We start from the raw sequence: 144,081 nt of genomic DNA, 5'->3' as shown, positions 1-144,081 counted from the left end.
TATGCAGAAGAGCATCTCTGGATGCACAACACGTCAAACCTTGAGGCAGATGGGCTACAGCAGGAGAAGACCACACCGGGTGCCACTCCTGAAGAAGAGGAAACTGAGGCTACAATTCACACAGGCTCACCAAAATTGGACAAAAGAAGATTGGAAAAATTGGTAGCCTGGTCTGATGAGTCTTGATTTCTGCTGGGACATTCGGATGGTCAGAATTTGGCGTCAACAACATGAAAGCATGGATCCATCCTGCCTTGTGTCAACGGCTGAGGCTGGTGTGGGGGATATTTTCTTGGCACACTTTGGTCCCATTAGTATCAATTGAGCATTGTATCAACACCACTGCCTACCCTAGAGTATTGTTGCTGACCATGTCCATCCCTTTATGACCACAGTATATCTATCTTCTGATGGCTACTTCCAGCAGGACAACACACCATGTCAGACTGGTTTCTTGAACGTGACAATGAGTTTATTGTACTCAAATGGCCTCCACACTCAGCAGATCTCATTCCAATAGAGCACCTTTGGGATGTGGTAGAATGGGAGATTTGCATCATGGATGTGCAGCCGACAAATTTGCAGCAACTGCATGATGCTATCATGTCAATATGGACCAAAGTCTCTGAGGAATATTTCCAGTACCTTGTTGAATCTATGCCACAAAGGATTTAGGCAGTTCTGAAGGCAAAAGGGGGTCCAGCCCGATAATAGTAAGGTGTACCTAATAAAGTGGTCGATAATTTTTGTAAAAAAATGTATGTCGATGTGCAAAAAAACAAACGAGTGGTTTCATATAGTGACATACTAATCAGCAGATCAATCCAATGCAGACTAACTGAAAAACAAATCATTTCTATTTTTTTAAGTAGGAAATCATGTCATTTGTACAAAAATGTATGATTTTGCAAAAGGAGGACCACCCTGAAACCCACTCCTAAACAGCATTCAGCATGAGTGTGAAAAGATTGCATATAAATGTACGAGTCAGGTTCGTATGAAATAGCTACTAAATGACAACGTTACAAATTATTGTTTCAGCTATTTGGGCCAAAGTCCATCATAAAAATGATTTGATAATATAAATAATAAGAATGATATCTCCCAGAACTGTGCTCGCAAATAATTTATGCAATATGCCAAATATGGATGTAAACAAAGCTATTGTGATTTATTGCTTCACTTTAATGCTTAAAAACATGCTGTTCACCTTCAGATCATCCACATTTATATTTATGTTTACTTTAAGTCAGATTAAATATGGCTGTTTTTGACTGCTTTTCTGTTTTTTTAGTTACCAAAGTGTATCTATATGGGATAACAGTAGAAGTAGCTTAATTCATTTTGAATGCTTTAAAATTAGTATTATATATTTTTTTTATGTTTTTTTTTTTTACTTTGCGTCTGTTTTTGTCATTGAAATGAAACTTTGCTCTGTGGTATACATCAATATAATGGCCACTTTAAGCCTTTCCATTTCATCATTTTTTAATTAACTTACAGTATTCCCAATCCATTCCTGCACTCACAATGTGCACTTAACTTTGTCAACAGCTTTTGAGGTGAATGTGCAAGATGTCAAAAACTATTTCACTAGTTAGCATCATGAAAAAACTGCAATGAATAAATACACCACTGTTCCAGAGTTTAGGGGTCACTACATTTTATTTATATGTAAATATAATTTGAGCAAGAATGTGTTAAATTGATCAAAAGACAAAGCAAAGATATCAATAATATTACTATTTTTAATTTTAAAAAGATTCTAAAATTATGTAGAATAGTTTTCACAAAAATATTAAGCAGAACAGCTGTTTATAACATTTATAATAATATAAAGTCATATTCCAATGACTTCTGAAAAATCACCCGACACTAAAAACATTCAAAAGATTAAAAAGATCACAGTAATTTTACACAATAATACAATTTTTCTGTTTTACTGTATTCTTATCCAATTTAAAAAAACAGCTTAGGTAATGATAAAAGACTTTTAAAAAACGCCACATACCCCAAACTAGTGAACAGTAGTGTATATGTGCATGTCCTGTTAAAAGAGGGGGAATAATGATAGAGAAGTTAACTGGATGCGGTCTGAACGAGTCTCTTGCGTGCTTCAATTTAAAGTACGCTTCTTAAAGCCATACACTTCTAGTGTATAATATGTACAGAGATACTAAGACGAAAGTGACCTCATGCTGATTTGTGGTACATTATGTATGCAAATAATTTCGCTAGATGTACAAGCACAAAGTTGAAGAAGGAAAACTATATTTTTCTTGATTGTTACAGTATGTCTGTTGAATGATGACTAGTAAATATCATCTGTACAGAAAATTCATTCCAGCGTGTATTTCTTTAACACAAAGAAACGGAAAATAAATTAGGGATGCATGATATTGTTTCTTATTTGCTGATATTTGATAAAGTAATGAAGTCTAATCTTGTTAATAGAATCAGAAGGTCATGATCTGCGCTTGTTAAATAATTATTCACATTACTTTTTATATTCTTAGGAGGTACAAAACCTCCTCCTTAGAAAAACAAAAAAGTAATATAAAGTAATTATTTAACAAGTGTCTATATTTGAAAAACCACTGCTTTTGAACCCCCCCCCCCCCCCCCCTCCAAATCCAAAAAAGGATTTGGACCAGTGACATTCTTGCTGTGGGGTGACAGTGCTAACCACCCTCTATCCGCCCAATAGAGGGAAAGGTGGAGGAGTAGGGGTGGAAGGGGGGATTATTCAAGGTGAAGATAACTGTAGTGAGAAACTGGTTATTTATAGTGAGTTAGGAATCATCTGATTGCTGAATCAGGCATTAATTAATGCAGGACCAGCCGTGTTCAATCCTAATTATGTGCTCCTCTCGAAATTAGCTTACAAAAATCTTCACAAAATAAAATTTATTGTGTTCAATGGGGGAAAAAAGTTGTTTTTTTACCCAGACATTTAACAAGAACATATTTTAGAGCAGTAATCACAATACTGTCATACCGTGATATTTTTATCCAAGGTTATCATACTGTCAGAAACATATACCGGCCCATGCCTATTCATGAGTAAATTAAAAGTCAATGCAAAGGTGCAAATAGGGGCAAATTTCCCCAATGCAGCACAAATGAAAACTGACTTAAGTTAAAACATCCCATGTGTAATCTAGAGTAGTTGCGCTTGATCTCTTCTTGCTTGGTGTGAACCTAGCATCCAAAAAAATCTAATTCAAACTCTGTTGATTACCATTAGACATGTGTCCTGTTCTGATTCTGGTAATGTTATTAATCCAGACCATGTATTTGGAGATGCGGGTGTAGATGCCATACTTCCCCTCTTTGGCGCACTCCTCGCCCCAGCTGACGATGCCCGTGAGGAACCAGGTGTCTTTGTAGCGGGTGGCGTGCGGCCCTCCGCTGTCCCCCTGACAGGCGTCTTTACGTACTGTACTGTAACCGGCACAGAACATGAAGCGGGAGATGCTGTCGGTGCTGCTGCCTTTGCACTTTATTCGGTCCACATAAGGGAGTTCCACTTTCTGCAGCACTTTGGATTCGATGCCGCCGTAGCGTAACCTGCCCCAGCCGCTCACCAGGGAGTTTTCTGCGCTCTGAAGCAGGTTTTCAGTGAAGTCTTTGGAGCCCAGGCAGATAGGCAGGGCGTAGTCAAAGAGTCTGACGGGCCCCTTGAGCTTTAACAGGGCGATGTCATGGTTGTATAGGCTCCGCTGAGAGTTGTAGCGGGGATGAATGTGGTACTCCGCAACGCCGTGATCAGACTCTGTTCCCTCCGTCTTTGAGACATCATGTTCACCTATTGAAATATAACAACTCCTTTTTAATCTGCGTAAATTCATTCATTCGGTCTCTCTTAGCTGCATGCCAATTCTATGCTCCATCCACCATCCCCAACTCCTCCTAGCGCCTTCCTCATATCTGACATCTGTTCAAGGTATTTAGCCTAGGTACATGGTAATCAGTGTTGGTATATACAGTTGAAGTCAGAATTATTAGACCTCCTGAATTATTAACCTCCCTGTATATTTATTTCCCCATTTCGGAAAGATTTTTTCAACACATTTCTAAACATAATAGTTTTGATATCTAATTTCTAATAATTGATTTCTTTCCCTTTGCCATGATGACAGTACATTATATTTTACTAAATATTATTCAAGTGCAATTTTAAGGATTAACTAGGTTAATAAAGTTAACTAGGCAATTTAGGGTAATTAGGCAAGTCATTGTATGATGGTTTGTACAATCTTTAAAAAAAATATTGCTTGAGGGGATAATAATATTGACTATAAAATGTTTTTAAGAAGCCAAAATAAATCAAAGACGACTTTTTCCAGAAGACAAAATATTACAGGAAATACTGTAAAACATTCATTGCTCTGTTAAACATCATTTGGTAAATAATGACAACAAACATGAAAAATATCAATATCAACATGTGACTGTTGTGTGGTCTCTCACCCACTCTGATGAAGAAGGACCCCTGCTTTCCTTCAACACAGTGGGCAGCGGTGATGACCCACTCTTCACTGAGGAGAGAGCCTCCGCAAAACACAATCTTATTCACCTTTTCCAGAAAAACCACCTGCAGCATCATAAACAAGTATCAATTTATATGTCAAGGCAAAATATTGCTTCTGAACAAGCAATATAGCCTCTACTCATTTGACCACTGTTCAGTCCTATCACACAATAAAGACTATTCAAAGTTGACTTCTATAATCATTCCGAATCCAAAATGAAATGGATATTTGTTGAAGAAGTGAATTGTCTACAGAAATTAGCTACCCACTTCTTCATCTGTTAAATTCAAATCCTTCACATACATAATAAAAGGACGCCATATGTTTTCAGATATAACAAAGGACAGCATCTCTTTTATCCACTGAGTCGTATTTGGACTTTGAATTTTGTCCATAACAGAGTGAAATGTTTTTATTTTTTTTGCATAAAGCAAGCTGAGATCTATGAATGTTCATTCACTTCTGTTTGCTTTTCATGGTTTTAAATGAGAGTTCACACAAAAATTTTAAATCTGATATAATTTTCTCAACCTTGGCTGATTGAACATTGAAGTTTTTTTGTTTTTGTCTCTGTTGAATATTTCGAAGAATGTTTGAAACTGGTAACCATTGACTTCCGTAGTAGGAAAAACATACTATGGATGTCAATGATTATTGATTTCCAGCATTCTTCAAAATATATTCTTTTGTGTACAACAGAACAAGAAACTCAATCTGGTTTGGAACCAGCCAAAGCTAAATAAATGATGGCAGAGTTTTCATTTTTGAGTGACCTCTCCCTTAAAGCCCAACAACAGCAACAACAACTTAGGATGCAGCAACAACAAAAGCTTAGGATGCAGTAAAATTAGTTCTTAAAGATCATGATTTTCGGTAGTATTGAACACTGTGCGCATAAATGTGACCCTGGATCACAAAAACAGTTGAGCATGTAGATTTTTGAAAATTAAGAGTGATGAGCTTGTTAGAACAGGACAATAGGATAAAATTGGATAGGATAATTTTAATAGGATAAAATAGGATAATATTGGCCACTGGACTGAGATACAAATGTTAAAATCTGGAATCTGAGGGTGCAAAATACTCACCTTAAAACATGTCTAAACGAAATGCTTAGGAAAATGCATACTACAAATCAAAATGAATTTATAATGCAAGGCAATTTACAAAATGTCTTCAAGGATGATGATCTTTGCTTAATATTCTAAAGACTTTAGGCAAGATATAAAAATAGATCATTTTGATTTACAATGATTTACATTGAATTTGGATTTTCCCACAAATATACAACTCAAAACATGTGTTATGTCTTGAACATGTTGGTTTGATTTGTTGTTAGTTTTGGCATCTGCTCGCTGCACTGAGAAAAAAGGGAAACTGCCATGTCTTTCATTTAAAGTAAATTTTATATTGGATCAATTAAAAATAATTGCTTCTGAGTATAAACTGTTTTATTCAATTCGCCTTAAAGCAAAAAAAAAAAAAAAAGCATTACATCCCTTCTCACACCCAGGTAGTGTTTTTCCTGCGTTTACTTGACTCAAATGTGATTTTTTTAAAAATAAATAAATATTTAAGTGGAACCATTATTTCGAGGCCTTTTTCTACAGAAATAGGTATTTTCATTAATTAGTTTAGTTAAAACTATAATTTGAGGAAAATTAATACATTTATCTGTGACAAATTGCAGTCATTTTATGGTTGGTCCAAAAAAAATTATACCTTGATGTAAGGGTAAAAACAATGTTCTACACTGTACCAAAAAAAAAAGTTAATGCTGTTATGTTGTTAACATTAGTTAATGAAAATACAGTTAGTCATTGTTAGTTTACAAGCAAGAATTGGAATTTTAATAATGCATTGGGGCGACACGGTGGCTCAGTGGTTAGCAATGTCACCTCAAAGCAAGAAGGTCGCTGGTTCTAGCCCTGGTTGGGTACATTGGCATTTCTGTGTGGAGTTTGCATGTTCTCCCCATGTTCACATGGGTTTCCTCCGAGTGCTCTGGTTTCCCCCACAGTCCAAAGACACGTGCTATAGGTGAATTGAATGAGTGTGAATGAGTGTGTAAGGTTCTCAGTACTGGGTTGCAGCTGGAAGGGCATCCGCTGTGTAAAACATATGCTGGAGAAGTTGGCGGTTCATTCCGCTGTGACTACCCTTGATGAATAAAGGGACTAAGCTGAACGAAAATGAATGAATGAATAATGCACTGGAAAATGTTGAACTATGAGTAATACATGCTCTTCAATTATTGCTTATTATTAATTTATGTTAGTAAATACATTGACTAATGAAACTTTACTGTAAAGCGTGACCAAAATATTTCTACTTTACGTGGATTCATTTTTTTCTTGACTACAATAAATATACTATTTTAGCTGTAACAAATTACAGTCATTTATAAAAGTTGGTTCAAAGTATCTTTTTTTTCGGTGTGTTTGGACCCAGAAACTTTGACGTCAGATAAAAAATATTTTTAATGTAATGCCCAACATAAAAAAACTCTCCAGTGGATTTTCATCCACAAAACTTGGTCTTCTTCAGCAGATTGAGAAAGACTCTTATAAGTGTTTTATTTACATACACACACAGTTCATCACTCCACTTACCTGCCAGGGAATCTCTCCTGGTGTGGCTTCATCTCCTCCTACAATGCGATACCGATTGTTTGTTGTATTGTTGATATTGGTCAGAATGGGAGAAGAGGAGACATTTTGCAGTAAATTTTGAGCTGTGCTTGTGCTGTTCACTCCAGGAGGATCTGTAGGACTGGATTCCATTGTGTTGTGTTCAGTTTTGTTGATGTGACTGATGGACTGATTTTGATTTACAGTCTCAGTGGATTCAAAAGTCCTTGACCTGAGAGTTTCAGCAATTATCTTTCCAAGACGTCCACATGGATACTGCCCTATAAAGATGTCAATGGATGAATTAAAGCAAGATCCAATCAAAACCCAACTTGCAATCATATTGCATAAATGAACATAAAGTCATAGTGCACAATACAAGAAAAGCTTTGAGCGGTGAGATTGAAATATAAGTTTGGTGGCAAAGTAGCTTAATGTGGGTAATTGGCGTGTAATGAGAGTGAAGTGATTGCAGTACCTCGCGGTTCACAGGATCTGCCGTCTACAGTCAATTTGTAACCCTCGGCACAGTCACACACTGCTCCATAAATTTTATCCACGATGCAGAAATGCATGCAGCCTCCATTATTTACATGACACTGTTTGGCCATCTCTGCACCAGAGGAGCCCATGAAAAAGCAGATACGGTTTTAGCAGAGGAAGCACACCAATTTCTTAACTATTACTTAACAAATAACTATTACTTAACAATTTCTTTTTGACACAGGAAATGACGGAGAGTTATTTGGACACAGATTACAAAAAACATACATATATTAAATTTATAACAATTGAAAAATATTAAGCAATTACACTTAAACAATAAAAATACATAATTTAAATATATAATATAATATAATATAATATAATATAATATAATATAATATAATATAAAATAATATAATATAATATAATATAATATAATATAATATAATATAATATAATATAATATAATATAATATAATATAAAATAATATAATATAATATAATATAATATAATATAATATAAAATAATATAAATAATATAATATAATATAATATAATATAACATAACATAACATAACATAACATAACATAACATAACATAATATAATATAATATAATATGAAATAATATAATATAATATAATATAATATAATATAATATAATATGAAATAATATAATATAATATAAAATAAAATAATATAAAATAATATAATATAATATAATATAATATAATATAATATAATATAATATAATATAATATAAAATAATATAATATAATATAATATAATATAATATAATATAATATAATATAATATAATTTAATATAATATAATTTAATATAATATAATATAATATAAAATAATATAATATAATATAATATAATATAATATAATATAATATAATATAATATAATATAATATAATTTAATATAATTTAATATAATATAATTTAATATAATATAATATAATATAAAATAATATAATATAATATAATATAATATAATTTAATATAATTTAATATAATATAATATAATATAATATAATATAATATAATATAATATAATATAAAATAATATAATATAATATAATATAATATAATATAATATAATATAATATAATATAATATAATATAAAATAATATAATATAATATAATATAATATAAAATAATATAATATAATATAAAATAATATAATATAATATAATATAATATAATATAATATAATATAATATAAAATAATATAATATAATATAATATAATATAATATAATATAATATAATATAATATAATATAATATAATATAATATAATAAAATATAATATAATATAATATAATATAATTTAATATAATATAATATAATATAATATAATATAATATAATATAATATAAAATAATATAATATAATATAATATAATATAATATAATATAATATAAAATAATATAATATAATATAAAATAATATAATATAATATAAAATAATATAATATAATATAATATAATATAATATAATATAAATAATATAATATAATATAATATAATATAATATAATATAATATAATATAATATAATATAATATAATATAATATAATATAATATAATATAATATAAATAATATAATATAATATAATATAATATAATATAATATAATATAATATAATATAATATAATATAATATAATATAATATAATATAATATAATATGTAGTATATTAGAAATGACTAGAAATAACATTAAAATTTAAATAATAACAACATACTTCCATATATTTAATAATATAATTCAAACAGTATAACACAATAAAACCAAAAATAAAATAAAATTACATATAATTACATAAAAAATTACAATAAAAATGTATGAAAACTGTTAATTATTACTTATTAACCAGTAATTAACCATATGAAAACTCTTAATATAATTTATGAAATAAAATGCTGGCAATTGCAATATATGTAATATAAAAAAATATATAATATAATATAATATAATATAATATAATATAATATAATATAATATAATATAATATAATATAATATAATATAATATAATATAATATAATATATGAGCAATATCACACGAGTAGCAGTGCGATGTGGCTGTATATTGGCACTGGTGGGAGGTGTGCCTTGTGCCTTAGTGTCCCACCAGTGACAATATACAGCCACATTGCATTGCTACGAGTGGGATATTGCTTTTATACAACAGTTCGACGGCATGATCGTGTAAAAAAAAAAGAAATTCAAACACGGAGAGTCTCAAAATCCTTTTGCACAAAGAACTACTTTCTTTCACCATCAGCTGAACAGCAGAAACCACTGCCAGTTCACAAACGTCACTTTAGAGCTAGTATTTGAATGATTCTCTAGCTTAATGTCTAAAGTGATGACAAAACAGGTGATTTTTGCTCACATTTTAAGATTATACGGCTGAACGGCATGAAATACCATAAATCTACAGGGATTTCCCAGTATTTCTCTGTTGTAATCAAGATATCACAATATATTGCCAAAGCAAACACTACCAGTTTTTGTGGCATAAATACAGCACTACTAAATACAAAAGAGAGAGATCGACTTAGAATGTCACTTATCTGATTTCCCACAAAGAACATATGAGGACATATGTGTATATATGAAGCCTATATGCAGTATATATGCACATATATGATAATATATATGGTGCAAATATGTGTATACCATATTTAGGCAAAAATGAGGTGCATATACGTTTGTGCAAATACAGGCCATACAGGTTTTCTGTATTGCTTCTTTATTTCCACATATAAGCCCTATATGTACATACAAGATATGTCTCCTATATAGCTCATATCTCACTTTGGCAACTGTCATACATGATGCCTAGCTCATATTTTCTATTATCAAGGCAATAACTAAGAACTAAAAAAGGTATGTATGTGCAAACACTTGAAATTGGTATCACATGTAATTGGCATGTTATGGAATTTAACTATGGCAAATAAGTGAGAGCTCACATAACATTGGCCGTTTTCCTATATAATATATACATATATCTATATATATGTACATATAATATAGGAAAATGGCCAATTTTATAAATATCATATATATTAAAAACCTATATCAAAACCTATATTAAAACATACATGTTTATATAGGTTCCTTCCGTGTGGGTTATAATGATTTGTTCAACTGTAGTTTGAAACTTACGATGAGAAAATGCTCCTTTTCTTACCTAATGACTTATTATGCGGGCTCTGTCGCCATCTTGTGGCAGAACGTCAACTGTCACTTTCTTTGGTCTGCTCAGACAGGCATTTGGCGGCCAATGCGCTAAATTTGATGCTCCAAAATTATAAATATTTTAAAATAGGCACTATCCTTATAAATAAACGACATATTTGCAATCTAAACAACTACATCTTGACTAAAAAAAGCCTAAAAAAAGTACATTATGTTGCCCAACATCAGCAATTTGTCAAACTGTCCTCTGCTTGTCGCTGTATGTGGGCTGTATGTGGGGGTTTTGCAGAATATTGCACGGCTGTCAGCCAATCAGATTCAAGAACCAGACAGAACTGTTGTATATAATATAATATAATATAATATAATATAATATAATATAATATAATATAATATAATATAATATAATATAATATAATATAATATAATATAATATAATATAATATAATATAATATAATATAATATACTGAACCAGATGATGTATCACATAAAAACAATATATTAAAACATACAATAGTAAAAAATAAAAATTAAAATCACAATAAAACAATGAAATGAAAGTAATGAAATAATTTGAAGAGTTCAGATCCAAAAACCTCTAAAAGCCGTCTGATATTTTCCTCTAAAATTAGCATTTTTCTCTGACTCCTGTGTGTAGGCTCAGTAACTTTACTTTAATAGTGATGAATAAGTTATTTACATTGCCTTTAAAGTAAAAAAACTGAACATAAACATAGGAGGCTGACAAAAATGGTCATTTTAGGGGAACATTTCAGGGTGTATTTAGAGGATTTTGCATCTGAACTCTTCATTTATGATTAAATATACTAACAATTTTGATATACAGTTGAGAACAAAATGATTAGAACAAACCACTGTTATACAATGACTTGCCAAGTTAACCTAATTAACCTTGTTAAGCATTTAAATATCACTTTAAGCTGAATACTAGTATCTTGAAATATATCTGGTAAAATATTAGGTACTGTCATCATGACAATGATAAAAGAATTCTAGTTATTATAATATAATAATGATTAAAACTATTATATTTAGAAATGTGTTGAAAAAAAACTCTCTGTTAAACAGAAATTGGAGAAAAAATATAAAAGAAAACTTAACAGGCTAACAGGAGGGCTAATAATTCTGTCTTCAACTGTATGTCATATTATAAATCATCTAAAATTATGTAAATAAAAACCAAATAATATCTAAACAGAAACATTATTACAATTAATGTTTAACAACAATTATCAAATATACTCTTCAAAGAAACTGGATCCTACCTAACTCACAGTTCTTCCCACTAAAGCGTGCAGGACACCAGCAGGTGTAAGTGTTCATCCCATCCTCACACTTGCCTCCATTCTGACAGGGAGACGACAGACACTGGTCTCCATCTGAACGCCAAAAAAAGAGACCATAGTGATCACATTAACAAGATATCCTTCTAATAATATCCATTCTCAACATACAAACACAGTGCAGTCATCAATATTCAACCTCACCCATATAAGTGATCCAGAACTTCATCTGAAAGAGAGTTTGGAAAGTTTTAACCTCACAATAAAAATCCTAAAAGAGCAATGAGTTTAAAAGCATGCTTGTATTACTCACAGTTTGCTCGTTGTCCTCAAAAACCTCTCTGGCCTCTTCTAGACTGCAGCGTTCCTCATAACATTCCCGCTCCAGGTTGTCCTTCATCATCTCCTCAAGTCCTCCAGTGTTATATCGCTTCTGTCTCTTCAGAAGAGACTCGGCCAGATCCTTCGGCAGAAACACTGAAGCTACACACGAAACAAAACCACAATGAGACATCATGAATGTTGCTGCTTTGAGGACACAGAAAAAAAACTGTTTTGCAATTTGAAGATATTTTTGGTATTCAAGGTAATGCTGTTGCACTTTAAAAGGCTTTCTATGTTCAAATTTGAAGAGCTGAAGTCTCTGGTAATAATAATACAAGTTAAGAAACAGCAAACACTGACATTATGTGCTAAGATGGAGAAATGCTATATCCACACTGTAAATAATGCAGGGATCCACACAATCAATTTGTATTGGGGAAACATGCAAGAATTAGGTTATAAGTTAACTAAGTTAATTTTTGCAAATTTAGGTGGGAAGAACATAAAGAAACTAAGTTGTCCCCCAATAGTTTTAGCTCAATTTATATAAGTTTAAACAAACACCAATCGTCATTTTTGAGTGTATAAAATTTCCATGTTTTTTAAAATCATGGTATTAAAGGTAATGCTGTTGTACTTTAAAAGGCTTTCTATGTTCAGATTTGAAGAGCTGAAGTCTCTGGTTATAAAAATACAAGTTAAGAAACAGCAAACACTGACATTATGTGCTAAGATGTAGAAATGCTATATTCACACGGTAAAAAATGCAGGGTTCCACACTATCGATTTGTGTTGGGGAAACATGAATGAATTAAGTTAACTTATTTATTTTTGCAAATTTAAGTGGATTGAATATTAAAAAATTAAGTTGTCCCAAAAAAACCTCAAGAGTTGTGTTGTTTTAACACATTTTATATAAGTAGTTTGAACAAACACCAAACATAATGTTTTGAGTGTGTACAATTAGCATGTATTTAGCTTTTTTTTTTTTATCAAGGTACTCAAGGTAAAACTGTTGTACCATAAAAGGCTTTCTATGTTCAAATTTCGGTCTTCGGTAATAAAAATACAAGTTAAGGAACAGCAAACACTGAAATTATGTGCTAAGATGGAGAAATACTTTCCACACTGTAAAAACTGCTGGGTTCCACACAATCGATTTGTATTGGGGCAACATTAAGCAATTGTGTTATAAATGAATCAAGTTAGTTTTTGCAAATTTAAGTGGATTGAACATTAAACAAATAAGTTGTCCACCAAAAAACTCAAGAATTGTGTTGGTTCAACTGTAAAACCCAACAGTGAACTTTATCAAATTAAATGAGTGTAGTTAACTCAAAATTTACTGAAGGGTAATTCTACTCATTTGAAAAGAGTTTTGAACTCAGTGTTGAAGGTAATGAGTTAATTAAATACCTCATTACTTCAACTTAAATAGAGTAAGTTCACAGTACTCATATAGATTAGTTTTTTTTAAGTAAAATGGTTTGTTGCACTCGGTTTCCTCAAACAGTTTGAGTTGCCTTTACTTTTGGGTTTTACAGTACTCAGTTGGTTTGAGTTCTCTTCATTCATTGCGATTTACTGTGCTCAAATTGCTTTTTTTACTTAATGGATTAAGTTTATATATATATATATATAATAATTTTTGGGGTTTTTTTTTTTTTACCTTTAATTGATAGGACAGTAGAAAGTATTGTCAGGAAATTGTGGGGAGCAGAGAGACGGGAAGGATCGAAATAGGACCATGAGGCAGGAATCGAACTCAGGTCACCGTGAGCACCAGAGTGCATGTGTCGATGCACTAACCACTACACCACTGGCGCCAACCAAATGGATTAAGTTTAAAGTACTCATTAGGATTAGTTTTTGAACTTGTTGCAATCGGTTTTCTCTTATGGTTTGAGTTACTTGTTAATAGTTAATGGTTTTACAGTGTATAAGTCGTTTGAACAAACACCAAGCGTCATTTTTGAGTGTATACAATTTGCATGCTTCTAAAAGATAGGTAATCCAGTTGTACTTTAAAAGGCTTTCTATGTTCAAATCTGAAGAGCTGAAGTCTCCAATAAGTAGTGATGGGTTCCACCCATTCGATTTGTGTGGGGGCAACATGAAATAATTAAGTTAACCTATTAGTTTTTGCAAATTTAAGTGGATTGAACATAAAACAATTAAGTTGTCCACAAAACAATTAAGTTGTTGTTTCAGCACATTTTATATTAGTTTGAAGAAACACCAAACATCATTTTTTGAGTCAATAAAATTTGCATGTTTTTTTTAATCAAGGTATGTGAGGTAATGCTGTTGTACTAAAAGGCTTTCTATGTTCAAACTTGAAGAGCTGAAGTCTACAGTTTAAAAAACCTGAAACAATTTGACAATTTAATTGTTTTTTTTACATGGAAAGGCTTCTGGTGTAAACTTCTCTCTCTCTTTAATAACTCTTTAAACACAAGGCTTTCACTATGTTGAAAATGTTTCTTTCTGCTGTAACACACTGATCATTTTGATAATTTAGTGACATTTGTAAACTGTGCTACTAAGATAGCTTATATTTCATGCTAAAGTCTGTTAAAAACAACAGTTTTTATTAAATTCAATTCAACTCAAGTTTATTTGTATTGTGCTTTTCACAAAAAAATATTGTTTCAAAGCAGCTTTACAAAAAGTGTGCATTAATGTATTACAGTCAAATTCAGAAAAGTTCAGGTTATTAGTTACCATAACTTTATTAGTTACAAATAACTTTATCTAATTAACTAGTAATAATAGCTTTTAACAGTTAAAGTAATTATGTATAAACATTTTAAGAACATACACTAAATTAATTCAGATGAAAGTTAACATACCTCCAGAAGAGAGCCAGGATTCAAGCAGGAAACTGCACATCAAAATAACAGGATAAATCTTCACCATTTTCTCTATTATGATTTCCCTTCAGGCACAAATCTTTCTCAACAGTCTAAATACCTTCATGATCTGCTCCAAAGTTCAGCACATACGTGTTTGCATTTCATGCAAACTGATATCTCATCCGGTGGGTGTTATTCTTTTTTCAGTCTGAGCCTTCATGCAGTGTTTGTTTTCCAGTATTTTCCCCATTATTATTCTAATTTAAATAAGTTCTATTTCAGTCAGTAATGTGTAGTGTAATAAAACATCCCTGCGGTTGAATAATGCATTTTGTCATATTTTAGATTTCATAAAGTAGGCATTTAAATGTATAAAGTGTCTATTTATTTAATATATATATTTGCATGGGTACCACAGCATGTGCATGCCTGAGTCATTCTGCCTTTTTAATGTTTTTTCCAGCTGAGTCAGAGATTTCAGTTCAGACTTGGGACCCAGCAAATATTGACTTGGCTGACTAACTCTCCTCCTCTCATAATTGACGTCCATGGCTGCTAAACTAGCTAATGCTATTAAAAATACAAGTTAAGAAACAGCAAACACTGACATTATGTGCTAAGATGGAGAAATGCTATCAGGCAAACATACAATTTGCACGTTTGTTTTCCTCTGAGAGTCAGTTCTCCTTTAGTGATTAATGGTAAATAAGCGAATTTTTGTATGAGTGTATCTAGACATGTATGAAACTAGACAGATCTGGTTTTACATGTAGATTTCAAATATTTATAGGTCTCATATCCGTCCACCCAACTTGGGTGACTTGCAGTATCTTTTTTTATATAACAGGATTTGTGTTTTCTCTGTGGCAGTCGAACAGGAAGTTTAATCTACATAATTAATGCTGCTCTTGGATGGGTAAATGAAGAGGGAATTACAATGACTTTCACAGGGCCAGCTAGTCAAAGATTGTAATACATTTCTATTAAACAAAGTCAGGGTTTCTGCAGTGTTATTAAAAGTAAATTGAATATGTCATGAGACATTTTCAAGTAAAATAAAAGGAATAAACTGAAGAGAGCAATATCTTAATGTAGTATGTTGTATTTAAATCGAATACAAATACAGATAATGATCAAATATGCTAAAATATCAAATATCGACAAACTCAGGATAGTTCACTCAAAACTGAAAATTCTTTCTGTCATCTTTTACTCACCCTCCACTTGTTCCACAGCACTTGGAACAAGTAACTTCATTTTTAGTAACTTCACTTGTTTTTCTTTTCCTCTTGTTATCTGTTGAACACAAAAGAAGATAAATATCCAAAATCAAACAAAAAGTGCTCAGGGGTAGCTTAAATAATGTGTCGGTGCTCTTTGGGAGAGGGATTCATCAGACGAAACAGCAAAAGTCAGTCCAAGGCACTCAAAAAATGTGGAAAAAATATTAAAAGCCTTTGACATGGCGCAGTTTTAAGGAATAGCCAACGCATTTCGGCAAACACTTGCCTTCATCAGGGTAAGACAAAAGAAGACATTTTGAAGAATGCTGAAAACCTAAATATTCTCTTCCATACTTGTTTTTCTTGAATGTCAATAGTTGCAGGTTTACAGATTGAAACAGATGAACAACAGATGAAAGAACCTTAATCAGGTTTGTAACGAGTGAAGGGTTAGTCAATATTAAATAGTGTACCCTTTTTGAACTCTCCCTTTAAATGAGTGTCTGATTAACTAAACAAGAACAAACACCTTCCAATTGTAATTTTATTTATTTGTTTTAATTTACATTTTGTTTACTAACTAGATATATCAATAAAGATGTTTAGATACAGGACAAACAGGACAAAAATACTAGAGATATGAGTTTTATTCATTCATTCATTCATTTTCCTTCCGCTTAGTCCCTTTATTCATCAGGGGTCACCACAGTGGAATGAACCGCCAACTTATCCAGCATATGATTTACACAGTGGATGCCCTTACAGGTGCAACCCAGGACTAGGAAACACCTATACACTTTCACATTCACACGCATACACTACGGCCAGTTTATTTTACCCAATTTACCTATACCACATGTCTTTCAACTGTTGAACTGAACATATGTTTATATTTTTCTCTCTCTTCTTTAAAATGTATTATGCAGATTTTAACACCATCCCCATGTTTCTTTTTTTTAATGTTCTCAGTTTCTGCAATCTATAACTGTTTTGAAGCCAATAAAAAAGCACTCCTGCTCATTTTGAAATCATTATCAGATTTTCTTGCTTACAATTTTTAGTTCAGATGCAAAAGCTTGAAAGTGCCATCTGAAATTCTCTAAAATGTGAGTTTTATTCTAAGGCTCCTGTTAAGTATTTTTACTTGTTTTGTGGTTGATAGATTGCTTTCAATTCATTTGAAAAGATATAACGAAAACAAACACATGAGCCTGAGAAAAATATCAAGCTTTTGCATCTGAACGACCTGTAACTACTGTTTAAACGAAACCTGCTATGCTTGTTAATGAATGGTGTTGCGTAAATGCGCACGTAATGTTTGTCAACTCGAGAGTACTTTTTCAGACCGAGCCAAGGCGTCAGCAGCGGGAGACGTCACGCGTCACGTGGTGAAGTTTGGGCTCCACAACGCGACCTTAGTGAAATACACCGCCATGTGGTCTGATTGATGTGTCAAAGCACATCATGAGCGCTCGAACTGTAATCTTACACACCGCAAACTGAACGACACTAAAACAGCCTTGGAAGTGGCCTTTGGCGTTTTAATTTTTAAAGAAGACTGTTGTTACAATTTTTTCTCACTGCCTTTCTTTTGTCATGGAACAAAGCGCAATATACACCTGCCAGAGGAGATCATAATAAGAACCAGCACACGGTAAGCATTCAGCAACATTCAAATCCACTGACGTTGAATTAATTTAATTAACATTCATATTCAAATTGCATGATGAGTGTGTTTGGAAAAGCATCAATGCTTGATTTATTCTGCATGCTGTAACGTTATTTGATATTTGATCATCTATAAACATTATTTAAAAAACATAAAGACAGCAACCCTTTATAAGCAGCTCTCTGGTTCCTTTAAGGAGGGGTTGGCCACTGTTTAATAGAAGAGCCAGTTTTAAATGATCGGACCGATTTGGTGTGAGTTATCATCTGAAATTCTTCATCAAAACTGGGATCTATGAGCGGGAAAGCATTATTAAAGACGAAAGAAGATAAGGATGCAACCAAGGGTAAGACATCACAAATTTATTTACATGATTATCACTGTTTCCTCTATGCACTGACATAAATATGCTTGCTTATAATTCTGGGGAAATTGTTGGTAGTTGTGGTTATGCAGACGGTTACAATGAATGGGCCGATGCCAAGCATAGCAGGGAAAATCATTAAAAATTAATTCCCTCGTCCTTAGTAGCCTTAATCTATTAAACATCTACAAAAAGAGTAACTCTACCTTAATACGACTGCTTAAAATATATGCCAGCGTTCAGTGTGATTGATACATACAACCAACAAGTGCGATGTTTATTTAGCGTTTATATTTTGAGGCGCGGTCACTTTAAATCTACAGTAATAACAGCTGAGCGCGCTTCACGAGGAGCAAAAATAGCCTTCCAAGCTTCTCATACTTTACCTCAAAAACAGCAAACGCTTCAGACAAAAGGCTTTCTCTTGACCAAACGTGTGTGTAACAGGAAAACGAGTATTTATGTGTTTATTTCCTACTTGAGCGTGATATACGCACGCTTCAGTTCACGGAGGCTGGGGGTACCTATTGCCATGGAGACAAAGAGGCGGGAGGCTTCTCATTAAAAATACATATGATGCTGTATAAAGCAGATGTATTCTGTATTTTTAGCGTCTACAGCGGTTCTTGCACTGGACATAAATTGCATAACATTTTATATAAGGTCAACAAGCATTAAAGTGCTCGTTTTAACCTAAAATGTGTAAGTAATCTAGCTAGGTATCCACAACCCCCTGAAGAGGGAGTTATAAATGCTTGTGTGGGGGATTATGTTTGATTAAGCTGTTAGAGGAAAAACTCATTAAAGTTTATTACGTCATGGAAAAGTGTAGAACAATCTAGACATCATCTGCACTTGAGGCCTTGTTAAATGAGGGGTCATTAAAGAAGACATAACTTTTAATTATATTTAATAGACCTGTGGGGATTCAGCTTAAATGAGAGATTTGGCTTGTTCGGGTTTTGATTGAAGACAACGTTCATTTAAAATGCTGCGTTTAATTCTGGTCACTGTATGTCACTGCTTGTGTCAGTGTTTGATTTTAGCGTCCTTCAAAGATATGTCGTATGCTGCGTCGAAAGTATTAACATTGATTTTTTTTTTCAGGTTGAAGCCTCAGTGATTTACACATTGTGGCCTCATAAATGTGTCAGGGACTTTAGATTTATCATATGTGATCGGCTATATAAATGCTCCACTTCTGTGTGTGTAAACAAGACTCCTTCAGAACAATCTCGTAGTAGGCTAACCATAAAAAATGTCACAGAATATATTTGAAATTTTATTAGAGGTATATAAATAAATCATTGTGTGGTCAAAGACAAGAATAACGCTTTTTTTGAGGTGTCTAAATACAAATTAATTCACAAGATTTATATAAACAAGAAGTAGAAAGCATATTAAACACAATTCAATTAATGTTACTTAAGTAACTTTAAAGTAGTAGTAGTAAAACTTTATTGTCCTTGACAGGAAATTGTTATGGGCATCACCATATTGCTGCAAAATACAGTAGTTACTATATTTATAATGTTAATTAAGATAAGCTCTTGTTAAGTAAACCAACTAAAAACTGGTACAAAGGATTTCTTTTGTCGGTTCAACCTACATTAAGGGACTCTATATATCCTACCAGAGGGAAGCAGTTCATAATGTAACTTTTCACCTGATTGAGGACACAGTTGTCATATAAAACTTGAGGATTAAAATATTCATCATGCCCAACAATTTTCCATCCTGTCTTTTAAGAGATGCATCAACTTAGATTCACACTGTACAGATAATTCTAACAGTGATAATAATTATTTTGTGAAATAAATGTCGAAATATGGGTGAAATAATGTTCTGTCATCTAGTATAACAGATACATTTACAGTTTATAAAAATTAAACATACTTTTTCTGACATGTAGTTTGAAAACCTTATGTGCCCCTGTACCACAAAACCAGTCTGTTGCATGGGTATAGTTCTGGCAACAGACAATAATACATTGTATGGGTCAAAGTTATTAATTCTGCCAAAATTAATTAAAGATCATGTTTCAGGAACATATTTAGTAAATTTCCTCCTGTAAATGTATCAAAAATGTATTTCTGATATATATTGCTAAGAGCTTAATTTGAACAAATTTAATGTATATATTCTCAATATTTCGATTTTATTAGCCCTCGGACCAAATATGTCCTTTCATAACAAAACAGAAAGCTTATTTATTCCTTATTCGGGGATGTGTAAATCTAAATTAATAATAAAAAAAAATAAATAAATAAAAAAACATCGTTATACAATAACTTGCCTAATTACCCTAACCTGCCTAGTTAACCTGATTAACATAGGTAAGCCTTTAAATGTCACTTTATAGTGACAGCTGTATAGAAGTGAACAATATCTAGTAAAATATTATGTACTGTCATTATGGCAAAGATAAAATAAATCAGTTATTAGAAATAAGTTATTAAAACTATTATGATTAGAAATGAGTTAAAAAAACCTCTCCATTAAAAATCAACGGGGTATATATATACATTATTTTTTTTATTTATTTATTTATGTATTTTTATTTAAACTTATACAAGTTTTTATTTTACACGTATAAGTTTTTATTTTTTTAGAGATTAAAATCTTCTTGCTGACAAACTAGTTCAAAGTATAGTTGCAAATTATACAAATGTGAAATCACAATTATTGAGTATTTATGGACTGCTGAATCCCTCAATCCCTAAATAGATTCATGTCATAAATGTCTTATAACTGTTCTTATTCTAAATATGCCTGACAAGACTAAAAATGTATCTCAGTCATTATTTTAAGTCACATTCTTATATACATTCTTAGAATGTTTGTGGGGGGACTGTTGAAGCTTAATTGCATAATTATTGTTTTGATGCTTTTGTCTTTGACCCTAGTTGCATTAATAAATTGGACTAATGAAAGGTTCTTTGAAAGGTTTATTTGTTTCTGTTCAGCTAAGACCTGAATAAGTGTATATATTTGAACTTTTGTGACATTATAAGTTAATACTGTTGTAGAAATTGTGTATATGCGACTAAATCCATAGCTTTACCACCAGATGTCAGTATCATCTTTCAAAACTTATTAGGTCTTTTTCTATACCTCTTGCCTTCTCTCTCTCTCTCGCTCTCTCTGTGTGTGTTTATGAGTACGTGCACAGTTGCATGCATCAATAGAGTCTTAACATGATGTCTATATTAATTATAATGCCATTGTTCCCCCTAATACTTGTTGTCCTGTCATGTTAAAGTATACACAGTTCAAGATGGCAAGGAGTACATTCTGTTGCGGACGGAATCAAGTCTATCTCTCGCTGTAGATCAGAAAGAAAACTCACCCTTTCACAGTAAATGTCAGGAGCTCTTTTGCTGTCCTTTCTGGAAACTCTTCGTTCTAAGAAAGAAAAAAGAAAACACTGAAGGTTTGTCGAGACGAGTGGTTTATACGTTCTGCCTGCTTAGCACTTTCACCGCAGACTAGCATTGACATTGTTTTATTAGCAACAGCAATAACTAAAAAATGTAGGCTACAGCGTGCTAAGTCACCGTCAACAGAATGCGTTGAATATGCTTAATATCACAACGCATGCTATTACTATGAATTTGAATTAATTGAAATTTTCTTTTGGTTGTTTTTTGTTGGCTTTTAATTGTAAGGATATATAATTCGCCCCCACATGTTGATATTACTCCTGCATGTAAACACGGACTGTATTTCAAACCCAGTTTGTTTCATTACGCACTTTAGGAACATTTGAAGCCCAACATTTCTTCTAAAAGCTCATTTCACATCTTTTAGCGCCATCTAGTGGCGGTTTCTGAGAGCACCTTCTTCAGGGTGGGGTTGTTGTTTTTCTTTTTCCTCAGAAATGTGGCTTAAAACTTAATGTGGCACCACTAAAAGTTGTTCATAACAGTTTATAGATAAAATAGTCAAACTGTTCTGATAATTTACATGTTTGAATTATCTAAGATGTAGAAAGAATAAGAACTACACTACAAGCAATCATGCAAATGGCTACAGCAAGTGATGCAACTATTGAGATCTATACAATGGGGAAAAAAAAAAATCACTTCTGTAGTTCATTTTAAAGAATTTATTCCTGGGAAAATGGAGGAAATGGGTTGAATATATTTCAGTTAAAAGACCTGAATTTGTTGCTGTAAACAAATAGAAGATGCTTAACTGATAGATAAATATATGCTAATGTGTGTATATGTATATATTATATATATATATATATATATATATATATATATATATATATATATATATATATATATATATATATATATATATATATATATATATATATATATATTGTATTATGTGTTATCCCCATGTGTATAATGAAGATGGTAATTTGAGATTATTCTGGAAGGAATTATATTATGGCATGTGTTCTCACCCCGTATGTAAATAGTCCTTTAATTTTTATTATAATTTTTTAAATGAAATTTTTTCTTTTTGTAATTTAACTAAACTTGAGTGCTATGTATAGTTAGTACACCTGACAATAATGTATGCAGGGCTCAACAATAAGAACTGCCCGATGGCCCAGGGCCAGCGTGAGAGACGCTCGGGACAGTAGACAAGATCGTTACTGGCCCGATTGGTCTAGTACCTTGTCACTAAAGTTTAATTTGCCTGTGACTGTTTGTCAAATACAGTCTTAGAATCGAGAAACAGTTTGTGCTTTTGAACCTTTAAATGACACCTTCTCTGTGAAGTCTTAAACACCATATTGTTTTTCAGTTCCTCTTATCTGATTGGGTGTTGTGAGCACATTATTTTTTTTGTAGCATCATGACGGCAACATCAAATTATGAGGCTAAAGGAAACAGACATTTATGTTGATAGAACACGATGAAAAAATTAAGTGATGTTTTGCAGTTTGTCGTCTTGGGAAGTCAGCCACCTTTTGTATTGCAATAAAATACCTGCACATTTTCTATATTGTTATTTGTGTTTACATAACACTTTGAAGTTTGCTTATTATACATAAAAAAAATAATGTTTAAATTCTAGATTCACAGACATTGACACAATATTTAAAACCTGGCTAAGAAATAGCTATTAACTTATTTTTTGGGTGGTGCTAGTAAAAATTTTGTCAGGGCAAGTAAAAATCTGAACCACTGGCCCAATCAGGCCAGTAGAAAAAATCCTTAGCATTGAACACTGGTATGTAAATTGTATAAATAATACAATTGTCACTTAAGGTCAGATACTGAGATTCAAAAGTAGCTTGAAATATTATATGATTGTACTCAATTGAGTGTTCAAAATAAATGAATTAAAGAACTATAAGAACCAAGAATGATTTTTATATATACATACACATACATACACACACACACACACATATATATATACATATATATACACATGTATATATATGTGTGTGTATATATGTGCGTGTATGTATATGTATATATATATATATGTATATATATATATATATATATATATATATATATATATATATATATATATATATATATATATATATATATATATATATATATATATATATATATATATATATATATATATATATACATATATGTATTTATATTTATATGCATTTATATTTATATTCCATGCATTTGTGCCATTAAAACCAAAGACTACAACTAGATATTGTATCATATACCGTATATCAAATCAATTTAGGTTTTATAGTTATATTATTGCCCTAAAATCAGTAGAAACATAGGACACAGAAAATAAACAGACCGCCAAGACATAAAGAATTAATAAAAAAGTCAATCTCCTGAGATTTGATGTGCATGACTAAAATAGGGACTACATGCGCATGCTAACATTACATAAAACACTTGTGTATATGACATTGACTTTGATATGATCTAAAACTGACATGAGACGAGCAGGAAGATGTGTGCTTGGTTGTGTCGTCAACACATAAGAGGAAGGAAGGCCAGACTAATTTGATTGCCCCTGTTTGAGAGGGAAAAAAATCCAGTTTCCTCATTACGCCGATATCTCATTAGCCTCTCTCTGAGCTGGTTTGCTCTGCTGTTCTCGACTGTTCGAGAAGTGTGCAAAATATCTTTCATTGGCCTGTTGTTTTACATGACAGCCTTGGCAACAAAAAACAAGTGACTATAAGATTGATATTTAGAGCGTATACAATTAAGTAAATCCTCAGGTTTGTGATTAGAAGGCATTTAGCATAAGAGTGTTTGCTTGCTCTTCTATATCCTTGTCTTCTTGGTGTGAATGACCCTGAAGGGAATGATAGAGTTGGCAGGATCACAGATGCATCTGATGAATCATTGATAAGGCGCCCTAAACTCATAGTGGTCTGTCAATAATAGCCGATAATGATCTGCTATGATCGCCGGGCTGTGCTCTTTTAATGGATGGAATACACATGAGAATTTCTTGAAAGTTTGCAACGCCCTTTTTTCTTGCGTTTGCACACTGTGAAGAAGTGCGAAAGAATAAAAGGTTGCTCTGGATGCCTGTGAGAGTGGCATGGCGTTTCCCTTGAGAAGATCTGTATCAGGTACACTTTTAGATATCTGTTGATATCCCAGCAAGAGGGTGTTTCTAGATTGGAATGATAATGGCTGATAATGGCATGTTTGAGTGGTTTAATGGATGCTTTTGTTTGTAATTAGCTGAGAGGTGCGAGTCTTTAGTTGCTGGCCGTGGTGCTGAAATTGACCTTTGAAAACTGAGCTTAAGTGGGTTACTGGAGTTTTCTAGTTGTTTTTTGAAAGGAGAATTGCTGATTTAAAAAGTAAACAATTAGAAAAGTCATATATATATATATATATATATATATATATATATATATTTTTTTTTTTTTTTTTTTTTTTTTTTAAGGATATGCTTTTTATGCTATATGCTCTGCAATGTATTTGGCACCACCCAATCTTATACACTGTAAAAAAAAATTGGTGTAATTAAAAAACCCATTAAATTAACTACAATTGGATTAAGCATTTAATAAAAAAATATTATTTTGACTTAACAGATAATAAATAGATATTCAACAATATTACTACATTGTTCAGTTTATCATTTATACTGTACATGATGTTACTGGCTTAAGTTGCTTTGTACTTTGTTGCTATTTGGCATTTTTAAGTCATTGTGTGGCCTTTTTTGCTTATCATATCAGCATATTTTATGAATATCACTAATGAGTTGATCAATTAGCAGATTTGCAGATAAAAGACAATACATATGATAATATGTAATTTTTTGAATATTGTAAAAAGAGAACTGCCGATTTAAAAACTGAGCAATTAGAAAAGTTATATATAGTTCTATATATATATATATATGTATTTTTTTTTTTATGGATATGCTTTTTATGCTATACGCACTGCAATGTATTTGGCACCACCCAATCTTATACACTGTAAAATGTTTTTTGGGGTAATTAAAAAAAACAACATTAAATTAACTAGAATTGGATTACGCATTTAATGAAAATATTATTTAGACTGCCTGTAGGTTACCTGCCTGCCTGTAGGTTACACCACCAAAGATTGTGTTTGAGAAACCTAACAATTACTGGATTTTCCAACTATACATTTTTACCACTTATTAAAAAGTCATTTTAAGACAGTAGAATTGTTTGGTCTATATAATGTATATATATTGATATATTTAGTTTTATTATTATTATATTAATACTCCTTTATTGATGAAAAAAAGTTTTATTATAATTTAACAAATTCTGCTGTGCTCTTTCAGGTTTCTGCAGGTTTCACCAAGTTAAATTTAAGACTTTTAAGACATTTTAAAGACCATTATGAATAAAATTTTAGACTTATACAGGGCTAAATGCTAAGGATTTTTTCGAATATCCAGGTTAGAAAAGATTTTACCTGCCCTATCAAAAATGCTTAAAATTGAATATATTTAATAATACAATAATAATAATTTAGTTTGAATAATTTTTTATTAATTTTTAAATATATCCATTCACAAACCCTATAACCCTTACCAAGATTAAAACAAAACAAAGCTGTCAATTACTTCAGTCTACAATAATAATAATAATAATAATAATAATAATAATAATAATAATAATAATAATAATAATAATAATAATAAATATATAGATCAGTATCCTCAGCAGTAAGTAAATGGAGAACATTTAAGCAAATGTTACTGTAAGAAAAGTATATTTTCAAATGAAAAGTTAAAAGTTTTATTGAGATGGATTGTTGGGGAATGTATTGGTGTTAACGGCCAGATTGGCTTTACATGAACAAAAGAAAATTAAAACCTGTTAAAAAAGATTTAAGACCTGCAACACAACATTTCAGTAAATTTAAGACTTTTTAAGGCCTATAATTAAATTTTTGAGATTTAAGACATTTTAAGACCCTGCGTACACCCTGTCTTTAATGTAGTCGCAATGGCACAACTTAGTTTCATGTGGTATAAAAGTGGTTTTAAACATGGTTACATTTAAATATAATAATATTCATAATAATACTTATTAATACTGGATTTTAACCTGTCTTTTATTTACCACCAATGATAAAACTTGATGGTTAAAAACCTATTTCAACCTATTTCTAATTTAATTAAATTATATAAATGTTTACTTATAAGCAACTTTAGCATAAACATTGAGAGTATTATATATTAAGTTAATAAATAATAATAATAATAATAATAATAATAATAATAATAATAATAATAATAATAATAATCATTTAGATTTTAACATTTGTTATATTTTCTATCTGAAATATTTTATATCAATAATAGTTTTAAAACGCGTTTTAGAAAATACATAAAATTACTAGAATTGTACAAACAATGTAAAACCCAACAGTCAGCTTTATCAAATGATTGAGTGTAGTTAACTCAAAATTTACTGAAAGTTAATTCTACTCATTAGAAAAGAGTTTTGAACTCAGTGTTGAAGGAGTTAATTAAATACCTCATTACTTCAACTTAAATGGAGTAAGTTCACGGTACTCATATTTCTTTTACTCAAATGGTTTGTAGCAATCGGTTTCCTCAAACGGTTTGAGTTGCCATACCTTATTGGGTTTTACAGTACTCAGTTGGTTTGAGTCCTCTTCATTTATTGGGTTTTACTGTGCTCAAATTGCTTCGTTTACTCAAATGGATTAAGTTCACAGTACTCATTAGGATTAGTTTTTGAACCTAAAGTGTTTGTTGCAATCAGTTTCCTCAAATGGTTTTTAACTTTTGGGGTTTTACAGTGTATAAACTTTGGTCAAATTTATAAATTACATTATTGCATTACAAGGTAGGTTGCATTATAGGTAGATGCATAATAAATAGATATTCAACAATATTTACAAAATACTTTTAAAGTAGCATTGAAAAAAAATTAAAGCATATAAATAAAGTTCAAATGTTGATATTAATTAATGAAGAAATATGTATTCTCAAAATTGCAAACAAGTTTGTGTAGAAATTTCAAAAGTTGATCTTACACAGAGTGCTTTATTGTATCATTTATACTACTGTACATGCTGTTTCCGACGTAAGTTGCTTTGTACTTTGCCGTTTTTTAGCATTTTTAAGTCGTTGTGTGGCCACATCAGCATATTTTATGAATATCACTAATAAATTGATAAATTAGCAGATTTGCAGATAAAAGACAATACATATCATATTATGATCGTGTTTTAAAGTAAAGTTTTGGCATCAACCTATTTTTTAAACCTTGAATTTAACAAAAACTGTAGTAGAATTATGTAAAAAATGTTAAGAAAGTAATATGACTTAGATTACGTGTGCCATAAAAGCCACTCCTCATTCCAGGAGGCTGTAACGTTGCTTGTTTATACACGGCGGCTTGTTGAAGACCACAGTCACGTCTCTCGGACTGTCTGTCACCACGCAGCCGCTGCAGGAGAACGAGCTGCTGCTGCAATCAAACCCGCTGCCGAAAACACAGCACTCCGGCATCCCCGCGCCAGTGGATATGGACATTATTCCTCCATGGATCATACAGTTAACATCTCAGTTCAGATGCTCAATCCTGCGCCTCTGAATATCCATAATTTGCTCGGTCTCGATGAACGGGGGGATCTGTTGAGCACCTATGCAGATCTCACTGCTGAAAACATGAGCACATCTGCAGGGGAAGCCGATTAATCTACTCAACTTCAATTAAAGCCTGCGTTATTGAAAGGCGGAGACCTCTTGCTCACTATTTCTTCCCGGCACAATTCTCTCACTCTTCCCTCTCTCTCTCTCTCTCTCTCTCTCTCTCTCTCTCTCTCTCTCTCTCTCTCTCTCTCTCTCTCTCTCTCACACACACACACACACACATGAAGACAATATTTAATTATTTCCTCAGCCGTGGTGTGTTAACAGGTGCTCGTCTTTCTGAATCAGCCCATGGCTTAGTGAAGCTTTGGATCATGGCACAATGGCACTCGTTTTTCCCACTCACAAACGCGCAACAAAAAGCCATGGTTTTCTAGAAGACACAGCTTTTTGTCCCCGGAGAGAAGAGGAACTGCTGTCCGGGATCTGCTGCACCATGTCGGGGCACAACAGCCGACGCTGAATGAAGGTTTCAAACCAAGTGATTTGACTAATTAATAGTAATAAAAATGTTCTGTGCTTGTGGAGACAACGTTGGACTTCTGAAATGACCACTACGCAGTCCGTCATGGAGTATTGATTTTATTCATGCTCCGTGACAATGCATTGAGCACGCAGGACTTTATATAGGCTATACAACGTATGGTCGTTTGTTTCATCTGGGACGCGTCGCCACAACAAAACGCCAAACTGGCTACAGCCGCAGCGATCGCCAGCTCCCTCATTCGGCAGAAGAGGCAGGCGAGGGAGCGGGAGAAAGCCAATGCCAACCGATGCGCCAGCAGCCCCAACAAGAGCATAGGGAACTGCGAGAAGCCCAGCAGGCTCAACTTGTTTTCACGCGTCAAACTCTTCGGCTCTAAAAAGCGCAAGAGAAGGCGGCCAGGTCTGATGTTTATGTGTGTCCTTTATTTTTTCTCGCTTTCAGACTTTTACCCATGTCCATCATCCATCACCATCATCATCATCATCATCATCATAGCTGACTGTATTCAGAAAATGTGACTACACTTTAACTCCTCCGGGTCTGAGCTGCGCAGAGTGTAAGGATTTCACAGCTCACTGCTTTCTCTCTGAGCTATAGAGCTGATGTTGCAATATCACCAATGCACACAGCTCATCACTTGTTCTACTACATATCATGCAGTCTATACGCAGTCTGAAGCATAGGTCTGTGGTTTCATTTGCTGGTTTTCTCATGCTAGTATTGAACATTTGTTGTTGACATGATCACTGGTTGGTCTTTCGAAATATTTAGCGTTTAATATACTTTTCATTAAGGAATATATAATAAGTGTGTTTTTTTGTTTGTTTCTGAATTAATGTAGTGGGTTTATTTCTGGTTGGTGCACTGACTGCACTCATTGGGGTATTTCGAAGTGATTTCATAGAACAACTATTGGAACAACTATACTGTTGGTCCATCAACAGTTGTTTTCTTAGTATGAAGTACACTAAAATAAAGCTTGTACACCAGTGTTGAATGTTTTGTGCAGCGGAAAAGGGAGTGTTTTTACAGTCTTAAAAATTAAGCTTCCAATGTGTTGTTTTTGCAGCGATGCCACACCATGTTTTGGTTCCCAATAGAAACTTTCAAAAATCACTTCTTTAAAGAAGCACCTTTTCTCTTAGTATAAACTTTTATTTCCATTAAAGAACTTTTTAAAAAGAAATCTTTGTAATGTAAAGTTTACATACAGTGCTCAGCATTATTGAGTACACCCCATTTTGAAATATTTTTATCCATTTCTCAGTGAATACAAGTATTTAAACAAAACAGATTTATTAAACAGATATATTTATTAAGATAATATTTAATCACCAAACATATTTAGAAATTGACAGATAATACAATTAAATTCAAGCAAAAATCATCTCAAATTTCAACTGAATGTTTAATTTTTTTTGCTTCTCTTGATTTTTCCTCTTTATTAAATTTGTATTTAATATTTTTCTATAACATAAATTTGGGTGTACTAGTTTTTGGACCGTTATTGTTATTTTGTTAGATAAGACCCAGATTTTGCTTTAGTACTGACTTATCTAATGTATATGCACAAATATAATATTGTAAAGCTTCTTATTAAAAATATGAATTTAGAAGATAGATTTGTGAGGGGTGTACTTATTTATATATGCTGAGTGCTGTAAATGTTTAAAGTTCTTCTTGGAAACACAAAAATCTTTGAAATGCATTTATTTTTAAGAGTATATCTTTTATACTTATTTTATAGATTATTTGAGATGCTCTTGCCCAGAAAAAAATTCAAATACAAGTACTTAGGAGTGCAAATAGTACAAACTAAACAAAATACTGTGTATATACACTACCAGTCAAAAGTTTGGGGTCAGTTTTTTTTCATGTTTTTTTTTTTTTAAAGAAAATTATTCTGTTCATCAATGCGACATTTATTAAATGTAAAAAAAAATTGTTAAATATTTATTGCAATTTTTATTATTGTATGTAGTTTTAAATGAAATTATGACTCCAGTCATTATTGCTTTTATTAGTATAAACATTAATAATAATAATAATAATAACAACAACAACAACAACAACAACAATTATTATTAGAGTGATTTCTGAAGGATCATGTGACTGAAGACTGGAGTAATGAAGCTGAAAATTCATCTTTAAAATCACTGGAATAAATGATTAAATTATAAACTACTTTTGAACAGTTATTTTATAGTGCAATAACATTTTACAATTTATACTGTATTTTTGATTAAATAAATGCAGGCTAAGCAAGATAAGCTTAATTTAAAACATTTAAAAATCCCTACAGACCTTAAACTTTTGACCGGTAGTGTACACTAATAATAATGAATTAAATCAGTGTAAATAAAGATATTTATCATGACAGAACAAACTTGACTTTAGTTTCAAGAGTTCACACTTAGATATTGCTTGACGCTATTAGCAGGTTTGGCATGCTGTCCCAGGAGAGAACCCTAAGCTTGGAGATAATTGGTCAAAAAGCATATAAGGGGGTCCGAAATCAGGTAGGTCTTGAGAGCTCCCCCTGGTAAAGGGAAAAAAAGGAGGAGGTAGGGTGGAAGGGGGCAGTCTTCAGAAACGAAGATAAGGTAGTAGGGGGAAATCTGTCTATTTAATGTAGGCTTGAATCAGTCTGATTGGATTATTGCTAATAACAAACGAGAGGCCAGCCGCGATCAGTCATATTACGTGCTCTTCTTGAAATTAGTTTGTAAAATATCACTTAATACTGATTAAACTTATTTAGATAGAAACTTTTTTGAAGACATATCTGCAAATACGAATAACTGTAATTAATTGTTTGTGAACAAGACTTATACAGCATCACCAAATATCAGTATAGCACAGAATGAGTAAAAATACTTTGATTTGTGCTCTTTATTGCATTTTTTCTTGCAGTTTTTAACTCATAAATCCAAAGGTCTTTATCTGGATTGAGAATTTGACCAAAATGCATGTTACATAATTCAGTTATCTATCACCTCGACACTGAGGCATGCTTGGCAAATGTCCGGGTCCTGCTGGCACCAGCCCTCACTATGTTTTCACAATGCACATTTTATGGTTTTCCAACAGTCATTTCCTGGCTCTGTGTTAGATGTTCCCTTCTTTTTCCTCACCCCATTTGTTCTGCTGTAACACCCCCTCCCCTCTCTTTTTTCCCACTCCTCCTAAATTGTGATGTCTCAATTCCACAGAGCCTCAGCTCAAGGGGATAGTCACCAAACTCTACAGTCGGCAAGGCTTTCATCTACAACTTCAAGCTGATGGAACCATCGATGGTACAAAGGAGGAAGATAATAGCTACGGTCCGTTCACTGTGACACGTAACATGTTTAAACACGACCGATCCTACACGCTTTTTTCCCTTGGGCTCAATTGTGTTGTGTTGTACTGTAACTTCACAGCTATTTTCAACCTCATCCCCGTCGGGCTCCGAGTGGTGGCTATTCAGGGCGTCCAGACCAAACTCTACCTGGCCATGAACAATGAAGGCTACCTGTACACCTCTGTAAGTACAACTGTCTCTTCATAGCGCATCTTTGCGAGTCCCTCCTACACACCGTGGGCTCTTCAGAGATCAGGGCAGTAGTAAACATCCCACATTTGGTCTCTGCCGCTCTGATTGTAGTTAAATCTATGCCTTAGACAGCACCGTGGATGCCTGAGGATCCGAGCTGTTAACTTAAAGGTTGCGTGTTGGATTCTAGACAGCCTGCGATCGATGGACTGAAGAGTTAATGAGATCCAACTCCTGCCCAAACACCATCTGCCTCTCTTATTTATCGTGGCATTGTATCGTGCTCGCATTCGAAGATGAGATAATGGCATATTTAGACATGCCTATTAGCACCTCGCTTTCACACAAAGATAATTCACACTTCATGTAATTGTTCTGTGTTTGGACTATCTATAGAGCGCTCTTGGGAGATGATGCATAATCGTACTCGAGGTTTTTACGCCCAATATCTGCAGTTTTAAATATGGAGAAATGGCAATAATGCTCTAATGGATATCCTTCTTTTTTTTTTTTTTGCGAGCGCCTCCCTCACCTCTTTCGTTTGATTAAATGTGCTGTGGCGAGATGAATAATTTAGTACCTTGCCAATAAGTGCTTCTGTCAATTCAAAATGGACATTTTGAGCAACACTGCTGGCATTAGTACGCTAAAGATTTGCAGTGGCGCTTGAAACTTTTGGCTGGGTCTGTGCTTCATAATGCAGGATCCGTTTCGACTGTACCTTTGCATTTCAACTGTGTGTGGGTTCACGTGTGGCCGTCTGCCCACAGGAATACTCAAACTAACACCTATGGTCGTGCCGGTATACACGTATCTCCTTGTTGATTTCAAGAGGTTGTTTTCCCCAGGATGAATGTATTGATTCGCTGGAATGAGTCAAAGTGTTGGGGGCCTCAGGAGTTTAATGGTAATCAATCGGCAGCGCATACTGGATGGGACGACGTGCTACCATGTTTAGACCACTTATTACGGCTCCAATCAGAGGAATTTACCATCCAGGTTTAGAGGCAACTCACGATGAGGTGATGTGCGGATATTGATGGAGGCTTGGCTAGGGCATCTTCAGCTCGATTTTCTTTTATCGTTGCAAAAATCTTTTTTCTTTTACGTCATGTTTCTGGATTAACATCTATGTTGATCCTGGAGCAACATTCCAATCGGCCAATCAGATTTCAGAGATAAGTTTAGAGTTTGTGGTAATTTAGGCTTACAGTTAGGGTTATGTGCTTCTAGTGTACATCAGGGGTCTGCAACTTTTTTCGTAGCATGGACTGGTGTTATTATTAATCATTTTTTGCAGAACGGTGTTAGGTGTTGTATTTTGGTTGGTTTGTATGTGAAATTACTAGGGATGTCCCGATCAGGTGTCCAAGTCCGAGTCATTTGATTTTGAGTATCTACCGATACCGAAACCCGATCCAATACTTCTATAATACATAAAAAAAGAAATAAATCCAGGATGTTCCATATTTTTTTAATTAAAGGGCACCTATGGTGAAAAATCTACTTTTCAAGCTGTTTGGACAGACATACAGTATGTGTAGATATAGCATATAGACCATCATATTGTGGTGATATAAACACCCCAGTCCTTTTTATCAATTTAACAACATAAAAACGGTGGACCAGTTGGATCGGTTTTCAGACCGACCGCAACTTGACTTAGGAGTGCGGTCCCCCTGCCCACTTAATTGATTGACAGCTGCGTATTAACATGTCCCGTTAGTCATATGTATAATCATATCAACAAAAGAGAATGAGCGCAAAGCAACCGGGAATAAAAGGTGTGTTCAGTTTGCTAGGATAATCAATCATCATCAAATTTGATCAAGAGTGAGTTTTACAAGTTTAAAATGTTTTAAAACAGTGCATGTGTGTAATGAATTACAGCGATTTAGCTTAGCTTTACTTCATCAGCACAGCCGCATGTCAGAACAATTATAAAAGAAGACGCTTCAATCCCGGTTTGTGGACATTAAATCAGGTTTATTTTGTACATGAACATAACAGATATCCATACAGCAGTGGATATTAACCTGTATCCTGTTACTTTTGCGTGCAAAAAGAGTGCAAAGCTAAACGCGCGTGCTGTGTGTGCGTGTCTACGCTGTGTATGTGTGTGTGTATGTGTGTATGTGTGTGTGTGCGTGAACTTTGTAACGACATTGTGTGTAACTCATTGTTGCAAATCCACAACAAATGCATCAAATACTCATTGGTAAAGTTCTTACTGTAGTATTTCTCACAAACGTTATGTGAGATCTGCTGTCTGTCTGTTGTCTGACGCAGCCAAGGGAGGAGATTAAGGCATTCTGAAAGGCACGTAGAAACGGTGGGCAGGGAGGACTAGCCTTAAATGTGCAGTACAGCAAAACCGCCTGGTGCTAAAAGGTATAAAATAAAAACTTATAAAAGGTTTAATAAAAATTTTGATGGGTGTTTTGAGCTGAAACTTTAGACACATTCTGGAGACACAAAAGACCTATAATAAGAAAAAAGGGGTAATTCTGATCAAGTCTAAAGCTGCGTGATTTGGGCCCGATTTCCGATCACAAGATCGGATCTGGACATCAATAGAAATTACATCTATATCCCAAATGCATGCAACAGAAAAACGAATACAACTCACTATAACAGAGAAATATGTTTGTTTCCACTCATGCTGGAGTAACTGCAGCTGCAGCATTGTAAATACATTGCTAAGAAATGCAAATAGATCCCAGTTGTTGTCCAGTGTTCTTACCTGGTTAGTCCCCTTGTAGAAAACCTTAAAAAATGTTTAGAATTCTGGCAGTGGAGTGGCATGGCACTTACACCGTCTGGTCTGTGATGTGCACACACAGATATGAATATTGGATCTTAAAGGGGTAACTAACAATATCTTATCTTATATAGAGTAAGAGGATTTTATATAGAGTAATTTAAGGGTAGGGATTATATTTTCGATCAGAAATTATGTTCCAGGATCAACATAAATGTTTATTCAGGATCGCATCCAAATTTGCAATTTCACTTCTGCCTTTTTTTCTATCCGTCTATTTGGATCTATTTAAATGTCCCAAAAATGAAAATTTGCTGTTAATTTACTCACCCTCTCAGGCCACCCTATGTGTAAGCGACTTTTATTTTTTTTTAATTTAGTACAACTTTAAAGAAAATCTTTATCTGAAATGGTGGTCCTTGGTGATTCATTAAATGTGAACCAATGGCTACTGGCAATTTGAAAGTCCAAAAAGATAAACAGGCAAAATAAAATTAACACCCGTGACTCCTGATGATGTATTGAGGTCATATGAAGTGAAACGATCAGTTTGTTCATGAAATTGATTTGAACGTTATTTATTTACAACATTACATCCTCGAATCCACAGCCTCAGCAGACAGTCCTGTGTGCTTCATGACAGTTTGGAGAAAGAATCTGCATATTGATGCACTACAATCATTTTCTAACATCATTTTCTTTTCTAGTTGATGACCGATAAAAACTTTAATAGCCAATAAGAATCCATCCTGCTTTAAAGAGCTTGAGCATTTAAAGAGGCAGAGAACAAAACTGCAACCTCATAACATTATACAAAATTGAGGTCAATGCAAATACAGTTATCTTTATAGTTATTATTCTTGGATTGAATGGGCTCTTCTTTTTACAATGCTTAGGTCAACAATTAATGACTTCGGTCCCTATCATACACAGGCCCTATACACCCAGTGCAATAAGGTGCAAGACGTGATTTGTTGCTATTTTCAGACAAGGGCAACTCTAATTTTCATGTTTTGCACCACATTATTTAAATAGCAAATCCATTTGTGCCACTTTGTGGTCTTCTGGGTTTGCTGGTTTATAAAGGAGGGGTGTTAAGGCGCATTGTTGGCACATTGCTATTTTGAGGAAGTGAAATAGATCCTGCAATCGACCAACTGAAAGCAGGTCTAAAGTCCAGCGCAGAGCATGTCAGTTGTGCACCTATACGAGTCCAAACACTTATACATTGCTTAATACATACAGGATGTACAGCAATACACAAATATCTTTACATATGAACAAAAATAAAGGATTAAAATGTTACAAAAATTATTATTTTCTACATAAATATAAAAACCACTACCTCCATGCTTTCTTCATCTTTGGGGGGGGGGGGGTGGTTTATTCATGACAGTTTGCTTTTGTAAAATGTTATAATTAGTATTAATATTATATGCATATTTATATTTGTTTTAATAAAAGCAAGCTTAGATTTGTTCACCTGTTGGATTTTGGACCATATTATGAGGCATAGGACGTGTCTTTGGATATAACTCCGTTTTTTGACCACACTTCGTTATTATTGTTCATTTATTTGTTTGCTGGAAATTAGAACTGAATTTAGAAATAGTTTTGAAACTAATATTTGCACTTAACAAACAATATTATTACATGTAGGCTAATGGATGTCCTCAACGGAGTGAGTTATCACCATTTCCTTATCCACGAAATTAAGGAGTAAAGTAAAGAGTAAAGGTAAAGAGAAAGTAAAGGCTGAATGGAGGAGGCTCGTTTTTTATCCTCGCACTACAGATGGTCTGTTTAACTGATTTCTTGCTCGTAAAGCGTTCAGTTTTTTCACTTACAGAGTCTGCCATGTAAATAGCAAATGCGCCATGGAGCAATGCAACTGACTCTTAAAGGGAATGTGAGATGACACTCTGATTGGTTTAATGCATGTTATGCTCAAAACACACCAATAAGTCATTAAGAGAATAAGCACAACCCTGTTAGACTATACGCCGTGGTGCAAACCATTATTTTCCGTCCTTAAAAAGCAAAAGTGGATTCGGACACACCCTTAATGCTATTGTGCTTTAGACTTTGCGCCTGGATCTTTAAAATATAGTTCTTCAAGTTAATCCACAGAATAAAAATTTTGTTTTGGTAATCTTTAATCAAAGTATGTTTGCTTTCATATTTGGGGTGGCGGTCCTGATATGTTAATGTCAAGTTTGACAGCTTCAGTTACAATATTCTTAACCACATGTGCAAATAGAAAGCCCCACCCCTCACTCAGTATTCGGTTACTGTTGGAAGTACATCAACATAAAATAAAAGCCTCAGCAACTTTCAGTTCACACAGACTATCAAACTATTTATATTTTTAAATTGACTTAATTCAGACAGCATGCATTAGAATGTTAACATTAAACTATGACAACAAATATTTGCATTAAACAGAATCTTACCATCAATATTAGCCTGAACGATCTTCATTTTGTCTGCTCTCACTTTCTTCATCTCCCTCGCACACACACTTTTTTTTTTCTCAGTTATGCAGATACTCCTCCACAAACACATTGTAATATTGCTCTTCCCCTCATTCTCTCAGTCTCTAATGTTTCTGTTGTCTTCTCTGCCCATTTCACTCTCACAGGAGCACTTCACGCCGGAGTGCAAATTCAAAGAGTCGGTGTTTGAGAACTATTACGTGACCTACTCGTCAATGATCTACAGACAGCAGCAGTCGGGCCGAGGCTGGTACCTGGGTCTCAACAAAGAGGGTCAAATCATGAAGGGCAACCATGTAAAGAAGACCAAGCCGGCTGCTCACTTCATCCCCAAACCTCTTAAAGGTTCGTTCAAGTGTCTCCTGTTTTGATCATCAGACTGATGGCTTTCTAAAAATAATATGTTTTAGACTGGGGGAGATACTGGTTGATTGTGCCGCAAGCAATCTAGTCGCTTGTTGGCTTTCCAACACGACTTTGTTGTTGTTTGGTGATGAGGATAGAAATGTGCTTCATAAAAGGATGAAAATGGAGTTGAGTTGTAGCAAGTGCATGCTGGGATTGTGCATATTTAACTTGCATGGTTGTAGTTAAGAGGTTTTCTGCACTATTGAACTTGTTAAACTGGTATTAATGTCTGTTGACGGTTTAGCAAGCTTGTCCAGCAGATTATGTAACATATTCATTATATAACATTATAGATTTTTAGTCCGTTTTGGGCATTAAATAAAAAAATTATTACTTAATATAATCTATATTAAAACTTCTGTTTTAATTTCTATTTGTTTTCCAATTTCATTTGGCGCACATTTAAAGTTAAGCTTTTTCATATTATTAGTCATTTGAATGTATTATATAATTATCATAATAGCTACATTCTCCAGTATTCAGTATGTTTGTTTTTTTTTGGTTTATGTTTATTCACTTAGACAATATATTGTTTCTGATGTTTATTTCTATGTTCTTGTTTATAGTTATATAAATATATTGTTTATAGTTGTTTATATTTTAGTAAATGGTTTATTGGTCATAACTTATAAAGCAGTTTTATTGAGTAATATTTCTATTAAAAAGTCACGTTCAACTGGCATTTATAGAGAACTGTATAATTTATTAACAATATTAAGTTCATATTGTATTTTTTCCTTTTTATCATCGATCTCTCACTACTTTAATCTTTAAAAAAACATTAGTAAATTTTATTTTATTTAAATTACTTTTTTATTTTTTCATTATTTTTTAAAGGGCACCTATGATGGAAATCATCTTTTGTAAGCTGATTGAACAAAACTGTGTGTAGGTGTAGTGTCTCCACAGTCATAATGGAGTGATAGAAACACAATAAGTCTCTTTTTTTATTTCCTGATGTTAAAATAGGATTCAAATCTCCATTTTGAGGTCGACTACAACGTGACGTAGGAGTGTGGTTTCTCCACCCACTGAATTGATTGGCAGATGCATATTAACATGTCTCCGCAGTAACGCGTATAATCATATCAACAAGACAGGACGTGCACAAAGCAACCAGGATTAAAAGATCTGCTCAGCTGTCTGTGATCATCAGTCATCATCAAATGCAATGAAGAATAAGTTTTACAAGATTAAAACGTTTTTAAAACAGTGCATGTTTGTAATAAATACAGTAAAATCGCTTTGTAATTCAACACCACAGCCACATAGTGTCAGTACAATTATAAAAGAAGACGCTTCAATCTCAGTTCGTTAACAGAATGGATGTTCGTACAGCAGTGTATCTTGTCGTGCAAAAATAATGCAAATCTAAACGTGTGTGTGCGTGCGTGTATGCGCGCCAACTTTATAACGAAAATTGTGTGACTTGTTGTAGAAAGGCTTGAATTAACTCCACAACAAATATCAAATAACCGTTAAGAAAGTTCTTACTGTAGTAAGGGAGAGAAGGCTACGGCTCTGACACACACGTGGGAAAGGTGGGCGAGGAGAACTAGCTCAGTTGCATAAAAGGCACAGGCAACATGAACAGCTACAAAGTCTTAACAGCTCAAATTTTCCAGATTTAAAAAGGTATAATAAATAATCTGATGGGTATTTTGAGCTGAAAATTTACAGACACATTCTGGAGACACAAAAGACTTTTCTTAAATCTTGAAAAAGGGGTCAAATAAGTGCTCTTTAAAGTAAAAAATATATATATCTTCATTTTTAAATGGATATTCTTAAAACTAAATATCCATTTTTATACTTTGTGTTTTAACTTCTGAATTTCTGTACAACATTAAAAATATTATTATTAGTAATTATTAATATATATTATTATTATTCTTTTTTTAAAATACAAAATACAACGTAATATGCTTACTGTCCATAACAGGAAAATAGTTGTCTGCGTTTATCAAAATCTTAACACCAGCCTATCCCTAATTCTCATAGAATTGCTCTACTATTGACCTAAAATAGAAAATAAACCATAAAAAAGATATAGTTTAGTATATTGCGCCCTTTCTAGTAATATGGTTTTGCTCTTGAAATTAAATTGGTGCCTTCTTTCTCAGAACTGGTGAAATCAGAGGGGAAATCAAAGAGTGCAGCTGCTTGTGTGCAGTCAGAAGTGAAGCTGAGATGGCTAGACATTAGTCATGGGAGCTCCATGCAACTGGATTTCATACAAACCTATGTTAAATCAGTTCATCATACTATTGTTTTCTGCAATAAGGTGTTTTTTTATGTAGAGTTCAGACAAACTACAGCTGGAAGTCATTAATTTTTACTTGAGAGATGAATGGAGTCCTGGTAATATATGCGTATATGGAATTTTAAATCCGATTTGAGCTTCAGCTGCATTTATTCTCTTGAAATATGTGAACTTTTACAGCTGCACCATATGTTACCATCTGACTAGATGTGATTTGTTCCAATCAAACCATGTTTTGCGTAAATATACTGATACGTGAATTATTCAGTAGGCTAATTTTACATTAGTAAAAAAGGGTAATGGCTACTTCATGACTAGTTCTGTGCAAAATATTGGTGAATCAAATAAGATCAGCATCTGAACTAATGACTCTTTTGAGGCGGTTCCTTTATGTGTCATCACTTCATAATAAGGTTTGTTGACATTGGCTAGATCAGATAGCATCAAAAATACTTCTAAAGGACTAGTTCATTTTAATTAAAATTAAAAAGTGCAGTATCTACACTGTAAAAAATGTTGGGTTCCACACAGACGATTTGTGTTGGGACAACATGAAGGAATTAAGTTAACTTAGTTTTTGAACACAAAACAATTAAGTTGTGCCAAAACAATTCAAGAATTGTGTTGTTTCAGCTTATTTTAAATATGTAGTTTGAGCAAACACCAAACATAATTTTTGAAGTGTATCTATCTATCGCACAGGACCTAAAAAAACATTTTGTCAGTGCTGCTAATGGCCGATTTCTGTATTTGTTTCTTTTTTTCAGTTAACCCATGAAGAGCTTTTTAACAGGCTTCTCTTTTGTTGACGACATATTGATAAGCACCAACACAACCCGGGAAGATATGTGACATTCAACCCGGGAAGATATTTTGATATTCATTTGTAACATGCTGCTCCACATTAATTCTATCTCAGCATTTACTGGGAAACAAGTCATTTAATAGTTTTCAAATCCTTCATCTTTACAGATTTTCTTACCTAAAAGAAAACCAACATGTTTAATATGATATAGGGTCAAAAAAAGCAACCAAAGACTCCTTCAAAACAATGAAGTACATAGAGCAAAACAATCCCAAAGAATGAAGTAGCTGAAAAAGTGTGCACACTCGTAGCTCTGTTTGCTTGGCACAGACAATGGTCAACATGTGACTGAAACGTATGTTTTTTTTCTAGTAAATTGCTTTTCACTTATTGCTTGTGTCATTTTCATATGATAGGTCAACCTCAATGTGTGATAATCTGGGTTGAACACTGGAACCAAACAAGTCCAGGACATGTTTTTCTTGTGTTGGGAATTGTAAATTTGGGATAAAACTCCTGTTATGTGAACATAGTTTTAGAGTTCAAAAAAGTTAGAAGCCAACTGACCAGAAACAGTGAGTCGTACTGTACTTGATAATGATGATTCTTACTCACATTTAGTGAGTCTTCATTGTTTTAGGCTTTGTATATAGAATAGTATAGATTTGCAAATGTGTTCAAGCATTTTATGATCATACTTCTTTTACATTTATACTGTTCAGGTACTCATGGGAAGTCGTGATGTTATAAAACAGTCTATAAAACTATCAATAAACAAATTTATATCACTGTATATTTAGCTTTTTCAGCTTACAGTACATCTGGAAAGTACTTATAGCGCTTCACTTTTTCCACATTTTCTTATGTTACAGCCTTATTCCAAAATGTATTAAATTAATTTATTTCCTCAAAATTCTACACACAATACCCCATAATGACAATGTGAAAAAAAGATTTTTTGAAATTGTTGCAAATTTATTAAAAATAAAAAAAACCTGTAAAATCACATGTACATAAGTATTCACAGCCTTTGCTCAATACTTTGTTGATGCACCTTTGGCAGCAATTACAGCCTCAAGTCTAATTGAATATGATGCCATAAGCTTGGCACACCTGTTTTTGGGTATTTTTGCCCGTTCCTCTTTGCAGTACCTCTCAAGCTCTATCAGGTTGGATGGGAAGTGACGGAGTCCAGCCATTTTCAGATCTTTGTTCAATAGGAATTAGGTATGGGCTCTGGCTGGGCCACTCAAAGACATTCACCGAGTTGTAATGACAATGACAATTTCACATTGTCATTATAGGGTAATGTGTGTAGAATTTTGAGGAAATAAATGAATTTAATCCATTTTGGAATAAGACTGTAACATAAAAAATGTGGAGAAAGTGAAGCACTATGAATACTTTCCAGATGCACAGTATAAAGCTGCTGGAAAATAGTCATATTTTCTACCATACACTCTAAAAATGCTAATAAAACGAACTAGATTAAAATATGGACAATTAACTTTTTATAAAAATGTTACAGAAATTTGGGTTGCAACAACTCAGCATTTTGTATATTGTAACTGCAACTTTTGTACATGCAACTTAGACCAATTATAATATCAACAATTTTACCATCAACACAGATGCTTTGTCCATTGGGGTCTCATACAATAGTATCTGATTAAAATTTGCATACGCAAGCTGACACGCGCAGCCTCAGACATGCAGTCTTAGACATACAGTATGCGATCAATGGAGCTAGTGACATCATTGAGAGGGATAGGGTTAGGGGCGGGGTTAGCTGCACGTATTAAAAGCATTGCATGCAGTCTCAGCTTGCATCTGCACCTGGTCTGCATCCAGACCCTTTCTCATCTCATATGCTTTCTGTCAGACACTAAAGTACTAATTATCGTAATTATGACAATGCGTGGTGGCATTCAAGTGCTTTCAACTCCTGAGAATGTGACGACAGAATTACAAATATTTTTTCTTCACACTCAAAAGAATTGAATCGAAAAGAGAGAGTTCACTAAAACTGAAATTCTCTTATCATATATTCTCCCATTAATTGTTTCAAACCTTTATGAGTTGAACATAGAAGATATTTAGAAAAATGTTGGAAACCTGTAACCATTAACTTCCATAATATATGTTTATCCTACACCACGGAAGTCAATGCTTACAGGCTTTCAGCTTTCTTCAATCTTTTGTGTTCAAGAAACAAGTAAAGGGAGAGTAAACAGTGAATACATTTTCATTTTTGGGGTGAACTGTCCCTTTAAGGAACCGCCTGTGATTCCCATCCCTCATTCTCTGTTGACACTAACAGAACTTATTGATCTACTCATAAAAACCCTTGCTTGCAAGAACCTCAATATGATCCTCACGAGAGCTTTTTTCTTTTCTCTCCCTCCTCCAGTTGCCATGTACAGAGAGCCGTCTCTCCATGACCTGACCGAGTTTTCCCGCTCCGGCAGCGGCACGCCGACTAAGAGCCGCAGTGCCTCGGCCATGCTGAACGGCGGCAAGACTCTGAGTCAGAACGAGTCCACATAACCACCGCTGCCGGACTCCAGCGTCAACTCCAACAGCACAAACGCGTTTACAAGAGTGCGGCGAGAAGTGTTTCCTGAAATCACTGTGATGAGAACACAAGTGCAAAACCTACATCGTACAATCTTCTGCAGGTCAACCTCGTGAGATCTAATCAAACCAAGCCATCTTACCGATGTAGGGGTCTGCGGTCCCCCGTTCCCATGTGTAGCATATACAAAGCTCCTACTGAAACACCTACTTTGTGTTTTGCTCCATTTCTTCTTAGGGATGCCTGCAGCTCCATAGTGCTGAGTCAACTACAAGATGACAATAGCAGCTTGTGCGACCCATTTATCGGTATATAGAGACAGAAATCCCAAAGGTTTTTTGGACATATGATACAAGTCCTTCAGCTCAGCTTTTTTCGTTTTTTTGTTTGAGAGCAGTGGTTCATCGTTGTGTGCTTTTTAGATGAGGCGTTTTGCTTCTCCTTTTTGTCTTTTCAGCTTTTCTCCCACCCCCAAACACATTGTTATTCTGCAAATTAAACAGATTTAGGGATCGGTCTGTCTGCGCACCAAAGATGTCATTAGTCTCTTTGTATGGAGGTAAGTCAATTTGTGTAATTTCAGCTCTCTCAGACAGATGGTTGAGAAAAGCTCGAAGCGAATGTCATTTAGTCGGAGGAAATGTATTGGGGAGAGATGAAGGCTACTCGCTGTGCTTTTTTATTTATTTTGAGGTCTGTTTATGTCTTCCTTTACTTCCTGTCTAATTTGGGAATCCAGCATCTTGGAGAAGTGTCAAATCAGACAGTGTTTAAATTATTGATTAACGTCAAGCCGGTAAGATTTCCGTTACGTAAAAACAGGGCAGGCTTCTTCCTCTTTTTTTCATATAATGAAAGCTTCCATTGCTTTAACAGGGCTAAATCAGCATAAGTAAATAACCCATCTATGAAAAGTCATTCTTAGTTTCTAGCCTTCGCTGGACAGGCAAGCAGCCCAGGTTCTAATTTCAATCAAACTCCTCTTCTTTTTTTGTTGTTGTTGTGTGTATGTACTGTATGTATGAAGCATATTTAATGCATGGGGGACAATGGACGCTGCATGTTGTGTGGCTTTGTATATTAACTACAATATGGAACCATGTGCTCTAATGGATACTGGAGTAAAATACAAATGTACTGTATATATATATATGCATTTTAACCTGCTACCCGCCCGTTTATTATTTGTTGTACATTTAAGAAGCTGCACTGAATAAAATGTTTTGTATGTTCAGAGCATTCATGAAGTTTGATTATATCGAGAGTCTTACATTTATTTGGTACTGTAGCTCTTTTTTTATAGCTTTATCTAACTAAAGTAGCTTTATCTAGCTATAATCAACATTTTTTAAAAGATTTGAATGAAGGATTTATGTAAAGATATGCAATAAATATAAGAATTATAAAAATTATCCATAAAAGAATTAAATATAATTCATTTAAAAGGAAATCAATTGTTTTTTCTTAGTTAAAATACATTTTTTAAAATAATTAAACAACTTAAAGTCTCTCTTTTATGGCTCTTAGGGAATAATCTAAAACTAAATGTAATAATATGCCATTTTGGTGCCTGCATGAAATTACATTTACAAAACTGATTAAACATACATAAAGCATATTGAATGCACATTTTAGTGTTTCAAATAGTGTTTGTGAAAGTAAAATATCAAATTTTGGTTATAAAAATTATGTTCTGTCATCATTAACCATGACCTCCACACTCAGCAGATCTCAATCCAATAGAGCACCTTTGGGATGTGGTGGAATGGGAGATTCGCATCATGGATGTGCAGCTGATAAATTTGCAGCAACTGTGTGATGCTATCATGTCAATATGGAACAAAATCTCTGTGGAATATTTCTAGTACCTTGTTGAATATATGCCATGAAGGACTAGGCAGTTCTAAAGGCAAAAGGAGGTCCAACCCAGTACTAGTAAGGTGTACCTAATAAAGTGGCTGATAAGTGTATATTTGTAGTGCTGAAGAACATATTCGTTATCTTTGATACATTCCAATGTAGGAAATTTAAAGCACATTAATAAATGCAATTACAGAATACATGACTCTCACTGATCCATCATAAACAATATTATCGCCTACATAATAACATAATTGAATTCAAAACACTTTGACATATACTGGGTTATCAGTAGCTCTGACTGACATATAATTTGGCATCAGTGGTAAATAACTTTACATAAAAAGTTGTGCTAATTAAAAGATGAATGTTGTTGTTCTGGACCAGTTCTTTAGTGAAACTCTTCCCACCCTTTAAATATGCAAACTCGGTGACATTCAGGACCCCTCCGGAACGCAACTCAATGTTCATTGACACCGTGGTGCATAAACAGTGGTGAATTCATCTGAATTTAAACCATAACTCGTGAATAAACATCAGGTCAGCGAGCAGTGTTTGATTTTTAAGTAAATAATTCTACCTGTTTTTTTATTCATGAATTCATATTGATGAAGACACTGTTGAACGAAGAAATTGATTTTGTTGTGCTTTGCTTCGCTGGAGTTGAGTGTAATGAAACCTTGATCATGTCTAACGCATAACCTATGGGGAGGCCATTGGAAAACTATCTACTCTTGTTTAATGTACTGTAAATGGCCATTATATAGACCATCCAATTCAACTCTATTTAAATCCAATATGAATGAGCCATTAAATAATGTGCCCAGGGCCATTTTACTACAAATGCACCAAAAATAAACCAGACGAGATGGCCTTGCTTGATTGACATGTTTAAAATGCAATCAAGAATTTGAGAAAGACAGCAGAAGTGAAATTACATAAACTAGCAATTTATTCTTTAACTATACATGACTATTTTCATTATTTTAACTGTCGCAATATACCAAAGTATTCTGTATATACACACAAAAACAACAACAACATTGAAATAATTGTGATTTTTTGACTCATCCACAACTGATATGCCCAATCCAGTACATAGTATAGTCACTTCAAGAAAACAAAATAGACTTCTAATGTGGAAGGCAATCAGAGCCAAAAGTTTTTAAACAAAATGTGTCAAATTTGACCTTCAACATGTTCAACGCAGAGTGAGTGTGTAGAAGTGTCAGTTTTAAATGTGCTTTGTTTATGAATTCACAGTATAATCACTTTAAGAAAAGAGAATGTGGCTCCATTATGGAAGGCAAGTTGTGCCAAAAGTCTTTAATTGTAATGTGTGGAATTTCAGCATCAACATGAACAGTTTGACTTTAAGGCAGCAATTTTAAAGCCATTTCTTTAGTATATGTGTCAAACTAAAGGAGTGTTACATTTTCAGGAAATTTCTATAAAACAAGTAAACGCACATAGTTTGACCGTGTCAAGGTGCGTATATTGAATGTGTTTCTTTATAATGGCTAGATATTCCCAGATGTTTTTATTTGTGAATCCCAGCATCCCACTGTAAATAAAGGGATTCATAAAGGGACAGTTGACCTAAAATTGTAAATTCTAGCATCATTTACTCTCCCTTCTTTTATTCCAGACCTGTTTGAGTTTCTTTCTTCTGTTGAACACAAAAGAAGATATATGAAGAAAGTTAAAAACCAGTAACCATTGACTTCCATAGTATTTCTTTTTTCTACTATGGAAGTCTCTGATTACAGACTTCTTTAAAGTATATCTTTTTTTGTTCAACAGAATAAAGAAACTCATAAATGTTTGAAACCACTTGAGGTGAGTACATATTTAATTTTTAATCCCAAAAATTAAAATTCCTGCATCATTTAGTCTACCTTCATTTCAAACCTGTTTGAGTTCCTTTCTTCTGTTGAACACAAAAGAAGAGAGAGAGAAATTTTGATTTAATTGCCATTTCAGCTTCTCTGGCTACATCATGGCAAAAAAACTAAACAGATCAAGTTTACCACATTTTATTAAAATCACCTAGAATTATTAAAATATTCTAACAATTAAAAGTGATCAACTGCAATAACACAAAAGATAAAATACATAAATAATACTAATGATAATAATCTAGATAAAAATCTAAAACTTTTTTGAAGGTTCATTTTTGATACAAATTGCACAATTTAAGGATTCACTTTTAAAAATATATAATTTAAAGTCTCCAGATAAAAACTGTTGTCTGATAACATTAAAAACCGGGCATTCCACAAGTAAATGTTTAACAGTTTGGTTTATGTTGCAATATTGACATTTTGGGGGTTCTTCTCCTTCGAGTAAATGTTCATGTGTGAGTCTCGTGTGTCCAATGCAGCACTTTCTGTAAACAATCTCATCATGTCTTGAGTTAAAAAATAAATGGGATTTTCTTCCTATTTCTGGCTGAATTTCAAAAAGTTTATTCTCCGAGCACTGTGATCCCATACTGTTTGCCATTTGTTAATAATATAGCCTTTTATTAGTGGCTTCAAATCCGAAGGTAGGATTTTGCACTCCTTCAGCTTTCCTGTAAGGGTTGTTTTGACAGCTTTGTTGCTTGTTCATTTCCAAATAGTCCAGCATGTCCTGGGATCCAGCAGAAAACTATATTATAAAACTTTCTCTGTAGTCCATTCACTTTGATAAAAATGTCAATAATAATGAGATGCTCCAGTTTAAAAGAATTCAATGTTTGTATACAAGATTGAGTCAGGAAAAATAATAAAACTGCATTCTTCAGTATTTTCAATATGTTCCAGAGCTAAAAATAGAGCCTTTGCTTCAGCTGTAAAAACTGAGCTTTGATCTGGAGTATGAATGCAGTAATGTAATTGACCCAATACTACTGCTGCAGAAACATGACAGTCTTTTTTCATCCATCTGTGTATATAGGTTTATGAGTAGGATACAAATTTCTTATATCAGCAACTTCTTCACAATAGAAGACGTTTTGAAGAAAGTTAAAAACCGGTAACCATTGACTTCCATAATATTTACTTTTCCTACTTTTTCCTCTTGTGTTCAACAGAATAAAGAAACTTAAAATGTTTGAAACCACTTGAGGAAGAGTCAATTAAAATTTTTGGGTGAACTATGCCTTTATATATGACAATTCAATGTAAATGGCCATGCACATGTTGACATGATCAAAATTCAAACATAGTTAACAATTGTTGACCTCAATATCCTTCCATGCTCTATACGCTCCTTGGTTAAATCTGGGATGGTTACATCACTGCTGCCCAGGCTAAGGCCATCAAGTCCTGAGTTAATATTTCATAACCTGACATGAATTATGAATGAACTGGGCTCTCGTTCCCAATAAACCCAGTGAGACAGTGAGATTATGTGCCTCTGGGAAAAAAGTGCTAAAGACTTTGCATTCATTAACAGTCTTATCATTAAAATAGCATTACATGTGGTGGCGAGGATGTGGCATCTCCTGGTTGGTATCCAGATGGTGCCTGAACAAGAAGCACACATACGCTGACTGATATGGAAGAGCGATGGGGGACGGAGAGATGTGTAGATACTGAAGAAAGGAAATGAGATGGAGAAGTGAAGTTATGATGGACAGCTTGGTGCTGATCTGCCGTTTTAAAATCTGATTCTGCGAGCAGCACTCAGGAAATTGTGCTCCGTGCTGCTCCAGTAAATGAAAATAATGAATGGAGCAGAACCAGACACGGGTCCCTGCTTTGTGCAGTCATGCGTGGCCACTCTAAAGGGCCTAAAGGGTTATTATGAGCTCAATGCGGTTTTGTCTTCTGCCACTTTAAATGCTTGAGCTTTTTTAAAAGTCAGATAGATTTTGATTGGATGTCAAATTTTTTTAGTTCATCGGCTTGTCTCTGACTCCAACAATTTTGGGTTTACAGCACACTATTTCGCATTATGAACTAGGGCTACACGATATTGGAAAAAACAAACATTGAGATATTTATTTTATTCTGCGATATATATATTGCTATATAAATACAATTTCACTAGATTAGTTAAAAAAATTGATTGGCATGATTCTGTTTGGGAGTACATTTGCATAAAAAATAAGAAACAATCTAGATAAAATCAATATAGAAAAAAATACAAATTAAGTAAACAGCGTATCATTGTTTTTCAAGAAGTTGAACTGTACTCAGGTATATACAGTAATTGAATAATCAAATGTAAAATACTACTGCATGGTCTTCGTTTTATAAACAATTCAATAAAATTAATAATTTTTTAATATGTCAAACGGTACAATTTCTTAAGCCTGGATGCTTTTAAAATCCTCACACAGTCACAGGCCTCAAAAAACACTTGCGAAATGATCAATTATAATCCAGACTCAACATTGCATATACTCTCGATGTAGCTCACATTGCGATATCGATGCTGAAACGATATATTGTGCAGCCCTATTATAAACCCACAATTGCATTAAAATTTTACGCAGTTTAGAATTTTTTTCAAAATTCTGAGAGGTAAATTTTGAAAATATTCTGAATTGAGAGAACTCTACAAATAAATGTCAGGAAGACAAAACAGGAGGATAGAAAAATTCAGAACTATGATGTAAACTATAAATGAACTAAATATTCATTTACAATGAGGAAGGGTAGAGAGTTGCTAAATAACTTCTCAGAGATTATTGCTGCAGTCTGGGCTTTCGCTGGCTTTTACAGCTCCCTTTCTTCATGTATACTTTTTACCTGTGTCATTGCATTTTATTACACATAACTTCATTTGTAAACTAATTAGGTTTGTTTTCTTTGCACATATGGATTTCTTTGGTTGTTACCAGCATCTGGTGGAAATTAGAAGTCAACAGCACCTTTAGAAATATGTTTTCCAAGAAAAATGGTGATGTGTTGAATACGTATTTCCCCTACTGAATGTGATTTTTTTCCAGTGTATGTCTCACAATTTAAAATGATACTTTTTATATTATATTATAGCTATACTTTGTGTAACGGAGGCCAGCTAGTGAAGTGCTATGCAGGTAAACCTCACTCCTCTGACCTCTAAAGGAGCTCTAGCGACAGACGTTAGAGGCCATTAAGCCTTTAGAGGTCTTTAGTCTCCTTGTTAGAGCAACCGACTCCCATGCAAAGAATCACCGGTTCGTTCCCAGCTCAGTGTCGGTTGGGTGCAGTAAGACCGGTGGTTTACATGTGGGGGCTCGTCCGGGATGGGAGTGAGGTTTAGGGAAGTGAGTGTAAGAGGCCAGATAGCAAAGTGCTGTGCAGGTAAACCTCACTCCTTTGACCTCTAAAGGTGCTCTAACGACAAACGCTAGAGGCCATGGTCTTTAGCCTCCTTATTAGAGCAACTGACTCCCATGCAAAGAATCACCGGTTCATTCCCAGCTCAGTGTGGGTTGGGTGCAGTAAGATCGATGGGGTTACATGTGGGGACTCATCCGGGATGGGAGTGAGGTTTAGGGGAGTGAGTGTAACGGAGGCCAGCTAACGAAGTGCTATAGAGGCAAACCTCACTCCTCTGACCTCTAAAGGTGCTCTAGCAACAGACATTAGAGGCCATGGTCTTTAGCCTCCTTGTTAGAGCAACCGACTCCCATGCAAAGAATCGCCGGTTTGATCTCAGCTCAGTGAGGGTTTTGCAGTTGGTTGGTGCAGTAGGACCGGTGAGTTACATTTGTATTCTCAAATTTTTGCAATACAATTACACAGTTAAATAGTTAATGCTTATGCAAGGTATTTTTAATGTAGCATCTATTGGCGGCACAGTAAATTTGACATTCTTCTCTCCTATGGCTGCAAGTTGTCAATGTAAAACACTTTTTAATTTTTTTTTTGAAAGTCCTGAAACAATATTGTGGATTTTTTAAAAAAAAAGTATTATTATTTATGTAAATTGGAATGCAAAAAACACATATATTTGTGATACCCTCCCATTCACTGATCTCTAAGTTCATCCAACTATGACGACTTCCACTTTTGAGAAACCCTGAAATGTGAACAGGGTCTATTATGAATTTATATCTTGCACAGGAAAGGCACAGTTTGGTGAGCACAGACTTCTTATATAGGAATTATATGCTGTCTGAAATAAAGTTCTATTATTGAGTGTTGCATAACACTGTCACACTCATCGTTACTAGAAAGTATAGTTGCAGGTCTGTGTTTATATTTACAGTACAGCAGTGTGCTGGAGCAGATCTGCTCGTGAAGTTGCCATCTGTTTGGCTGTATGTGCACTGATGCTGACGAGAGTACAGAAGAAAAGCAGCCTCTACCATCACCGCTTGCCATTAATATAAGGGAGGACGTGACTCTTTAAAAACTCTTTACATGCCATTTTTTCTGCTTATAAATGTATATATGTAGCTACACTTCAGATTCAGATATGTAATGTCTAGCTAGAAGAAATGCATACAGTCATACTTTATTCCATAAACGCATCAAGTCAGGCCATTAGGAGAATCTGGAAGCTTAAGGCTTCTGTCAAGAGAGCAGGTTAAAAATGCATGTAAGCTCTGTATAAAAAAAATAAAAAAAATCAAACCTTGTGTTGTTTGTTTTATGCATCTTTTAAAAGCTTGGCAATGCACAGCGTCTTGTCTCACTCTTTGTCTGCTTGTCTTGCTCTCTATTCCACTGGGGTTTATGTACGTATACATGCAAGCAAACAATAAAATCTTGCACATATGCTGGCAGATGCTTCAACGTAACCCCACAAGGGACATCCCCAGTCTTTAACTGAAACGTCAAAGTAATTATGACACAAATATTTTCTGCCAATTAAAATTCCAAACATCACAATGAAAACAGCATGAACAGTAAAATCTGATCTGCAAACAAATGACATTTCATCATCTTGCATGTCAATACTGATACAAATATGGAATCATTAATAAGCAACTTATTAACCTTTGGCTTAGTCACTGATTTGTCAGATATTGTAACATTGGAATGAACCGCCAATTACTCTGGCATATGTTTTACGCGGTGGATGGCCTTCCAGCTGCAACCCAGTGCTGGGAAACATCCATATACTCTCTCATCCACACATATATATACACACTCATTCACTACGGTCAATTTAGTTTAACCATTTCACCATGTGAGTGAGTGAGCAACAAAAACTTAATATGTAAACAGTCTGACAACTCAGGTTAGATCTATGTAAAGTTTATTTATAAACTAATTTCGAGGAATCACGTGCTTATGATTGCTTGTGGCTGGTCCCACATTATCCAATTCATGATTCACCAATCAGACGATTCCTAAGCCACTATAAATAGCCTCCATATAACAGTCATCTTCGTTTTGAAGAATCCCCCTCCATCCCTACACCTCCTCCTTTCCTAGATGGGTGGTACGGTGGCCCAGTGGCTAGCACTGTTGCCTCACAGCAAGAACATTACTGGTTCTAGTCCTTACCAAGCCAGCCGATGTTTCTGTGCGAAGTTTACACATTCTCATGTGGGTTTCCACCAGGTTCCCTGGTTTCCTCCCACCGTCCACAAACATGCAACTTAAGTTAATTGACTAATCCAAATCAGCACCATAGACATGCTCCCAGTAAATAGTTAGACACACACACACCTGCTCCATGTCTCCATTGATTACATTCACACAGCTAAAGCTACTCAAAGACTGATTAGTTGGATTATTTTTACAGCACACTAACACAAAGACTTTGCTGAGTCTTGTTGTACAGTATTGTGAACATTAGCATGCGGTTTTCTTGTCTTGCTGTGTTTTTTTACCATCGTTTTGTTTTGTTTATTTCTGTCTGCTGCCTGCCTTTTGACCATCTGCCTGTGTATTCGACTATGATTCTACATACATCTGTTTGCTAATTCATTTTTTTTAAGGTAAAACAGCTCCTCGGTTTTAAAAAAAGAAAAATACTCTGCAAATTCTGAATGAGATCAATCCTCAGGCAGGTATGAAAAAGTAACTCAAAAGTAACGCAACAGATAACTTTCCAAAAAAAGTAACCAAGTAATGCAACTAGTTACTTTTTGGGGGGAGTAACTCTATATTGTAATGCATTATTTTCAGAAGTAACTTTCCCCAACAGTGGTTTTAACGTTGAGATATGATTGAATCGCCTCTTGTTCCAGTTAAAATAGTTTGACAACAAGCAGGAAATGTTCATGGGCCAATGGCATCACCACATTGAAATGGTTTATACAAGATTTAATCAGATAAAAACTCATGAAGTATGCAAATTTTAAAGCATCCCACTATAAACATGAAGCTAACTGTAATGCCTGATTCACTAGAAAAGAACTCATATGAACTAGTTCTTCATAATGACTAGGTCAAAAGGATTCACGAAAAGGCCTCAAACATAGTCTTGAATGTTATAAAATAAATAAATAGAAATTGAGACAAATTTTGAAAACAGTCTGAAAACTCTGTTGAGAATTAGTCAACACATGTAAACTCATACAGTACATGAAAATATTGCACCATACGTTATACTGTATAGGCTATAAATTGACACCACAATGAACATGTGTTGCCAGATTTGTGTACAAATGTATACATTTATGTACAATTTTATGTACATTTATGTTCACACAATGGCCTCAAAGGGACACATATCTAAAAAATTACTCATGGACAGTGTAAAATGTTTCATGAATCAGGTTGGAATCAGACTCACTAAGAATCTTAATTCTTAAAGTCAGCATGAAACAAATTAAGATTGTCCTTTTTTCCCCATATCGTGGCTTACATCCACTTGAAACGGTCGTGAAAAAAATGTATAAATAAAAACCATAGGTCTGTGCATGACTTCTTCTTTTGAGAACTGATTTGATCGTTGGAAGATGGGCGTTGCTAACAAACTGGAGGAAGATTGATGACTGGATGAAATCAGGGCAGAAATGAGACATGATAGCCACACCCAAAAAGCATTCCATGTGACCAGAAGTGAAGAAAAATCATTAAAAGAGAGAATGAAGGTTTTGGTATTTGTAAAATAATGTGAAAGGCAAATAAGTTTTTACTAAATATCAAAGTACACAGATACATTGTTTATAACAAGCACTACTGTTTCCATTTAACAACAGTAAGAGTAAATTATGATTTCATGCCAACTTTAAAGGGGTGGTCCAGAGTGTATTTTTAAGGTTTGGTTGTGTTTATAAGACGCAAAGCAATGTGTGCTCATGCTTTACTTGTAGAAAATCATGTTATTTGTTTATATATCTTACTTTGATTATATACTGCTACTCAGCTAATGAGAACGACTGTCATATTTCCTAGTTCCTCTGACAGGCCCGCACTCAAGAGGCTCTGATTGGTCAGCTAACATAATGTGTTGTGATTCGCGGATTGGCTCCACGTCACGCCCCCCTACAAGCGCAAGCTTTTGCGCTGTGTAAACAGTCCAGTCAACGCAGCTGTTAGCAGCGTTAGCTGACTGAATAAGACAAATGAATAGCACACAGCTGAGCCTCACGCCTGCTCTTTAAAATAAAATCTGACAAGTGTCTTTCATATATATTTGGGTTATAAGCATGTGTAATATGAGATGAGACGTTCACATATCTTCTGCGAGTTCATTATTTGCCTCTGTGTAAATACTGTCAGTCAGTGTTGCCATGTCAGTGTGAGCCTGAATTAGACAGAAAATGAAGAGGACAGAGATGAACCTCACGCCTGCTTTAAAATAAAACCTGAAAAGTGTCTTTCGTATAGATTTAGATTATAAGCATGTGTAAGTAATAGACGTTCACATATTTTTTGCGAGTTTGTTATTTGATATGTAGAACGCAGGGAAAGTGTCCGCATAGAGAGACACTGCAGCACTGGTGAAGATCATGGGTGTTTACAGCAGTTTGATGGATAAATATGAATTTATAGCTAAATTGTTATCAGTGCCAAACAGCATTTCCCATTATTTACATCTTTGTTTACATCCTCGCTACAACATTCTGTTAATGCTAGAAACTGTGTCTGTAACAAATCCATTTTAACAAATAAAAACACTCACAGGTTGTGGCTCACAATCCACAGCTTCATCGATTGAAGAAGTTTTTAGCTGAACCCAGCACTGAACTGAGAGAGATTCTGGAAGCTCTCCTTTGTCAAATGCTAGCGCTATATCCTTTTTTATAGTTCTCTGGAACATAATTCAAATTAAATTGTAAGCACTTCTGTCTTTGTGTCATGTCCTTTGGAAGCTCAAATACACAAACAGAGCACGCTCTGTGGAAATAGCAGCATTTGGACAGGATTTTAGCTTTCTCTGCTATAACATTACAGTGCCTCTGGCCACGCCCCTTCACTACATGTGTGCGCGATGTGAATGCATGTAACCAGAAGCCCTTGTGATCTCACTAACCCGGATGTGCTTTTTTGTAGTCCCCAAGTTCGTTCGCTGTAGGCTTTGCTAAGATAACCCTGTAAAAGCCAATGTCTCCCTTTGCATTAAACTTTGAGCGTATTACCTTCAGAGATGCTGTTTATGTTGACACAGCTACATTAAACATCAACTAAAGTTTAAAATATGATATCATAGTGGACCACCCCTTTAAATGCTGAAATACACAAACAACATTTAATTTTAGTGCTGGTCCAATTAGGTTTAATTTTTACAGCAAAGTTTAACTTGAAACAAGTGACATTATTCAAATATAAATCTGTGTCGTAAAGCTTATAATTGGCCCTTGTTTTAAAATAGTGGAATTCAGATTCAGATCTACAGAACCTGCTGATTAATGCTACCCACACACAAGCATACATAATTCACATACATAACACCTTTTACTGCATAGGTTTGTATAAAAACCTCATAGCTTCCACAAATATATTCCCAGACAAACTGGGTAACCAAGGGCACATCCATAAGATGTGTGAGTGATTTATAGATTTCTCAGACTCTGTGCTCGGCTCCTGGTTTGAGCGCTGATGTGTGTATGCGCTCGGCTTTGGCACTCATTTCACCTGATCGATCAGTAAACAGTCAGAGTTCAAGGATAAGACGGATCTCTAGAGCAAAAATGACAGCTTGATGATGCCATTCAGTTTGATGATGCCATTCTAACAAAACGGGAACAGACTGAATGTGAGACCAAGCGGAAAGCAGTGAACTGAATACAAAGGGGGAGAGAAAGCAATAGGCGACTCTTTTTAAAGAAATATAGACAGGAACCTACTATTTATTAAACCACAGGATTGTGGTTTGTAATTACAAGGGCTCCATGCATCACCTTTCTGCTGAAGTGGTGTTTACTGCCGAGTTTGAAATATACTGCCATAGATTATCTGACATGACAGGCCAAATTAATGTCTATCAGTAATCATGCATGTGAACCTTTGGCTTTCCCTCTATAATTAATGACAATGAGGGTCATGAGATTTGTGACCGCATAATGAACTCCAGAGATGAATACAGAGGACATGATTTCATATAACGCACAGATAACTCGCATTATAGATTTAATTATGGGAAATGCACTGACTGCAGTGTGATGATACTAAAACAGACATAATTGTCTGTCCCAATCCCCTACAAAAACGCAAAGACACTTTAAATATATATACATAATATAATGTTTAAGATTGAGAAGATTTTTAAACACATTTTTAACTATAAGTTTTAACAATTAATTTATTTTGTCTTTGTCATGATCACGTTACATATTATAGTTACTTTGTAAAATATTAGTATTCAGCTTTTTAAAGGCTTAACTAGGTCAATTAGATTAACAAACATTTCACAGGAGGACTAATAAGTTTGCCTTCAACTGTATATATTGTGTGCAGCATTATATATTCAGATTCCAAAAATTAAGAAATTCCAATAATATTATATTACATCAAGTACTCTGATTTTAATCATCTTTGTATTGATTATGTCATTTTGTATTATGAAATACTATGGATTTTTCTTATTTAGTAACATTCAATAATTATAAATTCTGATAACCATGAAAAAAAGGAAAATGTCATATTTATTATGTATCATTTATTATGTAACATATTCATTTATTCATTCATTCATTCATTCACTTTCTTTCGGCTTAGTACCTTTATTCATCAGGGGTCACCACAGCGGAACGAACCGGCAAATTATCCAGCATATGTTTTACACAGCGGATTCCCTTCCAGCTACAACCTAGTACTGGGAAACACCTATACACACTCATGCACACACATACACTACGGCCAATTTAGTTTATTAAATTCACCTATAGCGCAAGTCTTTGGACTGTGGGGGTTCTCTCCATGTTGGTTCTCAACTCCACACAGAAATGCCAATTGACCCAGCCGGGACTCGAACCAGTGACCTTCTTGCTGTGAGGCGACAGTGCTAACCACCGAGCCACTGTGTTGACCCTATGTAATATGTAATATTACATATAATATAATAATATTACATAGGGGCAACATACATTTAATTACATAACTTTTATTGATACAATATATGTATACAAAAATTCCCAAACATACTATCCACACTTTCCACAGATTTTTAGCCCATCATTGAGTCTATTTATTTACTTGTGTAAATGTGTGTACTTATATATTTATTCAGTTTTTAAATTAATTTCAGTAATATTACTGACTAATATGAAAACGTTCTATGATTTAATTTTACTACAGTTTGTAATATTGTCTTTTAGTAGATATCTTATGAGAGACTTGCTTTGCTCACCAAATAAGTGGATCTAATTAGATTTGAATTGTAAACATTAAATAAAAGTTAATAAGGTACTATTTTGTTTATTACATATATTAGGTTTTTATTGTACTTCCGAAATAATTCCGCTTAAATCCGCAGATTTTTTACAGAATTCTCTGCAGAAATAGCAAAAAATGTATCTAAATTACACATTTTAGGCAATATACTTTTGACCTAACATATCACATCAGTTTTATTACTTTATGCTATACTGAGCAATTAAAAAGAAAATATATTCCATTCACCATTATCTACAACATGAATTGTATTAAACAATGCATCAGTATATGTCAGGTCTTTCTAAACTGAAGGTTGATAATTCAATCATAATAAAGTAATATTAAATCAAATAGGAGTCAAAATAAATCACTCAAAAAGACTAAATATTTCATATGAGGTTCTAACAAACAAAAAAAGTTCGTTTTTTAATACTCAGTAGCTATTTTAGGTCTCAAGTGCTGTAAAAAACATGCTATAGCTGCTGATTAATGCATGAGAGCCAGTGGTACATTCCAAATGAACTGTCTGAGGTAAGGGTAATGCTCTCAGCAGGGTACTTGAGTGATAAGCGGCTGCTAATGATGTCCTGGAGCTTGTTGAAAATGTATTTTCTGACATGTGCATTCTTCGTAAATAACCACATATTTGTATATTCTCACCTAAAGATACAGAATGCAGCAGTATGTGTACATTTCTAGTGAGTTTAGTCCTCTGCCATTACACTCACGGTGTAAAATGCAACAGGCGGATTGATATCAACTCTGATGCAGTGTACTTATTTATTAATAAAATACTGCATGGCTGGAAAGAACGATTTTCACAGCTAGTACAAACTCTCTATACACACCTTACTAAAAATAATATTAATGTACTCATCTGCCTCTATAATTTAATGCATGGCTTACCTTATTCATTTAGCTCACTGTAAATGTAATTAATTTCATTACATCCTGAATCAATCTTAAACATGTAGCATATCAAACCTTGCCATCTCGGATGGGTTTTTCAGATCAATGTTGCCATTCTGAGAGCTGAAGCTCATCGACTGGTTTGCTGGCTCATTAGAGAGTGTGATATGCAGCTCTATCTCTGTCAGGTACAAGCCAATTTCAGAGCCAGTCATTCTGTGATGAGAACAAGGAGCACTATTAATGAAAGCCTTCTTCGCATATTTCCTGTGAACTTAATCAGCCAAAGCTAATCATAGAACCTGCACCATCTATCTAATGAATGGTTAAAAACTATGAAAAGTTTAAAATTATTAACATCAGGCTCTGAGCACGTGACCTGATAGCTTCCTTTAAAATTATCAGTCATTGATGTTGGTCATCTCATAAAATTTTGCAAAGCCAAATGTAATTATTTACATTAAGTAACTTTTCAAACCTCAAGTGCTGTCAAATACATCCTATAGCAGCTGATCAGACCTGCATTTGGAGGTATTTTGGTCCATTCCACTGCACAAGCTGTTTCGCAAATATTTTGGGATATCGTGCATATTTTTGGAATGCCTCAAACGGCCTTGAATAGAAATCATGCCACACAGCATTTCAATGAGATTGAGGTCAGCACTCTGACCTGACCGTTCTAATATATGGAATTTACTTTTGTTTGGACTCCCTCTGATATTGATTTATTCCTTTGTTTAGGAACAGACAAGTCGCATGACCCACTTTCTTTCAAGTTTCAGATCACAAACTTTCTTATAATTGGAACGATGTGATTTTGATCACTATGCCTGCAGATCTATGCTTTTTTTCACCTCAATCCAGGGTACTTTGTTATTTGTTAAAGGATTCTTCAACATGTCCTTATACTGACCTTTTGAAGAACAGCCAAAGTACCACTGGTGCTGAATTTCTTTCTGTCTATTTACAATCAATCTGCTTCAGTTAGGACTGACAGAGCCCCAAGTCTTCAGACATCCTTTGTAACCTTTTCCAACCTAATGAGGTTGTAAAATTCCTCTTCTGTGGTTCTCGGAAATCTCTTTAGGTTTCTTTATTTTTAAAAAAAGTTCATCATACAGACAGCAACACAGTCAAAATGATCCCCAATAAACAGTGGCGTAAAGTAACAAATTACAAATCCTCAAACTACTGTAATTGAGTAGTTTTTTCAGGAATTGTAATTTACAAACTTAAGTAGTTTTAAAAATGTGTACTTTTACTTTCCCTTGAGGACATTTTTAGTGCTGTATCGTTACTTTTACTCCACTACTTTCCTTCAACCTGCAGTCACTACTTTATTTTTTCTTGTCTATGGGGATTAGAAAAATCAGTCCTGTGATTCCTGTCCAACCAAATCACACATAGAAGGTAAAACGCATCATAATGCTACCTGAAGATGCTTTATAATTGCAGCAAAGTATTTGGAAGCATTAAAAGTGTCCAAGAAGAGGTCCAAAATCTTTACACGCATTGACCAAGTTTTGACTGTTTAGATGCATGCCACTGATGAGAAGATAATGGATGTTTATTGTATGATGACGAAAATGGCCTTAAACAACCAGCAGGCACAAGACGTCAGATTGATGTTGTACCCCAACCTCATGGGGACATAGCATTTTGTTTGGAAATGAAAATCAGGTTGACGTCAGAACCAGGCCTACATCAATGTCCCAACGTCCAACCTAAAATCAACTAATTATCAATGTCTAATGATGTTACAGTTGATGTTACAGTTTAACGTTGTGTGGACGCTACCACTATGACGTCTATCAGACGTTATATTTTGGTATCCATACCTGACGAATAAATGTCAGTATTTTTGACGTCAATATGATATTGGTTTAAGTTGTTGGATCAACATTGGATTTTGGTTTTGTTTCTAACACAACCTAAAATCAACCAAATATCAAAGTCGTTTGACGTCGTATTGAACATCAAAATAACGTTGCCCTAAGACACTGGATAGATTTGAATTTTTCACCTCACATCACAACCTATATCTAACCTAATATTAATGTCTTAAGACATTGCGTGCCTGCTGGGCAATAACTAAATGCACTACAGAATGTTACGTTTACACACATTACATGTAAATGCATCAGCTTTTTACAATGCAATACTCACTACTCGAGTACTTTTGAAAGGTCTATTTTTTACTCATACTCCGAGTAGTAATTACAACTGATAATTTTACTCTACTTGCACTACATTTTTAGCAAGTAATTGTACTCTTACTTGAGTCATTTTCAATACTCTTTCCACCGCTGCCAATAAAAGATCTGCAAATATTATGATAATAAAAAAGCAGTATTATGACAGTCAGTAGACTGGCTACGAACAAGCGCCTAAGAAAATACAGTCCTGTAATCCACAATTGTTTTTTGGTTGTCAAGTAATTGTAAATGACATCAACATCCTCACAAAATCAGGTTTTTATTGTTTACAAAGAGACAACAATGAAATAATTTTCAAAAGCCTCAAGCCTGTTACCAAAAGATTCATATATCCTTTCAGGCTGCCAAAATTATATGAAAAAAACAAATGTATTAGCTTACAAAATGGTGCTTTGAAAACATGCCCCCAGTAGTTAAGAACAGATAAACAAATCATGATAATTAGCATGATAAGTCATTGTTTGCATGTGTTTTAACACCTGTCTCCAGTTATTATATTCAACAAGTATCAACTATTCATTTAAAAGTTAACATGTCCATAATATCCAGAATTATATTGATTGATTTTAACATTTGTTTATTAATGATGCGACACTGCAAAAAAACTTTTTTTTAAATAAATTCAAAGGATATTTTTCCCCGTAACATTTATTGAAGCCTTTGGCTAATTTAAAACAGCCATGTGTCACTGCAACCAATGTATTGAATATGCTACCAATTCTCATCATATATTTTCGAAAGACTAAGATGTAGTTTGACTGATGCATCCTAAGACAATTATGTTATTAAATTGATGTAAACACTACAGACACTACAGCTCAGGTCACATTGTTTTAAGTTGAACAAACACTGACACCTGGTGGCAATTATTACATGCAAACTCTGAAACAAATTTAAATAGTCAAAATAAAAATAATAATACCTACACAGCACATATAAAGCAGAAAACTGTGAGACAAAATATATAGTGTTACAATATCCTCCTTAAAAACAAGTATATGGCACGTTTCTGTATCCTCATATGGTTTAGCATGGACTAAACTTCCATATCGAGTGTTTTTATGGAGTACAGTGCACCACAAGCACCAAAGTCTTGTTACCTCTTTGTAGTGAAGAATTCTGGGTCATTTGGGGGGTGTCTATCTGGCTTGGGCTCTCAGGTGGAGAGGTAGCAGCATATAATCCCATAGGGATGCAGTGTTGTTGAGCAGCACCTTCCTCTGTGTGAAGTGTGAGATGAACTGGAGGTTCTGCTCCGCTTCTTAGTAATGCTATAAAGCACCTGTAAAACTGGCAGCAAATGCCAAATTGACATGGCTATAAAAATACCATACAAATACACTAATACAAGCACATACCTGATTATTGAACAATACATAGATGATGGGGTTCAGAACGGTGCTACTCTTTGCAAGTAAGGATGACACGATGCTGGCTGTGGGGCTGGTAATGCCAGCGCTGAATGTGCCGAGCAATGCCATGACCCCGTACGGCATCCAGCAGAGCAGGTAACAGGACACCATGGAGACCACCATCACCAGCACGTGTGTTTCCCTCCGCTGTGCAGCTGTCTGATTGATCTTAGCAACCTGTGGGATGAGGAGACACACTTTGAGGTTTGCTTTTTCAAAGAGTAACAACAAAAGGCCTGGTTTGAAACACCACATGGTATTCATGCAGCAGAATGTTGGCTCTGTTTTTGAATGTAATGGATGGTGAGAGAATTTAAAGTACAAATGAAATCAAAACTAACCATGATTGTTAGCTCACATTGCTAGTTTTGTGATGAACAGTTCATCTGTGCATGTCATTAAGAAAAAAATGTTTGTAGTTGAAAATTGGAATTGGAAAATGCACTTCCTGTTTGTTTTCAGTTGAATTCTAATTACATCTAGGCATGTGCCGGTATAAGATTATGATGGTATGAAAACCTTGAATAAAAATATCACGGTTTCACAGTATCTTCACGGTATCTTAATTCCTTTCATAAACACAGATTTCTTTACAATTTAAAAACGCATCTAAGGAAGGAGATACTGGTGTCCTAAAAAAAAAAGTAAATAAAATAATCTTACACATACCTTGGTAACGGTATGACAGAAAATTTTGGCGGTTTAAAACCTTGACTTTTCCAAATCGCAGTATACCTTGAAAACGGATATCGTCCTATGCCTACGTCTGCTTGCGGTATTGGTTGTAATAACTCTCCCCAAAACTTTTCCCTGATCATTCTGAATGAAATGTCTACTTTACTACATCAAATCAGCTTGCAGTAGAAAAAACAAGCCACGCCCACTGTTTTCTCGCTTAATATTCCATTTCTCAAAGAACTGCATCACAATATATATATATAAAAAAACAAAAAAAAAGGGTTGTGGCTTCTGGTTCATGTGGACTTTAAAGCATTTATGGGTTTTATTAAGAGTATCATTATTATATTTATACGCAAATAAAAGTTTTGGTTGTTGTTGGTTTTGTAAAGATGAAATAATTGAATTAATGAAATAAATGAAATAAGAAATAATTTGCATAATAAACACCTAAATCTGATCCAGTTGTGTGTATAATTTAAATTAAAGTTAGTGCATCCAAAAACTAACATCTATCACTTTAGTGTATGTTTACACAAATGATGGAATAAAAATGGAAATGTCATCCTTTGTATTTTTGAAAAACAGTATCCATGCCAGTAGATGGTGAAGTTACTTTGTATAGGAAACCAACACGCGTACAAGCATTAGGTCCTGTAGTCCACTGGCTGTTTTGGTAGTCAAGTACTTGTGCATGCCTACAGACTAAACGTGCAATGACCATAATATTACATTTTCACAAAATCATGTTTCTTTTATGTTTAACAGACAAAACAAAACCAGTATTGTTCATCAAAAACGCGCACTTTGCAAATTGTTTTCAAAGGTTTTTATGAATCTATAAGGAAATGGCTGTGAAAATGAAAGAATAAAACTACCACAAAATTTTCTAATTTTAATTAATAAAAAAAAAAAAACACCATTTACGTAAGGCTGACTTCTGTGTCAAGCGCACGTGTATGCTCCGGCGCAGCCTACGTGAGGTTACATAGCCCTCGCCATGGCTGTCGGCGACGCTGATGCGCACCATTCAAAAAATATAACCCGAGCCCGATGGAGCTAGTGTTTACAAATGTGGAGTCCCATGAAGGAGCTCTAGATGGAAATTTTTGCTTTGTGTTGTGTTTACCGTAAGTTGTTGCACGTCCACCGATTCCCGGCTCAAAATGAGCGAGTTTGAGCCACTTGCACATTAAGGTAGTGTTCAGAAAAAAACAAAACCCCAGTGAAGAAACACGACACAGAGGAACATAAACACCTACTGCCAGCTAGTGTTTCGGAAGTGTTATTGCAGAGCAACACAAACAGCGTGCAGAAGTATAAATGCACGGCAACGCGCATTGCATGCACCATGGGTCACGGCGATCCCTCCACACAGAAGTATATACACCAGGCTTTATCCTCAAGTTACCTGTAGGATGTCAACCTGTAAAACTTTAGACAATCTATTAAAAGCAAATTAGTATATTTTAAATCCACCATAACCAAAATTTTGATAAAATAAAGGTCTACAGTATGAAGGGGCAGCGCGGTGGCACAGTGGGTAGCACTGTCGCCTCACAGCAAGAAGGTCACTGGTTCGAGCCTAGGCTGGGTCAGTTGGCATTTCTGTGTGGAGTTTGCATGTTCTCCTCGTGTTCGTGTGGGTTTCCTCCGGGTGCTCTGATTTCCCCCAAAAGTCCAAAGACATGCGCTATCGGTGAATTGGGTAAGCTAAATTGTCTGTAGTGTGTGTGTAATGTGTGTGAATGAGAGTTTATGTGTGTTTCCCAGTGATGGGTTGCAGCTGGAGGGGCATCCACTGCGTAAAACAAATGCTAGATAAGTTGTGGTGACCCCTGATTAATAAAGGAACTAAGCCGAAAAGAAAATGAAATGAAAGGTTTATGAAATGCAGCTATATTGTGTGCCAGCATTTAGATTTTTTGTACCAATTTTTTTTTCTGTATACATTTTAAAAAAGTGCCATAAAACATAAATTATAAGATTGTTTTGTGTTTAAAATATAAAATCTCTATTGCCCTCTATTTTTATATACGAATAAAAGACTAAATGAAATATTGATTTAATTTAAAACATGATTTAAAAAACACATTTAGCAAAATTTGGATTCAACCTCTTGAATTATATGGATTTTTTTAGGACCCCATTATGACCATTATTTTTGTTTTTACATATTAGTTTTATGGTTTTGAAACGGCATGAGGTTGAATAAATGATTTAAAAGAATTTCACTTTTGGGTGAACTAACTCTTTAGCAATGACGATGAAAAAGACTTCTAGACGGCAGCATGAAAAATGCTTCATTTATGGCGAACAAATGTTTGGCTACAGAAAGAGAGAGATCGATGGGTCTTACTCTGAGAGAGCTCTTTATCAAAATCACTGCTTCCACTCCCACTCTCTTTCCCTTTCAATTTTTTCCCTCTTTCACTCTTCACTCACCCCATGAATGGCAATGAGGATCTTGCCGTAGCAGTAGACCATCAGAAGGAGAGGCAACAGAAGACAGAATACAAAGAGGCAGATGACGTAAGACCGGGTTTCCGGAGAGCGCTGGTTCCACTGGACTGAACAGGTGGTGCCGGGACCCTCGGGACCGTAGCTGCTCCAGCCCAAGAGCGGTGGTACTGTCCACAGCAGAGAGTACAGCCAGCAACCTGTGATGAAAAGCCAAGCCTTCCTATAGTCAGATGCATCTGCTTTGGAGCAGCAGAGGATGGTACTGTAACGCTCGTATGACAGCACAGCAAGGGATACCAGTGAAACAATACCTGTTGATGTTGGAAAAAGACACACATTTAGTTTTTACTAATTATTTTAGATACTTATCTTTACCACATAAAACTACTGTTTGACTGACTGGTAAAGTTCACTTGAGTAAAATTGAGCAGTATTTGTACACTAAACTTCCACCTACAACTTTGCTTAATCTGTCTAGAATGTAAATCAGCCAAAATAATTATTATCAACTCATCAATCACAAACCAAATAAACAAACAAGTACATATAATTTACACAAAATGTAAGCAATTTTTAACCTATGAACAGCTTCAGGAGTCATTCGGTTGCAGTTATTTTCCTGTGGAGAAATTGTCATCTTTGTTGCTTGATAAACTGGTATTATATTAGTTTTATGTCTTATAATTATCATAGGGTGTGCTGGGGTGGCGCAGTGGGTAGAACTGTCGCCTCACAGCATGAAGGATGCTGGTTCGAGTCCCGGCTGAGTCAGTTGGCATTTCTGTGTGAAGTTTGCATGTTCTCCCCATGTTTGCATGGGTTTCCTCCGGGTGCTCTGGTTTCTTCCACAGTCCAAAGACATGTGGTATAGGTGAATTGGGTAAGCAAAATTATCCGTAGTGTATGTGTGTGAATGAAAGTTTAAGGGTGTTTCCCAGTGATGGGTTGCAGTTAGAAGGGCATCTGCTGCGTAAAACATATGCTGGATAAGTTGGCGGTTCATTCTGCTATGGTGACCTCTGATTAATGAAGGGACTAAGCCGAAAAGAAAATGAATGAATAATCATCATAAACACCGCAGTTTATAGCATAATGAGATTTACAGTTTAATGCTTATACTTTTGTTATTTGACTATAGTACAAAATAAATAAGAAAATAAAGTCGATAAACAGGAATTTAGTCTAAACCTTAGTAAGCTTTTCTGACATTGTTTTTCTAAACAACTTTTACCAAACCATGTATAAATGTACTTAAATCTAAACATCTCACAGATGATGTTTGGTAGCGTAATCCGAATCCAGAAAGATTGACTCTTTCGAGTCAGCTCTTTGCAGTGAATCACATTCGTGTAGTTTTTGAACGCTGGTTTGGTACAGTGAATCAATAACATGGGCTATAGAATGGCCCCTGTCTTTTTCTTGTAAAAATACAATTATTCTTTTTAGTAAATTAAAGACCCTTCACCTGAAAATGTTGGCCTTGGTGAGTCTGCAAGCTTGTCAGCACCAGGAGCTAGTACTTTCAGAGTCAAAATAACATATACAGGCAAGGCAACACAAAATTGATCATGGCGACTCCTGACAATACACTGAGGTCTTATGAAGCAAAACATTCATAATTTACATAAAGCCACAACATTAGCAACATAGTTTCTTCAACAGACATAAATTTTCCTTTGGGATTTTAATAATGAGAAACTTTTGCCTATAGGCCTATGATAAGACTCTCAAGTGCCTGTAGCCGCATTTTATGCATCTACAAACCTTCCTTAATGTTTGACTGAGGAAAAAAGGATGGCTTGAGGGTGAGTAAATTTTATCACACGTTAGCCTACCTGAACAATTCTGTTATTATTGCATGATATCCCAATGCAGTGTTCCTCAACACTTTTTGATTTCTCCTTTGCCTGTAACACTCATTACAAGTCTTTCATTCTCTGCAAACGAGCTGTTGATGTGAATCAGGTGTGTTTGGTTAACGAGACAGGATCGTGGTTGAGAAACACTGTCCTAACGTATGTTCTAACGTGTCGAAAAAGCTAATAAAAGTTTTGTCAAAACAACTTTAACAATTTTTTTTCGTCCGTTGCTTACCGAACAGCGCGTTGGCAAAACCGTACCACCTGCATCCGTGAACTCCCGTCAGCCACCGGCCGTGAACGGACGCGGCGAAACTTAAAGGTGTACCGAACAGACAAACCAGCATATCGCTCACAATGATGTTCAACAGTATTAAGTTAATCGGGGTCCTCAGTACATGAAAACGAGCGAACACCAAAAGAACGACAAAGTTACTGAGGAAACCGAAAACGAAGATTGTTCCCAAAACCACCGCGACCACAGTGTATCCCGCGCGGCTGAATCCATTCTGATCGGCGGGAGAGAGAGAGTCCAGCAGGCTGTCGTTCACCGAGGAGTCCCGGAGGAAGCGGACAGTGAACATACTACTGAAAACAGGACACCTTTATGCTATAGAGAAGCTGAGGAAAAAGAAAGTTAGTTGCACAGTCTGGTTATTGAAATGCCATATATATATCTAGAGACCCACATTATCGCCCCCACTGGACCCCCCTTTGGAAACCCTCCCCGTGTTCAATCTATCAGCTCGCCATAACGTCCAGTATGGCAAGCCATTTTACCATGTATATTTTCAATTAATATATGTTGTCATGTTTTAGTAAGAACTCCAAAATAAGCTGTTTATTGTTGAATTTCCACATATGTTATAAATGTTTTCAAGATTTACAAGACTATTGTTATTTATAAGTATCTTCCCTGATGACACTGTAGACAAGTAAACAAGTTAATATGACTGGCTAACCATTTTGTTTTTGTAAGCCAGCTAGTGAAGTTCATCTTATCACATCATCATGTGACACATCATCATTTTATCTTTAAACTTTTAAAGTTAAATTGTGCCTTGTCTAGAAGCAAACCCCACTGTAAAATAGTGAACAAAGGATCAAATTCCTACTGCACTGTAAAAAAAATCTGTTATTTTACTTTTTTTTGGGGGGGGGGGGGCAAAAAACATAAAATAACAGCCATTAAATTACAGACATTTATCGTAAAATAACAGACTTTAAATTACAGAAATGTCCTTAAGTTTAAATTTCCAGTAAATTTCTGTAATTTACCGTCTGTTATTTTACGGTAAATGTCTGTAATTTACCGGCCGTTATTTTACGCTTTTTTTAGCACCCTAGCTGCCGGAAAAAAACTTTAAATAACGATTTTTTTTACAGTGTGATGTGATCTGGTATTCGCCAGCGTCTTTATGATTTGGTTTCTGTGCAGACCTGAGTTTGTCTGATTCATCATTAATTACCTACTGCAGTGTGAATTGATGGGCGTAGCTAAACAGTCACTGATGTAGAGACAGGGCTGCATTCAGCTACACTGTAAAACCCAACAGTCAACTTGATCAAATGAAAGGAGTGTACTCAACTCAAAATTTACTGAAAGTTAATTCTACTCGATTAAAAACAGTTTTTAACTCCGTGTTAAAGATTAAATACCTCATTACTTCAAATTAAATGGAGTAAGTTCACAGTACTCATATACAGTAGATTAGTTTTTTTTTGAACTCAAATGGTTTGTAGCAATCGGTTTCCTCAAACGGTTTGAGTTGCTTTAACTTATTGGGTTTTACAGTACTCAATTGGTTAGAGTTCTCTTCATTTATTGGTTTTTACTGTGCTCAAATTGCTTCGTTTACTCAAATAGATTAAGTTCACAGTACTCATTAGGATTAGTTTTTGAACCTAAATGGTTTGTTGCAATCGGTTTCCTCAAATGGTTTGTTACCTTAACTTTTGGGGTTTTACAGTGTATGACACAATGTTTTAATTTATTTTTTTTAATGGAAAGGTGATGCGTTGACAACCCTGTTTTAACACATAACGGGTGCATCTGGCAGCTGAGAAGTCAGTTTTTTGTGTTGTTGTTGAAGAATTGTCAGAGGCTGATCAGTATAAATCTCTATAAATAGTTTAATACTGCAAAAAATCCATTATAGTCACTGCTCTTGTCATCCAGAATAAAAGACAACAGATTTTACCTGGACCTTTTTTACGAGATGTCTCTTTAATTGTGACATTTTTGACACACCCACCAAACAAAGATCTTCTTCTGTGGAAGTGGAGTTTAGCCACAATATTACATAACAAAGAAGCACATTCCACAACTCATCATTTTGGAAGACTGCCTTCAGTATAAGCTGTTTTTTCAATGGAAATTTATTTTCATATAGTAGTACTTTTAAACTAGTTAATGCTTACAGTAAATTTGACATTCTTCTGGCTGACGCTATCAGTTTCACACAATTTTTTTTCTTTTATTGAAAGTCGTGAAATCACTATTGTAGAGATTTTCTTTTGTTATTTATACAAATTAGTATGCAAAAAAAAGTATTTGTGGTACTCTTCCATTCTCTTTCCAAACCTGGAAATGTGAAAAGGGTCTATAGAAGTAAAAATGGCTTGCCACATTGTTCATATGCGAGTGACCCACCTATATCACCATTTAATGAGCTTGAGGGTCTTTTGATATCTTTCTAAAAGGAGATTTGTGTTGAAGTGCTGACATACAGTATGAGAACATCTCACATCTCTAGAGGCTTCAGACATTATCTAGTCATTCGAATATATGGCTTCAGAGTCCACTTATTAGAGAGAATTTAAATGTCACACATGACAGATTTAGTTTAAATGTTCTCCTATTGTGATCTTGCTTTGGCATCAGCCTGATTTATTTACTTCATAAGAGAGCAGGAAAATTAGGGCAGATGGGAGAGAACTTAAAATGTGCCAAGGCATCAATAATCGAATAGTGAGCAAGCTGAAATGACAAGTTCCACCATCTGGTCCACTATAAAGCACACTTTTTTTTTTTGCTGTGATCCGCAGTTGAGTGTTGTTCAGTCAACATGAAACTGACCTTATTTGCTTTCTTAAGGTGAGTCACTGCAGGTTTTCCATGTACCTCTGTTTTGAGGTTTTAGACTTTTTGGATTTTCATAAAGTATTTTTTTGTTTAATGCAAAGAAAACATCCAAAGTACACATTTAAGTGATACTTTTGGTGCAATTTTTTAATTTGTGTCTGCAGATTTCATAAGCCATAAGCCATAACTGTCTAATTCAGCGACTCTCAAACTAAACTTAATAGTTTTATTCATATTTATAGTCGGATATTTATTTGTTGTAATGAGGTGTATGTTCATAAACACACATTAATCAAAAATGAAATAAGAATTATGAACCTGACATCATCTAATGCTCAGATTTCTGTGCTAGGAAAGTATGCCTATTGGTGCATATTCAAAGAAATAATGCCTTATTTGCACTCTCTCCTCTCCGTGTGGACCAGACACTTTCTTATCAACACTCCAAACATCTTCCAATTCTTAGTGTGCCTCACACAGGTGAGTGGGCTTGTCAAAAGCACCAGACACTTTCAGAAGACCCTTTCTCAACTCTACAACATAAAAAAATGCTTTTATCTTTGTACGTTTTAAAAAATATACTTCATGTAATCAATCATATCATGAACTAATTATTAACTACTTTGAAAACTATAAAAAACTATTAGTAATTTTTTTCCCATTCACGCACGTTGAAGGCATAGTTCACCCAAAAATGAAAATTTACTCACCAGTTACTCTCTATGGTTCCAGTCCTTTGAGTTTCTTTTTCCATTGAACACATAAGAAGATGTTGAAAAATGTTGAAAAGGCTTCTGAGACAGCATACCGATTTTATCATGTACAACAAAACAGAGAGAGCTTTGGCGCAAACTAAAGGAATAGTAAACTTCTTGTTAGAAATGCCATCAAAAGTGAAAATGTTGGTCAAAAACATGTATTTACATACACTTTAGGGGGCTTTTTTTTAGCTAAAGAGTCATAAATGGAAGTCATTGTGGGATATGAAAGGCAGAGAAAGAACATGTGCTGCCAAATTTGATCAGAAGAAACATCCGAAGAAAAAAAATTAAGCAAAACTGAACAGATTTGGATGTTCCTTAATGCCTTCCTTAATTGGAATATTATTATTTTTTCACCATGAAACAGGGAACAAATTAACAGTGCAACCTCATTTCATTACATTCAAATAAATAAAATAAATAAATAAAAAAATCTTCCTTCCTACCTAGGAATGCATCCTCAGAGAGCAGAATTTTAGACCTTTTTTATATTTACATTGTGATATATACTCTTACAGTCTATTTGACTATAGAGTGTATACTCTTATAGTCTATTTGGCTATAGAGTATATACTTTTACAGTTTATTTGGCTATAGAGTATATACTCTTACAGTCTATTGTCTATAAAGTATATACTCTTACAGTCTAATTGTCTATAGAGTATTTACTCTTACGGTATATTTGTCTATAGAGTATACTCTTACAGTCTATTTGTCTATAGAGTATATACTCTTACAGTCTATCTGGCTATAGAGCATATACTCTTACAGTCTTTGTCTATTGAGTATTTACTCTTACAGTCTATCTGGCTATAGAGTATATACCTTTACAGTCTATCTGGCTATAGAGTATATACTCTTACAGTCTATTTGTCTGTAGTGTATATACTCTTACAGTCTATTTGTCTATAGAATAAACAGTATCCTCTTACAGTCTAATTGGCTATAGAGTATATACTCTTACATCCTATTTGGCTATAGAGTATATACTCTTACAGTCTATTTGTCTGTAGTGTATATACTCTTACAGTCTATTTGTCTATAGAATAAACAGTATCCTCTTACAGTCTAATTGTCTATAGAGTATATACTCTTACAGTCTATTTGTCTATAGAATAAACAGTATCCTCATACAGTCTAATTGTCTATAGAGTATATACTCTTACAGTCTATTTGTCTATAGAGTATACTCTTACAGTCTATTTGTCTATAGCGTATATATTCTTACAGTCTATCTGACTATAGAGCATATACTCTTACAGTCTATTTGGCTATAGAGTATATACTCTTACAGTCTATTTGGCTATAGAGTATATACTCTTACAGTCTATTTGGCTATAGAGTATATACTCTTACAATCTATTTGGCTATAGAGTATATACTCTTACAGTCTATTTGGCTATAGAGTATATACTCTTACAGTCTATTTGGCTATAGAGTATATACTCTTACAGTCTATTTGGCTATAGAGTATATACTCTTACAGTCTATTTGGCTATAGAGTATATACTCTTACAGTCTGTTTGGCTATAGAGTATATACTCTTACAGTCTATTTGGCTATAGAGTATATACTCTTACTTTTACTGTGAGGTGACAGCGCTACCCATTGGGCCACTGCGATGCCATTATTCTATTTACATGTATATTAAATGATACATAAACACATCAAATATAGTTCTTAAATATATTTATTTTCTTTTATATTAATTAACAATAAATACATTCCTCAAACTGCCAGGTCGTATCTAATATGTTCACCAGTATATTGTTGCACTGACCAAAAATAAATGAATACTTTTATGTTATTCCCTTTTAAGGCTTATAAGCAAGCTAATGAACATAACACTCGTCCCCTGAAGACTCTTCCAAGGTGTCATTAGCATTAATTGCTGTTTTGCTGATATGTGGGAGTATACGTGAGCGTGAAAATCATATTCATGTCCATGTTCATAAGCCACAGCGCAGCCCGTTGATCCTGCATGTAGGAGGACGCCTGCGCACGGGTGTAGGTGTGTTTATGAATGGAGGAGGATGAAGACGTTTGTCACCCACTTCTGAACAGTGGCACGTGAGCTGGCAAAGATGAGTGGGCAGGTTACTGAGTCTTTATGCTTGAAGACATTTATACATAAAAAGCAATTCAGGCTTTGATTGAATATTTTTATCAATTTCTTTGTTAATATGGTTAATATATTTTGGTGCATTTGAACAAAACAGATTTATTAAACAGATATGTTTATTAAAATAAGATTTTATTCAATGAAATTTAGAAATAGATAGATAATACAATTGAATTCATGCAAAATATTGCAACCCACAAAATTTCATATATTTTTTGTTTCTCTTGATTTTTACTCTTTTCAACATTTTTATTTAATATTTTTCTCTAATATATAAATTTGGGCTACTAATTTATGAACCATTTTTGTAAGTTATTTTGTTAGATTAGCTCCAGATTTGGCTTCAGTAGTGACTAATCTAATGCACATGGACAAATATTATATTGTAAAGCATCCTACAGAAAATATTAATTTAAATGAGAGATTTGTGATTATTGTACTCATATATCCTGAGCTATAAAATAAATGTTAGATGTTAGATTATATTTTAGATTTATATGTTAGAGAATATGTATATTCTAAAGTAATTATATGTATATATAATTAAAAAAAATTGCCAATATGAAAACACTAATATTTTAATGTCATTGGAATTTTTATTACATTTGAATGTTTTCTCTACTTGGCTGCATATATTAGATTAAAATATAACCTGTAATATTGTGAAATATTATTAGACGTTAAAATAAATGTTTTCTATGTAACGTATTTTTATTGTATTTTATTCCTGTGGTTTAAAGCATAATTTTTAGCCTCATTTAATTGATCTTCACTTGATGCTTCAGAGATATAATCAATTATTATTGTCATTATTATATTTTCTGATTTATAATTTGTTGAAAACACATAAGTGATGCATTTACTTATTATGAGTATTTTATGAACACAAGTATTATATAATAATATAGACTATTGTGTAACATTATAAATGTCTTTACTGTGACTTTTGATCAATTTAATATGTCCTTGATTAAAATATTTTTAACAAAAAATATCTATTTTTCAAAACATTAAGAAAAATAACTAGTTTAATCGATATTCAGAAATATTTGATGAGCAGCAAATCAATAATTTCTATTATGAAACACTGATGCTTTAAATTACAATAATAAATTCAGTTTAAAATAAAATGACATAGAAAACAGTTTTATTAAACTGAAACAATTTTTTCAGAATTTTATAGTTTTTTATTGTTTTAAAGAGGACCTATTATGCTTCTTTTTACAAGATGTAAAATAATTCTCTGATGTCTCTAGAGTGTGTGTGTGAAGTTTCAGCTCGGAATACCCCACAAATAACTTTTTATACCTTTTTGAAACTGCCCCTTTCAGGTTTTGATCCAAATTTTGTCAGGTTTTTGGATTCAGGTTTTGTCGCTTTAAATTCAAATGACAAATGACCCCTCTTATCAAAAGAGGGTGCAGCTATAAACGCCTGTGTGTCACCATATTGGCAGACTAAAAACTCTTATGACGGATGGCTGCTTCTTACTCAGGGCTGTCTATGGTAATGGGGAGAGATTTCCACAAATGGGCGGGGCTTTCCCCCTCCTATGACAAAGGGAGAATGTCAATCAAAGTCTTTCTGAGCATTTCTGTTTTTATGAAGTGTGATTAGAATTAATGAATGTGAAAATAAAATTAATTAATTTTTACCATTAGAGGCTGGATATATTCACACACTGCTGCCACACAACTGTGTTTAAACCCTGTATAAAAGTGATTTTTGCATAATAGGTCCCCTTTGCACAAATAAATGTAGCATCGTAAAACTGCTTTTAAAATCTATAATCAATCTTAATGTCTCCGAACTTTTGTCTGGTAATGTAGATTTAACAAAACAGCAATGTATGGAAAAAAATGAAAATAATAATTGCTGAAAATTAAATTACAAAACGGATCTGTGTGTGTGTAAAATGGAATAATGTGGGATTTATTGATAAAACAGTCACCTGTCCGAAAATGAAAACAGACTACACAATTACTGAAAATAATTGCGTTTATACATCACAATTGTTCAGAGCTGTTTTGTTGTAATCATCTATCAAAAGCGAGGGATTGTGACATCACTGCTTTGAGGAAAATAGGTTTGTAGAGACGAGGAACTTCAGTACAAATTGTACAGTTTCAGAGAAATTTATTTTTGCTTTGTTTTTGTCAGCTGACTTCTACCACTCCATCTCATTTCAAGAGTCAACATACTTGAAAATGGGGTTTTAAAGTTATTTTATGCCTCGAGGTAATGTATGAGGAAGTGTTCAAGGAGAAAGTTTCCCTTCAGTTACTATATTCAATATAGCTTTTGCATTACGAAAAGTAGAATACAACTTTCAAAACGCAGAATACTTACAAAAGAAAGTCTGATAAACAATATTGTACTGCAAATCATATAAATAGAATTTACTTTCTAAGTCACTAATTAGACATCTAAGAGAAGTGCGTCGTTTCCAATCAGGTTTTCTTGTTTATGTATTATTAATGCAAGTTTATTCACACATTCACAGCTGAAAGAAGCGATTAAATGCTGCTCATCTCAGAGGAATGTCTGACACTGTGAATATAATGTTTGAGTCACAGATGGTCAAAAACACAGCCTTCTTACATAATCATGTAAACAGACCAGTCTTGTGCTGCTGAATATGTATTTTCATCAGAGCCAGAAATCACTTCTTCAATACCAGTACAAATCCTTATTGATTTCTGAGACAGGCAAACCTGGAAAACACAAGATGATCGCAAGTAAATAATCTATAAACAATGAATATAAATACAACATACTATATAATGTACTATATGTAAAATGGAAGTAGGGATAATGAGCTAATATAATGCATCCTAATGAGATTTATTTCATGTGCTACACTGTAAAATCCAACAGTTAACTTTATCAAATGAAATGAGTGTAGTTAACTCAAAATTTACTGAAAGTTAATTTTACTCATTTGAAAAGTGTTTTGAACTCAGTGTTGAAGGTGAGTTAATTAAATACCTCATTACTTCAACTTAAATGGAGTAAGTTCACAGTACTCATATAGGTTAGTTTTTTAACTCAAATGATTTGTTGCAATCGGTTTCCTCAAACGGTTTGAGTTGCCTTAACTTATTGAGTTTTACAGTAGTCAGTTGGTTTAAGTTCTCTTCATTTATTGGGTTTTACTGTGCTCAAATTGCTTCATTTGTTCAAATGGATTAAGTTAACAGTACTCATTAGGATTAGTTTTTAAACTTAAATGGTTTGTTGCAACCGGTTTTCTCAAATGGCTTAAGTTACCTTTACTTTTTGGGTTTTACAGTGTATGGAATACTTCATTCTGATGGTCAATCATCACATTGTATTTTAAGTAGTTTTCCCATTCATTTTCCCTATAGGGATTTTTTAAAAATACCTCATTGAAGCATTATATATGGAAGGAATTGATTTATTTCACTTTACCATCACTTAATTGTCACTTTAGAAAGGTTTAATATAATATAAAGCCCCCAAAGGATAAAAACTCCCCTGTACATAAAACATGTCATGTCTTTTTAACTCATAATTTAGATTTATGTCATATTTTGACTAAGTCATCATTTTGAATTTAAGTAATAATTTTGTCATTTATCTCAAAATTTTGACTTTTTAAGTCATAATTCTGACTTGCTAAGTAATATTTTTGTCTTACGTGGAGGAAATCGGCTTCCAATAATTATAGGCCTTGAACCAAATCAATCAGCTCTGAGAAGAATCACAACAGTACAAACTTTGATTTGATATAAATAAGTAGATGGAAATCAGTGTACTTTAATGAGGGAAAGAACTACAATGCAGCCATTTGAATGAAAAAACAAAATAAAACATCTAAGAAATATAAAACTATTTATTTAAAGTTGTTGGCTATATCTGCAGAAGCAATTTATTTTATGTTAATTACAAAATGTATATTTGAAGTGTTTAGCAGCAGTGGGTCGAACTAAAGAGATTTTTGGTGCACTTTGCATTAATTATAATTGCATTAATTGTAATTAATGAAATTTTCTGTCAAGCATCATGGGAATTTTAGTTATTGAATTAATGGCAATAGATGTGTTCAGTAAAAGCATATAAAATCGATTAACAAACTCTCCAGCAAGCATTTTTTTGTTTTTCAAAGAAGTCTAATAGATCAGATAATAGATAGATAGTCGTTAAAACAAGGCTAGATTTGAGCTGTCAGTGAACATCTAATAGACATCGAAGAAAAGCCCAAAACTAGACTAGTCATCAAATACAAAAAAACAAACTACATATAGGAAGTCTGTCTAATCTGTCTTTGAGGACTAGTCTAGTCTAGATGCTCTTTTGGTCTATTCTTAGATGTTTATAGACCCTTTTCACATTTCTGGGTTTCTCAGTAGCGTAAGTCGTCATAGTTGGGAAAACTTAGAGAGCAGTGAATGGGAGAATACAACAGTTTTTTTTACAATCTTATTTGCAGAAATAATAAAAGAAAAACTTTTGATGATGATGATGATGTTATAAAGACTTTCAGGAAAAGGAAAAAAATTGTGTAAGACTGATGACGGCAGCCAGAGGAGAGAATAACTTCAAATTTGCTGTCCTGTCTTATAGATGCTGCATTAGAAACGCCTCGCACAAGCAGTAATTTGTTTTTTATAATTTGAAGCAAAGATGATATACTACATACATAAATACATAGAAATGTTCATACATTTTTTTAAGATTAAAAATATTAAAAACTTTCAAGGATATAAGATGCTGATGACCGTTAAATGCATCATAACAGGCTTGGGAAAAGGGTCCATTCAGCCATTTGAATGAAAATCAAAATAAAAACATCTAAGAAATATGAAACTATTAATTTAACTATTCATTTATATCTGCAGGAACAATTTATTTCAAGTTAATTACAAAACGTATACATGAAGTTTTTTGTGGCAGTGGGTCGAACTAAAGAGATTTTTAGTGCACTTTGCACTGTGCTACTCTCTGATTGGTGGAATTTGTCTGTACAGCATCATGGGAATTATAGATTTTGAATTACTGCCCACAGATGCATTCAGTAAAAGCATATAAAACTGGTAAACAAACTCCACAGAAAGCAGTTTTTGTTTTAAAAAGAAGTCTGATAGATGTCTAATAAATGTCTAAACATAGACGGGGCCGTTAAAACAAGGCTAAATTTGAGCTGTCATTGAACATCTAATAGACATAAAAGAAAAGCCCAAAATCATATACAAAAAACAAACAAACAAACGACTGCATATGTGAAGTCTGTCTAATCCAGGCATGTCCAAGCTCGGTCCTGGAGGGCCGGTGTCCTGCAAAGTTTAGTTCCAACCCTAATCAGACACACCTGGGCTAGCTAATCAAGCACTTACTAGGCTTTCTAGAAACATCCGTGCAGGTGTGTTGAGGCAAGTTGGAGCTAAAATCTGCAGGACACCGGCCCTCCAGGACTGAGTTTGGACACCCCTGGTCTAATCGGTATTTGAGGACTAGCCTAGTCTAGATGACTTTTGGTCTATTCTTGGATGTCTATTAGATTTTCACTGACAGCCCAAATTTAGCCTTGCTTTAGCCAAGCCATCTACGTTTAGATGTCTATTAGATGTCTAAACACAAAATTGCTTGGTGGGTCTGAGCTCATTAAAGGTCTGTCTTTAAAGGTTTGTCAGTTAATCAGAGAAAATTTCTGAGAATTTTTTGCAGTTTTCCATATGTAATGCTGTTTGCCGTACATTAGCCAAAGCTACTTTTTAGTCTTCCATTTCACAACAAAATGTCTCAAACAAAATCAAACTATCTTTAGAGGACTTCAAAATTAATTTTACTGTAAGTTGCAGTCTCTATTTGCTTTTTTGTGTGATTCTTTGGTGATGAAATTTTGCACTTGATGGAGTTTTAAAAGTTTCTTCAAGGTTTTTTTTTTCAGTCTAATAGAAAGAAGTCATCCACAATGCACTTGTGTTTCTTTTATAGCACTTTATCAATTTGTGTCCGCAGATTTCTTATTTATTTCAACATATCTATATTCATACACAATTTTCTTGATTACACAACATCTAATTGCACAAAAAATGTGAAAATATATTTATGTTTCTGGCTAAAACAGGTTATTAGAGGAGATAGTTACCCTTTGACCTTAATGTAAAACAAACACCATTTGAACCTGACTTCCAATACTCAATTATGTATTAGATGCTTATGCAAATTAGCGCATATTTAATTAAAGCCTTATTTGAATAATAAAAAATATTTTGTGTGTTAAAACATTTTTACAATTATTAATGTAATCACTCAACTGGACAAATTCAGTGACAACTATTAGGTTATAGATTTTAAAACATTGATTGTGGCAAAACAATCAGACAGCTATATCAACGCCATAAGCTGCAATACCTGAATCGAGGCTGATTCTGCTTCCAGACACATCTTTAAAAGCTGTCCCAGAGTTCCACTCAGGTCTGGTGTCTGATTTGGAGAAGGGTGAGATCATGATGCCCCCTGCGGGCCGCTCCATCTGCAGGAGATTGAGGTAAGAGCTGGCGCTGCTCTCGCCGCTCGCCTGCTGCTGGTAGAGGATCTGAGGCAGTTCAAAAGCTGATGAGCTCTGTCTGGGTGCGCAGGGCCACAGTGATGAAGATGAAGATGATGAAGAGGACGACGATGATGAAAGTCCCGAGGGGTTCACGATAACTCCCTGAGATGGAGATGGGGTTTCCATGGAGGTGAGGGGGGTCAGTTTTGAGGAAGAGTGTGTGCTGGGTTTAGACCATGACATAGCCCATGGTGATGATGAAGATGATGAGGGGATATCTGGGATTATAAATATAAAAGCACATGTTGAGCATTTTTCAGTCTAATGGCAAGCAAACATCCAAAATGCAATTTTAAGTGTTTTAAAGGGCACATAGTTTACCTGTTTTTTATGATTTAATATTAATATTATGGTTCTTCTGAGTGTGCCAGTTTAGGTTCAGTTTAAAACACAATTCAGATTTTTTTATTATAATGTGTTAAAAAGTGTCATGTTGGGGGCGTGTCCACAGTCCGCTGATTTATGGGTGTGTTGCTTCACATGTAAATTAGTTTCGGCTTCCCACCAACGTAACAAGGGGGTGGGGCCATGAGCTCACCCGCTCTGCATTTGCAACAGAGTCAGACAGGCAGACTGCGAGAACGAGCTGGAGTGAGAGGTTGAGCATTCAGTCGTACATGTAAGACTCTGACACAGACCAAGCAGAGAGTACAAGATCATTTGTGTCTTTGTACAGTTTTACAGCCAACTGTGTGCTAGTTTCAAGTGCCGAGCTTGTACACAGAAACTAATAACCACGCACACTGAATTAACTTTGACTGAGGCACCGGATGTGCCGCTCGAAGCCGCGACACGACACACCAGACACTCTCTGTAGCGCGGCAGAAACATGAAGTGTCCCGAATCGTCGCGCTACGCATTTTTGAATTCTAAACATAGGTTTCTGCAGCGGTCCGCGGCGCCCAGCCGTCAACTTGAGTGTACCCTGATAGAAACCTATGTTTAGAATTCTAAAACGCATGCTAGTTAAGATCACAGGGAGCTTCTGGGATCGCGAGAAATGCAAACGGCTGAAGTATAAGGTAGACTCGATGAGAAGTACACATGTTTGCAAACCTACCTAAAGATACAACCAATAATTCCGATAAGAGCGATAATGTGGAGAATATTGATCTTGTGTTGAGCCCAATGAGCCTTGCATCTAAAAATAGAGCTAGGGTGTTCCTTTAGTGATATTGCTTCGACTCACACTGAAAATGGCGGACGTGAATCAACAAACTGAGGATATGATGACGCGCCTGTCAATCAATATTGGTGGGCGGGGGGACCGCTCTACTAAATAAAGTTGCGGTCGGTTTGAAAACCGCTCTAATTGGTCCACCGTTTTTTATGTTGTTAAATTTAAAAAAAAGCACTGGGTGTGCTTATATCACCCAAACATGACAGTCTATACACCATACATGCACATATGTCTGTCCAAACAGCTTGAAAAGTAGATTTTTTACCATAGGTGCCCTTTAAACTGTAAAAAAATGCAGTGGTGGAAAGAGTACTGAAAAATCTTACTTAAGTAAAAGTACCATGACTATTGCCTATAATCTGTTTTTATACTATTATTTATTTGTCTTTATTTATTTTTTGTTTGTTTGTTGTATTGTTTATCTGTTAGAACTCATATTGTATTGCTACCAACAGCAAGTGACAGAATTTCTTTCTTTTATTCCAATTATAGCAAATAACTCCTGCAAGCCATAATATACAATACCAACCCAGACAATATATCACTTCAAACTGTTAAAAATATTCGTATAAGTCACTTTTTTCAAACTTTTCAAGGTTAAAAGTTGTTGGAAGAAAGATCAAGGTCCCATAATGCAATTCTAAAGCCTAAATAAGTGGAAAAGAAATCACAAAATATGGAAAACTGTCAATTTACAGATATTTTTTACAGTGTAGCTTAACTTTCTATTTTTATTTTTATAATTTTTGTTTGTATCACACAATACATATATCTTTTTTATGTTCAGTTTTCTCAAAATTAGATTTTTCACCGGCACAAAAAATATATAAATTAGATTTATTAATGTTTTTAAGGTATGTGGTTGCAAACAATTTATATGGTGCTGAATTTAAATAAATTAAGTTGAACATTAAATTTAATAAAAAACTTGTTCTAAATCTAGCCCTATATAAAATGTTTGCAACCACTTACCTTAAAAACATTTAGTAAATCCAAATAATTGTCTCGTTTTTTGTTTTTTAGTGTGTAGGCCTATTGGGTCATAAATTTCCCCTTCCCACATGAATTTATATTATCGTAATTTGAAGTAAATAGTACATTTTTATTTATTTATTTATTATTTTTTATCATAACATAATAAAGTACTTGTATTAATCTACTGTAATACAATAACTATAGTAATATACACAGTTTGGTGTAGGAAAAAACAAAATATACTATAGTAATCATTAGTTTATCCATTTACTATTAAGTCTACACACTGCTGCAGCATTAATTAGCAAAGTCTTGTAAACACTATAATATAGTGTCTATTATAGGATATAATAGGCCTACATGTTATTATGGTTCAAAAACATAGTATTTACTATAAATAACTATAGTATTTTTTCATTAGGGTTCAGCTGCTCATACATATCTTCTGTAGTTTTTAGAGGTATATTCATACATATTATATAAACTTGCTTGATAAAAAAATCGATAGTTAGGCAATTTTTTTTACATTTCTTTTATCTGTTGTTATGGAGTAAAAACTAAAAGAAGAATTTGAATACGACTTTATCCAAGTTTTGGTAGAAGACATTTATGCACATTAGCTCATATTTAATAAATAATTCTTCATTAAAACGAAAAACAAAACAAAACTAGTTAGAGTATGTGGATTTAAGTCCTGAAAGCCCTTGATGTTGATGAATAGGAGGGAATTATAAACAAAGACTATTAACTACACTTAAAGGGACTTAGTTATAAATGTATATGTTTGGATATAAAGATGTCATCGTACCGGATCTGGGAGTCCTGCTGCTGTCTTTGGCTTTAATGCTGAGGTCTTTCGGTATGGTGGCTTTGTTGAGCGCGCGGAAGAAGTGCTCGTCCACCGCAGTGTTGATGTCGCCCTGATAGTATGTGAAGAGTTGTGGAGGATCTTTACTCTCTCCTGAGCGCTCTAACACTCTGTTCTCCATCATCCTGACTCAAGGATACAACATAAATGAGGTATTATTATACAAAACGGGGACAGTTGTGTTTCTCGTGTAAACGCGTGCACAGAAACCGTTCCGCCATTTAAAGTTTGATTCCCCTTTCGAAAATTAACCACGATTATACTGCAACTAAAAAAACAGACATACTCCACATCTACATATTCACTGCGGTTTTCTACACTAACCGTAGTTTAACTATGGTATTAGTAGTAAAACTGTGGTAGGGTGTGTTAAACAAGCGGTAATTAATACGAAATTAAAAAAACATGGTTACGCAAATGTGACAGAATAGAAGTTATCCACTGCACGTTGATACTTCAATTCAAAGGTTTGTGGTCAATAGATTTATTAAACAGTTAATGACTTAAAGGGATAGTTCACCCAAAAATGAAAATTCTGTCCTTACTCAAACCTTTTTGGGTTTCTCTCTAAAATGTATTTTGAAGAAAGCTGGAAACATGTAACTATTGACTTCCATGGTATTTGTTTTTCCTGGATGTCATATTCAGCTTTCTTCAAATTATATTCCGTTGTGTTTAACAGATGACACTAACATATACTTCAATTCAAAGGTTTGTGGTCATGAGATTTCTTAAATAGTTAATGACGTGGGACAGTTCACGCAAAAATGAAGTCTGTCATCATACTCACACTTTATTTGTTTAAAACCTTTTTGTGTTTCTTTCTAGAATATATTTCGAAGAAGGCTCGAAATCTGTAAGCATTGACTTCCATAGTATTTGTTGTTCCAACTATGGATGTCAGTGGTTACAGGTTTTCAGCTTTCTTCAAATTATAGCTTTTCCTTTGTGTTTAACAGCAGAAAATCGTTAAGGTTTGGAACCACCTCAGGAATTGGCTGGGACGATAACCGTTTTCAAGGTTTACCGCGGTTTGGAAAAGTCAAGTTTTTAAAACCACAAAAAACGTTATGCTCCTAACAGTATCTCCAGCAGAAAAGGACCCTCCACATCAAAAGCTACTCGTCAGCACATGATTCAGTAAACATTTGAGAAACAAATCGCTTATAAACCAACATCCTAAACTGCTATGTGCATCCTATGTGCTATATGCACCTGAACAGTGCAGTGGCTTACTTGCTTTATATCTAACTTTTAAACTAATTAAGATAGCAGGTCAATGACTTATTTTAATTATTTAGCCTGACATGTTTACTGTACTTTAAATGTTTCTTACAATATAATATCTTGTGTTCAATAGGAAAAAAAAGTTGAGAGCAGTATTTCTGAGAGCAGTAATCACAATACCACCATACAGTGATTAAAAATATATACTGGCCCATGCTTATTCAGATTAAATAGTACATTTTGTACATTTCATCTCTTTAACTCATCACACTGATCAAAAGTGACTTTAAATAAATGTTTAGCTTAATGTTACTATTCAGATTTCAAATGTTTGTTCAAATGTTGAGTAGCACTACCAATTTATATATTTATACATGAAATGTTTCTTGAGCATCAAATTAGTATCTATAAATTATAATGTATATTTAATGTAATGTGTGTATATATATATATATATATATATATATATATATATATATATATATATATATATATATATATATATAAATAAATGTACACTACCGGTCAAAGGCTAGGATTTTTAAATGTTTTAAAATAAAAGCCAAGGCAATGTTGAAATGTTGCACTATAAAATAACTGTTCAAAAGTAGTTTATAGTTTAATTTAATAATTTATTCCAGTGATTTTAATGATGAATTTTCAGCTTCATTACTCCAGTCTTCAGAGTCACATGATTCTTCAGACATCACTATTTATTATTATTAATGGTAATGGTAATAAAAGCAATGACTGGATAATAAATATTTAACAATTTAACCATTTTTTTACATTTAATAAATGTCGCCTTGATGAGCAGATTAATCTTAATTAATTAATTAAAATGAATAAAAAAACTGACCCCAAACTTTTGACCAGTAGTGTATATTTGAAGAGCAAAATATACATTTTACAAATTTTACTAAAACATTTTTCAAATATTCCTTTAAAAAAATATAGATTTTAAGCGCATTTTAAAATGTATGTAGTTTGACACGGCACAGTGCAGTTTATTAATATTTAAAAACAAAATCAATATTACACAATTCTGCAGTGTAAAACCACAAAACAAAATAAAAATCTAGTGCTTCAAATCCATGAAGAAATATATATAAAAAAACAAATAACATCACCTGCTGCATAGAAGTAAGCTCCAGCTAAAAACGGACCCGTAAAAAAAGCGTAGCCCCAAAAAACTCTTAAAATACAGGAATAAATGTGAACTAGCTGTTCCCACTTCTCCTCTAAAACAAGACTTTTAACAGTATTCACAAAAACAAAGATTCCAACATACTTCTTACCGAACTGAATCCAGCACACATCCAGCCAGCGATCACACTAAAACAAAACGAATGTGATATTACATAGAGGTTGTGCGCTTCCTTACATGTGCACTCAAAAATGCACCCTAGCGAGTTGAGCAAGGTCGTCTCAAACAGATAACATCACAGCTGTCATTAGGCTTAAAGCTTACTATGCTTCATAAGGAAACTCAGCTCGTTTTCTGTTTTATGAGGGAAAATATGTTGTTTGTTTTTTCATGAAAGCAAGAAACAATAATGAGGTCACGACATATGATTTTTACTATAAAACTATATTGACAGAAGTTCAAATGGATCAGACACGCATCATAACACGGGGAAGTGAGAGAAAAACGGATCACAGATTATTATTTACAGTCAAATTAGGATATGATGTGATTCAATAACAAGCGGTTAAAATGAAAACACTGCATATTGGTGTTGAGATGTTTGAGTGAGAGACATTAAAGAAGTTACGCATCTTCATCATCACTTCCTGCTAAACTGCTATCAGTTGATGCCATTCCTCCTCCTCCTTCCTCGTTTTTCTCCTCCTGTGGTTTTGCGCTGCTTTCGTTTACATGTGGCTCCTGCTTGGTCTGTTCTGCTGCTGCTTCTTGTGTGCTGGAATTCTGTTGTTCGTCTGTTTTCGTGGAGTTAGCTTTAGCTCCGCCAGATGCTTTTTCATCACCCAGAAAAGACGACCAGCCTTTCAGCCTCTCTTCTCGCTCTCGTGATGTTTCCTCAATCTGGGTAACCAGACAAACAAAAGAGATAATGAAGAATAAAGCAGGCCACCCCAGCTAAATTAAGCTGTCAGTTTATCATTTGTGTTTACACTTGCCATACAATTTACGACTTCGCGCATGCGTAAAGGCGGGTTCTAGCATCTGCGCCACAGTAGCCAAGATAGAAGAAATCGTCTTGCTTTTAGCTCTACGAAATATGGGAAGTTCGCCCAACTTTAAAATGATTTTGAGGCGGAGGAGGAGGGAAAGGACCATCATTGCAACTTGTGCCTATGGTTTATATATGGTGTCCTCCACCATTCAGAGGAATTTGTTGGTACGAGAGAGATCTCAGGTCTGGTGGGAGCAAATTGTGGTCACTGACCACTTACCTCCTCCATGTTTACTCTGTTGTTGTTTACCACGTCAGTGTCTCCACACATGCTCATCCTTCTATGTCAATAAACCGCGGAGAAGTCCCACACTGTCGCAAGTTAAATGACGTACGAAAATGTTATGCCTCAATAAATCCGATCTGCCTGTTTACAGTCGCATTGTCACATACCTAATTTATATCTGATTTATTTCCACATGTGAAGGAGGCCTGAAACCATTCTCTGAATATCCAAATGCATGCTTTTTTGTGTTTACACGGTCATAGAACAGATCCAATCTGTGTCACATATGAGCCAAAAATGAGAATTGGGTCACATTTAACTGGCAGTGTAAACGGGGCCTGAGACTACATTTACAGACCATCTTTTTTTCTGCTGAACACAAAATATGATAATTTGAAGAATGTTGGAAATGATGTTAGTGTTGAACGTGGGTAGTTTTGTTTTACTATGGAAATCATTGGCTACCAGTTTCCAACATTTCTTCTTATGTGTTGAGCAGAAATATGGTACTCAAACATGTTTTGAAGAAGTGTAGGGTGAGTAAATGATGACAGTTTACATTTTTTGAGTGAACGATCCTTTGATCCTGTTCTGTACACACGTGATTTATTAATTAACAGGAAGGACAACCTTAACTAAAAAAAGAACAAATGCATTTTTTGCGCAGTTGTGTACAAGAGTGAACTGATCTGCTGTTAATAATGAATTAGCTGTTATTGATGTTTAATGGCGTATAACAGATCAGATTTTCTGCATGCAAATTGCAAGAAATCAGAAGAAACGTGGTACATTTTAACCTGATGTTGCCTGATATTGCTAGACAAAACAAATAAAAAAAGAAATTAAGAACAAGCCCATAATAAACTGAAATGTTTTATCTCAGAAACAAATAAGCCACATATAAAATGAACTTAAACTTGTAGATGCCTACTTTTATTAAATCCATCAACTAGATGATGGATTTAAACCCAAAGACACTTAAGTCTTCTAGATGACACAAAACCCCAAATATGATCATCCTCATGTGAGGGACCCACATCCAAAATTATAAAAGGCATTAAAGGCTTCATTTATACTGTATGAAAACTCTAAAAGGACTAAAATACTGTTTAGTCAATCAAGTTATCAATATTGTGAATATTCATGTACTTTGTGATTTCATTACCTTTTTAGTAATGTTTTCTATCTTTTTTTTAAGCCCATATAGTTTTTATTTTTAGTTATGCATTCATGACTTAAATGCAAATTTTTTTATATACACAATATGTTTACATTTTTCATTTAATTCATGTTTTAATAAAATAATTTTAGACCACCTAAAGATTTTTATTCAGCCATCATTTCTCCTCCTCCGCTTGTTTCAAAAATGTTGTTCTTTTTGAACACAAAGAAAGATATGAAAGGTGGAAAAAACAGCCGGTGACTTGCACAGTAATTCTTGGTTGCTTTTTCAGGGCTTCTGCAGGTTTCAAAGTCAAATTCAAGACAATTATGAATGAAATTTCAGATTTATAGGGCAAAACTCTAACTGTGCATTCACACCAAAAGCAGCGAGAGTGTCAAAGTAGCCGGAGGTCATTCATTTTCAATGAGAGCCAGCGTTGGTAAGTGTCGAGCAGCGGTAATGAGCTATGATACAGTCCTGTGAACTTTGGTTGAGCACAGTTGTTCCCAAGGGTTTGATTATTGCGGTCACTGAATTTCCAGTTATTTACGATGTTTTCTTACAGGGACATACATTAAAAAAAGTTACTGGTGAGTTAATGTGCACTAATGTTATTTTTTCTTTTAAAAAGCGGCAATGTCATGCTAACTATAATGACACTGCAAGCCAGTATTGCTGCTTCAGAATATTTCAGACATGGACCCATTATGAATAAGGGGAGCAAAGCCACACCACATGCAATAACTTGATCTTCCATAGTTAAATGAATTTGATCAACAACATTTTCAAGCTAGAAAGCATGTTTTTATGTGGGACTGTAACTGATATGCTGCAACGGCCCCTTTAAATACGAGATCAGTGTAGCAAATTTTGACGCTCTCACCGGCAGAGCTGTGAAGGCAGACAGCGTTGTCACCAGGGTGGGTAGAACGACCTTTGATGCTCTCGCCGCCTTTGGTGTGAACGCACAGTATGCGTTTTATCCAATGGCCAGTGGAAAATATTTTAACTTGCCCCATTAAAATTCAAACACATACTTATAAACAAAAGTTATTGTAGGAAAGATAGATTAAACCAAATTGGTAAATAGAGTTAATAAATGTAACTTTTGTTAAACTTTTTTTTTTAATGGATTGTTGGTTGTAAAAATAAAATTAAGACCGGTTTAAAATGATTTAACACCATATTTCAGTTAATTTAAGACTTTTAAGGCCTAAATTGTTGTTTTTGAAATGTAAGACTTTTTAGGACCCCGCAGACACCCTGTTTTTTTTCCAACATTCTTCAGGATATCTTTTGTCTTTAACACAATAAATAAATTCATACAAGTTTAGAACCACTTATAGGAGAAAACCGTGAGGAAATGTTAGTCTTTGGGTGAACTATCCCTTTAAATTCCATAACACTGAGGTCTAATTGTGGATGAGTAAAAAAAAAATTGTTTTGTTAACACTGCAATAACATTCCTTTTCTGATGACATCATTTAATCCCTGCTGACTATTAGACAATGTTAAACCACAACCACATAACTTTGCAGGAACAGTTTTAGCAAATCCGCATTCATTTTGAAGAAACACCCATGTTCTCATGATTCAGCGAATTCCTGACCAGATACCTTTTCTAAATCATATTAAGTAAAATAATCAAAGAGGTCAAGTGTTTCACCTGGTAGTCAGTCACGCCGTCCCACAGCAGAGCTGAGAGTTTCCTCCCTCCAAACCAGCGTCCGTTCAGAGCCACCTGACACGCATCTGCCTCTTCGGGCTCCTTAAAAGCCACTGACGCCACTCCATCAGGGTGCCTCTGATGCCCATGCAGAAAGCAAACAGCAGAGTAAATAAGACACATTCAAATGAGCAGTATTGACCTTATTCTTCAACATGGAAATGCACTGGGTTTTGTGATTGTTTTAGTACGTCTGAGAAATTACCTATGGGAGAAATGACTAGGAAAAATAAACAGCAGAAAATGGTCAGACTACTCGCTCTACAAGAAAATGTGTTTGTGACTATATATAAAAAGTAGAATTTAATATAATAAGAAAAAATTAGTTTGCAAGATGAAGCAGCACAACGAGCTGTTTTTAACATATAATAATCAATAAAAGTGTATGAGACTGGAAGTCTCAAGCCAGAATTTCCAATGGCTGCACCCGCTCGTATGTAAAAAATAAAGTCAATATGTTGCAGGAGTTAAAGAGGACTTACATCAAAAATGATCACTTTCTTCACTTGCCCAAATTTCTCACATTCTGTCCGCAGATCATCTCTGTACTCGTTCAGGACCAGAGGATCCTCCTGCAAATTATTAAGCAGCTTTTAAACACATTAGTTTTCAAATGTTTGCATTTACTAATTGTAACTTTTTAAATGTCTAAATTTACTTTGTTAAAATTTCTGACTAAATTAAACATACAAAATAAACAAACTTACTTTAAAAAGTAAATAAACTGAATTACTAAATGAATAAATGTAATTAAATTTAAAATAGAAAAAAAATTATATATATATATATATATATATATATATATATATATATATATATATATATATATATTTACGTAAATAAATATATAAAATATAAATAAATTTTGAAAATAGACATAAATTACAATATTATTTATAAACATGTATAAATAAATAAAACTATTTAAAAAAAACTTTTTTTAATACAATAAAATAAATTAAATATAAATAAATCAATAAATAATAAATTAAAAGTAATAAAGAAAACTCAATCATTCAATATAGACATATATTAAAATAGACATGTAAAATAATTATGTAAAAATAAATAAAACTATTTAAATAAAAAACTATTTAAATACAAATAAAATAATAAAATATAAATAAAACAAAAAAAATTATAAATTTCAATAATAAAACAATCATTCTATCAGTCATATAATAAAATATATACATATATTGGAATATTATATAAAAATAAACAAACATGTATAAATAAAAATATTAAATAAAATAATTAAATACAATGAAATAAATGAAATATAAATAAACTAATAAATAAAAATCTCAATCATTCTATCAATAATTTAATATAGACATATATTAGAATATTATCAAAATAAATATGTATAAATAAATAAAACTATTTTAAAAAATTATTATTTAAATACAATAAAATATAAATAAAACTAATAAAAATACTAAATAAAAAAAAATCAATCATGAAATATAGACATATATTGGAATATTATATAAAATTAACAAGTATAAATAAAACTGTTAAAAATAACAAAAACAAATTATTTAAATACAATAAATTAAATGAAATATAAATAAAATATAAATAAAAAATAAAAAACTCAATCATTCAATATAGACATGTTAGAATATTATAAAAAAATTAACAGATATGTATAAATAAATAAAACTATTTAAAAAAATAAAAATGAATTATTTAAATACAAATAAAATAAAAATATAAACCAATAAATAAAAATACAAAATTAAAAAAAAAACTCAATCAATCATGAAATTACTGAATATTGACCAATGAAAGCAGTCGATAACAAATGTTCATAATGCATGTGAATTCTTTCTACATTAATTCATATAGTGTAGAAACAAAACATTAACCAGTTTATGTAGTTTACCTCAGGGCTAAACCAGTCATATCACTAATAATTAAAGCCAATATTTTTCATAGAAAACTCAAACATAGTTTCCAATAAGGCATTAATCTCATTCATTAAATGCAATTAACATCGTAAATAAACCTTATGATACTTCAACTGCAGATCCACACCTTCATTCCTGCTCTGATCTGACCCTAAAGTTGCACCTACTTGGGGAATGTAGAAAAACCTGCCCTGAGCTCTTGACACCGGTGAAGAGAAAACAAACAATGCCACAGCGATGCTAAACTAGCGCTAATCAAGAGCATTATTCCAATTAATCAGCACTTCTGAAATACCAGCGCAGGGCTGAGCTTCATCTGAGCTCTAAAAACTACATTCTGGTTTCATCTGCGGTGAATCTCTAGTCAGGCATTTCTATCATTCATCTGGCACTCGATGTGAAGTGTTGCCAACAAGACATTCTTCTATTGAATAACACCTGCAGCATGTTCTTATGGGTGTGTTTCGAGGTAAATTCTTACCTCAAAGTCACTGGGATGAAACATGTTTTGGATGATGACAACCTTTTCGTGTCTTTTGCGCACGTCTCCACTTTTCTCAGGCCTCCAATCCAGCTGCCTGATCAAAATAAAACAGCAAAACTGTCAGTATTGTCTACAGTGATCTTCAGGATGAGCATTAAGTAGTGTCTTTAATTAGGGGTTCGAGCGCGAAGCGCTGAAACCCTATTGTTTTTGTTAGGATTTTTATTATTATTATTATTATTTTACTTCTGCCATAATCACTATTGCCCAGGCCAAACCGTAAGGCCTATAAGCTTCAAACTTGGTCAGATTGTAGTACTCCTCACCGCTACTCAGATCCAAAGGCTCGTCCAAATCGGACCATAGGTGGCGCTACAGCGCTTAAAACAAAAATTTTTTTGTAATTTGGCCGCCATTTCTAAACCGTTTGTCGTAGGCTCAAAAACTTTACACTTTTGGAATCCTTGCGTCAGCCCGAACAAAAGTGGAGTCACTCAGATTTTCTCTAGGACGCACCGTTTTCGCGCTACGCCGCGATTTGTCCGACACCTACTTTTGCGAACTAGTCCTAGGGTTTTCGCTCAATCTGAACCAAACCAGTGTAGAAATGTTCTCTGGACACTGAATAGCAAAAGTTATCGAAAGAAAGTTGAAATTTTGATTTCACGCGAAACCGTACACAAAAATGTAACATGCTAATGTAAGCTAAAAGCTAATTTTAGCTGTAACTTTTGAACGGATTGAGATATCTTCACCAAACTTGGTACACACATGTATAAGGTTAATTTGAGGTGACCGTGCAAAACTCGCGAACTTTGGCCACATGGTGGCGCTATAAGGCTTAAAAAACATAAATAAGACTCTAACCATACAACCATTAGTCCAATGAGCTTGAAATTTGGCATGCAGTGTCTTTGTCCAACGTGTCATGACATACTATAAGGACATTGGCATATCTCAAAAAACATGGCCGCCATTAGCCAATTAAGATTGAGCAGCCATTAAACTAGGTTAACGATGCGTGATCTGAACGAAACTCGGTGGGCATGTTCGACTCATGGTCCTAGAGGTCTGTAAGAATTTTGAAAGAAATTGGCCTCTAGGGGGCGTTTTTGTGTTTTTTGAGGTTGTAATTGATTGGTTATTACACAAAGTTTTGCACAGCCACACAAAATGCATATCATATGATAGGCCTGCTCATACCGAACAATCTGACGCTAAAACCACTGCTGTAACTCAATCTGTTCATTAAATATTATTTAATATATGAAAAACCTACTTTTGCGAACTAGTCCTAGGGTTTTCGTCCAATCTGAACCAAACCAGTGTAGAAATGTTCTCTGGACACTGCATAGCAAAAGTTATCGAAAGAAAGTTGAAATTTTGATTTCACGCGAAACCGTACACAAAAATGTAACATGCTAATGTAAGCTAAAAGCTAATTGTAGCTGTAACTTTTGAACGGATTGAGATATCTTCACCAAACTTGGTACACACATGTATACGGTCAATTTGAGGTGACCGTGTAAAACTCGCGGACTTTGGCCACAAGGTGGCGCTATAAGGCTTAAAAAACATAAAAAAGACTCTAACCATACAACCGTTAGTCCAATCAGCTTGAAATTTGGCATGCTGTGTTACACAAAGTTTTGCACAGCCACACAAAATACATATCATATGATAGGCCTGCTCATACCGAACAGTCTGACGGTAAAACCATTGCTGTAACTCAATCTGTTCATTAAATATTAATTAATATATGAAAAACCTACTTTTACAAACTAGTCCCTGGTTTTTCGCTCAATCGCCACGAAACCAGTGTTGTATGAATCTCTGAACTGTGCAGATCAATAGTTATTGAAAGCAGGTTCACTTTCATCTTTAGGCAGCTATAAATGGCTCATTTACAAAAGGGGTGTGTCTTTATTGACCTACATGCCTGTAAATGCATAAAAATAACTCAAAACTTCATGCAATCAGGTATGCACATCTGGCATGTGATTCTCAACAAGCATGCAAAATTTTGTGAAGATAGGTCAATAGGTGGCGCTATAACAGTAGAAAGGGTCTCAAAAACACTGATTTTCATTGCTATATGACCATAATTAGCAGAATATGTGTTTATTTTAGACAGCTTTTCGCAAATATACTTGATCTGACATATTGTATGACAGGCCTGCTCATTCTGATCTCTTTGGCACTAAATCCACTGCTGCAACTCAAACCATCCATTAATTATTTATCATTATTAGCTACTTTTAGGAACTAGTCCCTGCTTTTTTTCTCAATTTCAACAAAACCAGTGTTGTACAAATGTCTGGACTGTCTAAAGCAATAATTATGAAAATCAATTGAACTTTGTGCATAAATGAGCTTGATATATTTATCTAAAGAGCAGAGTGTGTGTTCATATGCTTCCATAAAGTGTCTGAACATGCATTACTAATTTAAACCACTGGAGGGCAGCGCAGGACCTCATAATGTTGGTTCAAAGACACCAAAATTCCATTAAAGATCATTCTGAATCACATCTTGACAAGGTATAAACTCTGTTATTGCATTTAAAAAGCTGATTTAGTCCCAGGTTACCACTTCATTCATTTACGCTTTATATTTTGCCATTTCTTACATTCCATCATGGATTTCTTCAGGGTCAGCCTTAAATGTTGGGTTGTTCTACATCTAAGTTGCCTTAATGGCAATTAGGTTGCCAAATGCTCGAACCCCGTCAATCGCCGCTTGCGGCTATATTTATATATTGTAATTGTTGTTTTCATGATGTACAAGTTAGTTATTGTTGTCACTCACTTTTTTGTTGATAAAAGATAGTTGATAAAAAGATGAGATAAAATGTAGATGAGTAAATTTATTAGGAACTTTATACAGCATTTCAACAAACATAAATATATATATATATATAGTGGAGTATAGTGGAGTAAATATAGTGGAGTGAGTTACATTTCAGACACAACAGTGTCTCTGACTTGTTTTGCTAGTGAAAACAGTTCAAAACAAAGCTGGAACAGAACATTTGTGCATCTCAGAGCAACACTGCAGTGTTTCTGAATGAATCTGTTTTCGAACAAATCGTCTGAGTCAATGATTCAATGATCCGTTCAACCATAAAAGCAGCCAGCTGCTTAGCTTCTAAATGAATCAGCTGTTTTGAATGAATCATTTGAATGAATTATTTAATGAATTATTCATTAAAGGGATAGTTCACCCAAACCTTTTGTCAGCATTTATTCACTTTTGACTTCCAGACATTGTCTTTTTTTCTGTTGAACATAAAAGATAATCAGAAAAATGTTGGAAACCGGTAACCATTGACTTCTATATCAGTTTTTTCCTAATATGGAAGTTAAAGGGCACCTATGATGAAAATCAACTTTTGTAAGCTGTTTGGACAGAACTTTCTGTATGTATAGTGTGTCCACACTATATTGGAGTGATATAAATCCAACAAATCTCTCTTTTTTTTATTTTTATTTCCTGACATTAAAATTGGACCCAAATCCCAGTGATTTTTAGGCCCACCGCAACGTGACGTAGGAGTGTGGTTTTCCCCGCCCAACGAATGAATTGACAGGTGCCATGTTTCTATAATAACATGTATACACATGTCCACAGAACTTTTTTTGCGAATAAACTGGGATTAAACTTTTGAATATTTAACTTTAATATTTTTATTTATATATAACTCTCTGTGATTTTTATAAGTTTAAAACAAAGTATGTTTGTAATAGAGAGCAAAATCGCCATGAATTCTTAACCACTATAATCACCATGGCCGCATGGTGTCAGTAAACGCTAATATGTGTGTGTACTGTAAACGGTATTCGTGTGAGACTTATCATATGAGAAAGGCTTAAATAAACTCCACGACAAATACATGAAATAAACCTACCGGTACTTAGTATTTTTGACTAATGAGCTGTATTTCTGCTTCATCCGAGTCTGTCTGTCACTAGCTACGTTTCCAACCAGCTATTTTTATGCGCATTTTAGATATGCGCATAAAAAAACTTTGATGGAAACGACAAGATGTGCAAAAACTTTGAAAATGTGCATAAAAATCGTTTGCACATAACGAAGTTGGAAAAACATTTTATTCGATAAGAAAATATGAGCTTAAACTATGATGGAAACACTTTTACCGACCAAAGAAAACAAGAGACCATGTGATAATAAAAATGTGTGTGAATGGACAAACCAGCAGGCTGAGCACACTGTAAAACATCTGAAATGTTGTTTTGGTCATTCTAAAAGGCCTTAACCATTTCAGTATTAGTGTTATTATATTATTAAGGACCTCCAGAATCAAGAGCGTCTGTGCTCCGCATCTCATGCCTTCAAACACCACCACGCGCTCACTGCCTGTCAGGATTAAAAGTCATTTATTAAATGAAGAAAAGATTCACACAGCTTCTTCTACCGCAGCAAATTTTATTTTTAACTGTTGATATTTTGTGCCAGATAATCAGCAAGTGACGATTTTGTTCGCACTGACTCAGTAGATGGAAACGCTGCTTTATTCGCACATCTTTTATGTGATAATCCAGTTTTGCACAAAGTTAATTTGCATGTTTGGATGGAAACATAGCTACTGACTGCTGTTTATCTATATGTAACGCAGGAGAAGCAGACACGTGGGTGGGGAGAAGCAGCTCATTTACATTTAAAGCCACAGGCTACAAAAACAGCTACTATGCCCTCAGACACAAAAAATGGGCATATTCTAAAGGCTATAATAAATTATGTGATGGTTTTTTTAGCTGAAACTTACAGACACGTTGTGGAGACACCAAAGGCTTATCACATCTTGTAAAAGGGTATTTTTGGATGAACTATCTCTTTAATATACAGACTTGCTGCCACCTACTGGAGGTTTTAATGTCATATTTATTGTCCATAGCAGGTCTCAACAAGCCAAGGTAGCAGGTACCAGGACAAGAACACACATAGCAGAACATTTCAGTAAAAAAAATTAAATAAACAATTTTTTATTTTTTTTTTTATAGCAAATTACACCCCATCCCCCCCAAGAAACGCCAGCAATATGGTGATGAAGGAGAGCATGGTTCCACTGTGTGTTAGATATGACTAAACAAGTCTGAACATGTTCTTACTTTTGTTGCTGCTGGAGTTTTTTGCGGTACTCTTTGTTCTTTTTCTTCTTCTTGCTGGCATCAAATTGCCCTTTAAGTTCAAATTTTGCTTCTTCCACATGCAGCCGGTAGCCCCGAATCTCTGTCTCATCCAAGAGCTGCTTGGCTAGAGCGACAGACTCTTTCTTCAGGACAAATAACAAAATTATCAAATAAACATGTCTACAAATAAAAATTATATGAATACATGCAAGTGTGAATTATTTTTAATGAGAAATATTACTCAGATATTAATAATCCGACAATTTAATTACTTTAAATGAAAATAAAATATAATATTACACAAAAAAACAATGACAAACCTTTAAGTAGCAGCACAGTCCATCTCCTTTTTGGTTCCCGTCCTTGTCCTTGTAGATTTTGATTTTATATTCCTCTGTGACGGGGTCGCGCATGACAATTCCACATTTGGACATCACCTCCACAAACTCATCAGGAGTGATGTCTGGGGGAAGGCCTAGGAAAACACACATGTGGAAATACATTGCTCTAAATTTCTAATACTGTAATTTAGATTGTATTATTAGGTTCATCACTGAAGATTTTCGTAATATAAAACTAAATTCTCTCAAGACATTTTGAACTACAATCAAATACTATTCATGTGTTTATCTTTCTAAAAAATAAAAAAAAGTTAAGTTCATGATGTGTGTAATGGATCTTGCTTTATTTTAGTAATTCCACTCAGTGAAACTAGTCATGCAGAAACTTCACTTCATTTATACCATATGTCGTAAACTCGATTCCTGGAGGGTCGAAGCTCTGCACAGTTTTTCTCCAACCCTAATCAAACACTGCTGATCCAACTAATCAAGATGTTCAAGACTACTAGAGACTATTAAGCAGGTCTGAGTTGGAAGTGGTTGGAGCTAAACAATGCAGAGCTGTGGCCCTCCGGGAATTGAGTTTGAGACTATTGATTTAAACCAAGCATTGATTTATGTGACCACTAGAGGGAGTCACTAGAGGGACCAGTTATCACAACATAATAACTAAACGTCAATATCTTAATAATATTAACAATCTTATTAAATCTAACATATGAGAAATTATTTACCTGTCACATAAACATTTGTGTTTTTCTCTTTTTCAACTTCAAACCAAGCTGTAAATAAAAATACAGAATGTGTTAATTACATTAAATAAAAAACGAATTTATAAATAAATAATAGTAATAATATAGTAAATATATAAAATAGACATAAATTAAACCATAAATAGCATCTAACTTGGATCTGCTTTTCTTTTCTCTCCTTTCTTCTCTCCCTCTTTATTTTTGCCCTGATCTGACGTTTCCACCGGTTTCGTGGGTTCTTCTGGTTTCTTCGGCTCCTCTGGTTTGGCAGGGAGGGATTCAGCAGAATTAGCTGCAGTGGACGGATCAGGGGCTCCTTCCTCATTGAATCCATAGTTTGCTTGATATGCTGCGATGAAATCATCATTTATCTGTACAGTAACAAATAACACGATCAATCGATGCATAACTCAGCTTTCAAAACAGCTCATTCATTAATGTATCATTTTGTTTGTGAACAGGAGACCTTTGGAAACCAGGCTCTCTTTTCATGGTCCCAGTCATACACAGTGCCGTCTTCTGGATCGACGTATGTGTAGGGATCATCTGAATTCTCTTGCCTCTGTTCATACAGCTGCTGCAACCGGAGTTGCTCGTGGAACTCTTTATTACCATCTGAGTCCCTGCTCATCTATACAAACCAAGATAAATTATGAGCTTAACAGACACTAATTATAAGAATATATAAAATAAATAAAACTCCTGAATTTAGATGTTGCGAGTATGCAGTTTGATCCTGTCAAAGCGACAACAACATTGAAGTCACAGCATTTTTTTCCAGGGTTTTCATCTTTAATCGATAGGACAGTAGAGACTATAGACAGGAAAGTGTGGGGATCAGAGAGAGGGGAGGTATCGACATAGGACCTTGAGACGGGAATAGAACTAGGGTTTTTGTGAGCACCTGAGAGCCATGTGTCAATGCACGAACCACTAGGCCAATGAGAAGGGTATAAACAGAGGTCGAAGCCAGCTGTACAAACCTGTAGTTTTCATTTTATTAATGCATTTTATATGACACAGAGTCCAACCTATTGTGTTTTATGAATGTCTACACCCACCCCAACCTTGCTCTCTTCAGGTCTACTACACCTACAGCAACCCAGTCCACTTGCGGCATAAGTCCTCCCACTTGGAGGTCATCCAGCTTACTTGCAGTAAAATCCCTCACACTTGGATGTCTCCGGCCTGCAGCGATACCTGCTTAAGGCCATTACATTTGAAACTATATTTGCATACGCGGCGTAACATGATGCCTGATAATTTCCAAATACGGTCTTAAATTCAGCCATTTCATTGGCTGTTGCGTTTATTGGCATTTTGACATGGTCAAACTATGGCTCTCACAATATTTAATTGCACGCATTTCTTTTAATGACTTTTGGCCCCAATCGCCTTCCATACGATTCATTGCGTTTCATTTAATGACTTTTGACACCGATTGCACTCCACAGTAGCACAAATTTCGTAACAAAAGATTAACTGAGCACACACACATTATGAAATAAAGAGGTACACACACACACACAATATTTTGCCCAGTTATAATATAGAGTTATACAAGCAACTTTACAGTTTAGATACATCTTTCTGACCATATGTCATTTTGAATCTTCACCAAAATGTACTGTCAGCCAACCTAGGCAAGCTAAACGTAAAAAAACTGTTTTAAATAGATGCTAATGTAAACGGATGCATCACAATGGAATAAATAACTTGAGGTAATTTATTATGACTTCTATATTTGGGGCAGAGGCTACTACAAATACATAACATTATACGTTAAGACATTTATATAAAGTAGCAGACTCGTGTTATGAATTCATAGGGTTTTCAGCTACAGCACGTCTCTTACAGTCCAGTTAATGAGGCTGATGTAAACTGACATCAATCCGCTTATACTGATCAGTGATCGCGTTCGTTTACCGTCTTCGTCTTTCAATTACGTCATGGTTTCGACTTAATATAGCATAAACTGCATAGAATTAAAATAATTAATAAAAACATAACATCAAAAGGCAACCTACCTTCTCCAGCGAACCTCCAAAACGTATAAATGTTGCACTTCCGAGGGCAACGCGCGAGTCCACCGCTAAGCGTCTTCCGGAATGCAACTGTCGTGGTTACATGTTTAGTTCCGCCCCAAGATTCCGCTCTCGGTATTATTATAACAAACTCATTTCATTAAGACCCACATTTTACACTTTATTCTAGATTTATTTCTACATTTTTTTTTTTACAAACATGTTACACATTTTAGACATAATTGTTTGGAATGACATAAGAGTAGGTGCATATGTACAGCTCATCATACATCAGACAGGTTTTTCTAAATATTGCTATTTGATGAAAAACAAAACGTTAAGATATTCTAATATAATCTAAAACATCATTTTATGAACAGCCATGTATCATTTTTTACAGTAAGTACCAAAAAGAAGTGTTTCAGTACAGAGCTACAAACAAATCATTTTACATTAATTTGAGATACATTTCTGTGTCTAATCCATTGTCCGATTAAAATATATTCTAATAAAATCTAAAAGATTCTTTTTCTGAACAGCCGAGTTTTATTTTTAACAGTAAGTTACCAGAAAAAAAGAACTGTTTCAGCACAGAGCTATGTAAACAAATCATTTTACATCAATTAATTGATTGTCGAATCCACTCTTCCATGACCTTGAAGGAAACTCAAACCCACTTCCTGTGGTAGGAGACACCTCATGGGATAGTCCTGCTCTGGCTCTTGGTATTGCCAAACTGTTTTCATACACAAACCCTTGCACAGGAAGAGTTAAGAAAAGAAAATGTAAAAGATATGAAAAGAATAGCATTAGCGATAAATGTCTAGTAGCCTAATTGTCTTACCCAGGTCTGGTCTTGTGATAGTCACTTGACGTTGGCTGGATTCTGAAGAAACTGTTGAGCTTTGGGTCGAGTTAGACTTGATTGACCTCACAGATGCTATGAAGGGGAATGTATTTGGTGGATTGGGTTTGTGTTTTGGAACCACAGTTGCAGTTTGGCTCCATTCTGAAAGCATTCATAAAGTCAGCGCTCGCATTTTACAAGATCCTCAAGATTGCGAGGAAGAATTTGAAGCCTTACCGGAGTACTCCTGCAGCTTGAAAGCACCACAACATAAATGTATTCTCCATTGCTTGCGCACATTTTCCTTCACGAGACAGTGGAACACAAAAATGAAGAATCCTGGAGCAAATCATAGCGTAGCGTGTCAATGGATTGGATTGTAAAACCAATTTGGAAATAATCTAATGTGTTGTTATTTACCTTGTAGGCTGTTCAGTATGGAGAACAGGTAGAGGAGGAACACTTTGATAGGACCCCAAGCAAGAAAAGCCACAGACCAGGTGAGACCCAACAAGAAGGTAAGGCTTGCCACAGCCCGCAGGTCCTTCAAGATCCCACTTCGGGTTCCAGCCGGCTGATTGACTTGCATATTTCTGATCTGAATCAGAACCACTAGGAAGATGGAGCCATTGCACAGCAGTATGAAGGCTATGTAGCTCACTACCGACACGTAGAAAACCACATCGTTTTGCACCCAGCAGCTGAATCAGAAAAGCATGAACATTTTTCACTTAAAGAAAAGCTTGCAATGCACTTTTAATATGATTTCAATGCTAAAATGTTTCACTAACAACATTTCGGAGTCATCCAGGGTAGATTGGGAATCACTTAGGCCATACGCATCTCTCTTTATAGCCAGTACCAAGCCACAAATTATAAGTGGAATCCCTGTACAAAGATATAATTGATATTAAATAGAGAAAAAATAAGTCATTTAAAAGCAATGTTTACATTAAATTTAAATATCTTACCCCAGCCAAGCAGGCAGAACTTCAAAATGTATGAGGGCACGTACACATTGAACACTTTGACCAGAGCAAAGTACATATTCACAGCTCCCAAGCCCATCCAGGTAAAGGACGTCAGTAAGAAATAGTGTAAAGTGGCCGCTACAGCAATGCAAAGGCCGTAGTTGCCAAAAGAAGAAATCCAGGAGTTCAACAGGAACACCAGGTTCAGTCCCAGTAAAGCAAGGGACAAGTTTAACAGTATTTTGGATGGGTAATCCCTCCTTAACTTCCTGTGGTAGCATACAGTGCATCACTGTTAATGGCAAAGACTAATAAAATGTGCATTTTATTGAAATGCTAATAAAATGTATATAAAACCAAGGTGACAAATTTCATAATAATGCATGTATGGTATATTTCTGTTCAATAACACTGATTATAAAAGCATCTTACTCTAAGAGGCTGTAGGTTAACACTGTGATCCCAAGAAAGCATGAAGACACACCACAGCCCATGTATGTGATAATAGTGAGGATTCGCTCGTTCTTCGCATCAATAGGAGTTCTGGAAACATCCTTAAATGATAAAAACAAAAGTTTAAAGTATTTTAACCAAAATATACAATCCAATTTAAGTTATAAATATTAGATGTACAGATCAAACAAAAATAATCTTAGTATTATTCATTCATTCTCTTTTCAGCTTAGTCGCTTTATTAATCCGGGGTCGCCACAGCAGAATGAACCGTCAACTTATCCAGCACGTTTTTACGCAGCGAATGCCCTTCCAGCCGCAACCCATCTCTGGGAAACATCCACACACACTCATTCACACACATACACTACAGTCAATTTTAGCTTACCCAATTCACCTGTACCGCATGTATTTGAAATGTGGGGGAACCGGAGCACCCGGAGGAAACCCACGCGAATGCAGGGAAAACATGCAAACTCCACACAGAAACGCCAACTGACCTAGCCAAGGCTCAAACCAGCAACCTTCTTGCTGTGAGGTGACAGCACTACTGCGCCACTGCGTCACCAATCTAAGTATTATATTTATTATTATTATTTCAATTATCAAATCAATGTCAACATTGAACATTTTAAATAATAAAACTTTTATGTTATTCATTCATTCATTTTCCTTCGGCTTAGTCCCTTATTTATCAGGGATGAACCGCCAACAAGCATATGTTTTACACAGCGGATGCCCTTCCAGCCGCAACCCAGTACTAGGAAACAGCCATACATCTATTCACACACACTCAAACACTTTTAGTTTAGTTTATCCAATTCACCTATAGCGCGTGCCTTTGGACTGTGGGTGAAACCGGAGGAAACCCACGGCACAGGGGTGTCACAATCATCAAGTTGAGTGCCCACCAGACACACTAGAGGGCATTCTACACATCACATCTGCCACTGAACTGGACTACATATTCCATCATGCACTTCACACACACCATTTCCAGATCACCACTGATTACAAACACACAGCTGAAGCTCATGTCATCAGGACTGATTACTAGGACTACTGTATATATACACCCCACTTTCAAACACATCTTTGCTCAATGTTGTTTCACTGTAAGTGTACAGTTCCTATCATTTCCTTGTTCCTGTTTTTACCTTTTATGTTTTTGGATTTTTGTACTGTCTTTTGTTGAATATTTTGAGCGTTCTTTGGATTTTGTTTGTGGTTTACCCCTTTTGCCACTGTTTTGTTCCTGGCTTTGACCTTGCCTGTATGACCATCCGTTAAATAAAGCTGCGCTTGGAACTTTTACCTCTGTGTACACGGCCCTCACTACAACAGGGAGAACCCTCTCTTTATGTTATTCATATTATAAATCATTTTAGATATCATTATAGCAAGCTAAAATATTCAACCCTGTTTGAGTTATTCTTATTATTATCTGTATTCATATATGTATTTACAATCAAATAAATGCAACGTTGATATTATACTTCATCAATTAATCCTTGGTTAATGAATTAGTAACGTTTATTCTATTCTAACATTTCTATCATTTTATTCTAATAAATTCGAGTCATTAATATTATTAGCTGTATTCAAAGATGCATTGTAGATCAAATAAATGCATATTTTATTATTTACAATCTTGAATGACTGCAATCTTATTGGGCACATCAATAATATCAGATTTTAAATGAATATAAACATATATTAATGATTATTTCATATTTATACCAATTTTATTTCTAATGAAGAAGATTTGTAGAGTTAATTGTGTATGGAACACATCAGTGTCGTACCACCAGCACTCCAAAGTGGGTCATGTGGTCGCATAGACAGGTTGTGTAATCCTTGCTGATATTATACGTCCAGCACCCCTTTGGACTCCATCCTCCATATCCATCTAAAGCAGGACATGCACACACACATTATGAAATATAGCACCTAATGTGAGAAAAACACAGTAATAAATAATGTTGTCAGGTAGTTTAGCTGACTTGCCATTCTTATTGAAATCCCAGTAGACACAATGGACATCCTGGTCCTTCTGTCAAATAAACAAAGACAGCATATTTATTTCTGCCAGTGATGTTTTTAATTGCTAAATATTCATTAATAACGTACTGTCTTAGTTTGTAGGTGGTGTAGAGTGACTGCAACATATTCTTTAAGGTTTTCAATGGGTCCTGTGGCATTAGTCACACTGGCAGACACCACAAAAGTGTTCAGTTTTTTCCCATCTGGATCATCCTGAGGCCAATGCATTAAAGTATGTGTCATATATGAGATAAAGACAGTAAAACTGACGGCCGTAGAACACAGTAAAATGTTTTACCTTTGTTTGAAAGAGAGTTGGAACACCATAAAACTGAAACTGAATGCGAGGGCTGCTGTCGTTTATGATGGGGAATCTCTCTTGTATTTCAGAGGGAAGAGAAATGAAGGCCACTGTGCCATCAAAAGGCTCTTGGTTGATATAAACCTTTAGAGGAAAAACATTAGGTTTAATCATTGTGTTGCTTTTTAGATATATTATTCAATATATGATTCATTATATTTTTATAGGTGGGAAAAAAGTATACAGTCGAAGGCAAAATTAATAGCCCAATTTTTTATTCTTTCTTGATGTTTAACAGAGCAAGGAAACTATCACTATTTCAATACAAATGTACAATATTTTTCTTCTGAAGAAAGTCTTATTTTTTATTTTATTTTTGCTGGAATAAAAGGATTAACAAATGTAAATGTAATATTTAATAATCAATATTAATATTCCCCTTAAGACTGATAATTACTGATTGTTTTGATTGGCTACAGAACACGCTACTGTTTTTGCCTAATTAACCTAATTTAAATAAATGAACCTAGATAAGCACTTTAAATTGAACTTTAAACATAATACTAGTATATTTCTAAACAACTAGTGAAATACTGTTTACTCTCATCATAGCGAAGACAAAAAGAAATTGTGTTATAAAACTTAAAACTATTATTTAAACCAGTAAACTAGTATTTAAAACTCTTATGTTTTAAACAGTTTTGAAAAAATATCTCCATTAAACAGAACTTGAAGAATAATACAGAAACATTCAATGCTTGTTATGATGCTTATGTTATTATACAGCATTATAATATGTAGTGCTAAAAATATTTGTATTGATTTGGTATATATATATATACACTCACCGGCCACTTTATTAGGTACACCTGTCCAACTGCTCTTTATGCAAATTTCTAATCAGCCAATCACATGGCAGCAACTCAGTGCATTTAAGCATGTAGACATGGTCAAGACGATCTGCTGCAGTTCAAACCAAGCATCAAAATGGAGAAGAAAAGTGATTTAAGTGACTTTGAACATAGCATGGTTGTTGGTGCCAGACGGGCTAGTCTGAGTATTTCAGAAACTGCTGATCTACTGGGATTTTCACGCACAACCATCTCTAGGATTTACAGAGAATGGTCCGAAAAGAGAAAATATCCAGTGAGCGGCAGTTCTGTGGGCACAAATGCCTTGTTGATGCCCGAGGTCAGAGGAGAATGGCCAGACTGGTTGAAGTTGATAGAAAGACAACAGTAACTGAAATAACCACTCATTACAATGAGGTATGTAGAAGAGCATCTCTGAACGCACAACTCATCCAACCTTGAGGCGGATGAGCTACAGCAGCAGAAGACCATACATAGTGCCACTCCTGTCAGCTAAGAACAGGAAACTGAGGCTACAATGGGCACAGGTTCACCAAAATTGGACAATAAAAGATAAAAAAATTTTGCCTGGTCTGATGAGTCTCAATTTCTGCTGCCACATTCGGATGGTAGGGTCAGAATTTGTTGTCAACTACATGAAAGCATGGATCCATCCTGCCTTGTATCGATGGTTCTGGCTGGTGGTGTAAAGGTGTGGGGGATATTTTCTTGGCACACTTTGGCCCCATTAGTACCAATTGAGCATTGTATCAACACTACAGCCTACCCTAGAATATTGTTGCTGACCATATCCATCCCTTTATGACCACAGTGTACCCATCTTCTGATGGCTACTTCCAGCAGGATAACGCAGCATGTCATAAAGCACGAATCATCTCAGACTGGTTTCTTGAACATGACAATGAATTCACTGTACTCAAATGGCCTCCACAGTCACCAGATCTCAATCCAATAGAGCACCTTTGGGATGTGATGGAACGGGAGATTTGCATCATGGCTGTGCAGTCGACGAACTGCATGATGCTATCATGTCAATATGGACCAAAATTTCTGAGGAATATTTCTAGTACCTTGTTGAATCTATGCCACAAAGGATTAAGGCAGTTCTGAAGGCAAAAGGGGGTCCAACCCAGTACTAGTACAGTGTACCTAATAAAGTGGCCGGTGAGTGTATACATATATTAGTTATGGCATATTTGCTATTGTCACAATTTTAACAGTATAAAGCATCCTCGCCAAATAATACTTTTTATATATATTTTCATATTTCATAGCAATTCAAAAATATAATCTATGAATACTGCATAAACAAAGTTTACTGAGTATTGTAAAGTTGCTGTGAATGTGTAGTTGCTCACCTCAGGATTAAAGCCTTTGTTAGTGGAAGAAACTCCAAATGTGAGGTTGTGAAAATTTCCTTGGTCAATATTGACTACAGATATTGCCAAGGCAGGAGCTGTTAAACTGACCGACTCTCCTTTAAACCCTAACATCTGGTCTCCGACAGACTCTGTGATGTTCAGAATGCTGCACAAATACAGAGAAGCTTTTTTTATTTGTTGACATGTAAAGTATAAAATCTGACAGTAAAATCTAAGAGCTAATTTAACAGATGTTGACACACAGTATATTTCACCGTTGATGAACACATCAGGGAAATCATTTACTATATTTGTTTGATTTTTATTGCTTTTATTGTATAATGAAAATCAAGTCCATCAAGAGAAGTATTATTCTCGTTCATTGGTTTGGGAGGAATCAATGTGTGTTAAAGTGTTATGAGCCATGAACCAATAAAATAATCAAAACATTACAAAATTTGATTTGAAGCAAAACACATGAAAATCTGGCATTAAAAAGAGTATATTTAACAGCATTAATATAAAAAAGACATCAATTCCATGAAGCCCCACTAAAATACAATTAAATTATCTATACATTAGAATATTTCAAGTCTATTTAAATATATAGGGAGACCAATTATGTCCAGTTTGACTTGAGAGTGGGTGGAGCTAATACTGTTTTGGTACTTTGCTTGCTGCAGCTCTCTGATTGGTGTAATTTTCTGTATTGCATCATGGGTACTGTAGTTTATTATTTTGAACATAACATGTTTGTCTTTAAATGTGTATCCTTTTTTTGTAAAAAAAAATTATATCCCATGGAGTTTTTACTTCTGGAAGAATCAAGCAAATTTATGAACAATCAGTGTCACACACCTGTTGGTGAAAGGCAGCAGGTTGCTGTCAGACTGCAGGATGTCAGACGTGATGTTGATAATGACTTCTCCCAGCGGAGGAGTGATCGTACTAACGTTAATCACATCCACTAGTTTATTCAATACTGTTGAGAGCTCAAACTCATCCAGATGCTTTTTCTCATGAATCAAATCCTCGATCATGATCAGAATGTCTTCTGCATTGTCTAAAAAGGAAATGCACAGGGAATCTTGTAACGCGCATATTGACATTTAATCAGCCATTTTAACAATAAAACATGACAGCAACACAATGCATTAGAGCATAGGTCTTAAACTCGATTCCTGGAGGGCCGCAGCTCTGCACAGTTTTCCACCAACCCTAATCAAACACAGCTGATCCAACTAATTAAGGTGTTCAAGGCTACTAGAGACTATTACGCAGGTGTGAGTTGGAGGTGGTTGGAGCTAAACTATGCAGAGCCCTAGGAGTTTGAGACCATAGCATTAGAAGGATATTTTACCCAAAAATGAGTCATCATTTATATTGACCCTTTACTTGTTTCAAACTTTAAACACAAAAGAAGATATATTGTAGAAAGCTGAAAACCTTTAATTGTTGACTTCCATAGTGGGAAAAACAAATAATAAACAGAAGAAAGATATTTATAAATGTTTGGAACCAATTGAGGGTAAGAAGATAGAGAGTAAAGTTTTATTTTTGGGTGAACATAACGATTAGTTTATTCTAGAGTGACATTTTTCTGATAATTTACTCACCCCCTTTGTCACCCATTATGTTAATTTCTTTCTTTCTTTCTTTCTTTCTTTCTTTCTTTCTTTCTTTCTTTCTTTCTTTCTTTCTTTCTTTCTTTCTTTCTTTCTTTCTTTCTTTCTTTCTTTCTTCAGTTTAAAAGACATTAAGGTTTTTCAGCAAAACATTCTAGGTTTTCCTCCATGTAGTGTTCAGTGTTTGCAGTTTCAGTACAGCTTCAAAGAGATACAGTATAGACCTACTGTATAGCAACCTAATAAAACGTTTGGCCAAAATATTAAAAGAATTCAAATGTGAATCATTTTCAACTACAAAAGCTTGCATCTCAGAACAAGTGCAAGACAAGATTTTGTGATTAAAAGTAAGTTCATTTTTATTAATTTTTTGCTAGGTATTGGCTTGGATAGTGTAGAGCTCTTAAGCGGTTTAAACCACACTGAAAATAATGATTTCTGCAAAATTGTTGCAAACAGTTTATATGGGTTGAATTTAAACAAACAAATGACATTAAGTCATTTTTAACTTCATTTGTTTGTTTAAATTTAGCCCAAATAAATCGTTTACAATCCCTTACCTCAAACCTATTTTAGTAAATCCAATGAATCATATTTGAATCATTTTTTCAGTGCATTGAACCTTAATTTCTTAAAGACTGAAAAAAGAAAGAGAGAGAGAGAGAGAGAGAAATTAAAAATTAACATGAATGACAAGTGGTAGAGTAAATGATCAGAACATTTTTAAGTAAACTAATACTTTAAAGTGATAGTTCCCTAAAAATGAAAATTCTGCCATCATTTACTGACCCTTCACTTGTTCAAAAACTTATTTCAATCTCTTTCTTTTACAGAACTCAAAAATATATTTTGAAAAAAAGTCCCATTTTTGAGGGAACTCTCCCTTTAAGGGATGAAGTTGTGATCAAGACCATCTGCCATCATGTTAATGTGGACCAAAATCTCTGAGGAATTTTTCCAGCATGTTGTTGAATTTATTCCAAGAAGAATGCAAAAGGGGTGACCCTAATAAAGTTAATAGAGTGTATTTGGTACACAGTGCTCAACATTAATGAGTGCACCCCATTTTGAAAATAAATATTTTTATCCATTTCTCAGTTAATATACATAATATATTTTGGTGCATTTGAACAAAACAGATTTATTAAACATATATTTATCAAAATTATATTTTAGACTTTTAAATTGATGCTAAATGCTGGGAAAAAATTACAAACTACAAAATTTGTATTCATTTTTTGTTTCTCTTGAATTTTTCTCTTTTTACATTTGTTATTTAATATTTTTCGCTAACATAAATTTGGGTGTACTGATGGTGTTTACCATTAGTGACTGTGATGTCTTCCAGATCTGACACACTGTGGACTACAACCTGACACTGCCCCAGGTCTGGAGACGTCCAGAGAGCACTGTTTGAGTCCGCATCCAGATAACTGTTTGGAGAAAATAGTTTGAATCAATTCATGAATTCTCCCCTATTAATGATCACAAACTGTTGAGTGCTGCTCGACTCTGAGATGTTCAATATTATATAACGCTCTTAAGTTTCGGGGTTGAAGCTGTTCACCCCTTTTATGGCTGTAAATAAACCTGGAGACACAAGAAATTGCTTAACCTCTGCAATGAAATCGATCGTGCAAACAGTTCTGACTTAAATGATCTGGAACATACATGTGATTAATTGGTTTACAGCAGCCTCCTCAAATATTAAATTAGATGGCTTCCTCTTTTGAGAGATAGCAATTAAGAGCAATAACCCCTGACAGTGGAGTCTCGAAAGATTTATAGTCTGATAACATGCTGTCATCAATGTCCCATTAAGCAGAGCAGACAGGCAGCTATGAAGTGGAAATGTTACAATGATTTAATGTAATTACTACAATTTGAAGGTGTTTTGGTTTTAGATACACAATTTATGGCATTAGCAGCATTATTTAACAGCTAAAAAGCCTCTCTTAATCTTTAGCAGCAGATATTGTGAGAACAGAGAGACGATAAAGTGTGTGGTTGGAGACAAAATGATCCATTAATGCTATTAGCAAAATTAATAATATTGATTGCCAAGCCTTATTGCAGTGTTATTTTACATTTGACAACTCAATTTCTGAATCCTGTTACTTGCCAGAAAAACTTTAGGATTTATTTGTACTATGCTTGATACTTATTATATTTTACTAATACAGATGCACTCGAGTTATTCTGACATAAAATATTTTTAAATAGAGCTATTGAAGTCATCTTGCGAAACTGTTTTCCTATCACGATGTATAACACATTTGTTTTCCCCAATATCGTGCAGCCCTATTGTACTCAACCTTCAGAAATTAAAATTTAATCATTTAATGACCATTTTGGGAAGTTTTATGAATTTCTGTGGGAGAATTGTGAGTAATTAAATTTTATCATTTATTGCTTTTTTTTGGAAATTGGGAAAACATTCCTGGAAAACTGAATTTACTCTTCTTGAATCAAAGCTTTTATGTTGACAGTACTGTTTCTCGTCCTTCCTTCAGCATTGTCACAACCTTTAGCATTGAAAACGTTTTCTCCTAAGTTTCAAGCTGCTTTTCCACTGCATCCAACAAGTGACAAGCGACAGACCGAAAGTCATTCATTTCCAATAGAGAGTAGTCCGGGGGCTGTGTGGAGTTCCGATCATCTACGTATGCGGAAAATTTGGCTCCAATTTGAGCTGTGGATACGTTGAAATATTTGAACTTCTGCGACTAGACTGTATGTGACCGGCCAACTGGATGTGATGTATTCCAGTGGGTCAATCCGCGCGAGATGTGAAATAAGAAGTTTTTCCATTATTTTTTGAACCAGAAAAAAAGTCTATATTAAAAACAAAACATTTCTATTCATAAATGAGTAATAAAAGATAGTATTTTTTAAAGTTGTCTCCATGTTACCTCCACACATTTTTTGCGATCTATGAGTTTATAGTATACATTCATTTATTCACTCATTCAACCATCCACCTTTATTTCGGACACCACGAGAATCAGCTTCTCAGCCATGGTGCTCGACAACATTGAATATTCTGTGCGACTGCCACAAGGGGGTGTATTCTAACTGTTGTGTCCAAATGTCATGTGCAGTGAAAAGGCGGCTTCATTCAAATTCGGATATTATTGCGCCCAGGGGTGTAGCGGACATTTTAAAAGTGGGGGGAGGGGGGACAGCTGTATGAGATCATATGTTCATATAATTATTAATCAGCTGTTTCTAAATGGTCTGTCTCTAAAAGTGAGAGAGACGTATCCCCCCCCGGTTGCTACGCCCCTGATTGCGCCTCATTCTATTTTCAGGTTCGTCGCACTATGCAGTAAGATCCAATTGGCGGTGAAGCAGGTACATTATCGCCCTTTGGTGTCGTCTTGATGTATCTTTCACCATGCTTAATTTTTCTTCTGCTCCTTCAATTCTTTCTTCATGTTCACTGAGTTGATCCTTTATATCTTTGACTGTTTGCTCCACTCTTTCGAGGCACATCTTTGTCTGACTGTGTCCTTCTTGCGGAGTTTCTTTAATTCTTTCAGCACGTCTAGATCGAGCTGCAGTTCGTTGCTAGCCTTCTCTGTGCTAACTGGACTCTGCGTTCTCCGTTTTTCTTCCCTCTCCTTCTTATTTTATTGTTTATTACTCGTCTTTTGTCTCTGAGTCAAACTCATTTTGTTGATGGTCTTGATATGTCTTTAATTTAAGTGCTAGGTATTATAGTTACCACTTAACTTTTTTTATTTTAGCGGAGCTCAATTTGGTGCTTCTTATTCAGTCATAACATGACCGGAAGTCCTCCCAAAACATTCTTGGAATATTAAACATTCATTCATTTTCTTTCGGCTTAATCCCTTATCTATCAGTGGTCACCACAGCGGAATGAACTGCCAACTATATGTTTTACTCAGTGGATGCCCTTCCAGCTGCAACCAGTACTGGGAAACACCCATACACTCTCTCACACACACACTCATGTCTTTGGACTGTGAGGGAAAACAGAGCACCCGGTGGAAACCCACGGCAACACGGGGAGAACATGCAAACTCCACAAACAAATGCCAACTGGCCCAGCCAAGATTCGAACCAGCGATCATCTTGCTTTGAGGCGACAGTGCTAACCACTGAGCCACTGTGCCACCAGAATATTAAACAGTTAGCTGTGAATTATTTTCACAATTATAATTACATACCGTTAGGTTGGTTTGAGCCTGTATATTTAAATATCAACACAGGCTCAGGGGAAATATGTGCTTTAGCTTACATTTTTGTAAAACTGCAAAAACGTACTTAAACATTACATTTACTAGTTTAGCAGATGCTTTAATTCAAAGCAACTTACAAATGAGGATATAAGAAGCACTTCAAATCAGCAGAGAGCAATATATAGATGCCATGACTAGTCTAAATTAGTTTACCAAGTTTTTTTTACAAGGTTCTTGTAACAAAGTGTTTGTAGGAAAGTGTTTAGTACATATAAAGAGCATAACATATGTTTGACTGTATTTGGTCAAATGAATGCTACAGGGCAGTATGACGGCAACAACTTCAGTTACTTTTCACACTACTAATATTTTCACAACATCAAATAAATACCACAAAACAACTTAAAGCTGTCTATGAATTGTAATCTAATATGTTTGCCTCACCTACTGTATATCTCTATATGGACAACTTTTCCAGTGTGGTCAGTTTGCTCAGTAGCTCACTTTGTACAGTGTTGTATTTGTGGTGAAGTCTGGTAAAGCACGGCTCCACAAAAGAGTTAAAAGCCCAGTGAAGGACCCATGAACTGCCAAGGAATAGATCCACAACCCATTTGTCAACAAATCAGGTGAATCCAGCATGCCTGTGCAAAAAGATCAACTACTGGAGATCGCAAATGATGGCAGCCTTTAAGGAGGCCGTTTGCATATCGCATCTTTTCTCGAGTTCACACAAGTTCGTTATTTCCAATGGAGGTGCGCAAGCAAGCGGCATGACACAGTACACAGTTGAATGAATACTGGGAGCGCACTGTGAGTCTTGTTTGGAATATACACATTTTTGGGAGACTAATTATCTCAGACAAACACCGAACACCCAAATACTGCATTACTTTGTAATTTTGAATTGACAGCAATGTTTTGTCAGCTTGTCATCCGGTTAACGATCGCCTAGCAACCTACGAACCACCGCCCCAACACCCCTGACTCCTGGATTGTCAATCGCTTACCAGTCTGCAGTGATAAAAAGGTTGGGGACCACTGCCCTAAGGAACATATTTCAGATTCACAAAAATGCAGACAATGCCCTCTAGTGGATCTGTCTTCTGAAACGTGCAACAAAATTTACTCAGAGCAACGTATTTTATTTCACAAAAATGTAGCCTGAGGTACATGTTTCTAATGAGCCTGGGCTGTTAATAGTAATTCTGACTTCAACTGTATATATAAAAATGTATTTAATAATACAAAGCATGAAGCAATTCAAAACATGATTTCTGTTTTGGTCAAATGAAATGTTTAAGAGTTTTACCATTGCCGGTATGCTGTCTTACTAGGGTTTCCCTCACAGGGATGCGAGATGTTGTGCTCAGCCACTGTTTGGGGCCATCTGAAAAGCCCCTGTCTGGTGTAATGGTTGTGCTCAGGACAGGGCACTGTTTTTGACATAGAAGAGAGATGTATTCAGACAACTCTTAAATTAAATGTATATTAAATATATATGTAGCACATACCGATGTAAGAAATTAAAATATCCTCAGGTTTGGCATCCAAGCATGCAAGTCCTCTGCAGTATGCTTTCTCCAGAAGCCCATGAATCAGTATTTGTGTCTCTGTGATGTTTGAAGACGTTGTTACCCGGGCGTGAAAGACACAGCTGTGCCTGGGAATAAGTCATATCAGATAACCACAATAAATTCATGTACATTTTCAACAATTTTTATTTATTACTATGTTTACGTCACTTGCTGTGTCTTGTAACAAAGATCTCACCTTTTTCCTGAGTGCAAGGGACTCTGCAAGATAAGATATACAGCGATTTAAACATACTCAGTTTCCATTTACTTATATAGAATTTGCCATTAAACTAGTCTTGCTGTTAACATTTGAAAGCGTGTACCTTTCTATCCACTGTGAATGCATTTGTATCCACACTGCAAATACAAATCAGACATCAGTATGTTTGTCTTCGATATAGGCTATTGTATATTAAGACTGACTAACCTTCTTTTTCGTGTGTGTGTTGAAGAGGGAACAAGTTTGAAGTTCAACACTGATATTCCTTTACTAGAAAGTGTATCGTTAAGCTACAGTGATAATAAAAACACTATTAAGATGCGATTTTTGCTTCCACTTTGACATTCAAGCTTGCTTTGTTGAGATCTTACCCAGAGTTGAATGATATTCTTGGGTTCACCAGGGCCTGTGATGGTTACATTGACGTTGACCTTGAAAAAAATATCTATTTTCATAAAAGAGACATTGTATATCACACTTTCTGAGGGCAATAATGAGACTGAAAAGCTTATATAATAATAAATTCACAGTTCTTGACCTGATTTGTTTCCTTCAGGTAAAACTGTAGAAAAGCATGCAGTCGTGTTTAATGCACGAGTTGTTGTGGAGGATAAAAGAGTTGTTTCTTTAAGCGTCGAGGAGCTTTTTGCCAGAGTTGTTTGAATGGATGTCGTGGAGCTTGAAACTGTTGAAGAGATGATAAGATAAAGATTTAGAGAATGTAGAATTGCATATAGCTGTGAACGTAAAAGACAAATGGATGCCAATAGGCCCTGTTAACACCTGATATTAAGATGAGTTTTCAACAATCCAAAGCGCTTTATGCATGGAAGTGTTTTTTAACCACTGATAAACTTCAGGTAAAAGGTTGAAAGACTGCCTTCGATTTCAAAAGGTTCCCTTTACAGCATACATAATGTAATTTAATGAAAATATAGTGAGTTAAACAGACTTAAACATTCTTTAGTTGCTCAAAAAACGCAATGACAGGTTTATAATGTTTATAATGGCATGGAAGTGCCTTGGTGGGTATATACAAAATTAAAAGTGCACAAGGCTATTGCAAATAGATGACAATAAATAGCTCATATTTAGAGCTAAAGACCACTTCCATATGTAGTCAAAGAGAACATGTGATTATATTGCTTTTGGAAGGTGAACTTTAAGGGAATCCTGGGTATCAAGATTCATTCATTCATTTTCCTTCGGCTTAGTCCCTTGGGTCGCCACAGCGAAATGAACCGCCAACTATTCTGGCATATGTGTTATGCAGCGGATACCCTTCCAGACACAACCCAGTACTGGGAAACAGTCGTACAATATCACTCACACTCAGCACTAGGGGAGCACCGGAGGAAACCAACGCGAATACGGGGAGATGCAATCTCCACACAGAAATGCCAACTGGCCCAGCAGGGACTCGAACCAGCACCTTTCTTGCTGAGAGGCGACAGTGCTAACGACTGAGCCACCTTGCCACCCTGTATCAAGATTTGCCTCAATAAAATATAAATGATAAATGTCTCTTAATAAATTACGTAGAAAACATTACAGATTTAGATCATTAACAAATATTTATACATACTTGGGACTGTGGAGACTGGCATTATTTTCGATGAAATCAAAGGTCAGTTTCACTGCAGTCATAAGTGTCCATTTTCCTCAAATTATGATTGATAGCAGCAAAAACAGATATAGACAAGCGTCGGCATAATTATTGTGTATCTTTTTGTGAATGCAGATTTCACAAGCTTTTAACATTATAAAGTTCCTTTTGTGGGAAAACAAATCAATGATAGTGAACATCAACATGTCTTTGATTGAAAATTAAAACCAAAAGTGAAACAATGTGGCATCATTTCAGAATTTTACTTTCCAGGTTGTGTTAAAGTAGCTTCAGGCTGCATCTGTGGCTTACAAAGTACACTTCAAATAATGGCAGCCCCATAGTCAAAAATAAATCTGGATTATTTTTTTATACAACATAAATATTCTATTGGTATTCAATTTCATATTTCATTAAGAGACAATATTTATCTTAAGCCATTCAAGTCTCAATTCCTAAGGTACTGTTTAAATGCTTTGCATAAATGGGATGTATTCTGAGAAATCACATAAAAAAGTATGCTTGTTTTGTGGTATTACACCAAAACACAGATTATGATCTAAAAATCCTAGTTGGCGTCCACACTATTTTCATTCATTAGCTGTGCACCATGGGTTTGTTCATTCGTGCATCACACTTAATGATCCTGCAGAAGTGATGTAGAGCATGAGGAAACAAAAGTGAAGGGTCTCGATAAGATCCAAGGAGATGCATTTGAATGCATTTAAATACTAAGTGAAAATGTTAATGCATCTTAGCTGACAACTTGTGATTACATCAGTGAAAATGCATGTTAATACCAGGTGAAAACAGGGCTAAATTTTCTCTACAGACTTGTTGTATCAGTTGAGGATGAAATAACTGTTGTTGTTTCCATTTGTATGGCAGTTGTGCTTTCTGTTTTTGCAGTAATGGTCGTAGTCATCGGCTCAGGAGTTGTGGATGGTGTTGTTTGAGTTGTTGGAGGAAAAGATGTGGTCAATTTTATGGGAGGTTTTGTTTCTGGATCTGGCAAGAGATGGTCTAAAAAGGATAAAAAGAAAAAACAAAAGAATTAGATTGTGTATATTACATGCATTAATAGTCATAATCATAAACATGGAAAAAGGTTGATTTGGATGCAGATTATAGCCACTTTCTGAATTGCTGTAAAATTACCTGAACGACTTTAACAGTAAATAAAAAAAATGCTGTGTTCACATTTGGGAAAAATGGTCCGATTGATTTCCAGTATATTTAAAAGGGTCTGTTCACACATGATCTCTTCAAGGCAAAACCAGTCATTTTCCGGAAAAGTTATGTGTGATAGAACGTTATGACTATATAATTTACCAAGACAGTATCGTATTGTATCGTATCTTTTATTTCATGCCACGTGAGCTTCATTGGCTATCTTCTTGCCAAAAACAATTCAGAATAATACTAATATAATAATAAATACAATACAAATCATCCAATCAAACAAATGCAAGTCATACTAAATCAGATTTTTGCATTATTTATATTTTTGAAATAATTCTTTAAGTCCATGAAATTATGTTTAACAGAAAGAGGAATGTTGCAAAACATGCACCGAGTAGGGTCTTCACCTCTCAGTCATGAAAGACCAAATTGACTTCTGGTATAAACCATTTGATCAAATCTGGTCTTATTAGATATAAAAACCAAACTGTAATTTACCAAGAGGGTATACGAAAATGAAGCTGGGATCTGTAGATATTCTGTAGTGGTCTATTTCACGATCCTTGGTGAGGACCTTGGAAACTTCTTCCTGTATTTGTCCTACATCAGCCCTAGGAATCACGTTAATGTGAGCCACACAGTCAAACCTGTAAAGAAACACAAGCATGATATCAAACTATGTCTGTACCTATTTCTAATCAATATAAATGTCATTTTTATTACCACTTCCATGCCAAAAATTGTGATTAAATACACAGATGGACTTAGGGGACATATACAAGATTTCTTAAGCCGCCTGCAATGTCTACAGCTTGAGTCTCATTTACTCTTGCAACAGAATGCAAAATACCTTAATGCACAGTAATGCTTTATCCTTTTAATCACCTAATTTTCACATAGAAATATTTTGCTTTATGCCTTGGCAGTAATTCAATTCTGGATATTATTATGTGTATCACAATCAAGGCAATTGCGGAATTTCAGAAATAATGCTTAGCTATATGTAGAAAAAAGCTCACTTTGGAGTGTGCTTTGTTATTTTGTATGCTCAAAACACATGTACTAAAGGAAGTTGAAAATGTAAAAAGGATAATTATGACCCAGTAACAAAACATAAACATAATGCTTCTGTGAAAATAAAATAATGTTTTTTGGATGTTAATATTAGTTAGTCCAACTAAATGTATAAATGATTTTTTTGACTTCAGTTGCTTCAGTTTCTAGTCAAATTTTCTGATCAATCAAATGCTCTCTAGTATCTGACATGGCCAGTACCCGTCAAGGCGCTTCTCATTCGCTTTTCATTTGATGCGCTTGAGCTCAACCACTCCCACTAGCAGAGTGGTGATAAAACAAAACAGGAGGAGCTACTATATGTCCCATCCTGTCTTCATGTTTCAGTTGAGCTTACGTCGAACATCAAATGAGAAAACTTCACATTTCAAAGCACTTCACAGGACCTTAAATATGCAGCAGATTGTGAAAATAAATACAAAAATTCATCAAAAAGTGACATTTCCAAGAGAATCTCACTGGCTAAGTCCTGGCATGGTGGACCACAGCATTATGGATCTCTTCTGAAAAGAGAAAGTCATCTTGTTATATCGATGAGCATGTGGATTTAGTTTTTCAATGTAATAATAATAATATTAACACCCTTGACGCACCTCTGGATTTCCACTTTGGTCTGTATAAGAGCTGTTAAAAGACGAGAGTAAATTTAATCATGGCCTAAAAACTTTTGTACTGTGTTTGGAAAGATATTACATGCTCTTACCCTCCTTTAGGAAACACTCGGACACTGTTCAAATATATGTATGTCGGCCACAATTCCAACTCTGCTAATGCTTGTGTCAGCTAGAGCAGGGAAACACATAGTTATTACTGATATTTTGTCTTTTTCCAGAACTAGCAGCAGTGAAAATTTATTATGTTTTCTGATGCTCACCAACTGGTGTGCAACCTCTTTAGCATCATAATCATGTGTTTTGTTTCCGTCTTCACGGAGGATGAGAAGCACCAGTTTTACTTCATAAAAGGGCCAGTCTGGAAAAAAAGGAAATTGTATCAGGTAAAAAAGTGACTATCAAAGCTCTGTATAATTTGCACAAAGTTTATATACATTTTACTACTAAAACTTACTTTTCCAAATCTTTTAGGTAAATATTCATGACCTACTGTGTCATGTGATGTCTATGCACACACGGTAAAATTTATTTAATCAAATTTATTACAGCATATCAAAAATATTTGACAATCGATGTAGTTTTTATATTTGTAAAATTGTTTTGAGAAAATATCTTGCTGTCTGTATGAAAATATTTTAGAAATGTTGGCTTGTGTTTTCATAAGACCCAAATTTACATGACCTTTCCCAAAACATTTTGGGATTATTTGTTTTTACAAAACTTTTCAGGCCTTGAAAATGACTTGACAAAATTCTAGGACTTTTCCAGGTTTTCCAGGACCGTATGAACCCTGTATATATATATATATATATACATATATAAATGAAATATATAAAAATGAAAAGTTAGCATTCAATACAACTCAAAATACAACAAATTGTTAGGCAATTTTCTTTTCTTTTTATTGAATTAGATTTTTAATAGCTGTATGCTGTAAAATAACTTAAGTCATTCGATGTAGAGATATGGAACTGAAATGCAGTTAAGACCTGCCCTGGAACTAATTTAGCTTTGCATTTCCCTGAAAGCCAAATTGCATGTCTTACAATAGAATGTTCACCAGTCAATCAGAATCAAGCATTTTATACACTGCCCGTGCAAAAAAAGTCTTGCATTCTAATATATCATTGGACTTTGATTTGGACTTTGTTTGATTACAGAATGCATTTACCATGGCATCCTTTCAATATATTGTTCTGCAATGTCACAACATTTAGTCAGCAGAGCTCTTTCTTTGGGCACATAGTGTTGAACAACATATTGGGCAGACAACAAATAGATGCCTTTTTATAGATTAGCCTCACTGGTTTTCTTAAAGCTACACAACTTTTCAGTCTCAATCCCTTAGGTTCCTTTTGTCTTGTGCATGTGAAAATATGCTAACTTTCACTATTAAACACAGCCTTGAGTTCTGATGTTTTTTTTTACCATTTGATTTCACCAGAAATTAAAATTTTTTGCTTAAAGACAGTTCTCCACTATCCTTACAGTTTTTAATAATGCATTGGACAGTTATTAACTAGATTTTTTTTGCTTGATGCAAATTGAAGGATTGAAGGCTTGATGATTGAATGATTGTTTTTTCCTTAAACAGATTAATCTTTTCAAGATCTTTTCTACAACCACAGGATGTTTGTTATGACATGGTTGTTTAAGAAATGGGAGGTTACTCTCTAAATCAGTTAGGGTTAATTAACTTGTTACCAGCTGAAACATAAACACACATACAGACATTATCCAATTGGAGGCTCTTATCTGTTTGCTTAGTTAAATCCTGGTGGTTACCTTTTGGTCACAGATCTTTCTTTTAAATAATACTTTCTATAAGATACTTACAATAGTACATGTGTGTCTATACTGTACGTTAGGTTGGTCAGTATCAAAGCTGAAACTGGAACTAATCTAACAAAAAATGTAAGATCCACAGTCCATAAATAAGTTTACCGTTCCACACTCAAGTAGTTTTACAAACAGAAAAAATCAAGAGAAACATAAAAATATAAAATTACGTTGAACTTTTTGTCATTTTTATCTATATTTTTCACAATAACTAATTTGAATTTAAATGCATTATCTTTCCAATGCTAAAGACATTATTTTTATAGATGCAACTGTTTAATAAAACTCTTTTGTTAAAATGCACCAAAATATACTGGCTATATTCACTGAGAAATGGATAAAAATATTGATTTTCAAAAGGGGTGTACACAATACATACATACACAAAGTTATATATATATATATATATATATATATATATATATATATATATATATATATTTCCCAAATGATGCTTAACAGAGCAAGGAAATTTTCCCCGTATGTCTAATAATGTTTTTTCTTCTGGAGAAATTTTTTTTGTTTTATTTCAGCTAGAATAAAAGCAGTTTTTATAAAAAACATTTTGAGGTCAAAATTTTAGCCCCTTTAAGCAATATTTTTTCGATAGTCTACAGAACAAGCCATCGTTATACAATAACTTGTTTAATTACCTTAACTTGCCTAGTTAACCTAAGTAACCTAGTTAAGCCTTTAAATGTCACTTTAAGCTGTATAGAAGTGTCTTGAAAAATATCTAGTAAAATATTAGCTTTGCACTATTTACTGTTTTACATCTGCACAACTCTGGTTTGCACTCATTAAATTTTAATTTTTTACGTATATTTTTAGATTCCATGTTATGTATAATTTTATTTATTGTAAATTCTTTCTAAAATTCTACTTTTTGTATTAATATTATATGTCAGGCACCTAGGGTCTGAGAGTAATGGAATTTCGATTCTCTGTATGTCCTGTACATGTGGCTGAATTGACAATAAAGCCGATATTAGAAATGAAATAAATCTGTTATTAGAAATGAGTTATTAAAACTATTATGTTTAGAAATGTGTTGAAAAAATCTTTCCGTTAAACAGAAATTGGGGAAAAAATAAACAGGGGGGCTAATAATTCTGACTTCAACTGTATATATTTTATATTCATTCATTAATTTTCTTTTCGGCTTAGTCCCTTTATTAATCCGGGGTCGCCACAGCGGAATGAACCGCCAACTTATCCAGCACACGTTTTACGCAGCAGATGCCCTTCCAGCTGCAACCCATCTCTGGGAAACATCCATACACACTCATTCACACACATACACTATGGACAATTTAGCCTACCCAATTCCCCTGTACCGCATGTCTTTGGACTGTGGGGGAAAACAGAGCACCCAGAGGAAACCCATGCGAATGCAGGGAGAACATGCAAACTCCACACAGAAATGCCAACTGACCTAGCCGAGCCAACAGCACTACCTACTGCGCCACTGCGTCGCCATATATAATATAATATTTCACAAAAAATCTAGGTATAGAACATCAAAGAGTGTTTGCACCTTTTGTAATAGTTACATGCGAGTCCCTCAGTTTGAGAAGATGGATCTCAAATTCATAAAGTTTTGGTGAGGGTTAAAATACAATTAAATGCTGGGAATCAATCCTGGGACTGAAAAAAATCCTTTTTCTGATAAACAGGTGGCAGTTCAACCATTCAGAACAAACAAGGGACTCATAACAACTATGACAAAAAATAAAATAAATTATGTGGATCGTTCAGGTAATAAAATTCAGTAGACTTTTAATTAGGTCATTTTTATAGTTGATTATTTGTGGTACAACTTGAAACACCTGGTTGGCGCTACATCACCATCACCACCACACAATGTATGGGAACCTGCAGTAGACATTATAATCCCATCATTGGCAAATATTTATTAGTATTGTTTGTGTCTCTTACCACACTCTTGCGTGACATCTTGTACAGGCTGACAGTTCTTGACTTTATTCCAGATTCGTTCCTCCCAGTGGAGAACATCTCCATCATAGCAGGCTATTTCTGAAATTTCCTGAGCACTGCGCACGTGTCCCCACACCCTAAACAGACTTATGCTGCCCTTCAGATCAGTACCAGTCTCGATGTCGAATTTGTCATTCACAAAAAAGTGAGCCACAGCTAAAGTCAAAGTGCCACCGGCGGCCACAGTGCAGCAGTCCGGATGCAGAGCCACATCTTTAGACTGAGGATATAAAACCACCTCAGTTCCATTGATGTAGACTTTTGGCTTGGTCATAGACTTGGACCAGGTCATGCAAATGGAGTGCCAGTTGTGCAAGGACAGATCCTTGGGGGTGATCCAGACCCTGCCGAACATTGTGACGTGGAGCTCTGATCCATAACCTCGCATTCCCAGCTCTGTGTGTGTCTTATCCGGGTGCAGGTACATAAGGCAGTCCAGTCCGAATTGCCCAGCTTCTTCTTTATGTTCACACACACGGTGAGCGCTTTCAGGGTAGGGAATTTGTGCTCCTTTTTCAGCTCCCAGTAACTGCAGTTATTCTGCATGAAATCCACCTTCTTCCCCCACAGGCTGACAGCAGTTACTGAACCAAAGAGATAGAGGGAGATTTATAAAACATGTATTAGTACAAAAATATTAATACAGATTTAGACATTTATGTTATCAATTGTGTGTGTGTGTGTGAGTGTGTGTATTGGATATACACCTTCATCCTTCGATTTTATTACGCACAGAATGAGGAAGATGGATAATGCCTGAACCTGCTTATTGTGTTTTCCCATTCTCCACCTGATAATAGACAAGAAAAAAAAGGTAAAATAAAAAATAATAATCACGCACACACACGCACACGCACACACACACACACAAACACACAAACACACACACACACACACATACACACACACACACACACACACACATTTAGTATCTTTCTCTTTTTCAACCTGTTTTTTTTTACATTTTAATGATTTTAATTCTGTTTTCATTTCTTGTATTTATTTAGATTATTTTATGAATCATATTTAATGATTAATATTTAATATGTGAAGCACTTCAAATTATCATTGTTTGTGAAATGTGCTATGTAAATTTACTTGTCTTTTCTTGCCTTAATGTAAAAAAAAAAATATATATATATATATATATATATATAAATGAATGATCAAAGTAACACAAGCAATACTATAAACTGAAAAATAAAGCATACAATTTAGGCTTATTTAGGTGTCAAGTTCTGCTGCTAATAAACAGCTAAAAAAGATTTCTCAAAATATAGTTAATATAAAGTACATATTTATTCAGTTTTAATGAGTAGGCGGAAAGATTTGCATTATAATATATTCATCTACAGTTGAAGTCATTTTTTATCCAATTTTTGTTTATTGGGGATTTTTTTTTAACACATTTCTAAACATAATTGTTTAATAACTACTTCCTAATAGCTGATTTCGTTTATCTTTGCCATGATGTAAGTACATATTATTTGACTAGATATTTTTCTAGATACTAGTAGTTCAGCTTATAATTCAATTTAAAGACTTAACTATGTTAATTACGTTAACTAGACAAAGTTAGGGTAATTAGGCAAATCATTGTGTTAGGATGGTTTGTTCTGTAGACAATTGATAAATAAAAATGTAAAAAAAATTCAAACAGTTTTATTTTAGCCAAGATAAACAAATAAGACTTTCTCCAGAGAAAAAAATATTATAGAAAATACTGTGAAAATTTCCTTAATCTGTTAAATATCACCTGAATAATAAATAATCATAAATATTGCACAGGAGGGCTAATGATTTTGCCCTCATCTGTATACATACACACTCACATGCACTATAAATATGAAAAAAGAATAAAGAAAACTGGTTGTTACCTTTATAGAAACAATATCAACTGTAACATTTGTATCTAAAACCTTTATTCTTCATTAGTCCTGACTGAAATATTGTATGGCCGTTCTAAGTTCCAACTGATTTAAAACAAAAGTGCATGATTGTGAATTTTATCAAATTTAAATAAATAATGACTTAAATTACAATTATGTTGAATAATAATTTCTTCTTGTTTTATTATACAGAAAACCAAACAGAATTCAAGTGAAAAGAATGAAAAAAAAATGTTACTCACCAGATTGAACACGTACTAGTGTCAGATATCCCTGTCAGACATTTCTTCATTCGGGACAGTGCCAGTGCTTGATCAAGTATGTTGATGTGAAAGGTATGACCATGGGCGAGTTTTTGAGTTAAAACGCCACCCCCATCCCATAATCCTTTTCAGTTATTCATTAAGCTCATCAATCTTCCTCTTTTTCAAATTAGTACAGTGTGAACCACTGAATGGGTACATGACATGTGTACAGCACCTTCATAAGTCAAGTGCTGCTATACTGTATATGATCAGTCAGGATAGTTATTGTACGTTCAGCAAACAATTGGAGTAACCTGAAGGTTAACTTTTGTGCATCAATTTAAAAAAGTTCTATATAACCATGTCAAAAACAAAACAAAACAAAAAAAAAAAAAACAATTACATTTCAAACATTGCATATTTTCTTTATACTTTCAATGACATACTTTAGATTTTTTTTACCAACATCAGAGTGATGTGGCTGTAAATTAACATTGTTGCTATAGTCTTGCTTGTTTGCATTTTATATTAATACAAAATGTTAATTAACTTGCATTGTCCCTATCAAATAAACAATAATAAACAATAATAATAATAACCACCAAAAATTGATTCGTTTAACAATACACAAATACATATTTCCAAGGACATACATACAAAAAAAAAGCCATGCAACCATATTTGAACATAACTATAATGAGAGTGCAGTGCTCAAGAGCAGAAAACCTTAAGAAGTAGAAAAACAAATATTTTGAAGCCTTGCCAACAAATGGAAGCCTGTTAAGAAATAATGTAATTTTTAATGGGATATTTTTTGTCCTGAGTAACATATTGTATCTTATGTAAAACATATTTATGTAGGAAATGAGGGTGAAATTTTATAATAATTATGCAAATGTTGGCAAAATGTACACTGTTTCCATTAAAACAGGCAAAATGATCACAAAATAAATAAATAAATAAAAACAACAACATCAATGTCCATAAATTACCAATTTGTGTTATATGAATAGATCTTTAAAGATTAACTGTTAATAATGTTAATAACAATGCTGTGGAATTTTATATAGCTGAAAAGGCTTCATTTTTATCTGTTTGCAAAAATACATGTACGGTGCTCAGCATAATTGAACACACCCCAATTCGAAAATGAGTATTTTTATCTATTACTCAGTGAATATGGGCAATGTATTTTGGGGCATTTAAACAAAACAGATATATTTATTAAAATAATATTTTAGTCATCGAACATATTTAGAAATTAAAAGATAATACAATTAAATTCAAGCAAAATGGCTTCAGTGCTGACTAATCTAATGTATAAGCATATGCACAAATATAATATTGTATTGCTTCCTATTAAACATGAATTTAAAAGATAGATTTGTGAGGGGTGTATGAATATATGCTGAGCCCTGTAGCTACATCTAACTCTAATTATTAAAACAAATACAACATTTTTAGTCTATGGTCAATGTCAAAATCATACGTTTCGTGTTTCGATACATATCAGACAAATGCTGAATCACATTATTTCTCTTACAAATTGTGAAACTAGAAAAAAAGCTATGTAGCTTGCACTAAGTGAAATCAATATAGGTCGTTTTTCTATCGTAAATTGTTGTTAATACATCAAATGTTTCGCTTTTTATCTTACCTCACACTTTGTTTTCCCGCACTCCTTCTGTGACTGCTAACCAACCCTGCTTACTTTATTTAATTGTCAAAAAACGATACCGTGGACAGCTAAAGTTAGCATATTTGTGTTTTCATTAAAAACACAGCAGTATACGACATTTTTTGTATACTATGTTTTAAAATACAAAAGCAAAGTTAAAATAGCAACACAGACAGCAATTTAAAAGCAATTTCTGATGTCTTAAATGACGTTTACGTTCTGAAATTGTCAAACATTACAACTGATTGTGTTAATTGTGCCACTAGATGTCGCTGTTGCACAAAAAGACAAATACAAACAAGCAGCTTTCTCAGAAACTTAACTTTATTTTTCAGCTCATACAAAGAGATGAAAATGGATTATTCCTGTTAATTACATTAACGATAATGTGTAAGTAAGGATACAGACAAAACCTACATATTTTAATTTTCCAGTATGGTATTTTAACTTGAAAATGACATAAAATGCCTTTTTTATACTTTGAGGAAGGAAGCGATCTGCTGAATCACTGAAATATCCATTGGTCATGATTATAGGCTAAAAGTTACCAGCACAAAGCTTTATTTGGCATCATGAAATGTGAAATGAAACATCGATACATCTCAAAAACAGGCTTCACTTTCATAAAATACACTTCTCTTCCTATCCGTCTTTCCTCCTGTCTTACTATCTTTCCTGAGATAAATGGGTCATTGGAAAAAGAGAGGATAAGTTTTCCTATCAAAGCCTCAAGGTAAACGAAACATTCCTCACAGGAACATCAAACTTCCCTCGAAAAGCAGCCAGAATCAACACAACAGAAGCCTTTGTCAATACTTCAACATATTTATGTGGGATTTTTGTATAAATTGAAATGAAGGCTGATATTTTTCTAAAGTAATGAGTGTTTAGAGTTTCTTGGAGCAGTCGGAGCAGTAAATGTGTCCACTGTGAGCTACAAAGCGCTTGTCGGCCAGGTTGAGGGAGCATTTCTTACAGTTGAAGCAGTAATCATGCCAAGAGCCACCCTCGTAGTTCACTACGTTCGTAGCCTTGCCAAATCCTGCGGGATGACAAAAAGAGATTTAATTGTAACTTCAGTTCAAACCAAATATATAATATTCAATGAGAATAACACACGTCAGTGCAAGTGTGTTGGTCAGTGGTGTGCAGTGGAGCGTTTTTTGGCCGTGGAATGTTTTTTTAATGTGTAACTGTATGTTTAAATTAAACTTAGTTGACATCTTTTAAAGATATATAGGCCACCCAAACTAACTTCAAGTGTTTTTTTTTTTGTTGAACACAAAAGACGATATTTTGAAGAATGTTGGAAACTAGTAGATACTGAAATCCATAGTAAAAAAACTACAATGATTATCGGTTTTCAAAATTCCTCAAAATATCTTCTCTAGTGTTATTCATAACACAAATAAGGTGGGGATAAGCAGAGGGTGAGTAATCTTGACTGAATTTTCATCTTTGTGTGAAATGTCCCTTTATGGTTAAATAAATGAGTATAACTATCAAGAAAACAACCAAACAATTTGATTTGACATTTTTAAAAATGATTTTCAAATTGAGATTGAGAATGTGGTAAAATCTGAAACGTAGTAAAAATCAGGGGGCTTTTTTCAGGATTGCTTTTTAGGGAAGATGGTGGGTGGGTCAGCCGATTTCTCAGTGAGTCAGTCATTCAGTCAGTAGACAGTCAGTCGATAGGGGCCTCTGGTGGATTTATGTGAGAACAGCAGGCACGAATGGCATTCATTCAAATATTTTCTTTCAGCTTAGTCCCTTTATTAATCCGGGGTCGCCACTGTGGAATGAACCGCCAACTTATCCAGCACCTGTTTTACGAAGCTGATGCCCTTCCAGCCGCAACCTATCTCTGGGAAACATCCATACACACTCACTCACACTCATACACTACGAACAATTTAACCTTTCCAATTCACCTGTACGGCATGTCTTTGGACTGTGGGGGAAACCGGAGAACCCGGAGGAAACCCACACGAACGCAGGGAGAACATGCAAACTCCACACAGAATTGCCAAACTGACCCAGCCGAAGCTCGAACCAGCGACCTTCTTGCTTTGAGGCGACAGCACTACCTACTGCACCACTGTGTCGCCAATGAATGGCACTCATGAAAGGAATTTCTGAAAAAGCGTCCAGATGTATTTTGCTCTCTCCAGAAATGTATATAGGGGTACGTAATCAAAATGGGCCCTGGGTTTGCAAAAACAATTCAAAGCACATATGCAAGCTGCTTGTACATCATACAAAGTCCTGAAAATCTGTAAGGTACTGATGACAAATGTGCACTACACTCACCCTATGTATGTATATGAGGGCCAAAGTCTTGAGATCTAATTATTTTAAGCACAGTTTGACCATGTCTGTGTGTCAACAAGCGCATGACTTCTAAAATATATGTGCATTCAAACCTGTAATGGGGTTCTGGCAACCACTGCATTTTTTGGCCACAGTGCTTTTATAGCAGTCCACACAGTAGATTTTCTCCTCGTGGGAGGTGAAGCGGGTGCCCGCCAGAGGCTTTCGGCAGGAGGAGCACACAAAGCACTCTGAATGCCACGGCTGGTCCTGGTAATTCACACCTCCTGTGGTAATGGGCTGGAGGAACAAGGCCAAAACATGCGGAAACAATAGGCTAAGGCAACTTGTGAAAGTCATTATTCTTATAAATCTTTATATTTTTATATATAAAAATGTGTATTTGCAAACTGGAACTGGTAAAAGCAATTATTAATTACAATAATAAAAACTTATAAAATAGATTAACAGGAATTTGGTAACACTTTAGTTTAGGTCACAATTCATGCTATTAACTACTGGCTTATTACCTGCCTATTATTAACTGTTCATAAATACTTATAAAGTATGATCTTACTCTGCATCCCTATCCTACCCAAAACCTAAACTCAACTTCTGCCTAACTTACTATTAATAAACAGCTAATTAGTAATTGATTAAGCTAGTAGCGTTAGTTAATGGTTTGTTAATACTGTAAATCGTGACTTAAGCTAAAGTGTTACAGAATTTTCTTTTACCTTCTTACAGCAAGCGCACTGTTTGGCAAATTTCTTCTCATGGCAAGGGCTGCAGTAGACATTGTGTTTTTTGTTATGAAACTCTTGTTGCCGATGGGCTTTTGACACTGATAGCATTTGAAACACTCATCGTGCCACGAGTTGCCTTTGTATTCCACATTCTCAGTGCCTATCAAATACAGGAGAAAGTAAAAGAGAAGGCAGTAAAAATACACATGGCATGAAAACTTGCTGTTAATTTACTCAGGCCATCCAAAGTGTAGTGTTTTAATCTCAGGAGAACATTAAAGGTGATTTTCAGCTGAAACGGTGTTCTTTGGTGATTCATAAAAAGGAAGTCAATTCAACTTTGAGAGTCAAAAAAACATAAACAAGCAAAGTGAACTTAATACCTGTGACTCCTTATGATCCATTCAGGTCTTATTAAATGAAATAATAAGTCTGGGCAAGAAACTGAACATTATTTACAATATTAACCTCAGTGGTGTAAAGTAACAAATTGCAAATACTCAAACTACTGTAATTGAGTTTTTCTCAGGAATTGTAATTTACTAAGTAGTAAAAGGTGTACTTTTACTTTCCCTTGAGTACATTTTTAGTGCTGTATCGTTACTTTTACTCCACTATTTTACTTCAACCTGCAGTCACCACATTATTTTTTCTTGTCTATGGGGATTAGAAAACTCAGTCCTGTGATTCCTGTCCAATCAGATCGCACACAGAAGGTAAATCGCATCATAATGAACTACCTGAAGGCGCTTTATAATTGCAGCAAACTGTTTGGAAGCATTAAAAGTGTCCAAGAAGATGTCCAAAATCTTTACACGCATTGACCCAGAGACTGTTTAGATGCATGCCACTGATGAGAAGATGACAGATGTTTACTGTATGATGACCAAAATGGCCTAAACACCCAGCAGGCACAAGACGTCAACATGACGTGAGATTGACGCTGTACCCCAACGTCGTGGGGACGTTGCATTTTGTTTGGAAATGAAAAGCAGGTTTACGTCAGAACTCAACATCAGGCCGACGTCAATGTCAACGTCTAACTCAAATTAATGAAATATCAACGTCTAATGATGTAGTGCATTTAGTTATTGCCAACAGCTTGACGTTGTGTGGATGTTACCACTATGACATCCAACAGACGTTGAATTTTAGTTGCTAACCTGACAAATATCATTATTTGATGTCAATATGACGGTTGGTTAAAGATGTTTGCTCAATTTCCAACACAACCTAAAATCAACCAAATCAAAGTCATTTGACGTTGTTATTGGACATCAAAATAAACATTGTCAGATGCTGGGCTAGACATTTAATTTTGGTCACCTGACATCACAACCTAATCTAACCTAATATTAACGTCTTATGACATTGTGTGCCTGCTGGGCAATAACTAAATGCACTCCAGAATGTTTACGTTTACACACATCCACAAATTACATGTAAATCATCAGCTTTTTACAGCGCAATACTCACTACTCTTTGAGTACTTTTTTTGGTCTACTTTTTACTCATACTTGAGAAATATTTACAAAAGATATGCTTACTCTTCTTGCACTACATTTTTAAGGAAGTAATGGTACTTTTACTAAGTATGATTTTTCAGTACCCCTTCCACCATTGCTTAACCTTAATCCACAGCCTCAGCACATGGTCCTCAGCCCTGGGTATTAATTGTTTTTGTTACTATATATACTATTTAGTCTCTTAAAGTACAAATGAAATTAAAACTAGCCATATGACTTTGTCAGCTCACATTGCCAGTTTTATGGTGAATAATTCATCTGTGTATGTCATTAAGAAAAAAAAAAAGTTTGCTCTTGTAGTCTACAATTAAAATCTGAAAATGCACTTCCAATTCCCCACTCTCTCTGAATGAAATGCCTACTTTACTACATCCAATCAGCTTGCAGCAGAAAAAAATGTTTTCTCATTTAATATTCTGTTTCTCTAGGACCTGCATCACAATACGAAAAAAAAAAAAAAAACCAGTTTCAGCTTCGGTTCATGCAGACTTTAAGCCCACAACTTTATGAGTCACCAAATATGACTGTTTCAGCTAAAGGTCTTAAAGAAAGTCTTAACTTACATGCTTTTTAATGGCCTGAGGCTGAGTAAACTAACTGCTTAATCAATTATTACTTACTCAGTAATAATTGTAGTAATTTCTACATGACATCATTTTATAGACAATTCTAGAACAAGTCTAAAAATTACACTTTAAAATGTCCTTATTGTTAAGATTGTTGAAATCTCACTTAAGTTGTACAATTAAAAATGATCATATTTACATAATTACGATTTCCAAAATAATATATATCTGTCCCCTCACCTGGCGTATGGGCTTGTAGCAGCCGTGGCAGCGAGGAGCGTCCTCACGTGAGCTACACGTCCCACACAGGATCCTGTCATCTTTGGAGGTGAAAGACTCCTTGGCCAGATTCTTATAGCACTTGGCACATCGGAAACAATCAGAGTGCCAGTATTTGCCCGTATGGTGAAGCTCCTAGACAGGTAAGAACCAAGAGAAATGTACATATATTATAATAATTGCTATTGGAGCAGCAAATAAGCAGAATGTCACTAAAGACTGTAGTAATGCCATCTCAAAAATAAACTACATTTTAAAAGCTTTAGTTCCATAAATGCAGCCAAAATGTTAAATCATCTGAACAACCTCATAATGTTGAATGACAGTTAATATATTTATTTTTAGTTGACTCCTTTTGAATTATTATACAAAAAAGGAAAAACACAACACATTTGTGCATATTTTTACTGTTATATTGACTTCAAAAGCTCCAAAACTATCACACTAGTAGCTTATAAATGTCATTATCTTACTTTGACACTGAAGAGCAATAGGAGACTAATAACAATTATGGCAAGCTGTTTTACCATTTAATCTACAAACAGTACAATACGTGTGTTAGTGTTTTTATTATTATTGATATTCTGTTAAATTTCTAGGACTTAATCATTGGCTATATGTGTATATAAAGTACTACTGGTTATATAAAGTACTACTGGTTATTCTTTAACTACTTGTATCTTTTTTGAACTAGCATCTAATGATGAAGTACTGGTATAATAGAACAAATTCAATGCAACTTTGGTAAAATACGGACAAACCAAACCATTGTGTTTAAAGATGAGTTATAAATTCACTTCAATTTTTTACCCCAGCAGTTGGTTTTATCCATATTTTACCCATTTTTGGAGTTGAAATAACTAAATTAACTAAATATTTAGATTTTAGGTAGGCTACTAGTCTTGTGGATAATGTATTTAGCCTACTAGAACATAAAAAATAGGTAGGCCTATCTGTATGACAGATCTCTCCAAAAACCAGTAAAAAACAGAATAGCCACTTAAGACTGTTAAGAATAAGTATCTAATGCATTTGATTTATTTAATGGTACCAGTAACAAATAATCAGGTAATAAGGAGAACTAGAAAGTAAAGTTCGTAGACAAACTTTATGGGGCTTGAGAAAGCAGAGTCTGAAAGTTTGAAGTAGTTTTTAAGAAGTTTGAAACAGTTGGCCATTGATAGAAAAGTACATATATGTTAGCATGTTTCTGGTATGGATTGGATTGTTTTTTGCTAGTTGGTTGCTAAGGTGTTCTGAGTGGTTGCTAGGGCAGTCTGCTTAGGTGTTGCTAGGTGGTTGCTAAGAATGTTGTAGGTGGTTACTATGCAATTGCTAACATAAATTAGCATGTTGCTAGCATGTTTTGTTTGAACTAGCAATTCTTAGCATGATTTAGCATGAATTAGCATGGTTGCTAGCATGTTTCTAGTATGGATTGGTATATTGTTAGTATGAGTTGTTAGTATGTCCAATGTCAATGGCAGTTTTTTTACAATGAAAGTCTATAGGACAGTTGCTAAGGTGCCGTAAGTGGTTGCTAGGGTGTGGCTAGTAAGTTGAAAGGTCATCAGTGATTGGCAGATTGGTAGTCTGAGTTAAATGAGCCCAACTTTAAGTCTAGACGGTCTCTAGCGCAAAGTTATGAGGTCAAAAAGTTTGGTGCAATGTTAAGTTAGTAGGACTTTTCCAAGTTTTACGGGTCAGTTTTCGGAAAACCGTAGGTCGAATCAGTGGAAAAGATATAGCAACTTAATTCAGCATAGTTTGGAGGTTTGGAGTTAGTTTGGTGTTGAAGTATGAACCGTCTAGGAGGAGATGCGTTCTTAAAATAGTCTAAGAAGAAGAAGAAGAAGAAGAAGAGAAGAAGAAGAAGAAGTTTATGTAGTATAACAGTATGTTGGCTTTCTCAAGCCACCATAATAAGTAGGTTTTAATAGTGTAGTGTTTAACAAGTAGGTCGACTAATGTGTAAATAATAAGCACTAAGCAAATTCATAGTCCTTAATGGAAAACATGCTAAATATCTAAAACAATAAGCACTAGTATAATTAAAGTAGATATTAATATGTGTTTTTTTAACAGCTTAATGTCAAAGGCATAAAATAAACCTTGGAGTCAGTGCTGATTGTGCGTCGACACTCAGTGCATGTGTTTGCGCAGAACTTGTCGAAGCATCGCACACAGGACTTGTTTCTCGCCTTTCCTCACAAACTTCTTTCCACTGAGGTCCTCACGACAGTAAAAACAGTTGGACCGGCTTGCCATAGTCAGTCACCCAATAAACCCGCGAAAAGCTGTGAGAAAATAATACAGCGATTACCTCATCTCGCCATATAAATTGGGTCATAAAAACACACCATGACGTATGAATGTAGAAAGAAAGAAACCAGATCATCACAGCAAAAAAGAGTGTTTGTCTCACAGCCCCTTATGTGTAAGTTCACAGCAGCACTCAGAGTTTCCTCAGGAAAACTGTGAGCTAATTTATTGATAAGAGAGTGTTTGTTCCGTTTTCCCTTAGGCGGAGGAGCTAAATTACTTTAAGTTGTTATGTAACCATAGGCAACAGCACACAGCACATGTTTTTTAATTGTGCTTCGGTCTTATCTCAATCTGATAACGCGTTCAGTTCAGCTGTAAAGCAGACTGGCAGACAGACGAGATGAAAGCAAGACTGATCCTTTCTTCAACAGAAGATGATAAATCTATTCGGTAATAATTAAACAGCACATTCACCGCACGCATTCATGCTTGAAATCAATTATGTCTTGCACTAGTACAGGAAATACAATAAAATTGAATTTGTTTCGAGATATATTGGATTATAAACATACTGGATCGTATTGCTAATATGCCTTATTGAGTTTAATATTGTTTACTCGCCAAAATAAACCCTCATTGAGAGCTTGCCCATGTAGGCCTAGTTCTTAACAATGTGGACGTGCTAGCAAACATTTCCTGGGAATGAAATGTTAAAGACATTGCTAAAGTTCACCCCATAATCAAACTTGCTTGTTAATTCAGAGGCTATTCAAGATTAGCCTAATTATTTTTTGTGCAGCTGCACATTAAAAAAGGATTTTGTGTAGTCGAAACTGACAATGCCGGTTACGGCAGGCACTTTGAGAGTAAAAAAGTAAACGAAGCCTACAGGCAAAATAAAATTATTATCTGCGACATGTCAGAAGCCACTAGCATGTAGTTTGATTTCCCTTGAATTTTTTTTTTTAAACAATCTCACAGAAATTCATAACTTTTTGGTTCAGTGGCTAATTATATGAATTTGAAGGCTACATGTGATTTACAGTTTAGTCAACGACTACAGTATACTCAAGACGTGGCACTTGTATAGGTTTGAATGGGGAAAAGTGTATCGGTCAATATGGTAAATGAAGCCACGCCTACTAGTACAGGAGCTAATCATTGATCACTATAGACTGATGTTCCTCTGGGGGAAAAGCTCGGACCAGACGTGTGTGTTTTTACGACAGTTTATGTGGTCAACAAATGCACTGGAATCTCAGCGAATACTTGCTTTACAGACATAAGAAAAATACCCACATAAAGCTTGAAAATCTGTACTTTTAAATTAACCAACTACACAACTAAACAAACGTTTTTTGGTTTTGTAATCTGTAGTAAACGAACTTACAGACAGCAGCAAACTAACAAACGCCCCCAAACTTATAAACAAAGAGTCACTGTCATTTCTGAAGGAGATTCGCCATCAAGACCAAGTGTGGAATTACTTCAGAAGAGGTTTTAAAGTTTAAAAGAGTTTGGTGTTGTGATCTTGTTTCCTTCGAGTGTGCATACACATTAGCTCTGGAAGCCTGAAAAAATTGTCAATTTTGTTTGATGCAAAAATGACAGTTGTTTAAATTTATTGGTGATTCCAAATATGTACGTAATCATCAGCTTGGCAAACAGTTTTGGAGAATTTGATGTTTCCTCATTCAGACAGAATGCCTGAGCAAACTGCCAGACAGGCATTTTAAATATGGCCACTGAGTAAAATGACTAGCCTTAAAGGGACTTTGGGTTAGTTTTGAGCTGTTCTTCACCAATGATTGGGTTTAGAGATGGGGTGGAGTTTGGGGGTTTGCTTCCTTTTAAAAATATTATATTGAATAAAATCACATGATTTTGTATGAACCTTTTCCTTTTAGTCACTTTTCTCACAATAGAAAACAGCGATGTGTTATGACATGGATGCACCCATGTATTCTGGGTGTTTAGGACAAAAAGAAGCCTGATTCCCATTGATCTCTATTGATTTATTGTATCATATATACAATATCCAACATAGGCTCATTCTGAAAACGTTCGTACGGCTGAATTTTAAAAATTTCCAGTTAGCTCGCCATGTACATCGGCGGACAGGAGACACAGAGAGAAGTTGACTGAAGGGGTTCGAGTCCAGTGAAGAATGGTTCCAGAAAGCAGTAATGCTGAGTTCAGACTGCTATGATTTTAAGCCCTAATTTTTGGCTCGCAGAAAGGTTTTGAGAAATCGCCGACAAATGCCTGAAATCACAGCAAATCGGTGCTCGTGCACGTGAGTGACAATCACACAGTATGAACTATCAAAGATGCGATCTGAGAGAATCGCCAATGCGTCGCCGATGCCTGTGAGATATTGGCGTGCTAGAATATCTGGAGCTGTCTGCGATTCAAATCATGAGGTGTGAAATGAGATTTGGCTGACAATAACATCGGTGATCACCTACAGCCAATGAAAAGCAGCATTCACTTGTGTGTGTGTACCTGCAGCCAGCGGGAGGTTGAGGAAGAAGTTAAAAGCTCTCATTTCTGTTTATTTGGACCCAAGAAATGGAGGAACAACTAGTGGGGGTTTGACAGGAGCACCCGTGTCTGTTGACGTGTCATACAGAAGTTGAGGAGAAATTGCTAATCCCCTTTAAACCCAGGTGTGCAAATATGTACATTTCTACCCCATTAAAGGCCTTCTTTCTCGTTATGTAGTTAATAACAAAAGATGACTATGTGTTTTTTGCTGTGAGACGTAGGTTGTGGATGAAGTTTTCGGCAATTCTTCCTATTGTAAAGTCATGCAATGTGAAAGCCCCTGTCGCCGATCTATCTTGCAGTGTAAACAAAGCAGCGACAAAATGCTAGCCCAGATAGTCATGCAGTGTGAAAACATCTGTGACACAACTACTTTGAAAATCATGCAGTCTGAATTTGGCATAAGACAAAAACAGAATCCAAAAAATAAAATGAACAGGTAAATAACGGTGAAAATGTGGTAAAATCTCAAAACGTGGTAAAAATTAGACGAGGGCTTTTCTTTTTCTGGATTGCTTTTGAAAATTGTTGGCTGGGTTTAGGGAAGTGGTTGGGCGGGACAATCAATAAAATTGGTTGGGTGTAGGGAAGGAGGAAGGTGGGTCAGTTGATTGGTCGGTAAGTCAGTCAGTCATTCAACCAGCCAGTCAACAGCGGCCTCTGGTGGATTTACGCAAGAACAGCAGGTGGGAATGGCACTCGCTAGAGAAATTTAAGATCCCAAAAAACTTACACAGCAGCCTCTCGTGGATTCGCAAAAACTGCAAAAAAACGAACCTTTTAGGACGTATTTCGCGGTCTCCAGAAATGTATTTAGAGGTACGTTTTTAGAATGAGCCTGGGTTGCAATCATCAGCAATAAACTTATAATGCTCGTACTACTGCTTTGGTCTGTGCTCAGCTTCAGGAGATACACTTCACCGTTGAAGACAGAATGTTATGAAGTGCATGTTATCAGCTTCTCAGACACATGAAAAGCATTTTTATACACGTTAGTAAATTTCATTCAGAGTGTTTGTGAGAGGTATTTTTTCTATTGGTTTACATTGTGCGCTCCTGCATTTGTCCACAAACATGGCCGAACGCAACTCACCATGACATAGATTCCCAAGCTCTATACATGAAATAATTACATTTCCTCATGAGATTGGGGCTGGTTGTTTTTGACTAGCATTTTATGAATCATCAAAGAAGAAATTTCAGTTAAAAATCTTTAACCGAAAGTTGCTGAGACTTTTAATTTATTAAACTGATGTAATTCTGACTGAAACAGGAATACGGAGTAGGGGGCGGGGCTTTATTTTTGCATATTACTCCCTTGTATCAAACTAACAGTAAGAGGGGCATAGCTCAGAATATTATGTCTGAAGTCGTTAAACTGATGTCAACAGAGAAGAACCGCCACTCTAAACACAGAAGCAAATGGTCAGACTTTGATCAAAGATTATCAAAACTATTTTTTTAGTGGAATAACTTTATTGTTCACCTAAAGAATAACAATGTGCAGTAGCAAAATAAACATTGTAAAATTTCATGTCCCATGCACTGTTCTGAAGAGGAAAAAAATCACATACAGTACATCTTAAATGGCTTGAGAATAAATGAACCATTCCTGCTATAAAATTTTGTGCAAATGCTTTAAGCAAATATATGCATGTTTACTAGCATGTGGGCACACATTTAATCGTGTTGTTTTTCTTTTCTATATGCGTGCAGAAGTATGTCTGGTATGCATGCAGCAAGATGAGGAATGTTAACAGTTCTTTGACGATGTTTAAAGAGGGAAGCTTCTTGAAACACTTTGCATTGAGTCTTGCCTACATGTCTGGTTAATTATTTAGCAAGCACCAGATCCAAACAGCTTCCAGGTGCCTTTTCTGTCAACTAACTAAAGGCTTCGGTATGAGATATTTGACTGATTTACATTAAGTCCCAAAGGCTGAGGATAAATATAATACATTTATTTTCCTGTCTCTTTTGCAAATGTGAACTCTTAGCTAACATCCTTTATGGGAAGGGAACTGGTAGATCCCGAAGTTTTAAATGAAATGTTGGCCTGTGCAGTCCATAAATAAGTTATCCGCAAGTTTTAAGACATCACTGCCAAAACAAAAAATAATCTCCACCTCCATTTTGTTTCTACAGCCCTATTTGTTGTAGTGAATGGTTTGTTACTGACCCAGTGGACAAATCTAAAACCAAACCACCAGTCTGTTTTAGACAGAAGTATTGTTTTTATTGTTTTAATAGACACAAGAGAAGAATGTGAACAGTAATGAGGTTTAAATATGCTGGATACTGTTGCAGGACTTGGCAAAAGTGATCTTGTTTTTCCAGAAGGTTTCTGCAATGTGCTGTTCATGGTGCTTTTTTTTCAGTTCTGTGTTTCCTGATCGGTTAACTTTAATGAAAGACCAGATAGACATTCAGGGATCACATTTTTAGCTCCGTTTTAATGTTAAAGCTCAAAGATCACCAGCTCATACTTTTTGAATTGGATTTATGGCAATTTTATGGGACAGTAAAATAAGGGCAGGAATTTCTGAAAAGAAAAGAACACATGAAAAGGAGCTGGATTCACAAAACCTTTAAAGAGGAACATTTTGCTTTTCTGAAAAGATTTATGATTAAGACAACCTTTCTCTTTATTTTTTCTTTTGATATTAAGGGGATTATTTGGATATTATTAAGGCATTATTTTATGCATATTTGCATTATTCTGTTTTTAAGATTTTTTTATTCTTTCATTTCTAATTAATTTAATAATGTGTATTAAACTGAGATATTACTTATAATAATTTATTATAAAATAAAGAATGATTTTATTTTTTCTAAAAAAGGAAAAGTGACACATTATCAATATTATTAATCATAAATGTTTCATTTTTGCGTAAAGAGTTTTGTTCTAAGGGAGATTATCAACATTAATCATCATTTTTTTATTTTAAAGTTGTTGTTTTTTTAAATCAATTATTTTTATTATTATATTATTATTCCTGGTGTTTCTTTATTTTTCTGTTTTCCATCTTTTTTATTTTCTGTGAGACATTTAAGAAAAAGGTGAAACTTTGTATTAACAATTTTTAAAAAATGTTCTTCATTATTTTTTAATTACCAATTTGGTAACACTTTATAATAACTACACACTATGGATCATCTATTAAGCATTGTCAAAAAGTAACTTCATTATCTGTTAAGCATAACTCTACATTAATAGACGTTAGTACGCAATTTATAAAAACAGCTACAGTACACATGCTGTATTCTTGACTTATTTATACATTTATAGCGTGCTTAATGATTGCATTTTTATACTTTAGTACTTATTAATTGTTCAATACTACATTCAGTATTGCATTAGTTACAAACCATTTGTATTTAGAGTTTAGAATCATTCAGAATGAGTTAGTAAATGATTAATAAACTATTCAAATCAACATTTATATCTTATTATTCAGGCATATAGTAATGGTTACTATGCATGGTAATAAATGCTTTATTAACTCAACTTTATCCCGTTTTGTGACCTAATCTAAAGTGAGGACTATTTATGCTTTGTAAATCCCTTATAAATGACAATTAAAGGCTTAGTATCACACTAACAATAAATGTTTGCAATCTTATAAAAAAAAAAACCTTTAAACTTTAAACATTGCCGAAAAACAGGAGTGTCAAAATACAATTAGAAATAAATACAATTGAATAAAACAACAACAACAATATAATAATTTAACAATATATTATGATACATTTCAAAGTTATTTAGCGATGTTTGAACTGTACAGTAACTTTATTTTACATACGATTGCAAAGATTTATTTTTCAATTGATACAGTTTCATTTGTGCATCAAATAGAAATGAATAAAGTCACTTATTTTTTTCCTGTTTAGAATATAACTGAGCCTTTAATTGACATTTATAAGGGATTTATAAAGCATAAATAGTCCTCACTTTAGATTAGGTCACAAAACTGGAGGAAATTAAATTAATAAAGCATTTATTAACATACAAATTAACTATTGGTATATGCCTGAATAATAAGATATGTGTAACAGTTTATTAATCGTTTACTTACACATGCTGAATGATCATAAAATAGCACCAAATGTTCTTAAATAACTGGTTTGTAAATAATAATGCAATGCTTAAATAATGAAAAAATAATTATTAACTAAGTATGAAAACACAATCTTTAAGCACATTATTTTTGTGTCTATAAGTCAAGAATACAGCATGTGTAGCTGTATTTATAAACTGCTTACTAACGTCTATTAGTGTAGAGTTAATGCTCAACCGATAATGAATTAACTATTTACTAATGCTTAATAAATAATTCAAAGTGTGTAGTAAAGTGTATTATAAAGTGTTACCTTCTGAGAAATACTTTCACAAACCCCACACCAGATTCGAACCAGTCATATCACAGCACATATGGTAACAGCTACACCACACATCCATTCATTGGGTTGTAATTATCAGCAAATCGCTCATTTAATCCAAATAAAGAGCAAATAAGTGAACCCACTAAACGGGTCGCAGATAAGCCTAAAAGGGGGCACTTTTACAGACGCTGATGTAATGGCGAACTGACAGACCCCTGTTCTAGTCAAATATTTAATGTGCTCTCCAGGGAGATGGCAGACTGTTGAGACTGGAATCTGGTTTCGGGATGACCTCATGCACCAGCATCTGGAACACAGTCGGGCCAAAGCAAACCAGAGGAAGAACTGGAACAGTCATGCTGCTCGCGAACCATTGGCTGATGCGATATGAGGGAACTTGAGAGCCTGCAAGACTTCAGCAGAAGAGAAAAGTAATATGCTGATACTGAGCATGTTTTCCCTCCATTTTTGCATGCATTTAACAAGTTATTTTTCTTCACAGGCTCATAAAATGGTGCGGTGGAGAGGATGAAGGCGACCAAATTAGAGTTTGGGCGATGACATCACATGCTGGTTAGCTCAAAACATTGCTTCAAAAACCACATGCTTGAGTGCATTTTTGCATATGGTTGATCGCAAATACTGCATACACTACCAGTATAACAGCTAAATATTTTTGTGGGAACTGTGATACAAGTGATTAGTTGACTTTACTTAAAAGTGAGTAAACGTGTCACTTTTAAAAGGATTAGTTGACTTTACTTAATAAAGTGAGTAAACCCTTTGCTTTTAAAGGGGAAATGAAGCACTCAGTCAAGTTTACCTTATTTTGTACTTTGGATTCCACTTTAATGAAAATATATTAAACAAACTTGATTAATGTAACCATTTAGCGGAAAACGGCGTGTTTTACTAAGAAAGTAAAGGAGACTGTAAAGCCTAATTTAACCCAATGCATGAAGTTGTGGACGTGGAGCTGCAGCAAATACAAGCATCTGATGTGTGTCTAATTTAAAAGTATATATAATTATTCTATTTTTCTTTTTTCCCATTTTAATTGCCGATCATTTGATGCACTTTGATTCACTCTCTGTATTATGCTGCCTGAGTGCCTGTCTCGGTTTCCACCATGATTGTAACTGACTAAACAGAGACTGGACAGCCTAATTTAACCCAATGCATGAAGTTGTGGACAAACATCACAGAGCTGCATCACAGACTCCTTTACTTCCATTGTTTCTGTTCAGCGAAGGGAACTCAACCAACCCTGTGACAACAGACACAGCGACATTCCAAGATGGCTGCGCCCTAGGTTTAAAATCTATAGTAAAACACGCCGTTTTCTGCTAAATGGTTACATTAATCGAGTTTGTTTAACATACTTTCATCAAAGTGGAATCCAATGTACAAAATAAGGTAAACTTGACTGAGTGCTTCACTTGCCCTTTAAAGCGATTAGTTGACTTTACTTTAAAAAAAGGAGTTAACCTGTTGCTTTTAAAGCGATTAGTTGACTTTACTTTAAAAAGTTTGTAAACCTGTTACTTTTAAAGCGATTAGTTGCCAACTCAAAAAAGGTGAGTAAACCTGTTACTTTTAAAGCGATTAGTTGCCAACTCAAAAAAGGTGAGTAAACCTGTTACTTTTAAAGCGATTAGTTGCCAACTCAAAAAAGGTGAGTAAACCTGTTACTTTCAAAGCGATTAGTTGCCAACTCAAAAAAGGTGAGTAAACCTGTTACTTTTAAAGCGTGTGTTGAATATACTTTAAAAAGTGTGTAAAGCTGTTGCTTTTAATAGCGATTAGTTGACTTTACTTTAAAAGGTGAGTAAACCTGTTACTTTTAAAGCGATTAGTTGACTTAACTAAAAAAAGATTAGTAAAGCTGTTGCTTTTAAAGCGATTATTTGGCTTAACTCAAAAAGATGAGTAAAGCTGTTGCTT

At 34.5% G+C, this 144,081-nt stretch overlaps 6 protein-coding genes and 2 pseudogenes across 13 annotated transcripts; 1 reads left to right on the top strand and 7 right to left on the bottom strand.

Annotated features, from left to right (window-relative positions):
- Window positions 1-2,892: 2,892 nt before the first annotated feature.
- On the bottom strand, window positions 2,893-15,718 carry f9b (coagulation factor IXb). The gene is made up of 8 exons (XM_056467618.1): window positions 15,352-15,718; window positions 12,489-12,658; window positions 12,380-12,404; window positions 12,158-12,271; window positions 7,644-7,778; window positions 7,148-7,446; window positions 4,474-4,597; window positions 2,893-3,808 (listed from the first exon to the last, which is right to left on the bottom strand). The coding sequence occupies exons 1-8, from the start codon at window positions 15,416-15,418 to the stop codon at window positions 3,219-3,221; spliced, it is 1,524 nt and encodes a 507-aa protein (XP_056323593.1). The 5' UTR covers window positions 15,419-15,718; the 3' UTR covers window positions 2,893-3,218.
- A 2,307-nt stretch (window positions 15,719-18,025) lies between these two features.
- Window positions 18,026-45,276, top strand: fgf13b (fibroblast growth factor 13b). 3 transcript variants are annotated; one of them, XM_056467387.1, is made up of 6 exons: window positions 18,026-18,231; window positions 18,443-18,592; window positions 32,408-32,518; window positions 32,618-32,721; window positions 38,133-38,331; window positions 43,873-45,276. In XM_056467387.1, exons 2-6 carry the CDS (start codon window positions 18,541-18,543, stop codon window positions 44,007-44,009), a joined length of 603 nt encoding a protein of 200 aa, XP_056323362.1. In that variant the 5' UTR covers window positions 18,026-18,231; window positions 18,443-18,540; the 3' UTR covers window positions 44,010-45,276. The 3 variants fall into 3 exon arrangements, with proteins under 3 accessions (XP_056323362.1, XP_056323363.1, XP_056323361.1); XM_056467388.1 differs by lacking the exons at window positions 18,026-18,231; window positions 18,443-18,592 and adding an exon at window positions 25,073-25,154; XM_056467386.1 differs by lacking the exons at window positions 18,026-18,231; window positions 18,443-18,592 and adding an exon at window positions 28,881-29,594.
- Window positions 45,277-62,413: 17,137 nt separating this feature from the next.
- On the bottom strand, window positions 62,414-68,719 carry tmtops3b (teleost multiple tissue opsin 3b). Its single transcript, XM_056467090.1, has 4 exons — window positions 68,371-68,719; window positions 66,259-66,587; window positions 63,082-63,312; window positions 62,414-63,013 (listed from the first exon to the last, which is right to left on the bottom strand). Exons 1-4 carry the CDS (start codon window positions 68,717-68,719, stop codon window positions 62,783-62,785), a joined length of 1,140 nt encoding a protein of 379 aa, XP_056323065.1. The 3' UTR covers window positions 62,414-62,782.
- A 7,364-nt stretch (window positions 68,720-76,083) lies between these two features.
- Window positions 76,084-86,408, bottom strand: si:ch73-52f15.5 (uncharacterized protein LOC100150557 homolog). Of its 5 annotated transcripts, none has more exons than XM_056466607.1 (4): window positions 86,061-86,408; window positions 83,644-83,828; window positions 80,482-80,898; window positions 76,084-76,817 (listed from the first exon to the last, which is right to left on the bottom strand). In XM_056466607.1, exons 2-4 carry the CDS (start codon window positions 83,825-83,827, stop codon window positions 76,774-76,776), a joined length of 645 nt encoding a protein of 214 aa, XP_056322582.1. In that variant the 5' UTR covers window position 83,828; window positions 86,061-86,408; the 3' UTR covers window positions 76,084-76,773. The 5 variants fall into 5 exon arrangements, with proteins under 5 accessions (XP_056322582.1, XP_056322579.1, XP_056322584.1 ...); XM_056466604.1 differs by having other exon boundaries at window positions 83,644-83,832; window positions 86,222-86,408; XM_056466609.1 differs by having other exon boundaries at window positions 86,222-86,408.
- Window positions 86,409-86,502: 94 nt separating this feature from the next.
- htatsf1 (HIV-1 Tat specific factor 1) lies at window positions 86,503-100,984 on the bottom strand. Its single transcript, XM_056466603.1, has 10 exons — window positions 100,916-100,984; window positions 99,355-99,519; window positions 99,043-99,259; window positions 98,871-98,918; window positions 98,116-98,270; window positions 97,775-97,938; window positions 92,643-92,739; window positions 90,728-90,817; window positions 90,186-90,323; window positions 86,503-86,977 (listed from the first exon to the last, which is right to left on the bottom strand). The coding sequence occupies exons 2-10, from the start codon at window positions 99,517-99,519 to the stop codon at window positions 86,702-86,704; spliced, it is 1,350 nt and encodes a 449-aa protein (XP_056322578.1). The 5' UTR covers window positions 100,916-100,984; the 3' UTR covers window positions 86,503-86,701.
- A 113-nt stretch (window positions 100,985-101,097) lies between these two features.
- Window positions 101,098-124,131, bottom strand: LOC130236246 (adhesion G-protein coupled receptor G4-like). Of its 2 annotated transcripts, none has more exons than XM_056466904.1 (28): window positions 123,641-124,131; window positions 120,124-120,221; window positions 119,953-120,032; window positions 119,843-119,873; window positions 119,709-119,752; window positions 118,674-118,822; window positions 117,828-118,016; window positions 115,926-116,072; window positions 115,759-115,832; window positions 115,595-115,677; window positions 115,491-115,524; window positions 115,364-115,386; window positions 115,105-115,253; window positions 114,903-115,026; window positions 110,709-110,818; window positions 108,619-108,823; window positions 107,758-107,926; window positions 105,525-105,671; window positions 105,314-105,439; window positions 105,191-105,233; window positions 104,989-105,092; window positions 103,163-103,284; window positions 102,731-102,999; window positions 102,551-102,647; window positions 102,180-102,460; window positions 101,997-102,098; window positions 101,757-101,921; window positions 101,098-101,667 (listed from the first exon to the last, which is right to left on the bottom strand). In XM_056466904.1, the coding sequence occupies exons 1-28, from the start codon at window positions 124,125-124,127 to the stop codon at window positions 101,522-101,524; spliced, it is 3,798 nt and encodes a 1,265-aa protein (XP_056322879.1). In that variant the 5' UTR covers window positions 124,128-124,131; the 3' UTR covers window positions 101,098-101,521. The 2 variants fall into 2 exon arrangements, with proteins under 2 accessions (XP_056322879.1, XP_056322878.1); XM_056466903.1 differs by having other exon boundaries at window positions 105,191-105,236; window positions 123,641-124,130.
- Window positions 124,132-127,818: 3,687 nt separating this feature from the next.
- On the bottom strand, window positions 127,819-130,801 carry LOC130236765 (four and a half LIM domains protein 1-like; annotated as a pseudogene).
- A 946-nt stretch (window positions 130,802-131,747) lies between these two features.
- Window positions 131,748-135,235, bottom strand: LOC130236764 (four and a half LIM domains protein 1-like; annotated as a pseudogene).
- Window positions 135,236-144,081: the final 8,846 nt, after the last annotated feature.

This window comes from Danio aesculapii, chromosome 10, assembly GCF_903798145.1.
Source record: "Danio aesculapii chromosome 10, fDanAes4.1, whole genome shotgun sequence".
NCBI classification, from domain to species: domain Eukaryota; kingdom Metazoa; phylum Chordata; class Actinopteri; order Cypriniformes; family Danionidae; genus Danio; species Danio aesculapii.
The sequence above is the reverse complement of the archived record's forward strand: the minus strand, read 5'-3'. Positions and strand labels throughout refer to the sequence as shown.

Excerpts from the sequence above, each read along its gene's own strand:
- htatsf1 (XM_056466603.1), bottom strand. The coding sequence starts at position 99,519 with ATGAGCAGGGACTCAGATGGTAATAAAGAGTTCCACGAGCAACTCCGG. Across the intron at positions 98,271-98,870 it reads CACAAATGTTTATGTGACAG|GCCTTCCCCCAGACATCACT; the intron begins GTAAATAATTTC and ends GTGTTTTCCTAG. Across the intron at positions 90,818-92,642 it reads TTCATCCCAGTGACTTTGAG|GAGGATCCTCTGGTCCTGAA; the intron begins GTAAGAATTTAC and ends AATAATTTGCAG.
- si:ch73-52f15.5 (XM_056466604.1), bottom strand. The coding sequence starts at position 86,249 with ATGTGTGCTGGATTCAGTTCGGTAAGAA. Across the intron at positions 83,833-86,221 it reads TGGATTCAGTTCGGTAAGAA|TCAGGATGATGGAGAACAGA; the intron begins GTATGTTGGAAT and ends TGTATCCTTGAG. Across the intron at positions 76,818-80,481 it reads CAGAATCAGCCTCGATTCAG|GTTTGCCTGTCTCAGAAATC; the intron begins GTATTGCAGCTT and ends TGTGTTTTCCAG.
- tmtops3b (XM_056467090.1), bottom strand. The coding sequence starts at position 68,719 with ATGTTCACTGTCCGCTTCCTCCGGGACTCCTCGGTGAACGACAGCCTG. Across the intron at positions 63,313-66,258 it reads TCCTCATTGCCATTCATGGG|GTTGCTAAGATCAATCAGAC; the intron begins GTGAGTGAAGAG and ends CTCATCCCACAG. Across the intron at positions 63,014-63,081 it reads ATGTATTGTTCAATAATCAG|TTTTACAGGTGCTTTATAGC; the intron begins GTATGTGCTTGT and ends ATTTGCTGCCAG.
- LOC130236246 (XM_056466903.1), bottom strand. The coding sequence starts at position 124,127 with ATGTACCTGCACCCGGATAAGACACACACAGAGCTGGGAATGCGAGGT. Across the intron at positions 116,073-117,827 it reads ATCCTCAACTGATACAACAA|TTTCAAGCTCCACGACATCC; the intron begins GTCTGTAGAGAA and ends TCTCTTCAACAG. Across the intron at positions 102,461-102,550 it reads CTGGATGACTCCGAAATGTT|CTGCTGGGTGCAAAACGATG; the intron begins GTTAGTGAAACA and ends TTTCTGATTCAG.
- fgf13b (XM_056467386.1), top strand. The coding sequence starts at position 29,351 with ATGGTCGTTTGTTTCATCTGGGACGCGTCGCCACAACAAAACGCCAAA. Across the intron at positions 29,595-32,407 it reads GCGCAAGAGAAGGCGGCCAG|AGCCTCAGCTCAAGGGGATA; the intron begins GTCTGATGTTTA and ends TCAATTCCACAG. Across the intron at positions 32,722-38,132 it reads AAGGCTACCTGTACACCTCT|GAGCACTTCACGCCGGAGTG; the intron begins GTAAGTACAACT and ends TCACTCTCACAG.
- f9b (XM_056467618.1), bottom strand. The coding sequence starts at position 15,418 with ATGGTGAAGATTTATCCTGTTATTTTGATGTGCAGTTTCCTGCTTGAA. Across the intron at positions 12,659-15,351 it reads ATCCTGGCTCTCTTCTGGAG|CTTCAGTGTTTCTGCCGAAG; the intron begins GTATGTTAACTT and ends TTTCGTGTGTAG. Across the intron at positions 12,272-12,379 it reads GTTCTGGATCACTTATATGG|ATGGAGACCAGTGTCTGTCG; the intron begins GTGAGGTTGAAT and ends TTTGGCGTTCAG.